This window comes from Lepus europaeus, chromosome 16 (assembly GCF_033115175.1).
Source record: "Lepus europaeus isolate LE1 chromosome 16, mLepTim1.pri, whole genome shotgun sequence".
Taxonomy (NCBI): Eukaryota; Metazoa; Chordata; class Mammalia; order Lagomorpha; family Leporidae; genus Lepus; species Lepus europaeus.
Window position 1 is genome coordinate 60,280,349 of NC_084842.1, and position 121,896 is coordinate 60,402,244.

Below are 121,896 nucleotides of genomic sequence, written 5' to 3' on the forward strand. Positions count from 1 at the left end.
AAATCTGACTGGTGATTTTTGGCCTTTGTGTGTCTGGATAGTTGGATCTCTCTTCTTTGCATTTTTGGTAAAATTCAGCAGTGAAGCCATTTGGTCTTGGATTTTGTCGTACCCGAAGCTACCAGTGCACTTGGCAGATTATTTCCTTTTTTTGACTGAAGCTACTTTGAGTTAGTCTTCTCTCATCTGCAATGGAAAAACCCATCTTACTCAAGGCTCAGTACCTGAATGCAGCTGGAAAGTGACATGGCTGGGTGTCTAATACAGTAGCAATAATGCTTATGATAGTAGATAACATTGATTAAAACTTATTAGATGACAATCCCTGTTTTAAGTGTTTTGCATGTATTAATTCATTTAGACCGTACAACTCTTTAAGGTAGGCATTTTACTCCTGTTTCATAAATGTTTCATGAAAGTGTGTCAGATAAAGATTTCTTGGCTAGTGAGTTCAGAATCAGGATTAAAACCTACACACCCGAGGGAGCAGAAGGCTATCCAAAAAGCTTACCTTTTAATGCTTTCCAAATGATGCTCCCATTATCTAAAACACTCTTGAACTGTATTTCAAATGGGCTGTTTCAAATGAGCCAGTGCATTTCAGAAAATAAATGAGGCCGTGCACAATCACACTCTGTGTTGAGCAGAAGGGCATTCTTGCACTTGCTTCGTTACTTTATCATGTGTGACCCTCAGTACCATTTAGCTGTTCACACAGGCCAAATACGCCCTTAAAGGAAAAGGGATGTGAACGTGGAGGCCAAGTGTAAAGTGGGCTTGAAGGGAACCAGCCTACAGTGGAGGGCACAGACGCAAAGAGGAAACCCACAATAAACACCACCAACTTTCCAGGCAGTGGTAACGCTTCCCGCTGGAGGGGTGAGATGATAGTGCCCTCGATACAGCACGTGTGCATGTGTGCCCTCTCATGTACAGTTCCTTACAGTCCCAGCTTGGCTCCTCCCCAACGTTTTCTCTTGGAGTTGTACATAATTTTACAAAATTAGCATATTTATTTTTAACGATTATTTATTAAATATTAAAAAGGAACAGGAAAGGTAACAGAGGGAGGCAGAGAGAGGAGAGACAGAGTGAGGGAGAGAGAGGGAGAGAACTTTCCTTCTATCAATTCACTCCCCTGATGCCCTTCATGGGGCTAGGCCAGGCTGAAGCCAGGAACCCAGAATTCCATTCAGGTGTCCACACAGATGGCAGGGACTCAAGTGTTTGAGGTCAGCTGCTCCCTCTCAGGATGCACCATTATCAGGAAGTTAGATTGGAAGTGAAGTAGCTGAGACTTGAAGAGGCACTCCAAGTGGGATGCACGTGTCCCAAGGGCAGCATTGTCTCTGGTTATTTCTCCTCATTGTCCTTGATGTAAAATAACGGTGTACTTTGTGAAAATCATCCATTTGACGACAGCACGCCACATTCTGCATTCACCTGCTTATCTCCTCATTCATCTTATTTCTTCCACTGGGGCATTTCCTGTCAGCTAGAAGTTGTCTCCAGGTTTGCCAAGACTCAGTGGAAGTATCTTAGGCATGAATGCTCAATAGGTGAGGCTGCTACTTCCTACTAAGTCCCATCACTGAAGACCAGGGTGTCCTACTGTGACTGACAGTACGTGTGATCGCTAGATTAAGGTGGTCACTGCCAGAAGTTTCCAGTGAATGCTAGTTTTCCCCCTTTGCAGTTAGAAACCAGTGAGGAGACAGTGTTGCACCAAGCACAGACCTTGTCTGCCACAGGTCCTTAAGGACCACAACCTTGTCTACCTCACATCCTTCAGAGCAACTCAAGACAACTGCATAGGGCCCAGTGCTCTGGCACAGCAGGTTAAGCCCCTGCCTGCAACACCGGCATCCCATATGGGTCCGCTTCCGATCCAGCTCCCTTCTAATGCTCTTGAGAAAGCAGCTGAAGATGGCCCAAGTGCTTGGGGCCCTACACCCACATGGAAGACCTGGAAGAAGCTCCTGGCTTCTGGCTTGGGTCCTGCCCAGCCCTGGCCATTGCGGCCATTTGTGGAGGGAGCCAGTGGATGAAAGATCTCTCTTTGCCCTTCTTTCTCTGTAACTCTGCCTTTAAAATAAATAAAAAATAAATCTTTTCTTTTTTAAAAAAGATAGCTTCCTTAACCCTGTTTCTCAATAACAAAAATAAAAACAACAACAACAAAATCTTTAACAAAGTTTTTTTTCTTCTTTGTATTTCTTATGACTCTGAGGTTACAGTGTTCATTTGGCTGCTCTTCAAAACCAGCACAGTTGTGCCCAGCACTCACGGAGAAGTCCTGCAGCACGTGCAAACACTTCTTGTCGGGACGGCTGAAACCATTCAGCTTTGCTATGAGAACCTCCTTTGCTTCCCGCCAGCATCCAGAATTTTCACATTTGTTCACAAAATCTGTCGGCTTCCGGACTAGTGAGGTCTCCATGGTGCTCTCCTGATCCAGGGGCTTTCAAACCTGAGTCAAGGTGAGAAGCATCTGGAGAGCGCTAACATTCGCTCCTGCTGCTATTCCAGACCATTCGCATCAGACTGTGTGAGGGTGGAGCCGAGCAGGAGTCTGTTCCAAAGCTTCTCAAAGTGATTCTATTGGGCAAGTAGGTTCCACTGAAGTGGAAGCTACGTCAAAAAGGAGACGCAACTGGAACATCATCACTGAGTGTCCGGGTACCATATGCCTTCCTACAAAAACGTCCTTGCCTTGTTTGCTGTACGTGAGAGTCACCCGGGGAGCTGTTAAAATTCCTGGTGGCCAGGTTGCAACCTGCACCACCCACATGGGATTGTCTGGGTGTGGGAACCAGCATCTGAAAATTTCAGGCATGCCAGGGGATTCCAACGCGCATCCAACTTCAGGAACACTGCTCCCGAGACTCCTGAAGAGCAGTTGTGTTTCCCTGAAAGATCATTGGCTCTGGAATCCTACGGTTCTGCTGCTCACTGCCATGTCAACTCTTAGACAATATTTCCTAATGAGGAAAAAAGGGATACAGATGCTTGTTCACTCTTGTTGTCTGGACTGCAAGCGAATACATTTGCTAGCACATTGTAGCAAGGGTCTTACTCCATGACAGTTCCTCTTGCTGCTATATATAACACACTGCCACAGGGTTCAGGGCTTAAAACAGCACATGTTTATTATCTTACGCTTCTGGAGGCCAAATGCATTTCACTAGAATAAAACCAAGGGGTTGGCAGGGCTGCTTTCTTTTCTGGAAGCTGTAGGAGAGGCTGTGTGGTTCACGTCCACGTTCCATCTTCAAAGTCAGCAGCAGCCAGCGTCTCTCTCGTGTTGCTTCCACTCTGGCTCTGACCTTTCTGCCTGTTTCTTCTATGTTTAAGGGCGCTTCTGATGGCACCATGCCTATCTAGATAATCTAAGGGACGCTCCCTGGCATGAGATAGCTGGTTAGCAATCTTTGTTCCGTCTACTTCCTTCATTCCTGTTTGCAATGTGAGGTGACATAGTCACTGATTCTGGGCATTGAGAAGTGGACACCTAGGGAGGCCATTGTTTTGTCCGTTATACCTTCAATGCCTTTGCCTCTGATCAGGTTGCAAAATGTAACTGTGGATTTACATCAATTGATGTCCAAGAATACATGATACTCTTGCTAATGTTTTATGAACTTGACACCAAGTAAATGGTAACTATTGTAGACCATGTTTAACCATTTGTCCTACAAATAGATAGAGCCTTTCTCTGCTATGTGTTGAAGGGACAGTCTTAGGCACCTCTGTGTTCCCTGATCCATCTGCATAATCACATTTGAAGGGACCAGAGATGGCCATCTGATCCCTGGGGAGTTCATAAGTAGGCTTGTTAGCAGTTCATTAGAATTTTTCTTTAGAACTTGGGGTAGGAGGTACAGATAACTGTAGTTGGCAGCTGCTGCACTCTGGACCCAAAAAAGAATATAGAATTAGAACAAGAATTGGCAATGTGGTAACTCAATGCCATATGCAGGTCAGGGTTTGAACAGAACAGGAAGTAGAACAGAGGGGAGGGTGGGCTGCAGGGACACAGCTGAGCACATTCACAGAGAGAGGCTGAGATGCAAGACTTTCCCGAGCTGAAAGGGAGAGCCTCTGGTTTTCAGAAAATTCCTATTCCTATAGCCTTGGCTACCTTTTGAAAAATGTTTCGAGCAAGGTGTTCAAAACCAGGACTTGTGGCAGTGGAGAGAATTAGAGAGCTAAATTATCATTCTGAAGGCTTTTACACAACCACTGCCATTTTCCCACATGGAGAAAACAAGATAAAAACTCTTAGGACTTGTGCATCCTCATGTTTCTGACCTTCCATCTTTTACAAATACCAACATGGAAAGTTCTATAGGGAAGGCAAATGCACTAGTTAGAAATGTTTTGGGTAAAATTAGAGGCAGAACCAGTTAATGGCAGCTGAAATCAAAGGGCCAAGAAGACTGGAGGTGACTGCAGGGTTTACTTGGGCCCCATGATGGCTTCAGCGCTTCCTGCCCTGGTCAGAGGAGGACGCCTCAGTCACTGACTTCTTTTTCTGGTTCCCACTGCTTCATGGTCACAAGATGGCTGCTGCAGCTTTTGATATTTTGGCATCAGCTTTCCAAGACAGAATGAAGGAACAGGAGTAGTGCATAAGGACTTTGTATCCCCCTAAACTTTGGTCATTTAGCTAAGAAAGAAGCTTCTCCAGCCAACTTCCCCCTATAGCTCTTTGGCCAGAACAGGCTCACATGGCTGCCTCTAACCCAGCACTGTCAAAGGGGAACGAGGCAGCCCATGGTTTAGTTCACACGCAATGAGTCACCTGTAACAGGAACAGATGCCTTCCCCTTGAGATGCGTGGATTCCTACGGGCTGATGCTTTGTTAACAGGGTTGAAGCAGGACGAATGGCTGTTGGGTCGCCAACAAACTCTGTAGCAAGTGAGTAATGAGATGGCTAGAAGGAGGAAGAGGAGAAATCACTCACTTCTTGGTTTTGCAAAAAAGGTGCTCTAGCAATACTATGACAGGAGCTCTAGAGGGAGTTGCTGGTTCCACACCAGAAACACATTTCCCTGTATTTTGAAGCTTTCCAGGTTCTGGGTTGAATCTTGCCCGAGAGTCACCCTTAGCTCTTCACTTTCAAATGCTGAAAAATTGGGGTCAGCGCTGTGGCACAGCGGGTTAACGCCCTGGCCTGAAGCGTTGGCATCCCATATGGGCGCTGGTTCGAGTCCTGGCTGCTCCACTTCCAATCTGGCTCTCTGCTATAGCCTGGGAAAGCAGTGGAAGATGGCCCAAGTCCTTGGGCCCCTGCACCCGAGTGGGAGACCTGGAAGAAGATCCTGGCTTCTGGCTTTGGATCAGCTCAGCTCTGGCCATTGCTGCCAATTGGGGAGTGAACCATCGATGGAAGACCTCTCTCTCTCTGCCTCTCCTCTCTCCGTGTAACTCTGACTTTCAAATAAATAAATCTTTAAAAAAAAAACATGCTGAAAAATTCCCCTGGATGGCCATGGGCAGGGCCAGTCAACACCACTAGACGCTCTGAGCACTGAACAGATTTGGGTTCCCCTCTTTCTCCCTCCACCCCACTATAAGTAATTCAAAGTAAAAATGAAATCCAACCCATAACATCCAATGCCCCCATGATTTATTTCTACTCTAACATTTTCAAGTGATGATATCAAATTTTTCAAGAAAAAATGAAAACTGTGTGTATGTGTGTACGATTGCAACTTTTCTGGTGCCGTAAAATACATGCGTGGTCTCAATCTGGGGTAAAACACGACTGCTTGTGTAGGGCAGGGTCTCCAGCCTTGCATATTATCACTGAAACCCAAGATACTAAAAATTTTTAAAGATTTATTTTATTTGAAAGGCAGAGTTACAAGGTGGGGAGGAGAGAGAGAGAGAGAGAGAGAAAGAGAGAGAGATCTTCCATTCAACAGTTCACTCTCTAAATGGTCATAATGGCTAGGGCTGGGCCAGGCTGAAGCCAGAATCCAGGTACTCCATCAGGATCTCCCACATGGGTGAAAGGGGCCCAAGTACTTGGGCCATCTGCTGCTGCTTTCTCAGGTGCACTAGCAGGAAGCTGGATTGGAAGTAGAGCAACTGGAACTCAAACCAGCACCCATATGGGATGCCAGTATCACAGGTGATGGCTTAACCTGTTGCGCCATAATGCTGCCCTCCCCAAGATAATATTTTTTTATAAAGTATCACCTCAATGTTGTGAAGGCTAATTCACACCATCAAAGGAAGGATAACACTCCCAAGGCATAGCTATAATTAAATTTTAGTAACCACATAAATACATGTAAAGCAGGTAAAATACTACTTAACATATAGTGAATACTGTATAAAGTGTTTGATACTGTTGTTATAGATATAAAACGCTTTCAGAAAGACAAGAGTTCCCATGGTTTATACGAGGTTGGTGTACTTCAGAGAGAACAGTGGAGGGAATGGAAGTGGGAGATAACTCTTGCTGAGCATCTTCCCTATCCCAGGAATAAGAAAGACATACAGATGTTATTACATTTAATCCTTGTTACAAACCCTATGGGATGAGTATTATGGCCGCTTGATCAGTGAGGAAGTTGGAGCTTATGACTTGTGCAAGATAAACAAGTTAAGGCCGGCGCCGCGGCTCACTAGGCTAATCCTCCTCCTTGCGGCGTCGGCACACCGGGTTCTAGTCCCGGTCGGGGCACCGATCCTGTCCCGGTTGCCCCTCTTCCAGGCCAGCTCTCTGCTGTGGCCAGGGAGTGCAGTGGAGGACGGCCCAAGTCCTTGGGCCCTGCACCCCATGGGAGACCAGGAGAAGCACCTGGCTCCTGCCATCGGATCAGCGCGGTGCGCCAGCTGCAGCGCGCCTACCGCGGCGGCCATTGGAGGGTGAACCAACGGCAAAAGGAAGACCTTTCTCTCTGTCTCTCTCTCACTGTTCACTCTGCCTGTAAAAAAAAAAAAAAAAAAAAAAAAGATAAACAAGTTAACAGCGAAGTAGGAGTGACTTGTGTAAGATCACAAGTCAGCAGTAAAGCTAACTCGGATCTGCCTCACTTCATTGAGCCATACCTTCCTGAAGTATACCTGCTGTGTGTGTGTGTGAAAGATGGTTAGGGCTCAATTTTGGTAGAAGGGCAAAAACGTGAGCTATTCATGAAAAGAACACCCATTCCTCTTGAGCTGGAATGTGGATACCCCTAGAGGCAAGTGTGGTGTAGCATTTTTAGTTAACCGTTGCTAATAATTTATAGTCTTGGGATTATAAAGATGAAGTAAGGTTATTCCTGGGACAAACGTGGTTAAGCTGCAGCTTGGGAAGCTCACATCCCACACTGGAGTACCTGGGTTCAAGTCCAGGCTGCACTCCTAATTCCAGCTAACGTGTACTCTGGAAGGTGATGACTTACATGCTTGGGTCCCTCCCACCCATGTGAGACCTGTATTGCATTCCAAGTTCCTGGCTTTGGCCTGGACTAGCCCTGGATGTTTGCAAGCATTTGGAGGGTGAATTGGTGAATGGAAGCGCGTTCTCTCTCTCTCTCTCTCTCTCTCTCTGTCTCTCTCTCTCCCTCTGTATGTGTCTTTCAAATAAATGAAAATAAGTTTAAAAAATGCTATTCCTATCCACAGAGAACTTATGAACCTTTGAAGAAACAAAATGCAAACAGATGGTTGATAGCTAACGTAACTGCTACAAGCATCACATATTTGGAGTTAGGTCATGGAAGAAGTCCCCAGCTGCAGGGGGATTGGAGAAAGATTCCTGGAGGTCATAGTTTTACAAGGACTCTGCTGAAGGACACATGGGTGATTTGGCTGGGGACGGAGTGGGGTGCAGAGAGAGCTGAGGACTGCAAGGAGTTCAGAAGTGCCAACTCATGAAAGCTAAAAATGAGTGGCAGAAAATGCATCCTGGTGGAAGAGCAAGCCCCAGGTCTTCATAAAAGTGTTTAGCTCTTGTTTTTTTAGGATAAAAATAGGCATCCTGCAGTAAAGCAATGCCACCAAATAAGAGATGGTATAGGAGCAGAGAGGCTCAAAATCAATTAATATTTTAAATATTCCTGTCTTCAAAGAATTGCAGAGAACCTAAATGTCCACCAGTAGAGGCCTAGTTAAATGTGGTTTTACAAATACAAGGGTACTTCAACATGTTCATGGAAAATGGAATTAAAAGGTAAATCTATTTTGGTGCAAAAAAAAAATTGAAACCTGTGCATATGAGCACTTTTTTTAAAAAAAGTTCTTAAAATGTATATGATTTAAAAACTGCATGGATTTAAAATTATCTTACCTCTTTTAAAAAGTTAATTAATTTATTTCAAAGATAGAGAGACAGAAAGAGAGAAAGGGACAGAAAAAGAGAGATCTTCGACCTCTGGTGCACTCCCTATATGCCTGGTCAGCCAGGGCCGGGCCAGGCTGATGGCAAGAGCCGAGAGCACTGAAGTGTGGAATGTGGGATTCCCAAGTTGCACCAAATGTCTGTCCCTAAACTTACGTTTTAATTCTGTTTTCCGCAAACTTTTTGAAATGCCTTTCTAAATCTATGGAAAACGACACAGCTATTTAAAAGGAAAGAGGCAAGTCTGGGATGTCCGCACCAGGTTCTCTAGGGAGCAAGCTGATGGTTTGTCAGGGAGGTACAAGCAGGGTAAGGTAAGAGAAGGTGCCGTGTGGTGTTACCACTGTGACCAAGGCGATTGTGAGGAACACAGCACTGCACACAGGAGGGGCACACGTAGCTCTGAGGTGTCGCACGGAAGTCCTCAGGAGAGAGGAAGGAGGGCAAGCTTACTGGCTGCCTATTTGTTGAGAGTCTCACTTCCCAGTTGTGTCACCTGGCCCCTTAGCAGCGTGCAGGAAGCAGGTCCCAGGCTATGTTTCATTCAGTCCAACAGTGGATGGGCGGCCAGGTGCTGCAGGGGCGCTGCTTAAGAGAGAAAGGCAGAGGCTGCTGAGGGATTCTAAACAGGCACCTGAGGTTTTTACCCCCAAACATGTACTTCCTGGCTAGAGTCTGGAACCATAGATACACTTCTTTATCATGTATATCAATGAACTCTCTTTTAAAAAACATTACCACACAGCATGATGTGTTCCAGATTCCTCCATTTTGTTGCAAATGACCAGATTTCATTGTTTTTTACTGCTGAATAGTATTCGATAGAGTACATGTCCCATAATTTCTTTATCCAGTCTACTGTTGATGGGCATTTGGGTTGATTCCAGGTCTTAGCTATTGTGAATTGAGCTGCAATAAACATTAAGGCTTTGACTGCCTGTGCTTCCAGGGTCTTTTCCAAGAAGTCTTTGCCGGTACCTATATCTTGCAGGGTTTCTCCAATGTTCTCTAATAATTTGATGGTGTCAGGTCATAGATTTAGGTCTTTAATCCATGTTGAGTGGATTTTTGTGTAAGGTGAAAGATAGGGGTCTTGCTTCATGCTTCTGCACATGGAAATCCAGTTTTCCCAGCACCATTTATTGAATAGACTGTCCTTATTCCAGGAATTGGTTTCGGATCCTTGATCAAATATAAGTGGCTGTATATGTTTGGATTGATTTCTGGTGTTTCAATTCTGTTTCATTGGTCTATCCATCCAGGGACAAATATCATATGTTCTCCCTGATCAGTGACAACTAACCGAGCACCAAAAAGGAAACCTGTTGAAGTGAAAGGGACACTATGAGAAACAGTGACTTGTCAGCCCCTGTCCTGACTGTTGATGTACAACTTAATACTTTATCCCTTTTAGTATTTTTTTTGTTCTACTTAATACTATTGGTTGAACTCTGTAATTAACACACAGTTATTCTTAGGTGTTTAAATTTAACTGAAAAGTTATCTCTGTTAAATATAAGAGTGCGAATAAGAGAGAGAGGAGATGTACAATTTGGGACATGCTCAATCGGACTTGCCCCAAATGGTGGCGTTAGAAATATGCCAAGGGATTCCAATTCAATCCCATCAAGGTGGCATGTACCAATGCCGTCTCACTAGTCCAAGTGATCAATTTCAGTTCACAATTGATCATACTGATAGGTCTAAGAGTCAAAGGAATCACGTAAACAAGACTAGTGTCTGCTAATACTAACTGATAGAATAAAAAAGGGAGAGAATGATCCAACATGGGAAGTGGGAGACACAGCAGACTCATAGAATGGCAGATGTCCTAAACAGTACTCTGGCCTCAGAATCAGCCCTTAAGGCACTCAAATCTGGCTGAAGAGCCCATGAGAGTATTTTAGGCATGGAAAGCCAAGACACTCTGACAAAAAAAAAAAAAAAGCCTAAATGAAAGATCTCTGCGAGTGAGACCCCAGTAGAAAGAACAGGCCATCAAAGAAGGAGGTACCTTTCTCTGAAGGGAGGAGAGAACTTCCACTTTGACTATGACCTTGTCTAAATAAGATCAATGTCCACGAACTCAAAAGGCTTCCATAGCCTTGACAACTCATGACTAGAGCCTAGGGAGATTACTGAGTGTCAAATTGTTAAGTCAACAACAGGAGTCACTGTGCACTTACTCCTCATGTAGGATCTCTGTCCTTAATGTGTTGTTCAATGTGAATTAATGCTATAACTAGTACTGAAACAGTATTTTATACTTTATGTTCCATGTGGGTGCAAACTGTTGAAATCTTTCTTAATATATACTAAATTGATCTTCTGTATATAAAGAGAATTGAAAATGAATCTTGATGTGAATGGAATGGGAGAGGGAGTGGGAGTTGGGAGGGTTGCAGGTGGGAGGGAAGTTATGGGTGGGAAAAAGCCATTGTAATCCATAAACTGTACTTTGGAAATTTATATTTACTGAATAAAAGTTTAAAAACATTACCATAGTGTTTTTAGATTTGTTGGCCACTATTTAGATAAAATATAAGCTCCAATATTCACTCTTAGTGAATAGACAAGGTGCAGAGCATTATGCATGAGATTCCAACATTGGGTAAAATGAAGAACATACTCACATGTGTGCTCGTGTCTGCATGGAACTCCCCATTGCAAGGGAACAGGAAGCCAACAGCACCACTTGTGTTTGGAGTGGGAATTGGGTGGTTGGGGATGGGGTGAGAGAAGACTCACTTTTTACTGTGTACTTTTTCATGCATATCTTTGGTACCACGGAAAACTACTAGCTATTAATATAAAAACTTACACTGTATCTTAGTATGTTCATTTGGTTGTAACAAATTACTATAGACTGGGTGATTTCTAAACAGTAGAAATTTCTCACCATTCTGGAGGATGGGAAGTCCATGACCAAGGCACTGGCAGGTGTGGCTCTGGTAAGGGCTGCTCTCTGCTTCCAAGACAGTGCCTCTGCCGGGGAGGACCCTCTGTCCTCCCACGGTAGAAGAGAGGGCTGGGAACAAACCCACTGCCCCAGGTTCTTTTCAAAGGGCCCTAATCCCGTGGTGAGGGCTGCACCCTCATGACTGAACACCTGCACAAGGCCCCACCTTAGTACACTCCCATTGGGAATTACTGCTCAGCACGTGAAGTTTAGGGCATATTCAGCCAATAGTAACCCAAGAAACAAGTTCTTAACATCAGGCAGGGTGACCTGGAGTAGTAGGGAGAATTTTGAAAATCACTGAATTCTGCAGATATACACAAGCATCAGGTTGCTGGGTGGATCTGGAGGTGCACGTGGCAGCCCCAGCCCTGCCCTGACAGAGTTTACAACTCAGGGAGAAGGCGGACGGCTCCGTGGACGTTCGCGTAACCAGGTGAGCTGTGGGACCCTAACCAGGTCAAGGCCACAAGTCCTCACCGTGGGTGCCCTCATTGCTGCCAACCTTGTTTCTGTGGCCAAACCTCTATGTAGCAGATTGCGGTTTCTCATTTTGAAATTGTTGAAGCTGAGCTGGGACAAGGGTCAGAAATCTTTTCTGTAAGCGGCAGAGAGTGAATGTCAGCCTTTTCAGGCTGAACTTTCCCGGTCACAACCACTCAGCTGAGCTGGTGCAACCCCCAGACAACAACAGACCACACATAGTACACAGATGGGCATGGCTGTGTTCCAATGAAACTTGAGTGAAGTTTTAGAAGTCTGGTGACAATCCCCATAGATTCTGAATTCCATAACATTTAAGTGCCATGAGAGATTACCCTTCTTTTGACTGTTTTCAATCCTTTACAAATGCCAAATCCATTCTTAGCTTGCAGGCTATACAAGACGTCCAGGCATTAGGCCCTCCTTGGCCTGTGGGTTACAGTGTGCTCACCCCTTAGCTACACAGTTATTTCTATGTGAAAAGTTCAGCTCTGTTTATGTAAAAAATCTCAGCGCGTCTCCAGCTAGTAGCAGGCACTGTGATCCAGCTCAGCTGGTCCCTTAAGGCGTTATGGTCCTGATGCTGATTGCTTAATGTGTTCTCCTACGTGTCAGATTTATTCTTGTTGCATCTTGGGCTGGCTTGAAGCTGGCTTGCAGACTGCAATGAAGGTCACAGAAGAAGGCTTATTTCCTATATGGATTATGGTTGATTCGTTTCTGGATGTTAGGACACTTTTATGAGCCCCGCACAACGTGACATATGGAATGTCATTATGAGCTCTCTGGAGCGTCTGCCATCGCCATCTGTCTGTGACTTCCTGTGGGCTTTCTGTGGCAGTGGGGGACTCGTGTCTCAAAAATGCGTCTGTAAAGCAAGTTTGAAAACCAAATCCTACACAGCATTTGCCTCTGAAGTTAGATGTATGTTTTCAAAGCTTACATGAGTGAAACAAACATGAGTAATGATGACCATGATGAAGGAGAACGTGAGTGACCTAGGCCCAGGAGACACAGACCCACTGATTTTTAATATGTCTTGGAAGTATTCCAAAGTAATCAAATTCTAGTCAGAATTCACATACCACAATAATAAGTTTTCATTTATAATCACACAGTTCACATACAATGGCCTGGCCCCCAATGTGGGCCTTAGTTCATTGGGGGGGGGGTGCATGTCAGAGATTATCTTTCTTTTTTTTTAAGAATTATTATTTTTTATTTATTTAAATGGCAGAGTTACAGAGAGAGAGAGAGAGAGAGAGAGAGGAAGATAAAGAGGTCTTCAGTTCATTGCTTCACTCTCCAAATGGCTGCAAGAGCTAGGGCCAGGCCACACCAAAGCCAGATCCCAGAGCTTCTTCCTGGTCTCCCCCGTGGGTGCAGGGGCTCAGCATTTGGGCTATGCTCCTCTGCTGCTTTCCCAGGCACATTAGCACAGAGCTGGATTGGAAGTGGAGCAGCCGGTACCCATAGGGGATACTGGCATCGCAGGTGGAGGCTTAACCTGCTATGCCACAATGCTGGCCCCAGAGCTTGCTTTTTAATAACACAATTGGTTACAAGCATTTTCAAAGACAAAGTTTGCAGAAAAGAAGGCACTGATTAATTTTAAGAGGGATATTACTGGGAATAAAGAAGGACTGAGTAGAGAGTAAAGGATTGGGGGGGGGCCACAACAATACAAAAGTTGCACTTTGTAAATTCACATTTATGAAATTAAAAAAAAAGATGAAAAAAAAAAAAGAGAGAGAGAGAGTAAAGGAGTAAAGGGTTATGTGAGGTTGCTGCAGACAGCTAAGGGGAAACAGACCCTGTGTGCACATCCCTCAAGTCAAACTCACCTGGTGGACAAGATGAGGAGCTCTGCCTGGACATCCTTCAGGCACGTTTCAGCAGACATTTCTCTTGAATGCATTGCAGGCTTGTTCTCATCAATGCAATGAGGCTGATACCCGGATACCAGCACTTTCAATACTGAAAATCCCTCCTCAAGAAAATCTCTAGAATCTCTCAGTTTAAGAACTCTGATGTGCTAGAACCTTGGCATTCTGCCTAAACGAGGCCTTTGTTCTCGTACACCCAGAATACTGTATCCTTAGTGGTAGGAGCTGTGTCTGTGTTTGTTGTTTGTTTTTGTTTTTGTGTTACACTGTCTAACATGACACCTCATCTGTGGTAGGAGTTCAGTGAGCTGGTGTGGACTTGATCTGAAATGTTGAATTAAACCCTGCCAGTTTCTGGTTCATATCTCCATGCAATACAGCAATGAAGCTTTCATGCTACATGACACTGGTTATGGGGAGACAAGACAAGGCATTAGTTATATTGTCTTGGTGGTCAATCATGAATGTGTGTGAAGTACATATTTGTATTATGAACATGAGTGAGATCTTCAGAATAAAACATTTTCATATGAAAGCGCATTTTAGATTGCCCAGGATCACCAGGTATGAACCAAAGGGCCATGACTTCCCAGTGAAAAAATTTCAGTTTAGATCCTTTACGAAGTAAAATTGTTAAAAAGAAGGCTTTTCATCTCAGATCTAATTTGGTCTCTGGGGAACAAAAGCTATAATAATGACTGCCCTGCTACCTCAAAGAATTGATATAAAAATTGAGCAGGATGGTATAAAAGATAGAAGTTTACAAATAAAAGCCCGCATATGCAAATATCAGATTTGATCATTCATATGCTCATTTGTGGCCAATCCAGGATAAAGACTGGGGAACACAGATAGGAAAAACAGTTTTTAAAAGCAAACAAGTGGGGGCCTGTGCTGTGGCTTAGTGGGTAAAGTGGCTGCCTGCATCCCATATGCTCTGCTTCCAATCCAGCTCTCTGCCGTGGCCTGGGAAAGCAGTAGAGGATGGCCCAAGTCCTCGGACCCCTGCACCCACGTGGGAGACCTGGAAGAAGCTCCTGGCTTCGGATCAGCTCAGCTCCGGTCATTGTGGCCAACTGGGGAGTGAACCAGCAGATGGAGGACCTCTCTCTCACCTTCTCTACCTCTCCTTCTGTGTGTAACTCTGACTTTCAAATAAATAAATAAATAAATAAATAAATAAATCTTTTTAAAAAAGCAAACAAATGAAAGGCAAAGCATGTGTAGGAGTAGCTTTCAACTCGTGTGAGCATAAGAATCAGATGGAGGCCGTGTTCTACGTGCAGATCCCTGGGCCCCACTACCCGTTCTTTGTGATGGGCCTCTAGAAATTGAACAAAATGAGAACCTCCTTCAGTGAGACAGCCTGAAAGTTTCCATGCGTTTCTGCTTACGTTGATCACCCAAAACTTAGTAATACTCGCTCACCTGGCTGCAAAGAGGTGTAGAAATGTATTTATTTTTCCCCAGACAGTAACATGCAGAGATAAAAATCAGCATTTGATTAGTAAGAAGTAAGGAATGAACAGTGAGGCCACCAGCCAGCAAAGTCAGCCCCAGGTGGGATCCTGGGGTTTGAGGCTTGTTTCACTGGGCGTGGGCTCCTGGCCACACTGACTCCAGCTGCTACCTGTTATCAAAACGCACACAAAGAATTGGTGCCGCAGAGAAAAGCTGGCGGGACTTGGGGTGATGGGTAGGAGGCTGTCATTCTGGGACTGCCAGACACGGATTTTTCTGGGTTTGTGGTGTCCACGTGCACTCTGCCCTCCGTCGTCTGAGGTTCATTTCCCTCATGGTATCTGCATCCATAAGAGATGGAGAAATAACTCTTGGAACAGGATCCAAGTCCCAGAGTTGAGACTAAATATTCCTGAGATACTTGGTGGGTAACTTGGCTGCTAAAGGCCTTTGTATTTTTCTGACATTGAGATAATTCCTGATATAGCTGCCCCTACACACACACACACACACACAGGGCTGTTTTGCTCATCAGCTGATGTATGTGAGTGCTGTTAAATCTTGGGGTGACAGTCCCATGTAAAATTATTTTGAAAAAAAATCCATCAAGCGTATGTTAAAGGTTAATAAGAATATTTGAATTATTTAAATTGCCTCATACACCCAAAATTTAAGTTAAAATTTCCTATTAGTGATATGAATAATTAAAATTTCTCCCACAGAAATTTTAATAAAACACCCAAACTATGAAAATTTCAGCTATTACCTGCAACCCTTCCTGATTCATGAATCTCATTAACATCAGAAATCATTTCAACACTGATCATTTTTGTTAAGAAATCCCACCATTTCTTCTTTTCATCAAATTCAGGTATCTTCTCTTTCTTCCAGGACACCCTGGTTAAGTGTGGCTGAGCAGGGCTGGGGTAAACACATGTCCACCTCACGGATGGGTCTCACTCTGAACGGTTGACGACTGGCCACAAGGGAAGCCTTTGATGCCGCCTCTGTCCCTGAGCCTCTGGGTGACTGCTGTCTCCTCCTCCCCACAGCTCCTCACTCTAAACTCATTAGCTGAGTTTTAAAAATTTAAATTTAAAAAAATTAATTTTTTAAAAATTAAATTTTTAATTAAAAATTAAATTTTTTAAAGAATTAAATTCTTATTTTAAAATTAAAGATTTATTTATCTATTTTTAAAATACATTTATTTTATTTTATTTGAAAGAGTTACAGAGAGAAGTAGAGACAGAGAGAGAGGTCTTCCATCCGCTGGTTCCCTCCCCAGATGGCCGCAATAGCCGGAGCTGTGCTGATCTGAAGCCGGGAACCAGGAGCTAATTCCAGGTCTCCCACGTGGGTGCAGGGGCCCAAAGACTTGGGCCATCTCCACTGCTCTCTCAGGCCACAGCAGAGAGCTGGATCGGAAGAGGAGCAGCTGGGACTAGAACTGGCACCCATATGGGATGCCGGTGCTTCAGGCCAGGGTGTTAACCCGCTGCACTACAGCGCCAGCCCCTATTTATCTATTTTTGAAAATCAGAGTTATAGAAAGAAAGGGAGAGAGGGAGAGAGATCTTCCATCTGCTGGTTCACTCCCCGGATGGCCACAGTGGCCAGTGCTGGGTCATGTGGAAGCCAGCAGCTTCATCTGTGGGTACAAGGGCCTGAGGGCTTAGTCCATCTTCTGCTGCTTTTCCCAGCTGTTAGCAGGGAGCTTGATTGGAAGTGGAGCAGTCAAGCACAAACCAGAGCCATACGGGATGCCAGTGTTGCAGTTGGAGACTTTACCCTCTATGCCACAATGCCAATCCTGTCTCCTACTTTTTAAACCCCTGAGAAAACAGAAGGCATCAGAAGATAACATGCTCTGTATCCTCACACCTGTTTCCATCACGGTCTCCCCTTTTGTTCCTGTTACAGCGAGACACACCTGTGTAGCCCACCAAGGCCAAGCCTGCCGCTTGAACCTATCCCTATACCCTCTTGCCTGCTTAAGGACTTAGGAATCCTTTGTCTCTCTCCTGTACCATCAAAAGTGCTCCCCAAATCCATGGGCCCTATATGCATACTTAATGTCATTTCCCATCTTAAACACTAAAAATAAACAGACACTAGGGAGTGGATGCCTGGCACAGCACTTAGGATACTGTGTGGGATGCCCGCATTCCAAATTGGAGTCCCTGGGTACGAGTCTTAGCTCTGCTTCTGATTCTAGTTTCTTGTTAATGCACATCACCTGCTGCCTCCCAGGATGTAGTACCTGGGTTCCTGCCATCCATGTGGGAGACTCAAGTGAGCTCCAAATTCCTGGCCCAGGCCTGGCTGTTGCTGTATTTGGGGAGTGAACCAGTGGATAGGAGATCTCTCTCTCTCTCTCCTTCTCCCTCCCACCCTCTCCCCTCATCTCCCCTCTGTCTTTCTCTGTGTGTGTCTCTGACTTTCAAATAAAGAAAAATTAAAAGACTCCAAACTTCTCCTGGACTCTGTTCTCTGAACACTACTTTTTTTCCTTTCTTCTTAAAGCAAAGTTGTTTTTTAATTTTTTAAAAGCTATTTTAGAAAGGTAGACAGACATGCAGAGACCTCTCCATTTGTTTACTCCCCAACTGCCCAAAGCAGCCAGGGTGGGGCCACACCGAAGCCAGGAGCCCAGAACTCCATCAAGGTCCCCGCTGTGGGTGGCGGGCGCCCAAGCACCTGGGCCATCACTTGCTGCCTCTCAGGAACCTGGAATCGGGAGTGGAGCTGGGACTTGACCCCAGGCGTGCTGGGCTCCTGTGTGGGATGTGAGCATTTCCTGTGATGTCTTCATTGCTATGCCAAATGCTCACCCCAGAGCAAAGCTCCTGGTAGCGGTTTTGGTATTCAGATTGTCCATTTGCTGTCTCTTGAATCCATCGAACTCAGGCCTTCCTCTCTCCCTTTCATCAAATCTGCTCTCTTTTAGGGCAGCAGCAACTTCCACCTGGCCAAGTCATCGGCCAATTCTCTCTGATTCTAATGTAATCTATTAGCAACACTTGATGGTTGTTACTCTCTACTCCTCCCCCTCGGTCCTTTCTCCCAGGGGCTTCCCCAGCCCTGCACACCAGGCTCCTACCCTATCTCTCACCCCACCCTGCTGCTCACTCCAGGTCCGTGCCAGACCCTCCTGCATCCCTGGAACAGGCCAGGACGGCTCCTGCTCAGGGCTTTGCGAGCAGTCTGAGAGTGGCCTCCCAGATCTGCATGAACAGGAAACTGGAATTGGGAGTCAGAGCTGGGACTCAAACCCAGGTACTCTGATGTGGCATGTGATGTCTTAGTGTGCTAACCACTGCACCAAATGCCTGCCCCCAAACGTGTGTGTGTGTGTGCGTGTGTGCTTCCCACTCCCTTCCTCCCTCTTCTTCCTTTCTTATTTTTCTTTCAGTTTTTGTGACAATATTCTTTCAATTTACTTTGTAATAACAAGCTTACTCCCCTACTGAGTAAAGAATTGTACAAGTAGAAAGACCCCTGTTCCCCCCAGAACCTCAGTGGTGCAGACTATCTGAGTACGATAACCTGCCTGGAAAAGTGCTGCTTCCAATCTTCCCCATGACAGATCTGTAAACTAGTTGTCACCTGTCTGCTTGGAATAAGCACAGAAGTTGAGTCAGCTGTCAGGAACTTCTAGAGAAACTCCACACCTCCATGAAACCCCAGCATGTGATCAACGTTGGCAAACGTGGCTTTCAGCTTAAGTTTTGCAGGCGTGTGTTCTGTTGAAGGTAGTAGGACAGCGTTTTGGAATGGTTACCCAAGTTAAGAGCTTGCACTATTTCCTTCGTTGGGAAAGACTTGCTGTAAGAAATAACCACATCAGCCAAGCTAACAACATGCTGATGTCAGAACCGCTGTGGAGCGTGTGGCAGTGAATGTGTTCAGATACTGAAGCTGACCCCAGCCAACCACCGGTGTGTCCTGATAGGACAGCTGCTGAGGGCCAAATTCTGTTGAGAACATTTAAACTGTCAACTTTTGGTGTTTATGGAAGATAAGAAACCAGCTCCACAACTTTTAAAAGATCTAAAAAAGGACACCCACAATCCTTATTGTTTGATAGCTTTGTTTTTTTTAAAGATTTATTGTATTATTTATATGAAAGTCAGAGTTACACAGGCAGAGAAGAGCAGAGAGAGAGAGAGATCTCCCATCTGCTGGTTCACTCCCCAATTGGCCGCAGCTGCTGGAGCTGTGCTGATCCGAAGCCAGGAGCCAGGAGCTTCGTCCGGTCTCCCACATCAGTGCAGAGGCCCAAGAACTTGAGCCATCTTCTACTGCTTTCCCAGGCCATGGCTGAAAGCTGGATTGGAAGTGGAGCAGCTGGGACTTGAACTGGTGCCCATATGGGATGCTTGCACTTCAGGTGGTGGCTTTACCCACTGTGCCACAGCACCGGCCCCTGCCTATAATTTTTATGATTCTTTCCTTTTCCCCCCACATTATGTTTCCTCTGATTTATTGGAATATAATTTATAGCTGTTGTCTTTAAGAATAAAAATAAGACTTACTTTGTAGACCATTTTTATTGTCATTTTTCTTATGCATCATTTTTATTTCATTTCCAGCAGTATCTATTTATGACAAACTGGAACTAAAACACAAGCTCTGACAGAGGATGTCGCCCTTGCTGGCTGTGGTTTAACGTGCTGGCTTACACCTTTGGCCCTGAAATTACATTTAGCATGAGTTTTGGAGGGAACATTCACATCCTAGCAGCATTAAGTTTCTATAGTGATTTGACTGACAAACTTCATGTCTGCTGATTTTAGTAAAAGTCTGGGCTTTTAAAACTGTTGGGGGGCTGGCACTGTGGCTCAGCAGGTTAAAGCCGTGGCCTGCAGTGCTGGCATCCCAATTGGGTGCCAGTTGGAATCCTGGCTGCTCTACTTCCTATCCAGCTTCCTGCTAATGTGTCTGGGAAAGCAGCAGAAGATGGCCCAAACACTTGGGCCCCTGCACCGTGTAGGAGACTCAGAAGAAACTCCTGGCTTTGGCCTGGCCCAACCTCGGCTGTTACAGTCATTTGGGGAGTGAACCAGTGATGGAAGATTCCTCCCTCTGTCTGTTTCTCTCTCTGTGTAACTCTACTTTTCAAATGAGTAAAAAATCTTAAAAAACAAACTTTTTGAGTCTTTGTATACATTTCATTTTCTATTTTGATTTACATATAAATAATTGTCTTATTTGTCAATGAATCCTATTTTTGTATGTTATGATAATATCAGTCTGAAACTGAGAGAAAATTAAAGAACAAAATGGTCCCTGTGCACATCATTTGAGAAGCATTGACTGTAAAGACCAATCCCAATGGCTGCGATGCAGATACTGAAGTCATCTGAGGAGAAGGCGCTGGGCTGGGGCCAGGAACCTGGAGAGCAAATAGAAACACATCACAGAGGCATTTGCTCTACCCGAGGGCGGGGTAGATTGCTCAGGGAGGCTGTGGGGAGGGGAGTGGGTCCTTTCTTGGCATGGCTTCTCTGTGTCAGTGCTGGCCTGGGGTCAGTGGGCCTTTCCACGCAGGCCCAGGCACATCCAGGCTCCTATCACACGGTTTTGTTTATGCTTTGAAAGTTGCAGAATTGTTCTGATTCCGCTCTTAGCTCTTCATGGGGTGACGATTGAGCTTTCGGTGGGCTCTGAAGGCACGGCTGCTCTGACAGAACGCACGGGCTGAGCAGCGTGCAGAGAATGGTTCTGGAGCTTGGAAGTCTGAGGTGCAGCAGATTCAGTGGCTGGGGAGCACCTGCTCTCTGGTGCACAGGCGGCGAGTCTGCTGGTAGAAGGGGAGATCAAGCTCCCATGGGCCCTAAACAAGGCCACTGCTCACACTCAGGAGGGCTTGCTGGCCTCAGGACCTTGTCACCTCCCAACCCCACTCTCCAACAGATCAGCTGTCAACCTATGAATGTGAAGGGGCGGGGAGAGAGAACAAACACACCCTAGTGTCTGTGGACTACGCTGATGCCTGTGACACCCATCTCTCATGGACACCCATGTCATGGCGTCTGAGCCCTAGGCTGGAGGACGCACTCACACATCTGTCCTCATTGTTACTGAATCGGGGTTTGTACAAGACTGAGATCCACACTTCATTCTGTGGTAAAGACTCGGTAGCTACCACCGCCTTGGGAAACTCTTTCTCTCTGGTGGCAATACCCTGACTTTGCCATGGGTTGTGGGAACATTGTGTGCTTACAATTTCCACAGTTTCAATGAGCCATTGACTATGTTAATATGAAACAAAGACTTTTTTTTATTCACTGAGCTTGTTTAAGTATATTCAGTGGTTGCAGCTGTGTGTAAGAGGAAGCCTGTCAATTCAAGACCTTCAGGGAGAGACTTTGTTCAATATCTTGGTAGCTTAGTTACTCACCAGAGGTGGAGGCTGCCCTGGTCCCGATTGCTAGAGAATTACTGCTCATCGTTCTTGGTCCCCTTCAATCTAGAGAATTGTCCAGGGCCAAATGAAGCCAATGTGTGATTTTATTTAATGCCTGGATGAGTCCCAATAAACCTCATACATATGCAGGTGAAGCTGTGTTGGGTGAAGTTTTCCTTGACCCGGGATGGAAGCCTTTTGGTGCAGTGTTGTAGGAATCTACCTGTAATTGCTTGTCCTGCATCTGTGGTGGAGCACCTACAGGCATCCCTCCAAGCCAGGCATGGGCATGTTCAACCAGACCTACTCCCTGGATGGACAGAGGAAAATAACAGCACACACACACACGCACACACACACAGTTCCATCCTCTGGTTTATTCCCACGAGTGCCTACCGTGGCCAGGGTTGGGCTGAAGCTGGGAGCTGGGAGTGCAGTCTGCGTCTTCCACGTGGATGGCAGGGACCCACTCACTTGAGCAATCACTGCTGCTTCCCAGGGTCTGCATTGGCAGGAAGCTCAAAGCAGGAGCTGGAGCTGGGAACTGAACGCATTCGCTGTGTCAGAGATGGGATGTGGACCTCTTAACTAGAAGCCAAACAGTTGCCACAAATCCTCTTTTTAAAAAACGTAGTTCCAGAACCGGCGCTGTGGCATAGCAGGTAAGGCCGCCACCTGCAGTGCTGGCATCCCATATGGGTGCTGGTTCAAGTCCCAGCTACTCTGCTTCTGATCCAGCTCTCTGCTTATGGTCTGGGAAGGAAGCAGAAGATGGCCCAACTCCTTGGGACCCTGCACCCACATGGGAGGCCTGGAAGAAACTCCAGACTTCTGGCTTCAGATTGGCCTAGCTCTGGACATTTTGGCCTTTTGAGGAGTGGATTAGCGGATGGAAGATGCCACCAAATGATCTGGCAAAGCCAGAAGTCAACTTGAAACTTGTTTTTCTTTTTAAAATTTATTTTATTTATTTGAAAAACAGAGTTACAGAGAAAAGTAGCAACATGGAGAGAGAGAGAGAGAGAGGTCTCCCATCTGCTGGTTCACTTCCCAGATAGCCACAATGGCCGAGCTGTACCGATCTGAAGCCAGGAATCAGGAGCTTCCTCTGGGTCTCCCACATAGGTACAGTGGCCCAGGGACTTGGGCCATCTTCTACTGCTTTCCCAAGCCATAGCAGAGAGCTGGATCAGAAGTGGGGCAGCTGGGACTTGAACAGGTGCCCATATGGGATGCTGGCACTGCAGGCCAGGGCTTTAACCTGCTGAGCCACAGTGCTGGCCCAGATACTGTTTTAATATCTATGAATCGTGAACCTAGAGATGTGTGAATAAGTAAATGATACCTACAGAATTCTAAGGTCTTTAAATGTCAGCAAAAGATCTAGAATATTTAAAATCAAAGAACTGAACACTTTAGAAAGTGATAAAAGTAGCTGGGGATTGCAAACTTTTGGGAGCAGATAAGAGAATTAGGTCATGTATGAACTAAATCTAGCCAAGTGTACCATGTGCCACCTCTCCCGCTCGAAGTTGTGGAGTCACTGGCCCAGAAACTTCAAATAGGTTCAGAATGTAAAGAGAGAGAGAGAGAGAAAGAGAGAGAGTAAGAATAGTTTACCTGAGTCACCAGCAAAAACCCAGTTAGCAGTCTGACTGGGTCATTTTAAAACCTCAATAAAGCAAAGAAATCAACTTCAAAAAAGTGCATGAATAGCTGACCTATCCACTTTTTCAAGTTCTGGAGAACAACAGAGACAGTTCCTAGTAGGTCAGCATTCTTTAGAGTTTATCTAATTTAGAATTAAGGAGAGAATTGTCCAAGAGAATGTAGTACTCTGTCTTTTACTGTTGGTAATAACAATTCCAGAAGCCAGGTTCGTTTTTTTAAAATTTGCTCACAGCTCTGATGCAAGACACAGGGCCCACAGGAAAGCCTTGTTGCTGGCAGAGTCTGAGGCAGCGCAGGGAATCACGTGGCGAGAGGCAGGGAGCGTGTGTGTGTGTGTGTGTGTGTGTCGTGATCTTCCCTCCCCTTCTTACAAAGCCACCAGTATTCAGGCACCACCTTGATGACCTACTTAATCCTAATCGCCTCTTAAAGGCCCTACCTCTAAACATAAATTCCCAACCTTTATTATTTGGTGGCATCTTCCATCTGCTGATCCACTCCCTAAATGGCCTCACCGTAGGAGTTAAACTTCATCATGAGTTTTAGAGGGGTTGAGCCATTTTCAAGTCACAACATCCTTCTTGTTCATTTTATTTTATGTTTTATTTTCTTTTATTTTTAAGGCAGAGTGAGAAGAGAGTGAGAGAGGGAGTCTTCCATCTGCTGGTTCACTGCCCAGATGGCAGAGATAGACAGGGCTGGGCCAAGCTAAAAACAGCAGTGAGGAGCTCCATCTGGGTTTCCCACATGGGTGCAGGGGCCCAAGCACTTAGGCCACTTTCCACTGCTTTCCCAGGTGCATTAGAAGGAAGTTGGATCAGAAGTGGCGCAGTCAGGACTCAAAGTGGCACTCGTACATGGGATGCTGGGGTTGCAAACAGCAGGGACATCACCCTGCCCTACCTCTCTCCCTCTCTTCTTCAGAGAGATTTTCTACCAGTGCCAAGAAAGGTTAAGAGCTTCAGCATCAGAGCTGGGTGAACATGGGATTTAACCCTGCCACCCTCGTTTCCTGGAGTTGTCATCTGTAACCGATTCTTCAACCTCTGTAAGCCCCAGGTTCCCTCTCTGACAGCGCGGTTGTAAGGGTTAGGGTACACGTATGAAACACTGGTGCAGACAAAACGCTTCTCTAATTACCTGCTGCTAGTATCAGACCACTTCCGCACTTCATGGTATCAAAGAACTACCTTTTACTTAGGCTCATGGATTCTGTAGCTCAGGAATTCAAAGAGAGCACAGCAGGAATAACTCCTCTCCTCTCCTCTCCGTGACGTTGAAGGTGTTGGCTGTGGCCTGGAAGAGCTGTGGCTGGAGGCTCTGCTTCCAAGATGGCTTCTCTACGCATGCACCTGGAACCTGGCTGGGCTGGCTAGCGAGTGGGCTCTGCAAGATGGCTGGCTGCAGCTCTTGCAAGCAGATTTCCTGTGTAGCCTGGGCTTTCTCAGGGTGTGGTAACCTCACAGTAGTCAGACCTCACACTGGCAGCTCATAGCTTCCGACCAATAGCAAAAGCTACCATGGAAGGTTTAAAAGTAGCCCCAAGTTCTATTAAGAAGTCTCTGAAGGAAGAAATATGTAAGGACTATATAAACCCCTGTGTCTGCCCCTGCTACCTGAGTAATACAGTAGTAGGAGCAATAAGGCATCCAAATTCCTTGAGATGGGCTGTGTGTGAATTGGAGACTTGAAGATTTCAGATCTTGGTCGCTAATTATTCTTGGCTTGTAATGACTATTAGGTGGGTCTGTTCCAGCCCCTTTCCTTCGTCCTCCCATTGTATCTTTCAGCCTCTGCCTCCTGGGACTGTGTCTACCCTTGCTCTGGCCAAGAAGACCCCTGGCAAAACTCCACCCCTGCCCCAGCAGAGTCTCTGATTTCCTGATGGATAGCCTTCTTGGCGACGGCTTGGACCCCTTCTCTGTCTTCAGCCCAGGCCTTCTGTTTTGTCTGAGGCCACAATAATGGGAGGCCAGGAAGCACAGCTAAGCTCTAGGGATTTGTGTGTAAATGCCAAGAGCGTGTTGATGGGATTACAAGTGGCTCGGCATTGACTCTCGGTCTCCACCAGATAAAATTGTACATTTGTGTCTTAAACCAAAAGCATCTGGAAGACACTGAAGACTTTATATTAAGAGGGCAGTGCGATCTTTTACACAAGCCCACTCACATGCATTCTATCCTTAATAGTTCTTTTAATGAGAACATCCTCCAGTCTACTGTTTTTCTTCTTTCTGGCAGAAACATCACTAGCTGGTTAGCCATTTGAGGGCATTCTTGCTGTGGTTTATTAAAAGATCCAACAACTTCAACGGGTTAAGGTAATTCCCTCTCTATCGACAGAACCCAGTAAAGGTGGAGGGAAAATAGGAACATGGCCAAGTTCACGGACATTTGACACTGCTGCCTCCTGATCAGCTTAGACACTCCTGGCCCTGCCTGGCTCTTTTTCAGGCGACTATTTGTTGTTTATCCAAAAGAATCAGGAGACGGAGTGGGTGAGTCTGTGCAAACCACCACGACAGCCGAGGACAAACTCAGCCCTGTGTAACCTGGGACTTTGCATCAGACTCGTCTGGAGGCAGGGACGGAGAATTCAGTAGGGCGCTTTCCCCTGAGCTTTGTTTTGTGTGTTCTCATGGCAGGCATCAGTTTCCCCTCTCTGCATGTTATGCGCCTGCACTTTGAGTCTGTTTTTTTCCCTTTGTAATTTTTATTTTATTTTTGAGTTATTAATTTATTTGAAAACAGAGTGAGAGAAAGAGAGAGAGAGAGAGACATATCTTCCATTCACTGATTCACTCCCCAAATGCCCACAACATTCAGTCCTGGGCCAGGCCTGAAGCCTGGAGCCAGAAACTCCATGTGGGTCTCCCACCTGGGAAGCAAGAACCCAAGTACTTGGGCCCTCATCTGCTGCCTCCCAGGTGCATCAGCAGGGGACTGAATCTGAAGTGGAACAGCCAGGACTTGAATCAGGTACTGCAAAACTGACTGCAGACATCGCAAGTGGCAGCCTAACCTGCTGCACTGCAATGGCTAATCCATTGCTTTGGAATTTTTACGGCAGTTATGCTTGAGCTTCATGAATCCTGCTCCTTCAGTCCTTTTTAGGACCTTCATCCACATAAGTTTTTTATGCTGAGAGTTGTTTGGGAATTCCTCTGGAAACTACACGCTGAGTCAGACTGAAACTGTTTTGGAACTTCTCCCTAAGTTGAGTATGGGAGGAGAGCTAGCACCCAAGAGGCACGCGTGACCAAAGTTGATGACCATTCAGCTCAGCTAAGGATTTGTTCTGCTGGGTGGACTATGCAGGCTGAAGACAAAAGCCGAACTTCCTGGAGGGTTTTAGAAGCTGTATACATTGGGGTACAAATGGAGGATTGAGAGGCATTCAAAAGAGAGAGCAGAGACCAGTGTGGGAGCACACAGAACAGAGACTGGAGAGGGTTAATGGCAGAGAATCGTTAAGCTGAGCTAGAGGAAGTATGATGTAACTTTCTCCCCAATCTCCTTATAAAATCTATAGTTAGATTTTTCAGCAAAATAACCTTTCTGCTCTAGAACAGTTTTAGGTTTATAGAAAAGTTGTGAAAACAGAACAGAAAGTTCCCAAATACTCTACACTCCTCCCAACCAAGTTTCCCCTGTTGTTAACATTTTATATTAGTAAATGCATTTGCACAATTGATGCACTGATTTTTTTTTAAAGATTTATTTATTTATTTGAAAGTCAGATTTACACAGAGAGGAGAGGCAGAGAGAGAAAGAGATCTTCCATCTGCTAGTTCACTCCCCAATTGGCTGCAACGGCCAGAACTGCACCAATTCGAAGCCAGGAGCTTCCTCCAGGTCCCCCTCATGGGTGCAGGGGCCCAAGGACTTGGGCCATCTTCTACTGCTTTCCCAGGCCACAGCAGAGAGCTGGATTGGAAGAGGAGCAGCCAGGACTAGAACCGGCGCCCATCAAGCCAGGGCGTTAACCTGCTGCACCACAGCGCTGGCCCAATGCACTGATATTGACGCATTATTATTCATTCCATGCTTCGTTCAGATTTCCTTACTAGTTCTTTTTTTTTTTTTTTCTACCTAATGTCCTTCTTGTATTCCGGGATCCCATCCAGGACAGCACATCACATGTATTTGTCATGGATCTTCAGGCTACAACAGTTTCTGACTTTCCTGGTTTCTGATGACCTTGACAGTTTTGAGGAGGACCTGTCGGGCATTTTGTAGCACCAGCTCAACTGGGACTTGTCTGATTGCTTTTCATGATTAGATGGGAGTCACAGGTTTGGGGAGCAAGATTACACAAGTGGAAGTGGCAGTCCCATCACATCGTGTCAAGGTACATACACGCAGCACGACTCGTCACGGTTGACATTGACCTCCATCTCCCGTTTGTCAGGTTTCTCCGCTGCCGTCTCCACATTCTACACCGTCTTTTTGAGATAAAGTCACTGCGTGCAGCTCACACTTAAGGAATGGGGAGCCAAGTTCCACTTCCTTGAGGACCGAGTATCTGCACAAATTATTTGCCTCTTTCCCCCATTCATTTATTTATTCAGTCACGTCAGTGTGTTCAGTTGTGTCAGAATGAACTCAGATATTTATTTCATACTTTGAGGCAACATTCAGTATTGCCCTTTGTTTTGTTGCTCAAATTGCTCTAGCTTTGATTCTCGAGGGGCCTTTTGGTTGGCAGTGTGTGCATTTGATATACTCCTTAATTGGGTGTGTTTTCGCTCTTTTTCACTTTCTAGTATTGCAAGATAATCCAGGATCATTTTGTGCATTTCCCTGCCCTGGTCCTAGAATCTGTCACTTTTTTGAGGAGCCTTGATTTTTTTTAATTGAAGAATGGTATTAGAAACCAACATCTGCTTCCCCAGTGCACTCATTGCTGCTGGTCCACATAGTTCCTCTAGGTTCTTGGTGGACAGAGCAAGGAAATTTCCTTTAGGATACTCACCTGTACATCAAACATACATGTAAATAATTCTGTATGTAATCATCTGCTATGGTTTAAATGTTTGTCTCCTTCCAAACTCATGTTGAAACTTAATGGCCATCCAACTCATGACAAGAGCCTAGGGTGATTACTGACACCATTATCAAGACTGTCAATTTGTTAAGTCAACAACAGGAGTCACTGTGCACTTACTCCTCATGTAGGATCTCTGTCCTTAATGTGTTGTACAATGTGAATTAATGCTATAACTAGTACTCAAACAGTATTTTACACTTTGTGTTTCTGTGTGGGTGCAAACTGTTGAAATCTTTACTTAGTATATACTAAATTGATCTTCTGTATATAAAGATAATTGAAAATGAATCTTGGTGTGAATGGAATGGGAGAGGGAGCAGGAGATGGGAGGGTTGTAGGTGGGAGGGAAGTTATGGGGGGGAAAGCCATTGTAATCCATAAACTGTACTTTGGAAAATTATATTTATTAAATAAAAGTTTAAAAAATGCAAAAAAAAAAAAAGAGAGAGAAACTTAATGGCCATTGAAACAGTATTAAGAGGTAGGGGTGGGGCTGGTGCTGTGGCATAATGGGTAAAGCCGCCACCTGCAGTGCCGGCATCCCATATGGACACCAGTAAGAGTCCTGGCTGCTCCACTTCCGATTCAGTTTTCTGCTGTGGCCTGCGAAAGCAGTGGAAGATGGTCCAAGTCCTTGGGCTCCTGCACTCACGTGGGAGACCCAGAAGAAGCTCCTGGCTCCTGGTTTCAGATTGGTGCATCTCCGGTCATTGCAGCCAATTGGGGAGTGAAACAGCAGATGGAAGACCTCTCTCTCCCTCTCTCTCTCTCTCGGCCTCTCCTTCTCTCTCTGAGTTTCAAATAAGTAATAAATCTTTTTTTTTTTTTTAAAGAGGTTGGGGCTTTGAGACATGATTAGGCCATGAGGTCTCTATATTCATGGGTGGGACTGGAGCTGTTATAAAACAGCAGGTTCAATCCCCACTTCCTCTATTTCCTTGCTGCCCCTATTCTCTGGCTTGAATGTGTCTGCCACAAGTTCATGTGTTGGAAACTTAATCTTCCAATCCGTATGCTCATGCTATTTGGAGGTAGTTCTGTTTAGATGAGATCCTGGGGGTTGGGCCCTCATGAATGCGTTAGTGACTTTATAAGAGGAGGACAGAGCCCTGAGCTAAGGAGCTTCCTCTGCTTTGCCAGTTGATCTCCTGCACCACCTTGGGACACTGTAGAGAGTCCCCACCAGCAAGAAGGACCTCACCAGATGCGGCTGCCCTCTCTTCAACCTGTCAGCCTCCAGATCCCTGAGCCAAAGAAACTTCTCTTTATAAATTGGTCACTCTGGGGTATTCGGTTATAGTAACAGGAAATGGAGCAGGATAGTACCTCAGCCTTACAGCACTCCTTACCCACTGGGGCTCCCTGGGAGCTGTTTTGCCAGTGCAGCTTGAAGGGAAACCCAGACTTCTTAGGAGAAAACAAAGATCTTTGTCAGGGGTCAATTGGGAACCCAGGCTGGTTTCCCAGTTTTTGCTGCACATTCCTTGCCCTGTCTCCTGAACTCCTGATGGCATGCTTAGCTGGTGGCTCTGGCTGGGTAGCTGCAGTTTCACCACGAAGAGAAACTGTTTGATGGGCATTCTGTTGTCTAGAGCAAGAGGGCTGTTTCTTTAGCATTTACAACTGATTCATTCATTTATCTTTGTTCATTAAGGAGAGAGGGAGAGAGAGAAAGGCGGAGATTCAGAGATCCCCATCCATTTGTTTTCCAAATGTCTGCATTGGCTAGGGTGGGCCAGGACAAAGACAGGAGCCTGGAACTCAATCCAGGTCTCCCACCGAGATGGTACTCAATGACTTGAGCTATTGCTACTGCCCCCCAGGGTGCACATTTTCATGAAGCTGGAATCAGAAACAGAGCTGGGACTCAAACCCAGGCATTCTGGCATAGGATGTGGGCATCCTAATAGGAGTCTTAACCATGTGCCCAATGCCCATCCCTCTTCAGCATGTTTTAGTTTTTCCTATCGATAAAGACGCCAGTGTGCTGCTCAGTCCCTGTGCTCCAGTTGTAATAAACTCTGCGATCACTTGTCCTTTTGCGGATTTGTCTGAACTCTACAAAGGTCAGCCCAGGAGGTACTGGATAATGGGTTCTTTGTCCATTCAAGTATTTATTGAACATTTGCTTAATGTAAGAGGCAAGGCTGGCAGGCGATACTGCAGTGAACCAGACACAGACTCCCCTGGTCCATCCCATGCCCCCCTCCAGTGGGGTTTCTCTAACAGCTCGCAGGATGTGCCCAGCAGTGGGTTGTTTCCAAGCTGTTCTCTCAGGTAGGGCAGCAGCATGGCATGGAGGCAGAGAGCAGGAATTCTGCTGTGTGGCTCTGCCTATGAGCAGTGGTGTAACCCTGGCAAGTCGTGTCACTCCTCTGTGCCTCTGTTTCCTCTCTGTTAGGTAGGAATAATTAGGATTTTTGAGATTGTTAAGAAATTTATCCATGTGGAGCATTGAGAACATAATTTGTACCCATAATTGTTGGCTTAGAGTAAGCACCAAAAAACATGTTAGAATTGCTATTATTAAGTTGTATGAGGGGTCTTCAAAAAGCTTAACTGCATTTGCTTGGACTTTTTGAAGGCCCCCCCCCATACATATTTATTTTGTACCAGGCTAAGTGCTTTGAATACATTATAGAATTTAGTGATGACACAGCTTTATGACGTAGGTGCCATTATTAGCACCAATGTAGAGCTGGGTGCAGAGAGAATTAGAGAAGCTAAATGACTTGCCCAAGGTGCAGGAAGTGGCAGAGCCAGGCAGGTGATTCCAGAACCCTTGCCCTCAGCTATTCTATACAAGCAGAGATCCATGTTTCATGGAAACTAGAAATCTTTGATGCTGGCATTTCTATCAGTAAGTGTCAATGGAAGGTTCTCATACAACCCTGGCCTAATTGTTGTCTAAATTAAGAACAATTTTGAGACTCCACTGGTTTTATGAAACATTCGGATCTTGGAGAGGTTCAAATGTGAAAAATAAATGTATATAAAATATAAAATTTATTTGATAAAATTGTAAAACATGGTAGAATTGTAGAACTTCTGAGTACATTCTGTGAGTCTGATGTGACAATTTCTTACATATTTTAATATATATAATCATTGTAACAAGCCTATACGGTAAGAACTCTGATAATTTTCATTTTCTGGATTAGGAAACAGAGGTAAATAAAAATTGACTCTCTTACTTAGATCCTATAGCCAGCAGCAGGTTCAGAATTTGATTGAAGCTGTCTGGTTCCAAAGGCCATGTTCTTAATACTATAACTTTATGATTTAAGGTCATAGGGTTCAAGCCTACAGATAGATGGAGAGCCATGCATGGGGAAGGCATGATATGAACCAAGGAGATACAGGATGAACAGTGACAACAAAAAAATGCTTCTGTTTGAGTAAAGATGTAACAGGAGAAAAAGGAGAGAAAGATAGGGATCAGATGTCAAGTCAAAGGCTCTAATGAAAAGGCAAAGTCAGTAAACGTCGGTCTAAATATATGAGGGATCTCCAAACCATTCATGGAAAGTGCACTCTTAAAACAAACTATGCAAACTATGAGCAAACTAAACAATTTTTTTGCACCAAAATAAACGTGTACTAACTTGTTATACTGAACAGGCTTTAGTTGCAAGCACTAAGAAAGGAAAGACATTAGTTTCAAAAGGGCCTCTAATCAACATGATTCTGCTAAAACTGAAGTGACAACATCAAATTAATAATGATGTTGGAGTGGAAGAATGATGAAATCAGTGATGCTTTACAAAATGTTTGTAGGGAGAATGGCCCTGCACCCAACCAGCAGTTTACAGATGGAGAGCCCCTTTTAAGAAGGAACGCGATCAACACCAGCTGTTCTGCTTTGGATCCAGCTCTCTGTCAGTGTTCCTGGGAGATGAGTAGAAATTTTGGCCTGAGTACTTGGTCTTCTGCAACTTGCATGGGAGATGAGAATGGAATTCCACTCACCTGCTTCTGCCTGGCGTAGCTGTGGCCATGGTCATTTGAGAAGTGAACCAGCAGTTGAAATCTGTCTGTCTCTCTGTCACTTGCTTTTCAAATCAATAAAATGAATAAAAAAAACAAAAACAAAAATGGAATGAGGTGATGTTTGAGATGAAGCCTGTAATGGCAGACCATCTACTATTATTTCTATTTGCAAAGAAATATTAATTTTGTTCATGTCCTAATTGAAGAGGACCAATGTTCACTGCAGAAACTATAGCAAACATCATAGCTATCTCCATTAGTTTGACTTACATCATTCAGGTGGAAAAACTAAAGTGGAGCAAGTGATGTTCATGGGTGCCTAACTATTGTGCTCAGATTAGTGGTAGCCAAAAGCAGAACTTTCAATGGAAATTTTAAACAAGTGGGATCAGGATGCTGAAGCATTTCTTTCAAGAATTGGAACAGGGTATGAAACACAGGTTTTCCAGTACAATCCTGAAGACAAAGCATGGTCAAAGCAATGGCTACCAAGAGGTGGAAGTGGCCTAGGGAAAGCAAAAGCAGACTGATCAAGCACGAAGGTCGTGGCACCAGCTTCTTGGAATGCTCAAGGCCTTTTGCTTGTGGCCTTTCTAAAGGATCAAAGAACAATAATGTCTGCTTATTAAGAGAGTGTTTCGAGAAAGTTAGCCACAGGTTCATTTAAAACAAAACAAAACACACCTGAAAAACTTAAACAGAGAGTCCCTCTTCACCATGACACAGCTACTGCAATTTTTCAAGAGTTTCAGTGCGAAATCATTAGGCAGGTACCCCCAGTCTTTATTTGACACCCTCTGAATTCCCTTTGCTTCCTAATCTTAAAATAATCTTCAAAGGACACACAACTAATAATAATGCAAAGACTGCATTAACCTCATTAAATTTCCAGAAAGTTCAGTTTCTTAGAAAACATGGCTGGTGTCATCACTTAAACAATGTTTTGAACTTGATGGAAGTTATGTTGAGAAACAGACTTTATATTTTTATTTTTACCTTTTAATTCCATGTTTTCCACAGAGTTTTTAATGTCCCATTGTACATAATGTGTTATGTGTGTCTTATGCATATATATGCATATCAACCTCTTTAACTATGGAAATACTATCACAGGAGACTTGATGTCTTTTTTTAGAGATACAGCTGAGGACAACACTGTTTTTTAAAAAAAGATTTATTTATTTGAAAGGTAGAGTTGCAGAGAGGCAGAGGCAGGAAAAGAGAGAAAGAGGGAGAGAAAGGAAGAGAGAGGAAGGTAGGGAGAGGGAGAGAGGGAGAGAAAGAAAGAGAGAGAGAGAGGTGTCTTCCATCCACTGGTTCACTCCCCAATGGGCTTCAACAGCTGGAGCTGTGCCGACCTGAAGCCAGGAGCCAGGGGCTTCTTCTGGGTCTCCCACTTGGGTGCAGGGGCCCAAGCACCTGGACCATCTTCTTCTGCTTTCCCAGGCAATAGCAGAGAGCTGGATTGGAAGTGGAGCTGCCGGGACTCAAACTAGCACCCATGTGGGATGTCAGCACTTCCAGCGGTAGCTTTACCCACTATGTCACAGCGCTGGGCCTTTTTTTTTTTTTTTAATATGAATTCATTTAATTCTGTAAAGATGCCTGTTTGTTAACCAGTATATTATTCTGAGTTTTATTTTCATAGGAAGAAAAGGGATAAGTAATATTAAATGTCTGTTACGTTTTCAGCCGTCTTTGCAAGGAGATATTATGAGCATGCTTTATGAAGTGATCCTCTTTTTCTTTTCCAAGCCCAACATGTATTACTTCTACAACCATAACGCTGACCTGAAACTCAGCCCTTGGTTGCATTCTGTATTTGATAAGGATCTTCGATTACATTATAATAAATCTATTGACACAGCAGCCTGCCTCTGAGGAGCTTTGACATCATCTACTTAGACCTCCTCGGAATCCTTGGAGACATTTTGCTTAGCACCGAGAGCTGTATCTAATAGAAGATGGAAAGCTGGCACATTTTCCTCCTATTTGAGGAACTGAAGAACGTGGCTCTGGGGATCAGCAGTGATTCACTCAGTGCTGAACAGAGAGGACGAGAACTGGGATGAGTCCCAAGAAGCTCCAAGTTCCACTGGAACAAGCAGATGTCTGGACATGGTGTACAGAATGTCCACATCATGGTGAAGTGGTGACTCAGAGCCAGCCCAGAAACACTGACCACTTGGGTAGTATAGTGTGTGATTTTATCAGAAAGGCATGGTGGAAATTCAAATGCAAATGGGAAGAGTTATATAAAAATGTTTTTCTATTCTCCTGCATGCTGACATCTATGTGTTGGAAAACACACCAAGCATTTGTGGTTAGGACAGTGCAATCAAAGATCCCCTCCATGGTGCTGCTGAATGGGGAGGGGGCAACTTTTAAAGCTCTCTGTGACACAGCAGGGTAACTGGGTGATAGCAATTAATTGCAAATTTTAAAATAGCTAGTAGAGAGGATTTTGAAAAATAGCAAATGAAAGATCTCTCTCTCTCTGCCTTTCAAATAAATATTCAAATATTTTAAAAAATGGTCATGTGTCTTCCTCAATTCAGCTTTACATCTAAAATAGCATTGGCAAAGGTAAAATCTGGTTCAGGATGAAGTCAGAGAGGTGGGTAGGGGCGGAGTCATGGAGGGTGTTATTCTCTTGCTCAGAATTTACTATTTATCCTCAAGTCAATGGAGGGCCATTAAAGAACACAGTTGGAGGGGAAGGCCAGATTTGTGTTTTTAAAAAGATCACTTTGGTGGTAGTGCAGGGTAGAGGTAAGTGAGGGTAAGATATTAAGTTGGCCTTGTCAGATGAGACCATTGTGGTGAACCAGGTGGGAGTTGAAGATGGCTTAGATTAGTGGTATAGAGGTGGAGAGACAGGGTTGTTTGCTGGGTATTTTTAGGATTCGGTGATAGTTAGAATATAAAAACTGGGTAAGAAGAGATTTCAAGGATGAACAGAGAAGGGATCAATATCACCCTCGTAAATATTTTACGTTCATCTTCTTAGCTCCCTTTGACCTTATACTTTTTTTTTTTTTTTTTTTTTGGACAGGCAGAGTGGACAGTGAGAGAGAGAGACAGAGAGAAAGGTCTTCCTTTGCCGTTGGTTCACCCTCCAATGGCCGCCGCAGCTGGCACGCTGCGGCCTGCGCACCGCGCTGATCCGATGGCAGGAGCCAGGTGCTTCTCCTGGTCTCCCATGGGGTGCAGGGCCCAAGCACTTGGGCCATCCTCCACTGCACTCCCTGGCCACAGCAGAGAGCTGGCCTGGAAGAGGGGCAACTGGGACAGAATCCAGTGCCCCGACCGGGACTAGAACCTGGTGTGCCTGCGCCGCAAGGCGGAGGATTAGCCTACGCCAGCCAACCTTATACTTTTTTTTTTTTTTTTTTTTTTTTTTTATAGAATGCTTTTGCCTAGAGACTTTAAAGAATTGAAATGTCTGAGAGAGAACTTGATCTATGGGCAGGTACCGTCTCTGATCATTGTGTTGAGACTATCAGAGGTTTAGTGAGGGTGATTCACTGGGAAGGCCAAATCGTTACATTCAATAGTGAACATTCCCTGCGTAGCAGTGGCAACAGGTGTGCTACCTTCAGCACAGCCTCACTGCCACTGGGAAGCTTCCTCTGGCCCACGTGGCCGTGAATTCTTTCCTGTTAGCTGATTTACTTCTTCTTTTTTTTTTTTTTTTTTTTTTAATCTTTGACAGGCAGAGTGGACAGTGAGAGAGAGAGAGAGACAGAGAGAAAGGTCTTCCTTTGCCGTTGGTTCACCCTCCAATGGCCGCTGCGGCCGGCGCATCTCGCTGATCCGAAGCTAGGAGCCAGGTGCTTCTCCTGGTCTCCCATGGGGTGCAGGGCCCAAGCACTTGGGCCATCCTCCACTGCACTCTTGGGCCACAGCAGAGAGCTGGCCTGGAAGAGGGGCAACCAGGACAGACTCCGGTGCCCCGACCGGGACTAGAACCCGGTGTGCCAGCGCCGCAAGACGGAGGACTAGCCTGTTGAGCCACGGCGCGGGCCAGCTGATTTACGTCTAAGCTATGATGACACAGCCTTTTATCACAGCAGGCAGACTCTGCTTGAGTGTCACCAGTGCATTCTGTTTATAGGTCGTCTGTCGACAGTCACATTGGTCACATTCCCTGTAAAGGCATCATCCTCCCACGTAGTTGTGTCTCTTGAGAAAGTATAACCCGAGATGACCCTGGGGTCACAGATCCTACATCTCTTGTGGCCTTCTTGGCACCTCAGTCCCAGCCGTGCGATGTTAAAACAGGGCTCTGTTCTGTGTTCACCCTTCCAGGGACCTCAATGGCTGATGGTTCACTTGGGAATTACACAGCCTCACCTGGAGCTTTTTCAACCCTGGATCTCGTGAGACAAAATGGTCAGGTTGCTTTTTCCATATTCCCGCTTCTCTAGTTACTTTCAGCAACTCCCAGAACTTGTCTGTGCCTTGCTGGAAAGCACTGGGGCTGGTGCTAAGTGACTCCATTCCACTGTAATGAACAGCTGAGCTCATTTCGAATGTCAGAGATGGTGGTAATGAATGTACATGCATTAGAAGACCTCACCGAGGCATAACATAGAGTTAGGCGCCTTAATCTTTATAGGGCAAGGTAAATCTCAGTGAATAATTTTATACACATATGCACTCAATAACCACCACTCATTATGATGTTGCACACTCAGGTATCCAGTAATCCCCTCTTTCTTATTCTCCAATCTCATTACTTTACCCACAATAAACATTATTGTGACTTCCATTAGTATAGTTTAGCCTGACCTGTTCTTCAACTTTATATATATATAAAATATATATAAATAATATATAATATATACAAATTATAGATACACATATATATAATTAGAGTCATATGGAATGTATATGAGGGTCATCCATGTTGTTCTAGATAGCAGTAGTTTATTCCTTTTTAAGTGCTTTGTAGTTTTCCATTGTGTAGCTGTATCACAAACTAATTATTTATGCTCCTGCTGATAAACCTTTGAAGTATGTACAGGCTATTATAAATAAAGTTGTTATGACCATTATCATTTATCCTTTTTTGGTGGACATCTTTTGGATATATACCTTGGATCCTAGGAAACGTGTGAGTTTAGTGTATACCATCAACTGGTTTTCCGAAATGGCTAGAACACTTCATACATTTACTAACAGTTTCCGAGTTACTTACAATGGCAGCACATCATTGCTACATTTGACACTAACAATGTTTAATTCTAGTCATCCTAGTGCATGGGTGCTGGTGGCTTTTAACTTGCATTTCCCCATTTGCGCTTTTGCATTTTTCCGTATACCAATTGGCCAATTGGAAATCCTGTTTTGTGAAATGTCTTTTGCTCACTAAAGAGGTGTGTTTATTTATTTTCATCTTATTTGAAAGGGAGAGTGAGAGTGAGAGTGAGAATGAGAATATATTCCACTTGCTGATTCACTTCCCCAATGCCTATAATAGCCAGGTCTGGGTAAGCCAAAGCTGGGAGTCAAGAACTCTATCAGGTTTCCCACTTGAGTGGTATGGATACAAGTCCTTGAGCCATCATATGCTGCTTTCCCAAGTGAACGTTAGCAGGAAGCTTGATCAGAAGCAGATCTGGGACTCCAGGTAGATGCTCCAATACCTGGGACTCCAGGTAGTTGATGTCCCAAGCAGTGGCTTAGCAACTGTACCAAACATCCTCCCTGTTTACATTTTTAAATGCTGATTTTTTTTTCTCTAACTGATTTGTAGGAATTCTGGCTGGCTAGATCCATTTTAGGCCAAGCTGTCTAATTCCCTTTAAAATACTTCATGGATTGCTTACGAATCAATTAGAATCCACTATATTATACAAACACATACCTTCAAAAATCATTTTGAGCTAAGTTCTTCTCTTATTGTGTACTCCCTGTAAGACTTCTGTTCAGCTTAGGCTCTCTGTAAGGCTAAAATTCCTGTATACAGCCTTGGATTCTGAGAAACCTTATTGTTTAACGGAGAGGATCTGAGAGATAATACCGTGGGATCCTTGATGAGCTCTCTGTCGGCTTGAAAGGGCCTGTGAAACACTGCTCTGAGGCCTTAACACAGTAGTTTACTGGTCACCCTCAGATTCATCTTAAGACCACACTTTCCTGCTCATGCCCTAGATTTGATCCCAGCCTTGATGCTAATTCATAAGTTTAGCATGGTTTGCCATCTGGAGAGGCTGTGAATGGGGGAAAATGTCATTACTGAATTCAATAAACTTCAGCTCCTTTGCACTTAACTGTGTATCTTCTCCTTTAGTTTCTATGTCCTTATGCAGTTTCCTCACCCATTTTACTATAAAGAGGGAGAAGAAGCCAAGTGGCACCTACAACGCTCTGCTTGGAAATTTCCTTAGCTGTGTCACAAGTTCACTATTTTCTATTTTCCACGTAGACACAGGTGACAGTGCCACCAAACTTTCCATCACTACATATTAAAAGACCCCTTTCCTCCAGTTTCCCAAACATTTTCCTCACTTCCTGTACATTCTCACCAGCAGCATACTCAAAGCCCTTCAGACTCCTACTTCGGCTCCTAAACCCACTCAGCTTCTACTCACCTCCTCATTCCAAAGCCACTGTCAATTATTTTAGGTTTCATTATGGCAATATCCACTTTGATGTGTCAGACTTTCTGGTTATTTATTGCTGCATAAAAAGCTACCCTGCCCCGATGAGTAGTATGTTCATTTATTTTGCTTATGCATCTGTGTTTTGTTTGGACAGTGCTCAATGGGAAAGCTTTCTTTCTGTCTGCTCCAAATGGCATCAGAGGCAGCTCAATGCGGGGCAGGGATATATGCTTCTAAGGTGGCCTACTCACGTGGCTGGCAATGCGGTGCTGGCAACTGCACCACTGGGCTGAGCAATGGCGGCCTCAGTTCCTATCCCGCTGGGCTGCTCTGTATGGCTATGTTTTCTCACAGTGTGGTGGCTGGGTTCCTGGATGAATGTCTCAACAGAGGTAGACATTTTACTCTCTTACTCTCTCGCCTCAGAAGCATATAGCATCACTTCTGCCCTACAGGTTGGTCAAAACCATGATGAGGTGTTCTGAATGAGCAAATGGGATGGGAAGTAGTATCATAGTCACCTCTGGAAAAGACACTATGCCAGCATTTTTGTATTAGCCTGTTTTCTTTTTCTTTTTAATTTTTTTTTTTTTTTTGACAGGCAGAGTGGACAGTGAGAGAGAGAGACAGAGAAAAAGGTCTTCCTTTTTGCCGTTGGTTCACCCTCCAATGGCCACCGCGGCTGGCGCTCTGTGGCCAGCACACCGCGCTGATCCGATGGCAGGAGCCAGGTGCTTTATCCTGGTCTCCCACTGCACTCCCTGGCCACAGCAGAGAGCTGGCCTGGAAGAGGGGCAACCGGGACAGAATCCGGTGCCCCGACCGGGACTAGAACCCGGTGTGCCGGCGCCGCAAGGCGGAGGATTAGCCTAGTGAGCCACGGCGCCGGCCTATATTAGCCTGTTTTCTGTCACTATAACCAAATATCTGGATTTGGGTACTTTTTATTTAAAGAGAAGAATTTTATTTAGCTTATAGTTGTGAAGGTTCAGATGTATGGTGCCAACATTTTCCCCAGGACTAGTGAAAGCTCCATTGGCTACATCACCTCGTGGCAAATGGCATCATCATGAGAACCCAGGCAAGATGGAGAGATCACATGGTGAGGCAGGAAGCCAGAGAGCAGGGAGGGGACAGTCTTGCTCTTTTATAACAACCCCTCTCGTGGGAACTAACTGAAGTTCCACAAGAACTACATTAATCCCCTCAGAGGGCAGCCATGTGTAATGACCTAAGGGCCTCCAACGAAGCCCCACCTCTGAAAGGTCCCAGCACCTCTTAATATCACCACACTGTAGACAAAGCTCCCAACACATGACAGCGTGGGGGAAAACCCACATCCAAACCATAGCCCTTCTCTTTTACAAAACTAATGGTATCTTACAATTAGTAAAAAGCCCTCGATTTTAATGTATCAATTTTTCCAAGTGCAATTAATCATTCTTATCTTTTATGGGTGGTTCTTTGTGTGTGATATCTAAGAGTACTCTGCCTCCCTTACAGCTCATTTTTGTCTTTGATCCTCATCACAGACCTGTAAGGTAAGCTCTCTTGCTGTTATGACCCTCAGTTTTTACAATGAATTAAAACAGGTGAATTAAATACATGCTCAAGGCCTGACTGCAACGTCCATGTTTGTATCGCTCAGTTCACCCTTTCTTGGGATCCAACACTTAAGAGTGAACCTTATTCCTGTTGGACTTCTTCTGATCTGGCCTGACATCCCTGGGACACTCTCAGACCCAGTTCTCCCTCTGGAGGTCTGCTTTCCCATGTAAACTCCCCTTTTAGTCCTCTAAAACAAATGCCCAGTGGAGAACAAACTCTTGTAAGAAGTCATGAAGAAGATAGCTTTAGCTACAGAGGACTTAAGTCAGGTGTGAACTCAAAGGGGTTTTGTTCTGTTTTGTACTTTTGCTGTTATTGCTGCTTCTTGGTTTTGTTTTGGGTCTCCATGCAGAAACGTAGAGTTAGGAAAAGACAAATGCATGGTTCCAGCCCAAATAGCTCTTAAAAGTGGGTTATATTTTTAGTATGGAAGCTGAGTTACTGTGTAATTTTAAAAATTAACAGGACCAGAAGATAAGAGTATAAAACAACTGATCCCAGCACTAAACAGATTGCTGTGAGGACAGGAGCTAAGCCACAGAAGTCAACCTCAAGGGCGACAGTGTAACACTTTCTGCCCCTTTCTAACAATAGCAACCTCCTGCCGGGAGAAGTCAGCAAATGGTGTAGAGAATGGAGTCATTCAGTAGCCAGAGTGTAGTTGAGGAAAACGTCACGGTTCAAATACCGCCATCGGACATAAGCACCTGCATCTTTATCTAAATGGCATCACCTGGCACTTGGAAGCCTGCCAGCTTTTTTACAGTTGTTCCTTTCCTCAAACGACCTGTGAGGTAATTTAAACCAAATGACTCAGGAGGGGAGAGGTGATCCTGTCCGTCCGGGCTAGTTCGCAGGTTTCCTGTTAATATAGGTAAGAGGTGGGAGATAGGATGGGGTTTTACAAGATAATTGGCTTCATAACGCAGAACAACCTCGTTCCTGAATAGGTTACCGCATATGACAAAGCAAGCAACTTATTTTTTGCCTTCTTGCTTTACTTAAAGTGACAACCTAACTAAATTACTCTGTCTATGCTCCACTGGCTAAATGACAAACTCAAAAATCCTGACACCAAAAGAAAGTATAAACTCCAATGATGCCATAGTGAAAAGTGGCTAATATTTATGGAATGCTATGTGCCAGGCAATAATCTCACTGCTGTCCAGTATTAGCCATTCAGTGTCTGGACAGCTCCGGGTTCTGGATACACCCATTTTCCTGAGTCCACAGATGGAGAAAATCAGCACAGGGAGGGGGATGGGGATTCCAGAACTTGGACCGATGGAGTTGCATGCAGAGTCAGCCCTTGCAATCTTATGCTATATTCTTTCTCTGTAAAATATAGGATTGAATTCTCAGACTAATAGGGGAAAGCCCAGGACAACTTATTCATGGTTGACAGCCTGACACAATTTAACAGGAAGAAGCCATCAGGTTCAAGAGCTGGGGAGGATGGTTGACCCTTTGCGCCAGAGAAAAAGGGTTGGGGAACCACCCCCTTCCGCAAAGTGGGAGGAGCCGGTTCCCAACCTCATTCAATCCAGGAGCTGCTCTGGGCTGCCTCAAATCGGCGACAGGTAGCAACTTTCCGCCTTTGTGCCGCCACAGGAGCTGAACAGTAAAATGTGGGCAGAATAGTAGCTGCGCAGGCGCTGCAGAGTGTTCACCGAGCAAAACCTCCCTCTGTGGGCATCCAGTCGGTGAAGAGGCTGAGAAACAGCGATGGGGCAGGAATTCTACACAACCACATAAAAGCCAGTGGATGGAAAGACCCAATGGATGGAAGACCTCTGTCTCTGGCTCTTTAAAATAACAATTTAAAATAAGTAACAATTCATTAAAAAATAAATACCTGAACTAGGTGGGCTTGAAAAATGTTCCGTGTTTGGGTTTGAGACAGGTCATTTAGTAAACTAGTTCCTCCTGAATACAGGCTGTTCTGTCTGGGTTGCCTCAATTTGCACAAGTAACTAAATGCTTCATAGCACTGAGTTAATTTTTCCCAATTGTGAAGAAGTGTTTCCAGAATGATTTAGTCAGATGACTCTAGGCTGCAAGGTAGCAAGAACTTTGTTTATCTTGTTCATATCCATGAAAGTTCACAGTTCCCAGAACAATGGCCAGGATGTAGAAGATACCTAACAGATAATAATGAATTAATTTTATTTAATTTTATTTATTTTTTAAAGACTTATTTATCCATTTGTGAGTCAGAGTGACACAGAGAGAGGAGAGGCAGAGAGAGAAAGAGGTCTTCCATCTGATGATTCACTCCCCAGTTGGCCGCAACGGCCGGCCGGAGCTGCACCGATCCAAAGCCAAGAGCCAGGAGCTTCCTCCAGATCTCCCACACGGGTGCAGGAGCCCAAGGACTTGGGCCATCCTCTACTGCTATCCCAGGCCATAGCAGAGAGCTGGATCAAAAGTGGAGCAGCCGGGTCTCGAACTGGTGCCTATATGGGATGCTGGCGCTTCAACCCACTGCGCCACAGCACCGGCCCCAGTGAATTAATTTTAACAAAGGGAAATCTGCATAATTTTTAAATGATACACTAACAACTCGATGAAAATCAAACTGAGCTTCTTAACAAAGAAGGTCGATAAGGGTGTATATTTATCAAAGACAAAGTGCATCAGACTAGGCAATATGTATGAATGCTATGTGTAAGAAAGTTGGCAGTTATGATTGTGATAACTAATACTTAGTGAGCGCCTGCTAATTGCAATACAGCTGTGTGCTGTTTGAAAGACAGCATTGGTTTTAGTGTAAGACTGATTTGGGTTCGGATTTCAGCCACATCTTTTGCTGGTTTTATGCCTAGGGCCAATAGTATGGCATTTCTGAGTTCCAGATTTCTCATCTGTAAATTGGCAAACACTGAATTTTGTTGAATTAAGAGTTCATATTAGTTGTAATATGCACCATTATTTTATGTACCAATAAGAAAGAGAGGGTGGCTAATTAAATGATGATAATATGCTTTCTTATCATGTGTGCTATATAGATGTATATAGCCTTATTGCAGAGATGCTAAAATATGAACAAATGTACATTTTAGAGCAAAAAAATTTGGAACAGTAACTACTTTAAGAAATTATTGTTATATCAATTGAAATGGAAATAATACACATAAAGCACATAAAGAAGGTACTTAATAAGCAATTGTATTGATTTATTTATTCCTCTTTTTGACCCTCCATGGGTCTCTTATCTTGGATACTATACCCCATTCATGAGTACCTATCTCTCTGAATATCTGTTATATTGAAATATATTTAAAAAGAGAAAGAGAGTGTATGTGTGTCAGTTGGAAGCATGCCTCTATTACTATGTCCCCATTGTTGCTGTTAGGTACACAGAACTATCCCTGGGGATGCTAACTAGCTAGTTCTTTGATACCCTCACCAGAGAAAGATGATAGACTGTGTTTTGTTTCCTGCTGGTTTTTTCCCCAGACTCAGGTTTCCAAAATATTCATTTTTTTCATTTTAAGCGCATGGCCTTTTGTTGTGGCTCCATATGATGCTTTCTGAACACATGAGCAGCATGCTGCTTCCTGTACCAACAGTAATGTGGAAAAATGCATGGTTATTCACTAACGGGCAGCATGAATGAATAGAGAGACGTGCATCAAACATAGGAAAGCCACAGTTTTCTCAAGTATCCAAACTACTCTCTGGTGTAGAAGAATCTACGTTTTTCAGAGGTTAAATTTGCTTTCAACTGCAATCAATTGATATGTACCATGAGCCTTGAACTATGCCTTGTGGTTACAGTACAAGACCATACAGGTGCACAACCAAGAGAATTGAAACATATATGCACACAAAAAGATACACAAACACTCATAACAACAAGATTCATAATAGCTAAAAAAAAAAAGTGCCCATCAACTGGTGAGTGGATCACTGAAATGTAGTATATCCACACAGTGGGCTAGAGTTCAATTATGAGACGGCTGATACATACTACCACATGCATGGACGCTGAAAACATTATGCAAAGTTAAAGGAGCCAGACCCCAAAGGCCACATATCATATGATAGCATTTTTATGAAATGAGCATCCAGAATAGGCAAAGTGAGGGAAATATAAGATAGATTAGGGATTATCAGGGGCTGAGGTCTGGGGGGGAGGGGGCGGGCGGTGATGGGAATGAATGCTAAAAAGTGACAGATTTCTTTTGGGGATGATGAAAAGGTTTTAGAATTTAGATGGTGGTGGTGGTTGCATATCTTTGTAAATACAAGGTAGAGTTACAGATAAAGAGAGGCAGAGACAGAGAGAAAGGTCTTCCATCTGCTGGTTCACTCCCCAAATGGCTGCCATGGCCAGAGCTGAGCTAATCCAAAGCCAGGAGCCAGGAGCTTCTTCTGGGTCTCCCACACAGGTCCAGAGGCCCAAGCACTTGGGCCAACTTTTACTGCTTTCCCAGGCCATAGCAGAGAGCTGGATTGGAAATGGAGCAGCTGGAACATGAACCGGGGCCCATATGGGATCCTGGTGCCATAGGCAGTGGCTATACTTGCTACACCACAGTGCCAACTCCAGGGGTAAGTTTTATGATGTATGAACTATAGCTAAAAGGACAAAGTAATCTATTTAGTTAAAAATCAGGATAATGGTTACTATGATGGAAGAGAGCAGGAAGGGACCTGGATACTGAGGGTACCCTGTTGCTGATCTGGTTGCTGGTTATACGTCATGTCCACTTGAATTTGAGCTGCCCACTGAAGTGGGCACTTCTGGATACATAGAAGGGGTTTTCAAAAAGTCCATGGAGATGCCTATTATGAAAAACTATGTAGGGATTTAAAAAATTATTTGTTCCAAAATAAACTTATCTTTCCACAACATTTCAAGTACCCTTGTATTGTTAGGGGTTGAATTGTATTGCTCCAAAGGTTATGTTCGAGTCCTAACCCTTAGTACCTTAGAATGTGACCTTATTTGGAGAGAGGATCATTGCAGATAGAACTAGTCAAGACAACATCATCCTGGAGTAGGCTGGCCCTGTAAACAGAGGTGAGAGACACAGACACAGGGAATATATTCATGTGAAGACAGGGGCAGATAGTCGAGTGATGCTGCCACAAGCCAAGGCAAGCAAGGGGCTGTCAGAAGTTGGGAGAATTAAAGAAGTATCCTCTCCATGGGGCATGGCCTCACCAACACCATGATGTTAGACTTCTACTCTTCAGAACTCTGAGATAATAAGTGTTCTGTTGTACTATGCTCTCCAGTTTGTAGTATTTCATTACAGCTGCTCTAGGAAACTAACACAGAGTTTGGTATTAGTGGAGGGGGTTTGGAGATCCATAAACAATATATAAAAAGTGAGGAAGTAGCTTAAGAATGGGTATTCAGTAGAGGCTTCAAGAATTGTGAGATTCTTGATTTTTCAAAAAAAAAAAAAAAGCCAAGATTTCATTGAAGAGATGGTGATTAGAAATAGAATGTAAGTCACTTCTGGTAAGGCCTTAGAAGGATGTGATCAACATGCTTTTGGATACAGGAGGAAAGGTGATCCTTCTTATAAAGTAGCAGAAACCTTGTCTGAATTAGTTCTTCTGCTGGGTAGAAGGTAAAACTTTCATTGATGAATTAAGCTGAAGAGATATAAAGTGTGGCAGCAGATGTGGTCTGTTTTCTCCTTGCTTTTTTTTTTTTGCTTTTGGAAAATGAGAGATAAAGGAGGTAAATTGAGATAAATTGTAAAGGAAATAGAAACTGGCACTTTCATCATCTAGGAAAATTCTCTGTCTACCTTAATAGCTCGGGGAGTGAACCAGCATGTGGAAATCTATCTCTCTCTCTTTCTGTGTCTTTATCCCTCTCTGCCACTCTGCCTATCAAATAAATAAATAAATAAATCTTTGAAAAGAAAAGTCCAGGAACACATCTCCCTAAGTGGCACATGGCTATGAGCAAACTGCTTGTCACGTCTGACAGTCTGCAAATACAAGACAAGGAATAGAAAACAACCTGCACTGAATTTGTAAATGTCAGTTTTGAATATAAAGCTTTGTTACGAAAACTGGAGCTAATCTTTTCACCATGCCTCCCACTCAGATATTACACTAAGTTTCCTTAGGGGAAAAGGCATCATTCACGTGTTCTTTGCTTCCGTGCAACTTGGCATAATGATCTTGGCTTACACTGTTGTTGAGGTTCACATGGCTTAACAGAGGACTGATGAATCTATTCACATCACCCAGAAAGTCTAAGGCCCCATGTCAACCCATTTACTGAGTGCACAATGAGTACATGGTACTGTATTCAGTACAAGGAATCTAATGACAAATATGACCAGCTTTAGCATTTGCAACCATGCTGTTTTTCCAATAATAGCCTGACACAATACAGAGGGAGAGAGGGAAGTGAGAAGTAGTTCTGGCCCATGTGCCTGTTCTTTATTTTGGTCCCTGCTACAGTATTGAAGATGATGGGACCATTTTGAAGGTTGTGAGTGCATTTCCAGGATTTCTGAGACCCCTGGCTGGTATATCACCACACTGTTGCTCCAATTTGCAGCACTGACTTTAGACACCCAAACATTACTTCCAGAGTAGGACCTATGGTTGACAGTCTTAGCATCTCTTCACTAACCTACCCAGAACCACTTTTCTCCAGTAACCCTCCAAGAGCCATTGTGTGGAGGCTTAGTGACCCACTGGTGCAATTCCCAATGGCTGCTGTAACAGAAAAGCACAACCTTAGCAGCTTCACCAGCACCAGTGTAGTGCCTTGAGGTTCTAGAGGACAGAGGTGTGAAACAGGTCTCCCTGCACTGAAATCAAGCAGGGCTGCATTCCTTTCAGGAGAAAATTGATTCTTTGCTCTTTGCAGCCTGTAGAGGCCTCCTGCCTCCCTTGAATCATGGCCCCTTCTTCCACCTGCAGTCAGCGACATCAGGTCTCTCTTGTCCACAGTCACAAGTTCCTGACTGCCTTTACTCTTTTACTTCCCTCTTTTACGTCTTAATGCCTTCCTGATCATTTTGGGCTCACATAGCCAACCCAGGGTAATCTCCTCGTGCTAAGGTCAAGGTGTTAGCAACTTTAATTTCGTCTTCAACTTGATTTCCCTTTGCCTTGTTCCCTAACATATTCCCAGGTTCCAGGGATTAAAATATGGTGTGTTTGGTTTGTGTTTAGATAGTGGTCCCAGGGCCACTATCCTGCCTAGTATACTAACCCAGACACTCTCTCCTCTCAGGGTCATCTTTTCTTTGAAGCCCATCCCATAATACTTTTGGAGCAAAGACCATGTTCCCACAGCAAAAGCTCTCTCAAGTCTCAGGGTTACCCAAAGGGGCAAGCAGCGCTGAAGGGGCCAAAGCTACAAGTATCCCTAATGTCTACAGCCTGCAGGAGGAGTAAAGAGACAGAGTAGATGTTCTCCTGCCTCAAAGGGAATGGAGGAAGATGGATTCCCAGACGTGAGAGACTGCACGGGAGAGCAGGCAGGAGGGTGGCTGGAGGTTTCTCCAAAGAATGAAAATTCCCAGGAGAGAATTCTGCTTGCAACATCTCCCGTTACCATTCAGCTTCCAAGAGAATACTAAGGTAGAACTCGCTGTTTCGCCTTCCCCTTCCCTTGCAATCTAAGCCCGTGAAAGTAAAACAAACAAAGCAAAAAACAAACCACAAACAAACAAACAAAACCTGTTCAGTAGGATGCAGAGTGAAGAGCAGAAGGACCGGGCAGGAATAGAGGGAAAAAGACCGAACCCCCGGGGTGGAGACTCTGGGGCGGAGATTTGCACGCAGGAAGTGTGTTAGGAAGTGCCTGCTGGATTCCCACCTGTGTGTGCAATGCGGTTGCCCAGAGGGAGAAAGCAACTGGGATGCAGTTACAGCAGGGGCTTCTGCCTTTCCTGCAGGGAGCTGTGGAGCTTGGTGGTCCTAACCAAGTTGCCCGTCTTTGGAAGGATACGCCAGTTCTCCCACTCCCGGTATCCAGTCACTGGGGAGCAGCTGCCTTGTGGGGGAGGCAGCGCTCCCTGCTGAAAGCAATTTCTAGAGCCACTAGCCTGAGGACCTTCAGGGCCACCCCACTAACAGCTGGGGGTTGATGGGACATTCCTGTGCTTGATGCACAAGAGCGTCCACTACATTCAACAGTGTCCACCTTCTTGGGGCAGGTACTCCAACTGCAGAGGCATAAGCAGGGGATAGGGAAGGATTTTTAAACCATTATAGAGGACTGGACCTTTAATGAGTGTCAACAGTAGCTCTATTACCTTAAAAATATGAAAAATTAAAGAATCGAAGGGCTTGCTCTAAATTCCATGTGGGCAAGGAAAGAGATGCACACAGAATTAGCTACTTAATGTTACTTCAAAGATATGCAGCTAATTAGCTAGTTAACGTTAGTTGAACTCCCCAAGCCCAGTTATCACTGCAACAGTTTCCAGAGAAGCAACATCTGGGAAGATAACCTTTGCATAGGAAAAGTCCCCACGGGTGTAATTATGCAAAGGCAGATCCTAGGCCTGGAGTTCTTGTGTTTGTGTGTGTGTATGTGTGTGCATGTGTGTGCACCTTCATACCTTGGAGCTCTTTGGCAGTTGGTGTGATCTATGGAACTCCTCAGAATTGTGTTTGTATGCATAAAATACAATATGTAATATTTTTTAAAGAATTATTTTTGTTTATTTTAAAGACAGAGTTACAGAGAGAGGTAGAGACAGAGAGAGAGAGGTTTTGCATTCCGCTGGTTCACTTCCCAAATGACTCCAACGGCCAGAGCTGTGCTGATCTGAAGCCAGGAGCCAGGAGCTTCTTCCAGGTCTCCCACATGGGTGCAGGAGCCCAAGGACTTGGGTCATCTTCTAATGCTTTCTCAGGCTATAGCAGAGAGCTGGATCAAAAGAGGATCAGCCAGGACTTGAACCAGCGCCCATATGGGATGCCAGCACTGTAGGCTGGGCTTTAACCCACTGGGCCACAGTGTTGCTCCACAATATGTAATATTACAAAGAAACCCATTATTTTTGCTTATTGTCATTCAAGTATTTTGTGTGATAGAGTGACATTTGTGCCTCTTTACACCTTAAAGATTCAATGTTAAAATTCTATTATTCAATATACAACTTTAAACCTCAAAGTAATTTGAAAATAATGATGGATGTAAGTATGATGCTGAGATTTCTGCCTGGCTCTGATGTAATATGAAAATATCTGTCTTTTCTTGGTGCCAGTGTCACAGGTACTGCTCCTACTACTGTGGTTTGTTGCTTGCCTTGATAATTGAAGCAAATGCCAAATTTCATTTCAAAGTTTTTGTTCAAAAATTGATTAATTTGTGGTGAAAAGTAGAGAGACAGAAGAAGAGAAATATTTCCCTTCTGTTGGTTTACTCCCCAAATGCCTACAATAGCTGAGGTTGGGCAACACAAAAGCTAGGAGACAGGAACTTAGTTTGGGCCTCACAAGAGGGTAGCAGGGACTCAAGTATTTGAGCCATTACCTGCTGCCTTCCAGGGTCCGTATTAGCAGGAAGCTGAAATCTAAAGTAGAGCTAAGAGCTGAACCCAGGCACGTTGATATAGGAGGCAGGGATCCCAAGTGACATCTTAACCACTGTGCCACAGGCTCACCCTTCACTTCAAGGTTGTTGAAAACAAAGGTGTGATGTTTTCCCCACCTGAAGCTTCACTCCCACCCTCACCGGAAATTCTTCTACTTGGAGATTCCTTGGAGGCCCACCAACTCCAGCTTACATGCAGCCCTCACAATCCAGAATAGGAATGACATCGTCTGTATCATAATCAAGTAATGAGAATTTCCAATGTCTTTTTTGGGGGGGCAGGGGCTATGGTGGTAATTCTAGGAGAGGAGATGTAAAGGCAGGAGTTAGAGCAGAGGTGAGTTAGGACCCAGCAGTGAGTAGACTATTCAGGACTTCCCCATGGCCATGGAGGTGAGCGAGTTATCGAAATGCAAGTGGTACCATTTCCTGTTATGCTGGATCCGTAGATAGCATTGTCCAAACTTTCAGCAAAATTTCTTTGTTTTATGCAGCACCTGTTTTAGTCTATGTGTCTGTTGGAGACAAGAAATAGGCAGCATACATGTTTGGGGAGGAGCAATGAGGGGAAGTGTAGCTATCCATGTGCACCAAGAGAGGTTACCTTAGCATTGTATCCAGAGAGAAGTTAGGGGCCAGCTGACCCTGGAGAGGTAGTAGATGACAGTATGGACTGATTCAGGGTGGCTAAGAGATCAGTCTTCTTCAACTCCAATGCTAGTGATCCTTGTCTGAGAGGGAGAAGCTGCACGAGTAGGAGCTACTCAGAGGCCAGAGACCGAGATTGCATCAGGATTGAGAGTTGAACTTGACGTTGTAGGAAACCGAGGCCTGGGGCCTGGGACCATGCTGAGCAGAGGAATTTCTGTGTGACTGGGATCTTAGACAGAAGCTCTCAAGCTCTGGCTGTGGAGTAGCGTGGGACCCAGATTGGAGACAGGCTGTTTCAGATATAAATGCATGGCTTGGAACTACCAAGAACACAAAAGGATTATGAGACCCTTGGACATCTGTCTTTTTGGGAGAAAGAGTTGTGGACATGTTTATGCCTTTGCAAAATCAAACAAAAAAACCAAAGCATTCTTTCTGCACTGAAAGAAATATGTGATTCCTTTGAAACAGATGAAATTGGCTACCCATCGTCCTCTATCCTACTGTGTGGTTCCAGAAGAAAAGATCAGTTAGACTCATAGCATTTAAAACTGCTCCCGAAGTCTCACAGTGGGGAGTTGGGTGAGGGTGGGCTTCTGGGAGGAGAAGGCATGTGTCAGCTGTACTCGGTCTTCCTTTTGGCCAAGAATGCTACTGGTAGAAGAACTCTAGTGACTGCTGGACCCCAGGGAAGAATCCTAGAGCTCCATTTGGTCCATAAAGCATCTGAAATACCTTTGCTTTGTTTTATGGCACCTTTATTGTGTCTGCAGAGCTAGAGTAAACATGGAGACACCTTCTTTAGGGTTAGAAGGACAAATGAGGTTTGGTAAGCCTCACCCTTAGGGACAGAAGCAAAGGGTAGAAGTCCAAAAGGTCACCACCTTGAAAGGACTTAGGAACTAGAGCCCAGCCCTATGTGGTAGTTGATGGCCTCAGTGGCTCTTGAGCGCTTGTAATACAGCTAGTTCAATTGACATATGTTATAAATGTAAAATATAAAAAACAAGCTTTGAAGGCATAGTATGGTAAAAAGGATATTAAATATCTAACAGTAATTTTATAATTTTGCCTACATGTTAAAATGGAAATACTTTAGATATATGAGGTTAGATGAAATGTTGTTAAAATTAATTTCAGTATTTTATTGTGGCTGCTAGAAAATTTAAAGCCATTTATATGGCTGGGTTTGTATTTATATTCACAGAAATAGTTTTTTTTCACGTAGCTGGAAGTAAATCATATTGTTAACACATATAACTCATAGTCTGGCTTAAACTATACAAATGCTTAGCAAATTTCTGTGATCTTGTAATTCCCTGTGTTCCCCCTTTTGTTCTCTCATTGTTGACAATGCTGAAAGGAAGAAAAGGAGAATTTGTGTTCTGAACCCAGGCACAAGAATGGCCCAGGTGGGGTCCTGAGAGTCCCAAAGAAGTTGGCAGCAGGGTTTGCTTTGTGAAAGGATCCACTCATCCGTCCTTCAGCACTGCGAGCCTTCCAGATCTTCCAACTGCTGTTCGTAGATCAATCCTCTTGTGGCTTAGCCAATATACTCAGAAGCTCATTTACTCTATTGGTTTCCGTGATACTTTGCTACGTAGAACCTATCAGTTGTCGGCAGGACCATGCCCAGGATCCCTGCAAGGGTGAACAGCCACACTTGGAGTTCCTCGCTGGGAAGTTCCATGCTTTCCTACATTAAGGAAACCGATCCACAGCCAATCTGTGGAGGCTGTGCTGAGCAGAGTCTGGTGGGAAGCAGCCATGGAGACCCTGGCATGAGGGCTTGAGGCCTGGATCTGTTTCTATCTGTGAGATCACTTTATCCATATGATAGATTTACTGCTTAAGAGCCAGTGTTTAAGTTTCTATTGATTGGAGTCCAAAGAAGTCTGCCTAAGACAGCTGTCTCCTGAATGAGCACTTGTGGGTCTTACTGTGCACCACATGGCTCCTCACTGTGATTCTCTCTTGGTCTTTCAAATATGAGGCTCTGGTAGAAAATAGCCTGAGTCACTTATTCGTGAATTTTAGGAGACCCCGTGCCCATGAACATAACTTGATGAGGTGGTTCGGGAACTGGACAGAGGTTAAGGGCCCTATTTCTAATGATGAGCTTCCCCTGACTTCTACTGAACCTGTTGGCAAAACTAGGACTTCTCTATTTCCAGCTCTTTGATTTATTGTAGGAAATATCTAACAGGACAATGTAAATTCTTTTCATCCTCCCTTAAAAAAATCTATTTGGTTACAGAATCACTTATCATAACTTATGACAAATTCCTGGGCACTTGAAATTTTCCACTTTTCTTTTATTGACTATTGTGTTCAGCTGTGACCCACAGTAATTGTCACCCAATCTCTACTTCCCCTTTCCCTCATGCATAATCACTGTGCAGTGTGCACCATGCAAGTCCCTTTACTGTACATCTACTCAGACACCTCCCTCACCTCTCCATCCATCCCAGTTCTGCACTTCTTTCAAGACTCTAGCTCAAACACTCTGGGAGGCACCAGCTGATGGCTCAAGTAGTTGGGTCCCTACCACCCATATGGGGAACCAGGACTGAGTTCCTGGCTCCTGGCTTCAGCCAGCACTGGCTATTGTGAGCATTTGGTGAGTGAAACAATGGGTGGGAGAGCTCTCTTTCCCTCAGAAAATTAAAGCAAGAAGATCCAGCTCAAGGAGTACCTCCTCCACTAAGCTTTGCGAAGGGCTCTAGTTATAGTCCTTTAGGTCTTGGAATCTTGCTAACCCAGTGAGCGTAGATTGGGAGTAATTTTTTCTTGGGGACATTTGGTAATATCTAGAGACATTTTTGATGGTGATAACTTTGGCTGGGTGCTACTGGCATTTAGTCAGAAGAGGCCAGGGATGTAAGTCAACACCCTACCTCTTATGCACACAGCAATCCTCTACAACAAGCAGTGCTCAGCCCACAGCGTCTATGCAGTTGAGAACTGCTGCAGTCTAGCTGACTTTCACACCCTATCATTGGATTACTCATTGTGGTGTGGAATCTTAGGCCTAGATGAGAACATTTAGAATCATCCTACCACCTCCTGAGTTTTAAGGGCAACAAGACCAGCCCAAGAGAAGCTGCTGAGAGTCACAGAAGCAGTGAGTCACTGATGGGGCCCTGGGCCATTGACCATTCCTAATCCCATATGTGGGTGTTTCCATTCTCCAGGAAAATCTAAAAGTTTCTTTAAGCAATGTTAGACTCTTTTATTAAATTTGTAGTAACTCTTCCCTCCAACTGCCTATGCTGAGGTCAGTATTAGGAACATAGTGCACACTTGTGTAAGACGTATTTTATTCTTCTGCTTATACACGTACCTGTTAAAGAATTGGAAGCTTAGTTCCTGGATATAACCTCTCAAAGCATATCAAAAGGACAGGTGACTATATTTAAATCACAGAAATAAGAAATTCTACAGAGCCCTTCTGCGGAAGTACCTTCAACATTAATTAATTAATCAAATACCAGCCAATGGAGTCTCATGCATTAAAATGATGGCGGTGAAAATTACCACCTAAGCAGAAAGGGGAAAACAGAAAGGCTCCCACTAGGATAAATGATTAACTGAATTCTTAAAGCGAAACTGTGTGTGAGGGGGGGAAACCAAGAAAATAACAGAGATGCTTCATATGTTTGTCAATTTGATCGTATGAACTCTGATTTATAACCCATTCCCATATATAAATAACCTATTCTCCTTGAAAAAAATATGTAAGAAAATTTGTTGAAAGGAACTCAAAAGGCTAGGTTGGGGCAGGCTTTGAGGTGCAGCAGGTTAAGCCGCCTCTTAGATTGCCCACACCCGAGTGCCAGTATAAGTCCTGCTTCCTTCCTTTCTGATCCTATTTCTTGGGAGACAACAGGTGTTGGCTGAAGTGTGTGGGCCTCTGCCACCCATGTGGAAGACCCAAATGAGGTGTTCCTGGCTTTGGCATGGTCCGGTCCAGCGCTGGCTATTGTGGATATTTGCAGAGTGAACCAGCAGATGAAGATCAATTTCTCTATCTCTTCCTTTGAAACAGATGAAAATATATACATCTTGCTTTTTTAAAAATCTAGGTTAAACATGCCAGAGAGTAAGACTTCTTACTGGCAAAGCAGCGCTGGCTCGCCTCCTAGTATTCTGCATGTCAGCGGCAGATGGTGCAAGCAGAGGTTGCAAGCACAGGCCTGGGATAAGCTGATCCTGGCTTTGGTTTCTGGCAGAGCCAGGAAGCAGCTGTGTGACTCAGGTGAGTGCCTTCTCCCCTCAACCCTCAGCTCTGATGCGAGGGTCATTAACAGTGCTTCCGCAGATAAAAACTCACCATGAGAATTTGAGGAAAGGACCCTGGAAAAGCGGTTATCACAGAATTGGGCTTGATTCATAGGATGAATAATTGAGAGTCATTGTTAAAACTACCTTGACTTTTTAGTTATTTCTGAAAAAAGTGGGAAGATCACTTAGTCTTGTGATGTGGATTGTATTTCCTCAGAATTATGACATCTCCATAACACAGAAGAGGACTTCCAAAACTCCTGAGTCCTAACATTTAAAATGAAAGTGAACATTTAGATGTGCACATGCGGACTCTTTTTTTTAAGATTTTATTTATTTATTTGACAGGTAGAGTTACAGACAGTGAGAGAGAGACAGAGAGAAAGGTCTTCCTTCCGTTGGTTCACTCCCCAAATGGCCGCCACGGCCGGAGCTGCGCTGATCCGAAGTCAGGAGCCAGGTGCTTCTCCTGGTCTCCCATGAGGGTGCAGGGCCCAAGGACCTAGGCCATCCTCCACTGCCTTCCTGGGCCATAGCAGAGAGCTGGCCTGGAAGAGGAGCAACCTGGACTAGAACCGGTGCCCATATGGGATGCTGGTGCTGCAGGCAGAGGATTAACCCAGTGTACCATGGCGCCGGCCCACGTGTGGACTCTTAAAATCATGTTAACAGCTTTGTAGAGTTATGGACATAAAAAGTCATTTGTTTGATTTTCTTTACTTTCTTCCCTCCTGTTCTCTTTCCACTCCCCCCTCCCTTCTTTCAACAGGATGTGCAAATACATGTATATGGGGTTATGTGAAAGTTAGGGACTGTGTTAACCAGCCAAGGGTTGTACAAAGTCTAGGAAGGGAAATTTCAAAGCCGTGGGTCCCCAACCTGATTTATAGTAGATGTGAGGCATCAGTCAAGTCACTTCACTGTCTCTCATCTATAAGACAAAGGGCTGGAGCAATGACTGATAAGGTATCTATCCATCAGAATTAACTACAGGATGGTATTTTCATATCTGGAGAATCGTAAGTAGACGATTTCAAATGTTGTTTAAAATGATCCTATCTTTTTAATGATGAATTCGATCTGTGGGAATAGAGTGAAACAGCATTCAAATGTCAAAGGGACATTCTGCGTTTGGAGGGGATGTCTTGGTCCAAGCATTTTGTTACATTTTAAGTTCCAAACACAGAGCTGGTTTTGTAAGTCGGAGACCACACACTCTGCATTTTCTTTCTTTCCTTCTAAAGATTTACGCTATTTATTTGAAAGGCAGAGTGACAGAAAAGGAGAAACAGTGAGAAAGAGATCTTTGGTCCTTTCCTTCACTCCCCAAATGGCCATAACAGCCAAGGCTGGATCAGAAACTCCATCTGAATTTCCCACGGGGATGGCAGGGACCCACACACTTGGACTCTTTTCCACTGCCCTCCCAGGTACTCCAACAGGGTGCTGGATTGGAAGAGGAGCAACTGGGACTTGAATGGGCACTCTGACATGGGATGGTGATGTAGCAATCAATGACTTAACCTGCTGTGCCACGAGGCTGGCGCCATATCCTGAGACTTAGGGCCCCACAATTGATTTAATACTCTGTTGTGGTCATCTTGGAAGTCTTATATGCTGAACAAAAGGTTCTGCATTTTACTTTTTTTGCACTGGGCCATGTGAACCACATAGCTGGTTCTGGCCACCACTTATGATATATAGCTTAATTTCTAGGCTCCCAATTCTCTCCTCTCTTAGTTAAGAACCTCGGGGGATCTGTTTCCTGTGCACCCAGTTTTTATGTCGGTATGAAACCAGGAAGGGCTGCCTGTTAATCCTGCCAGCCAGTGGGGTTGTGGATGTGCTGCCATGTGTGCCCAGGACCCACAGTGCCCCGCGGGAGCCCTCAAAGGCCAGGGCCTCCATCCTTCAGCCTCAGCCATCTGTAGCAGCCTGAGCTGTGTCACTGATCCTTTCCACATTGGTGCAAATGTTTCTGACAGTCCAGCAGACCCGGGGAGTGCTCGGTGAGACATAAGGAGCTCTGCTTTTGAAAATGAGAGGCTGCCAGGCAGTTCAAGAAGATACCTCTTCTGGGAACACCCACCCCCCGTCCCCAGCCAGCCCCCTCTGCCCGCTAGGCATTCTCAGTATTTGCAGGCTGCCTTGGAGCGTGCACTTGAGGGCTCTGCCTTAGGAGTCTGTCTGGGGCAGTGAAGAGGGAGCTGCCCAGAGAGAGCAAGGTTCTCAGGCCTATCAATGCTCGCAATGATAATTTAACTCCAGAAACCACTTCTGACCTCTTACTTAGTGTGTACAGTGGGCTGAGAGGCGCAGGGAGCAGACCAGTGAGCAAACACAAGACACTGAGCTAACGACAGTGATCACGGTGGCTCAGACATCGTGGGCTTAACTTCCTGGCCTGTGAAGCGGGGATAATACTCACCTGGCGCGGCTGATGTGAGGGTATGAGCTAATAAGTGGCTGGGCTCCTGCGGAGCCACTTCGTGGGAGTATTTGCAAGGTGCAACATGGGCACAGGGCTTTTAAAAAAAACCCGCTAGTTATTCCTGGAAATGTGCAGAAGTGTTTCCGCCAAGAGGAGCAGCTTACATGGAAGCAGGGATAGGGAAGGAGTGGAAGTGATTCCCTTTCCTTAATTTTCAGACAACCAAACTTAACGTCCAGCGCAGCACGCCTCCCAGACCAGCAACCCAAGGCAATGCTGAGCAGGTGAGGATGCCAGAGAAAACAGGCCGTGCCTGCTCCGGGGCGCTGCCGGCCTGCCCTCCCTCTCTCTCTTCCCAAGCTTGCCGGGAGGCAGTGCCGGGGAGAGGAGCCGCCAGGAATCTGCTCCCGCCCGAGGTTCCCGCTCTGTACTCCCACGTAACCCCAGGCGCTTAGCTCCTGCCTGGCTTGCGAAGGAAGCCGGTACGGGGAGGAGGCGGGGCCGAGCCGCGGTGGGGCGGGGTCTGGGCGGGGCCTGGGGCTGATCCGCGCGGCGGCGGCGGCTGGGTTTGAAAAGGAAGCGGGAGCGGCGGGGAGAGGCGGGGCCAGGCTGCGCTGGGCGGGGCCACAGGGGGTGGGGCCACCGCGGGCCTCGGGCCCGACAGGGGTGTCCCGGGAGCGGCTGGGAGAGGCGGGGAGAGGCGCGGAGGGTGGGGCCATGGCGGGGCGGGGTCGGCGGCGCGGAGGCCCAGCCCTGCCACTCGGTCCGCGCGCGCTCCGGGGCTGCACCGCCGGCCTCAGCGCGGGACGCGGCGCACGGGGGACAAGGCGACAGGGACGCGGAGATGGCTGCGCGGAGACTGCCGGGGTCCGCCGTCTTCGCCGCCGCCGTCTTCGTGGGAGGCGCCGCGAGTTCGCCGCTGGTGGCCCCGGGTGAGTGGCCCCTCCGCGCCGGGGCGCCGGGTCCCGGGTCGGCTCGGGTGCCGCCTTGCTGCCGGGGGAACCCGCGCAGGGCGCGGTGCGTGGCAGCGGCCCCGTCCCGTGCTGCCTGGTCGCCGGCGCCGCCTTCCCTCCCCCGGCCTCCTCGGAGGGACCGGGCCTGGAGTCGCCTTCCTCGGCGCGGACCCCAGCCCCGCCGCCCCGTCCCCAGGCCCGGCGAGCGGGAGCGGACGGCGGTGACACCGGCGACGGGGCGCGCTGTCGCCGCCTCTCTCCCTGCTTCCTTTTTAAAAATACCTTGGGGAATCCGCACTTCTCCCCGTTTTGCTTCGTGGTCGGGGAATTCTTGCAGGAGGGCAGGAATTCCAGATGGACCCCCACAGGCGCTGGATACCCCAGGCTCCGAGAACGGGAAGGCGCGTTTGTGAACTTTTTTTTTTTTTTTCTTGTTTGGGTCGATTTCTGTCATTGCCAAAGGAACCTTCTGCGGTCAGGGCAGGAAGCCGCCTGCGGAGAGGTTGTCTCAAGGGTTGCCTCCGCCTGTGAACTTGGGATCCTGGACTTTCTAACAGATGTCTCATAGTGTAGCTTCTGCGGAAGTCCTGTCTCACGCGCTCCTGTTTCTATCACTGTGGCGCCTGGGATTCCTTACCACCACCTGTGGTTAAGAAAAATAAACGAACTTACACCTTCTTGGCCGTTTGGGGTTACCCCAGCCTGGGATGTGACGTCAGCAAGCTCTTCCCAGCCTGCTTTGGAGGGGGCCCAGCGCTTCGGTCCAAGTAAGCAGCCCCTGGAAACCTTCCAGCACTGTCTCCCGAGGGCCGTGCACAGGCTGCGCTTCGCCCCCGAGACCTTTCCGGTGGCTGACAGCGTTTAAACTGGCTTTTCACTTGGGTCCTGCCTTTCCGTGGAAACCAGGACAGCCTAGGAAGGGAACAGGATGGGGAATGTCTCCTGAGTCTGTGTTAGCAGGCTGTATTTCCTTCAACTGTCCACGCTGGGGGAGTGGCCACGTGTGGCATGTTTTATTACATGGGACATTTTCGTTTTCCTCCTCTGCTTCATTGCTGACACAGATAGGTGCATAGTCACGGTCAAGTTAGCCCCGGGTCAGTGTGCTCCGGCGTTTAGATCGGATGGACCTGGGAGTAAAGTTATCAAAACTTCAGCACCAGGTGTATGTGGGTGAAGTCCCTCCTTGGGGTAGGTTTGGGTTTCGATGGTTCTCTCTGAGCAGCACCCAGCTCCCAGGACTGGCACAGGAATGCAGGAAGCTCGCATCTCACTGCACAGTCACCTTTTTGATGAAAGTCAGAGCTGAGGCAGAATCAGGTGTCTACAAAAGAAAGAGTAGAGATTACAGATTTGCTGGCATGCCTGTGACCTCTGTGAAGAGAAGATGCCCTGAACGGCCAGTAACTGACCCGCTTGGAATCCAAGACCCTGTCAGTGTTTGCAGGCCGAATACAGAAAAGCAGGAAGAAAGAGGTAGGAAGTAGTGTTGAGTGCTTGCTACATGCCAGGCTTTGGGTGGAGTACTTTCTATGGGTTTTAAAACTCCTTTCTCATAATCCTATACAGTGCTGTTTCCAGTGAGGCAGGTCAGGCCCAGGGAGTTTTAAACAGTGGGCCCAGCATCCCATTGTCGTCGGATCAGGCTGCCTTCAGAGAAGTCACACCTGCAGGGTGTGTGTGTGTGTGTGTGTGTGTTCCTTTCTGTGGATCCACATCTGGGATAACCCAGCCCACTTGCTTCCAAAGTTCATTCCCTTGCATTGTATCCTGCTGCTCTCCAGAGAGAAATAGAATATAAAGCGACCTCAGCAGTGTTGCTGAGATTCTGAGACATCAGAAAATAAGCATGTTCTTATCGGAAGTGTGAAGTTGAGAAAAGAAAGGCAGGGAGGTGCACAGTGGGTTGTGGCAGTGTCTCACTTCCATGCGTGTGGGAGAATCTCATTAAACTTCTGTTTCTCAGCAGCAGCCTTGGAAACTATATACCGCACGGAGCAGAAGGGGTGATTTTCCACATCTTGGCTTATTTATGTGCTTCAGTTCTCTGGTTACTCAACCTTTGGGCTTATTAGTTTCTCTGGCAGACAGTGGGCACTGCCTTTGGGGAAGGAGTGGGCAGAAAAGGGCCAGGCGCTGGTGAGATGAGAAGCGCACTTACTCTGCAAGGGCTCCGGGCCAGCCTCCTGACTCCTCGTGTAGATGCTGAAGATAAGCTTTATTAACTTCTGGGTTCTCCTCTGGCCAGGTCGATGCCCAGCTCTACCTCCGCATAATAAACACAAAGTCAGTGGGTGGAGTGTTTGGAAGAAGCAGCCCCCAACACACCCCGAAGCTTGTGATTCCATGCCCAAATTTAATTTAAAGAGGAAATGAAAAATTGGAGAAGTGCCTGTCATATTCTCTGTCTTCCTCTCAGAGCCCATACCCCCTGCAAAATGAAACAAACTGGGAGTTTGAGTAGATGAATTTGAATGAGAGAGGCCAAAGTTCCAAGTGATACAAACAAAAAATTTCGTTGTTATTATTTAAAGAATTGTTTGACTCTGATGTTGAGGTTTAATTATATATTGGAACACTGTAATTAAAGGATTTAAAATACAAAATGAATTAAATTGTCATTGGTTAAAATGATTGTGTTGAGTGTTTCCTAATAATTTTAGACTACTTACTCCTATGATTGGTAAAGATGTTCTGGGTTGGCAAAAGCAGGTAGAATAATGAATTTGATATGGTTTACAAGGACTAAAGTTGGGGCCAGCGCCATGGCTCACTTGGCTAATCCTCCACCTGTGGCGCCAGCACCCCAGGTTCTAGTCCCTGTTGGGGTGCCGGGTACTAGTCCCGGTTGCTCCTCTTCCAGTCCAGCTCTCTGCTGTGGCCTGGGAGGGCAGTGGAGGATGGCCCAAGTGCTTGGGTGCCTGCACCCGCATGGGAGACCAGGAGGAAGCACCTGGCTCCTGGCTTCGGATTGGCACAGCACCAGCGGTAGCGGCCATTGGGGGAGTGAACCAACGGAAGGAAGACCTTTCTCTCTGTCTCTCTCTCACTGTCTATAACTCTCTGTCTCTCTCTCTCTCTCTCTCTCACTGTCTAACTCTGCCTGGCAAAAAATAAAAAATATAAACAAGGACTAAAGTTGGCATTTTGAGTTAGTAACTTATAGACACTTTACTGTTTTTGGAAAAAGGAAATATCTATTGTTACCTTAAGATTTTTATTTATTGATGTGAAAGAGTTACAGAGATAGAGGGAGAGACAGAGAAATCTTCTATCTGCTGGCTCACTCACCAGATGGCCACAGGTAGAGTAGGCCACAGGTACCCTACAGCCAGGGTAGGGCCAAGCCGAAGCAAGAAGCCATGAGCTTTCTGCAGGTCTCCCAAGACCTGGAGGGTAGCAGGGCCCCAAGCACTTGGTCCATCTTCCGCTGCTTTCCCAGGCCACCATCAGGGAGCTGGATCAGAGGTACAGCAGCTGGGACATGAACTAGCGCTACTCAGGTAATTTTATTCTTATGATACCTTGCCAGCTGTATGTTTTATTCCTGTGTTTATAGAGGAGGAAATTAAGTCTTTGAGAAGTTGAAAGTCACTCAGATGCCCGAGCTGGATTTTGACTGAGTCAGGTCTATTTGATTGTGAAGCTCATTCTTAAGTGATTTTGTTTTTCTTTTGAGTAAGAAATTTGTTTTTGTTGTAGGATTGTTACAGAGTATCACAAAGTAGCAGGGTAGTGGCCTGATTCTGTGGAAAGAGCCCAAGCTTTAGGTCAATGCCACCGAGGTGAAGTCCAGAGTCGAGAAGAAATCCTGCCGGTTTCCTCACCTGGAAAATGGGCCTTGTGTCGGCTCCTGCCTTTACCTGCCTCATTGCTGTTAGTGTGGATCAAGTAATCTGTCTTCTCTGAAGTATCTCAGCAAGTGGCAAAGGGATATCCATCTTTTAACTTGTCTATTTTTTAAGCTGTATTTCTTCACCAAAATGTCCATTAGGCTTGGTTTAAGTTATAATGCCATTTAATTAGTTGAGAGGCAGACACACACACACACACACACGTCTAGCTCTGATCCACCAGTTTACTCCCCAGCTGCCGACAAAGGCCATGGGCTGGGAGCCAGGAGCTCAGTTCAGGTCTCCCATGTGGGTGGCAGGAACCCAGTCTCTGGGATCATCGTGAACTGCCTCCCGGGGGCTGTATTAGCAGGAAGCTGAAACCAGGAACTGGAACTGGGAGATAAACACAGGCATACTGGTATTGGTTGTGGGCATACTAACCAGTGTCTCAATTGCTAGGCCAAACAGCTGCTCCTAAGTGTATAGTTCAGTTTCACTTTGCAAGGATTTTTTGAAGTACCCTCCTACTGTACGGTTTCACTCTAGAGGTGGCATCCTTGCAATGATAGGGTCATTGAACTTTTGTAAGAACCTTGAGTGGCATCTCAGGTTCATGAGTCTGCTGCAATTGAGAGTTATCTAGATAAGAATTCTTTTCGCATTTTTCTCTCAGCTGAAATATAGCACCATGGGTATTTTGGGAAAAGTCCCCCAAAAGAATGAAAGTTTGTGAGGTTAGGGGAAGAGAATTCCCCTTGGTCCCTTTACTCCAAGGCACTCACCCTGTTGGCATATTTCATTCCAATCTTCTCTGTATGCATTTTTTGCTTAGATAGCATTAGTACAACTTTGCATAGTGCGTCTTTCATCTTTTGTTACATGAACAAGTTTCTCCAATTTCCTACACACTGAAAAAATTGCTACATAAAGTCCCATTGCATGGATTTGTTCCATTTTACCTCTTCCTTTTAAATTTCATTTGTGCTAATTATTTTCAAATAAGTTTTAAAACTCATTGTGTCAGTGAACACTTCTGTGCATAAAGCTTTGTCTAAACATTCTATGACTTCCAAAGAAAAATGGATTTTTGAAAAAGGTAGTTTTGGGGCAAGGGACTCACATTTTTGAGGCCATTGATGACGTTGTTGATCTGCAGGTTGTCCCAGTTTATATTCTCACAGCAGTGGTGGGAGGGACTCACTGTTCATGCCTTGGCATTTTCTTTGAAAAACTTACTTGTTAGTTTGCTAGGTGAGAAGTTGATACCTTGATGATTTTAATTGGGACATCTTTGATTACTAGTGGGTTGACTGTTTTCTAGCATTTGAGCCATTTCCATGTATCTTTAATCCTTTATGGATAATTCTAGAATATGAAAGCTCTGAAAACAAGGTTTCTCGTAGGCTTTTGGCTGTGTTGGTGGTAAAATGTAAACTCAACCGATGTGCGAGTCTATAGGATATAATTATCTCGCTTCGTTTGAATACTCATGTGCTGTGCTACAGTGATTAGTGAGTTTGGTTTCTGAGCGTCACACAGTGGGTGCTGAGTACATTGCATTACCTTTTGGGACTCACAGGGCCTGAATGACCGAGCCTGGCTGCTCTTTATGTTTCAGATAAGGAATTCCGGTCCTACATTTCCTCCTCTCCGACTCATTTGTTTCTGTCTGTTTGTAGGCAGATGTAAATACCCCATGTAAATATCCCAAGTGTTCTATGGAGAAATAGCCAAAACTCCATGGGCATTTTTCAAAGTAACAGAATATGCTATGAAGAAAGAAACTCTTTAGGTGAGTGGCACTTCAAGAAAAGCAGCAGTTCCTTGGTATTCTTGTGTGGAATCTAGAAAAGTCAGGATCCCTGGAAAAGGGAGGTTTTGTTTTTCTGGGTAGCTTTATGGATGACTGCCCATCACAATGGAAGCAGGGTGGCTGGGTGCTGAGGATGGGCCGAATCTGTTCTCTGCTTTCCTCTGCCAGTTATTGACACAGCTCCCTTTGTCAGGGAGAAAAGAAACTGGATCCACCCAGTGGGACTTTTTGCAGGGAGGGAGGGATGGGTGCAGGGTGGCAGTGCCCCTACAGACTGAGCTTGTGCCCAGTCATCTTCCCTTCTGCCAACCTTGTTGAACTCAGGAGACCTGATGTTCCATTGCCACCTGCACTACCCAAGGCCCCAGCTTCTTACCTTTGCTCCTTGGCTGTCCCATGCAGACAGGGAAAATTGTGCTGTGCTAGCTGCCACCTCCCATCCACCCCTCCCCCATTTTGTTTGCACACTCCTGTGTTAACCGCATTCCACCCACTAATAAACATGCCTATTGTACAGAGAAAAAAAAATCTTTAAACCACTTCCCTTATCTGTATTGTGGAGAAAATGAGGCTGAGCTGTCTCGTGGGCTGCTGTGACAATTACATGAAATACAACCACAATGTTTGGTATATCATAAATACTCATGAACTCTATTATAATTTTCCTTTCTGGTTCTCTGTCACTACTGGGGGTGTCCCCTATCCTGTGTCGCTCCTGAGTCCTGTCTGCTGGTGCTGGCCTTGGAGAGGGCAGAGGGCCCTTTGAGGAAACAGTGCAAGGCCCTAGGGGAGGAACAATGGGGGACAAGTGATGTAGCAGTTGTCTCTGGAGGCAGGGGATTTGTGGGAGAGAGCCACTGGCTACCAAAATGAAGCAAGGAAAGAGACCATTGCCTTTATAAGGGTAGAATGAGATACTTTCTTTTGGAAAGATCTTTAGAAGATTCATCAGTGGATTTTTATCTGACCAGGGATCTGTAGGTGCAGTCACACAACTGAGACATTTCCCCCTAGGATTTGATATAACAGTCACACTGATGGGCCTTTTGGTCACCCTGGGTCTTCCTGGTTCCTGTTCATCTTTTCTTTGCTCACTCGTGTGTGTTTCAATGAAGCAGGTTTTTTTTTTTTTTTTTTTTTTTTTTTTTTTTTTTTTTTTTTTTTTACAGGCAGAGTGGACAGTGAGAGAGAGAGAGACAGAGAGAAAGGTCTTCCTTTGCTGTTGGTTCACCCTCCAATGGCCGCTGCGACTGGTGCGCTGCGGCCTGCACACCGCGCTGATCCAAAGCCTAGAGCCAGGTGCTTCTCCTGGTCTCCCATGGGGTGCAGGGCCCAAGCACTTGGGCCATCCTCCACTGCACTCCCTGGCCACAGCAGAGAGCTGGCCTGGAAGAGGGGCAACCGGAACAGAATCCGGTGCCCTGACCGGGACTAGAACCCGGTGTGCCGGCACCGCTAGGCGGAGGATTAGCCTGTTGAGCCACGGCGCCGGTTGAAGTAGGGTCTTATGATGAGGAAGCAGAGTCCGATGCTTTGAGAGCTGCAAGGGCCTTGAAGGGCTCACAGCTTCTTACGTCGTAGATGTGGAAACCGAGCTAGCATAGCCTGGACTCCTGGGAGTCATCAGGTTGCTCTCAGTCAAGTTACGTTAGCGTTGGAAGGGACTTGGGTAGTCAACTTACAGTTAGCCCCTTGTGTACAGGGAACTGAGCCCAGAAGGGGCCAGTGACCCAGGGGAACCAAGGGCGACCGTAGCCCACGGGTGAGCAGACCCCTTGGTTTAGTGAGAGAAGGACTTTGTGCCTCTCGTGTCCACTGTTAGAGGTTCAGATCCAAGCATGGGACCCAGAATAGACATGCAAATATACGAGTGGCGGAGCGAAGTCAGCGTAGAATCCAGAGGTGTTCTGCCTTGTGGCCCTAGACTTTGTGTTCATAATACAGTGAAGAGTTGCTCTTCCTAATATTTACCCACAAACCTGAGCCGTGAGTCTCCCCTGCCCCTTCCCTGAATGGAGGAGAGGCTGTTTCGTCAGCCAGCCTCCCAGGGCGTCATTGCTCCAAAGACAGAGACGTGGTCACAGAGGTTCAAAGAATGATCACGGGTAGGTGGGTATAGCGCCTCATCCGGTGGAGGTAGTGTGAAGTGTTAGTGGACATTTTCGGTGCAAAGGTTTTCTTTTTAAAGCACCCATTCATGAAGCTCCTCAAAGACAAACTAAATGTGGTTGTGTTTCTACAGCCAGTACTTGAAACGCATCTAGCGATTGTATGCTGAACATGCCATACTTCCAGATTTTATCATAGCATTCAAAACCATTGGTGTCACAAGTACCCATTTTCTGTAGCTATCACCTGGCAGTTCATAAATAGAGACGTTTGGGTGGGAGGGTGGTCTGAGCCGTGGCACCAGTGTCAGGTGAGAGCCTGCTTGGTGCGGCGTAGCCCTGTGGAGGACGTCCCCTGGCGAGACAGCAAGCTGCTAGCTCAGCTCTCTCTTCCTCTTCTGTAAAGCCTCCCATGTCCCCCCTCATGATCTCACCTAATCCTAATCATCTCCCAAAGGCCCTCCCCTAAATACCGTCAACCTATGAATTTGGGATTAACTTCAAAACACGTGAACTTTCGGGGGGACACATTGAACCCGCAGCAATGGGTTAATTCTCTGATATAGTTATTCATTGAGCAGATTGTAACAGAGTGCTTACCATGGGCAGGGTCCTGGGGAGAAAGTGAGGTGAACAGAAAAACATGTCTGTGCCTTTATGGAACTAGCAGGTTTATCAGGGAAGACACTTAATTAAACAAGCAAACTAATTAAGTGTCAATACCCTCCAGAGGAAAGTGTGGCCCAGAGGCACAGTGCCTGACCTGGGGCTGGGGGTGGGACATGGGTGGAAAGGTGAGAAACCGGCGCTGGTTGGGCAAGCCTTCTGGAGGAAAGGAATTTAAACTTGCACCTGCGCAACTGAGGGAGGTGGCCACATACAGAGCTAGTGGTCACCCAAGCGGAGGTGAGGAGGTAAGGACGAGCAAATCTGCAGCCTTGGTTCCCAAACTCGAGTGCACGGGAGTCCTAGTAGAGGCTGGCTGAAGCTCAGGTCGCGGAGCCCAGCCCAGGGTGGCTGGGTCAGTAGCTCTGTGACAGGGCTGGAGAATTGACTTGGCTGTCACATTTCCAGGTGATGCTGGCCAGGTAGCAGATGTGAGCAGGAGAGGGGGCAGATAAGAACTGGAAGAAGTAGATGTGTTGTGACCCTTTTAACGTGGTTTTCCCTCCCCTGCTTCTTGAGCTGTCCATATTCTGTCATCTTCCCATCCCGCAAGGCGAGACCAAGGGTAACACTTCAGGAAACCTTTCCTAGGTGTCTCTGAGAATATCCATGTCCATGCACCCACGAATACCTGTTGTATCCATTCTGTTCCATGCTGTGGACCTCTCAGGTACATGAACTGTGTCCTGTGTTGTTGTGTTTTCTCTAACTGGAGTTGCTTGAGGCATTGAGCAATGAGCAGTGCTCGGATATTTGATGGATTGGTCAGATTTAATTCTTCCAATGGCTGTGAGCGGTAGGTTGAGGCCACAGAGCCAGAGGATTGGCCAAGACGAGGAGGGGAAAGCAAAGCTACATGGGTGTCCTTGTTCTCGAGTGCTCTTGGCATCATCATGAAGCTGTCGCTGATAGAAGGAAATTTTATTTTTAATTTGTTTTCATTGTGGGTCCATCTACTTAAAGAGAAAACCAAGCATATTGTAAATTTAGTGGACATTTTGTTTTTAGCTAAAAATGATGAATTAGCTTAGGACTTCTTTACAAGGAAGTAATTCAGTATACATGGCATTAGATTCAGAAATGATTTTAATAATATTTTGGCACGAAGGAGATATTAAAGAAAAATTGGTTTCAGTTTCCTGAAAAGACACAAATTAGACAATGAGGCCATTACCCTTCTTAGCTGATGAGATACATTTTGCCAAATGGCTGAGGCTCTCTAAAGAACCAATACCTAACATGTCACATGATGGGTAAGGTTAAAAACAAACAAGCAGAAAATTCCTTTGCATACTGGTAACATGCCAAGGCTTCCTCCCCCATGCATATACACAAACATGGTGTGGTTTTCTGAGATTCCTCTACGGGGTGGATGTTTGAAGAATTCTCTGGGCTTTGGGTCTCACGTGAACTCAGGAGCTCGGATTTTCCAGTGCCCTACCCGCTCTTCGTAGCTGGAAGTCTCCAACACAATCGTGTGAATTAGCCACATTTTGCAGAACGGCAGCTGGAACTTCCTGGAATTGGCGAAGCGGCAGATGGCTTTGGAGCAGGCACCCCTGCATTTCCCCTTGCAGGTCTGTGCTGTGTGCTGCCGTGGCCCAAGTGCTTTTACTGCTTCCTGTGTGTTTTCCATCCTCCTCTTGCTCTGTGCAAGGTGAAACAGAAAACAGCCGCCAGACGGGAAAGGGAGGCCTTGAAGCTCGCTTAAAATTGCGTGATAGAGCCAGCAGGCTGCGTGTTGAGGGTGCAGCGTATTTCACGTGCCTTGTTGCTAAGTCAATGTCTTTTAATGGACTCTGTAGATACAACTGGTAGAAGCAGTTGTGTGCAGTTAATTTAAAAAGGAGGTTTTCCTCTTCTGTAGTCCTGCCAGTGCTGTGTGGGTTTGTGAAATGAGCAAGACTTGTGCTGTCTGTCTTCCACAGCCTTTGACTGAGGAGGGTGAGATAAGCTACTAAAACAGAGTGTTAGGGGATGGCACAAATGGCTTCCAGACAATCACAGAACTATGGGCGAAGCGCCGTGTGGGATCACAGAGGGGAGACTTTCTGAGGTGAGGGGTGGCAAAGGCTTTGTAGCCTAAAGCGGGGCACTTTCAGCGGGCCTTGCAGAGAGTGTAGGGCAAGGAGTGCTTAGCCCAAGCAGCAGCCTGTGCAAAGGCCCGGAGGTGAGCAGGGAAAGGCAGTGCAGGCCGGGGGTGGACACACCTTTGTAAGTGACCCAGGCATAGCCCATGGAGTACAGTAGGTTCAGTGCAACATGTAGATTACGTCGATAGAAGCACACTTTGAAAGTTTCAGGTGCGCTGGGAAGTGAGTAGGGTGAACTAAGTGCAGTGTATGGACCGTCTTGTTGCTGTGGAAGCGGGAAGTGTGTTCAGCTGAGTAACTGGAAGGTCGCAAACCGAAGTGTGCCTGCTGCTGGCGTCTTCAGTTGAGTAACTCCTCTGGAATGGTGCAGATCACCTTGCCTGCTGCATTCCTAATCCCTGGCTCAACATTTATTTTTAGAAGACGACTGAGCATTTTCATTCTTGGGCCCTACTCTTGGCCACGTCCACATGCTTTCTTCTCTTTCCGGGTCTGCACAGCTGTCAGTGTCCGGGCAGTGCCTTTCAGTACGGCGTGCAGATCCGCACTGGCGTGGTGTGTGAATCCCTGCGTGCTGTAGGCTCCAGCTCTGTCATTTCTGGGGAGTCTGTTTGCTCAGCCCCTCGGCTCCTTACATGGTGATGGAATAGATTAGAGGGGAGGGGAAAAACCAATTTGAAAGGTAGACATGCGGTGCCCACGTATTTGGAGATAGTAGTTAACCTGGATAGCAGACTCCTTGTGTCTTAGTGCCTGAGTGGGAGTGTGACGGGGAAGGGGAAGACTTTAGGAGAGTCCCTCCGCTCTTCCATGTTCAGTGCTGCATCTCAGTATACTAATGACTCTGGACTTTGAGCCAGTGTGGTATGCGTGTGTGTGTGTGCGTGTGTGTGTATGTGTGTTTAGTCTCCATCTCTGATTTCTGGCCCAGAATTCAAGTGATGGGAACATCTTTTGTTATTCATCAATAATGAGCCCCTTAGACTATCCCTGAGATGAGGTGGCTCTTGGTGGCCCCTTGAAGGCTTGGGAATAGGGGTTGGCTGCCAGAGGAAAGGAACTCAGGATTAGAGGGTGGGACTCGCAGCCCCTCCCCTGCTCTGGGGAAGGGAGGGGCTGCAGGTTAGGCCCAGTCACCAGCAGCCAGGGACTGGATCAGCCTTTCCTGTGTAATGGACCTCACAGGACAGTGGCACCTGGAGGCTGAGGGAACTTCGGGTTGTGAACCTGTGAATGTGCTGGGAGGGAGGCATCTGGAGAAGGCTGTCAGCCCCTCCTCGGCCGTGCCCTGCCCTGCTTCCGTTTGGCTGTTCCTGAGTTGTAGCCGCCACAGTAAAAATGTAAGTACAATGCTTTCCCCACTTCTGTGGGTCACTGTAGAAACTGTTGGAATTAGGGTCCTAGGAAACCCCCAGTTTGTAGTAAACCAAGCAGAAGGGTTAGCCCGGGGACCCCATTTGTGGCTGATGTCTGCAGTGGGGGTCTGCACTGACCCCATGTAGGGTCATGTTGGAATTGGTAGGACACCCCAGTGGGGCTGGATACTGGGTATGGGAAGCATAAAAAAGAAAATCAAGTCTTTCTGATTGGGAAGAGCCAATTCATAATCTTAAAATATTGTAAATTTGGTTTAATCTTTTTTGGTTTACTGTTTAGTGGTTTACCATTTAGTTAAAGGCTCGAAGGAGTTAAAAAAGAAATTAATGGGAAAGGTAAAAAATGATCAGGCCTGGGCCTTACTGTTTATTTATTTACACTGTATTTTATGGTGTAATAAAATGGAAGTTGTACCACTCTGTGGTTTTCTTTGACCCTTGTTTCCTGTGCAAAGATTCCATAGCATTGTCTCTGGCCAATGGGAATGTCTATGTTAGTATCATGGATGGTAGCCGCAGGCAGTCTCTAATATCATCATTAGGTTGAACTTCGTGGAGTTACCAGTATTCAACCATTTTTGACCTACACTGGCAATTTCCTATGGTTCAAGTAAGGAGAGCTCCTTTATGACTTCATTATCTGTAGTTAAAAAATAAAAATACTGATTGTCATGAAGATATTTGAGAAGTACAGAAAAGAGAAAGAAGTACTCCAAAGTTTCACCATCCAAAGATGAATATTGACTACATTTGGGAGGTATTGGCTAACAAATGGTTTTTAAAAATTAAATTCTTAATTAATTTGAAAGGCAGACTGACAGAGAGAGGGGGAGAGAGAGAGAAAGAGGGAGAGAGAGAGAGAGAGAGAGATATTGATTGATTTCACTCCCCAAATGACTACCACAGTTGGGACTGGGCCGGGCCAAAGCCAGGAACCAGGAATTCCATCTGAGTCTCCTACATGGGTGGCAGGGCCCCAAGTACTTGGCCCATAATTGGCTGTCTTCCAAGTACATTAGTAGGGAGCTGGATAGGAAGCAGAGCAGCTGGGACCCGAATCAGGGCTCCGTATTGGATGCTGGTGTCACAAGTGGTAGCTTAACCTGCTGTGCCACAATGCCAGCCCTGTCTTCTGTCTTCTTCTTTTTTAACACATAGCCCATCCTCCTCTATTTTTTAGAGATTTTGTGATTGCACTGTATATAAATAAACTAAGAAAAATATGAAAAAGGAACAAATCTGGAAAATACTAAGATTAAAAGAAACAGTAAAAAGGAAATAAAAAAACTCACCCCTGGGACACAGCTACTGTAAACATTGGCATCTTTTCTTCCCTTAGAAAAGCAGGAATCATATTGACTCCAAAGAGCACTTTGTATTTTTTTTTTTCAATTAACATTTTCCCTTAACAATTGCCACCATTTCGGACACACTAGGAAAAGTCGTTCTTGTCATCTTAGATTTCTTATTGGGTTAGATGAGTCATGATTATCTGTAGCTTTTCTACTCACAGCTGTTAGCTACCTGAATCCCATAGTGGCATCTGGAATAGAGATGGAGGGGCTGGCGTTGTGGCATAGCAGGTTAAGCCTCCGCCTGTGATGCTGGCATTCCATAGGGGCACCAGTTCAAAACCCGGCTGCTCTATTTCTGTTCCAGCTGCCTGCTAATGTGCCTGGGAAAACAGTGGAAGATGACCCAAGGACTGGGCCCCTGTGTCCTCGTGGAGACCTGGAAAAAGTTCCTGGCTCCTGGCTTCAGCCTTGTCCAGCTCTGGCCATTGCGGTCATTTGGAGAGTGAATCAGCGGATGGAATATTTCTCTGTCTATTTCTCCTCCTCCCTCTGTAACTCTGCCTTTCAAATACATAAAAATTATTCAGTCAATCTTAGAATAGAGGTGGATAACCCTCTTCCATGGATTTTTGCTGGATGTAGAAACTGCCGGCTTGCATATTTCAGAGGCAGTAGAGCACAGGATATGGGACTCTGGAGCCAGGCTGTCTGAATTAAAATCTCACCTTTGCTACTTGCTAGCTCTGTGAGCTGATGTTGGTTGCTTGACTTCTCTGTGCTGTAGGTTTTGCATGTGTGAAATATGGTTGAAAATAGTAGTACTATCTCTTATGGCTATTGTAAGGATTAAATGAGCTAATTTCTGTAAGGTGCTTGGAACAGTAACTTCATAGGGTGTGCATGGGAGTGCGTCTAACATTAGCAGTGTTTTTTTCCTGCGTGTCTAAACAGTTGCTACTAGTTTTTGGAGTTGTTATTTGGGTTTCATGCTAGTGACCTTCATATTCATCTTGTTCCCTTAAAATCAGCTTCTTTGTGTCCACATTTCCCCAGTTACTTCCATTTTACTGTAACCTTGCTTGTCTTTTCTGATAGGATCTTTATTTTCTCTCCCAGCCCCTCTTTCACGCTGCTCTTTCTCTAACCGTAATGCTGAGGACTTCACATCAGGAGACTTTAGCCGGACACAACCTTGGGGTGCCACGATTACTCACCTTCATTTCCCAGTTCCCAAATTCTCAGAAGCAGGCCACGTGCCTGGCTTGCAGGAACTCTGCCTGGCTAAACCTGTGACTAATTGGAAAACCCTCTGTCCAGGACTTTTGTAGTTTTCTGTTTAATCATTGTCCACTTCCTGTTCCTGGAAGGAAGAGAAGTGCCGGCCGGGCTGGCGCGTGGAGACTTGGAGCCCTGACAGCCAGGACTGACTGTGGTCTGCCTGGGCAGGTCCCTCATGGCTGCTGCTCCCTGAGCTCCAGGGTTTGCATTCTGTGCACCCTGCGTTTCGCATCGATTCCTTCCTCCAGACTGGCTCCCGGGTGCACTGTCCTTTCCTTCTGTGTTCCATGGTGCAGTCCTCAGCGGAGCTGTAAGCTTTGTGAAGTTAGCAACTGTTTACTGTTACTGGTAGTAGTTGTCATTATCACTGTGATAACAACCACAGCTGTACTAGCTAGCATTTGCTGAGTGCTTGCTCTCTGCAGGCACTGGGGTGAATCTGAGTGAGTCACGTGATGCTCCGAGAGCATTCCATTATGCTTTTCATTTCTAGGTGTAGAGACTGCGGCACAGAGAAGTTAACCAGCTTGCTCGACATCTCACAGCTAGCCGGTAGATTGAATGCAGCGTCACCATGGAAACAGCTGGCTTCTGCTTTGCTCCCTTGCTCCTTCAGGAGTAGCGTGGTTCAGTTTGATCCCTGCCTGCAGCAGACCTCAGTTCAAATCCTGGCCTGTCCATTTTCCAGATGGGTGACTTTGATCGTACTTTGTTCCTTATTGTCTCCATTTCTTCCATGGGGTTAATGATAACACCCGTCATAGTAGTGATTGGAAAAGAGATAATGCCAATAAAATGCCAGGTGCATACATAAGCCCTGGGTAGAGGTTCCTGTTTGCAGTTGGTGATAAAATAGACAGCCAGGAGTCCCTGGATATGGAAATCGCAGGCCGCCAGTTCACCATGGGGGATCAGCCAGAGTCGCCTCTCTGTGCCTGCTGTCATGTGCTGGGCCCGTGTTCCTTCTTGAAGCCATTGCTCAGCTCCAGCCAGCTCAGCTCCACGCCTTGTAGTTTGTGTGGTGGTCTGCCCTGTGGAAATATCTTGGCTGGCCTCCCAACCCTGGCAGGGCGGGTCAGACCCAGAAATCGGTGATGGTGCTCCCGAGGCTTGGTTCTGTGCTCCAGCTCCCTGTCTGAGCTCCAAGGGATTCTGATTCCTTAGGGAACACCACCGCCCTGCTCTTGCTGTTTCTGCCGGAAACAGGCCATCTGGGACTGTCCTCCTCTTCCCGTCTGATGGTTTTGTTCAGGCACTTGTGACCCAGGCTTCCTCCCATAGTTTAATGGCCTGTGCCTGGCCTCTCAGGAGGAATGCCCATTTACAATGAGGAACCTCAGCCCTGTGGGAAGTGGACAGTGGCCTTCGGTGAGGTTTCGTAAGTGCAGATTTAGTGTCCCCTTAGGGACTTGGCAGTTTGCAGTGAGCTGGAATCCCTTGAAAATCGAGTTGAGGGCCAATTCCCAAAGCTGGGTTTAGGAATGTGCTGCTATTTGTAGCTTGCTATTTCGTCTTTGCACGCTGGGACCTTCTGTTGGGTTTGCCGAGCCCAGGAGCATGCTGGTGTAGTTACATCTTTCCGCAAGTATGGGAGGCTGTGGGTGTATCAGCTCCGGAAAAACCTATTTATTTATGTTTTTGAAAACTGTTGGTATTTGGCAAAGAGGATTTGAGTACATAAGACATCTGTCCTACCTAATAGAACCTTAATAACACTGCTCCCCCAGTAACAGTGGACACAGGCCCTCCATTGGAGACCTCGGAGCCCTTCTGGAAGGAGAGAGTCTGTGTCCACAGGTTCAGTGTCACAGTGGTTAAGGGGTTCTCCCTGCATTCCGGGAGCTGCCACAGGGATCACAGGTCCACAAGAGGACACCATGCCCTTGTGGCTTTTCTGCAGGTGTGTGCTTCCTGACTTTGACCTTGGTGTGTCTGAGTGGTGTGCTGTTTCAATGACACAGGTCAGGAAGATGTTAGTGGAGTGAGACTTGCCTGGCTCATTTCTCTGCTTCAGAAATGTTGTTTTGGGCCACTGATCTATTTACCAAAATGAGCAGATCATCAACCATCCTGGCTAATTCCTCTTGACTAGGGATTGCAAATGGAATAACCCATGTGCCAGTGCACTGAGAAGCATCCTTGTCATTTGAGAACTTTTATATTTTGTATTGCGTTTCTCCAGCTAATGTGTATGATGGAAAATTTCTTTCCTCTGTTCCCTATACTTTTTCTTTTTGAAAGAATTTTAGATGCCGTGTAACTAACATCGCTGTACAAATTCTGTTTGTGGTAAACATTGACTAACTTCTAAGTATAGCTGTTGGTGAGTAACAATGTGAACACATGTAAAAAGTCCTTAGAAGCTTTGTGGAAAACAGGTAATGGAAAAACTATGCATGGATTTCAAAATATTTTTGCACCAAATTAACTTACCTTTTAATTCTGTTTTCCACCAACTTTTTGAGGTGCCTTGGTATAAGTGAATGAGATGCTTTTCAACAGATGAAAAAAGGTCTTCATTTATTTTACCTTCATAGTGGTGCTGAAGGGATGAAATAGTGTCATACTTTATAGTAGTCTTCATTTTTGCAATTAAAATTAATATTGGGAAATATTATGCTTCCAAGATTAAAAAAGTATGTAGTCAGTATAAATTTCATCTCACTGTAGCTGACGTGAGCAACTTTTCCTGAAGATGATTTTTACACTCAAGGAAGTGCACGCCAATTTTAGCATTAACCATATATAAGAGTTATTTTGGAGAGAGACAGCTTTTTAGCAGGCAAGTGTATTGGGGTGGCTGTATGTGAACTGAACTGTAGCTCAGTCCTAGGGTCGATTGGTGATGGTTTATCAAACCTGTTTCCCTAAAGGCACGTGACACTGCATGAAACTGGAGGCCACCTCCACGTTTGCATATGCTGTTAATGAGAGTGAGGGCCCTAAGGTCTATTGTCTGGGTTGAATCCTGTCCTACCATATGCTGGGGCTTCCTCCTGGGTCCCTGTATGCTTCATTTCCTCATCTACACGTGAGAGGGATGCAAGAACCTTCATTACAGGGGTTGTGGGAACGAGATGAGATTGCACATGGAAGAGACCCTGGCACTGCCAGCACTTGGTAAATGCTGCTGTTAATGACTTTAAAGTAGCAATCCGGTCTTAATAACACATTACCTTTTGGAAAGAATCTGAAGCAAATATTAGATTTTGCAAGTTGTGTTGCTTTAAGGTCACTTTGGACAAATGACCTTTAGGAACTCCATTTCTTTCCTGAATGGACATAACTTGCAAGGTGAAAAGGTACAGGAGGGCTTTAGTGTCTCTTTCCACGTCTGCTCTCCAGCCATCCAGCACCTGTGCAGGAGGCAGACAAGGCTATCAGTAGCTCAAGACTTTGGAAACTTCCCAAGCTGACAACCTTGAAAATAGCTAAAGAAAGAGGGCCAGGGGAGGGGAGATGCTGGGGTGGGAGAGTGGGAGGAGAGGAGGAGAGATTCAGTGAGGGCTCCCCGAGTCCCTGCAGCCCCCTGGGCCTTGCCCTCCCCTGCACTCTGTCCAAGGACTCCAGTGATGTGTGCTGGACGCCTCAGCCCTCTCTGCCCTCCATGTGTGGTTAGTGGCTTCCTAGCCTGTGTCCCAAAGCAAATAATAGAGCTGACCTTGCTCTAGCCTGGGGTGAGGCCCTGTCCCATGAGCCTCCTTTTTTCTTCTGAATGCAAACCTTTGTTGGAATATGCAAGATTCAGTAAGAGTTCAGAAGCCAAGGTCCTTCGCTTCTGTAGACCAGGGATCCTGAAGTCGGTCCCCTCCCAAGGACGGTCTTGGAGAGCTGAAGCCTCGTCTGTGCTCAGGCCTTGGTGCTCCTTGGGGAGTTGAGTTTGGTCAGGGAGCTCTTTGGCCTTAAGAAGCAACTTCAAATGGTAAACCCGAGACAGAACAGAGGATGCCCGGGACTTTATCTCACTCTGCAAAGTGAGTTTTTCCTCTTTAGTTTAAACTGAGACTGGAATGGCAAATATTAGGGTGAGTTTTTTAGGTTTTTTTCCGTTGATGTCCCTCTAGGTTCAGTCTTTTGTCCTGGCAGTTGAGGAGTGACTGGGCTTTATCTCCCCATCTCCTGCCTGATAAGAACGTTTGTTCCCTTTTTGTCTGGCCAAATTCAGTTTCGTCTTGGGACCCGATATAAAATCCTTCTCGGCGCCTCTAGTACTTCTACAAGGAGCCTCTGCTGAAGGGCTGGTTGTGTTCCAAAGATTGCTTATGTGTAATTGGTTTGGAAATTGCAGTGCATTTTCCCATTAAAAATGATTGTCATCATGACTGATGGTAATGTTTCTAGGAGCCCGTAGCCAGATGCGTCTGCAGGTCAGGGGCTCGTGGCAGGCTTGGCACTGCTGACCTCTGTGGGTCTTACCCAGGAGGCTGCCCCAGCTTCCCTCCGTTCCTAGCGCAGCTTTGCTGCTCAGAGTCAGGCCTGGGTGCACCTGCATCATGGCTGCTTTTCAGGCCCTGTGACAAAATGAAGGGAGCAGTACCCAGCGGGGGAAGGGTCATGGGAGGGTGGACTCAGTGCCAGCCACCACCACATGTCACCCACAGCTGTCTGCAGGGGTGGGTGGGGTCAGCCCCAGCAGTCGTTTATCTGGGAGCTGATTAGATGCTGGCCACTGCCTCAGGTTTCCCTGAAAGGTTTAGCACATTTATGTTCTGGCTTTTATTATTCTCCAATTCCCATATAAACCCATTGGTTCTCTCCACAGCATTTTTTTTAAAAAAAGAGTTATTTGGCCGGCGCCGCAGCTCACTAGGCTAATCCTCCGCCTTGTGGCGCCGGCACACCGGGTTCTAGTCCCGGTCGGGGCACCGATCCTGTCCCGGTTGCCCCTCTTCCAGGCCAGCTCTCTGCTGTGGCCAGGGAGTGCAGTGGAGGATGGCCCAAGTGCTTGGGCCCTGCACCCCATGGGAGACCAGGAGAAGCACCTGGCTCCTGGCTTCGGATCAGCGCGGTGTGCCGGCTGCAGCGCGCCTACCGCGGCGGCCATTGGAGGGTGAACCAACGGCAAAAGGAAGACCTTTCTCTCTGTCTCTCTCTCACTGTCCACTCTGCCTGTCAAAAAAAAAAAAAAAGATTTATTTATTTATTTTGAGAGGCAGAGTTACAGACAAAGAGAGAGAGACAGAGAAGAGAGGTCTTCCATCTGCTGGTTCACTCCCCAAATGACTGCAGTTGCTGGAGCTGGGATGATCAGAAGCTGGGAGCCAGGAGCTTCTTCCAGGTCTCCCACGTGAGTGCATCTTCCACAGCATTCCCCGGCCATTAGCAGGAAGAAAGATTGGAAAATTAGCAGCCAGGGCTGGAACTGGTGCCCATATGGGATGCTGGTACGTACTATGCCACAGCACTGGCCACCTCTCCATAGAATTTAAACTTGAGTTTCAGCCAGTGCTGTGTCTCCATGGCTGGTACTCTGGGGATGGTTGTAGGGGCTTTGTGACTTTAGTTATCACTGTAGGCAAATAGAAATCATTTGGGGGATGATTTCATTATGTAGAATTTGCTTTGCTTTCTCTCCTTTGATTAGCATAGGCAATGGATTTAAGCTTTTTTTTTTTTTTTTTATTTTTGACAGGCAGAGTGGACAGTGAGAGAGAGAAAGAGAGAAAGGTCTTCCTTTTGCCGTTGGTTCACCCTCCAATGGCCGCCGTGGTAGCGCGCTGCGGCCGGCGCACCGCACTGATCCGATGGCAGGAGCCAGGTGCTTCTCCTGGTCTCCCATGGGGTGCAGGGCCCAAGCACTTGGGCCATCCTCCACTGCACTCCCTGGCCACAGCAGAGAGCTGGCCTGGAAGAGGGGCAACCGGGACAGGATCGGTGTCCCGACCGGGACTAGAACCCGGTGTGCCGGCGCCGCAAGGCGGAGGATTAGCCTAGTGAGCCGCGGCGCTGGCCTTTTTTTTTTTTTTTTTTTTTAATTTATTTGACAGAGTTAGACAGTCAGAAAAAGAGACAGAGAGAAAGGTTTTCCTTCCGTTGGTTCTTCCCCGAAATGGCCGCTACAGCCGGCGCTGCGCCGATCCGAAGCCAGGAGCCAGGTGCCTCCTCCTGGTCTCTCATGTGGGTGCAGGCGCCCAAGCACTTGGGCCATCCTCCACTGCCTTCCCGGGCCACAGCAGAGAGCTGGACTGGAAGAGGAGCAACCAGGACTAGAACCTGGCACCCATTTGGGATGCTGGCGCCGCAGGTGGAGGATTAGCCAAGTGAGCCACGGCACCGCCCCCTAAGCTGTGTTCAAACAACTTGAGGGAGGAGGTGGTTCAGCACCAGCTAGCAGGTCCTAGCTCTATTGAGCGATCTAATTAGTACTAGTGGGTGGTCTAATTGTGTGACCACTTACCAGCTTTGCACCCTGGATGAGTACTCCTGAGTACCAGGCTCCTAGTAATATGCTGATCGGAAACCCTTGGTGCCCATAGTGTGAACACTGAATCGTGCGACTCCTTGCTGAGGGGCTCTAATCGGATCCGTCCATGTTTAGGCAGCAGACTAAGTGGAATAGAGATGTTGATAGCCTCCCATCAGGTCAGCATGGGCTTTGCCAGTAAATGGATTTGGTCAGGTTTGTTTTGGCTGTGAAGAGAATCACAGAAAAAAGCTTGGTTTCCAGAGCTTTTTGGGTTTGGCCTGTGAACCCAGAGGATGGGCTTGTGTTTCTCTCTCCAGTGGCATCTACTTGGAGTGAGTCACGGACGGGGCCCCAGGATGTCAGCCAGTGGTGGAATCTTGAGGACTGTGGAGGATGTGGGCTCTGCCCGTGAGCTGCAGCTGAGGCCCGGAGAGGTGAAGTGACTTGCTCAATGTCACAGGCTGTGTGATGCAGCTGGCTAAATCCCTTTAGAAGAGTGAATGTCCAGCCATCGTAATCAGGACACAAGACCCAAACCAGAGCATGTGTGGATGCTGTGATTTAAATGTCAGCTAGAAATATAGGTGTGTGTGTATGTGTATTTAAAATCCATTTTCCAGCTTAGCATCGGGTGGGCTGTCCACTCACCAGCCAAGTCCCTTAGCTGTCAAGAGTCTCTCGGGTGACTGCTGGGAAAACCTTGCTTCCAGGAAAACACACCGCTTCCTGGTAAGAGGGAGCAGGATTGCTGTCAGGGCCATCAGAAGGCTCTGTGCCTGTGTTGCCATGAAACAACTCCTTATCTGGAGTTTCTGATTCGTGCCATCATCTTCCTCATTATTTGGGCAGCCCTCAAGCCTCGCCCAGTGGGTTTGAGGAATGCCGTTTCCACGCCATTCTGTCCCAGCTCCTCTGACCAGTGGGGTCAGTTGGGAATACAAGAAGCATCCTTTGGAAACCAGCTAGAATAGAAAATTGCTTTGGCTTCTTAGGTGGACTCCAGACATTGCTCAAGCCTCTTCCTTGGTTCCCTGCTATCTTTGATCTTTTTGGTCTCATGTCTTCTTTGGCAGTCTCTTCATGCAGAGAATGCAGCAAACTAACCCAACCTGGCAGGGTCCAGGAAAAACCCTAAGAAGTTTGAAAAAATGCTGGCCTTTGATGGATTTTAAATTTGTTGTGCTGGGGAAAGGAGTCAGGTGTTACTGGTCAGAGCCAAGAGCTGCCTGTTTGAGTGGCTCTTGCTGGGTGCAGCAGACAGGCTGTGGGCAGCCCTGGTTATGACCTGTTTAAGGTGAACTGTGATTTGAGGCTTGGGAGAGAGATGTGGAATCATGGACAAATAGGAGAATTTTGTACTGGTCCATCCCATAAACTGCTTTGGAGCTGGGAAGGGTGCATTTAGAAAGCATAACCTATTTCTGGCAGTAGAATCCATGGTTTTGAAGTGTGGGGAGACTTTACTCTAAACCGAGTTGTGAAGTATGAGGGCTGGCTAGCATTCACCATTTTCACAGCAAAGTGGCTGAGGGATGACATAGTGTTGAGAGAAAGATAATTAAAATGCCCCTTAAGCAGGCGCTGGCAGCTGCAGGGCGCCCTCTTACAAGCCCTGTTTGAAATGAGACAGATTCTTGGGCTAACAGGAAGCTGTAGACAAGCAGACAAGACCCAGACTGCCTGGATTGGATTCCAGACTGGCCCTTAGTGGCCAAGTGACCCTGAGGACCTTACCTAATCTTTCTGTTCCTCCGTTCCCGATCTGTAACATGGGGGTGGTTCCGGTAGCTGTTTCCCGGGTTTAGAGTGAAGATTCCGTGCTCTGCTTCATGGTGGCTTCTATGTGCTACGTGATTGTGGTGCCATAAATGCCTGTGAGTCACGCGTCTGTCATTCTGGAACCATCTTAACCTGTTCCCTTCTTTACTCCAGCTCGGCCTCCTTTCCACGCTGATCCCGATTGCCAGTGGGTTATTCTGCTGTTCTTTCCAGCCTGCATGGTACCTCTGGGTTAGTACAGTTGGAGATTTGGGGGTACACATCTCTGCTGTGTCCTATGTGCCATTGTGCTCCCCTATTCCTTCAGTCTCTCTGCCGAGCCAGCCTTCTACCCAGGACCCCTCTTCTGCTCAAGCCTGCTAGTCCTTAACAGATGCCTTTGTTTCTTATGGTAAAAGATGATGGAGGTGGTGGGCACTAGGTCTAGCGCTCAAGATGCTGCATCCTGGATCCAGGTGCCTTGGTTTGAATCCCAGCCATTTCTGATTCCAGCTTCCTACCACTGAATACCTTGGGAGGCAGCAAGTGGTAGTTCAGCTATTTGGGTCCCTGCCCCCCACTTGGTATACCTGGACTGAATTCTTGGCTTCTGGCTTCAGTCTGGCCCAAACCCTAGTCATTGCTGGCATTTGGAGCATGAAGTAGCAGAGAGTAGATCTCTGAGTCTGTTGAATAAAATAAAATGAAAATGATTAATAATATAATATGAAAATGAATAAGTAAATCCATAAAAAGACAATAGAGACAATTTGCACCTGTTCCCTCAGCTTCCTTCCACTCACCTTCCAGGATGGCCTCAGGAAGCGATGTCTCTTCCTATTCCTGCATTTGTCTCCTTCATGGAGGTCATCTCTTCAAAGTCACGCACTCTCAGTCTCTCCCTTCTGCTCCATGCCTTCTACGTACAGATCAACACTGCTGGATTTAGGGGATGTCCCCCCAAATTCTTTTGTTGGGGATCTCATCCTCTGTGCAGCAGCATGGGGAGGAAAAGGCCCAGTGGGAGGAGTCAGGGTCATGGCAGGGGAGCCCTCATGAATGGGCGAATGCCTTTCCCCGCATGAGTGAGTTCTCACAGGCCTGGCTTGGTCAGCACTGCAGAGTGTTGCTGTCAGTCATGGCTGGCCCGCGGGCTTGCTTGCTTTCTTGCTTGGCCGCTTGCTCTTCCGCTCTCCCCAGTGAGCTAGTATAGCACAAGGCCTCGCCAGATGCAGCCACCTGGTCTTGGGTTTCCCAGCCTCTGGAACCATGAGCTAAAATAGACCTGTATTCTTGAGAAATTACCCAGTCTTAGGTATTCTCTTATAGCAACAGCAAATGGAATAAGACAATCACATTAGTATCATTCACTTAAAAAAAAAACTCCAAACAAAAATTTCTTCCCTTGACCTTGAGGGTGAACTACTTCTCTCCCTCTGCTTGTTCATATGGAACTCCTAGAAAGACTACCCAGAGCTCCAGGTCTTTCCTTATCCCAGGGAATCTGGTTTCTGTCTTGTCTTCCAGTGCAGTGCAAAACTGCTTCATTGAGGGCCACAGAGATAGCTTATGGATTGTTTTTCCCTCCTATTTTATTTTTTAATTGTATTTTTCAGATTTTTAAAGACTCTTTACTTTTTTAAAATTTATTTTATTTTATTGTTTATTTTTTTGACAGGCAGAGTGGACAGTGAGAGAGAGAGAGAGAAAGGTCTTCCTTTGCCGTTGGTTCACCCTCCAATGGCCGCCGCGGCCGGCGCGCTGCGGCCGGCGCGCTGCGGCCAGCGCACCGCACTGATCCGATGGCAGGAGCCAGGTGCTTATCATGGTCTTCCATGGGGTGCAGGGCCCAAGCACTTGGGCCATCCTCCACTGCACTCCCTGGCCACAGCAGAGAGCTGGCCTGGAAGAGGGGCAACTGGGACAGAATCCGGCGCCCCGACCGGGACTAGAACCTGGCACCGCAAGGCGGAGGATTAGCCTAGTGAGCCGTGGCACCAGCAAGACTCTTTACTTTAAGATGCTATGGAGAGGCTGGTGCCACGGCTCACTAGGCAAATCCTCCACCTGTGGCGCCAGCACCCCAGGTTCTAGTCCCGGTCAGGGCACCGGATTCTGTTCCAGTTGCTCCTCTTCCAGGCCAGCCCTCTGCTGTGGCCCGGGAGTGCAGTGGAGGATGGCCCAAGTGCTTGGGCCCTGTACCCACATGGGAGACCAGGAGAAGCACCTGGCTCCTGGCTTTGGATCAGCGCGGTGCGCCAGCCGTAGGGTGCCAGCCGCAGCGGCCATGGGGGGTTGAACCAACGGAAGGAAGACCTTTCTCTTTGTCTCTCTCACTGTCCACTCTGCCTGTCAAAAAAAAAAAAAAAAAAAAGATGCTATGGAGAAACAAGGAGTAAGCTCTGACAAGGGGAAAGTATACGAAGCTCTTTCCTAAATTAGAAGCTAAAGTTTTCCTGTGTGGTCTTAGGAACTGCTGTGTGGCCTGATTTCTCTCAGTTCTTCTCAAGACTCTTTCCAAAGTCTCCTTGTAGGTGGTTTCTTTCTTTTTATAGTGGTAAAGATGTTGAAAACAAGGTCCAAACTCTGAACAAGTTAAGTGCACAATATAGTACACTCAGATCTCTAGAATGTATTCATCATGTGTAACCGAAACTTTATGCCTGGGGAACAGCATCTGTCCATTTCTTCTTCCCCCCAGGACCTGAAAACCCCTATTCGACTCTATTGCTGTGAGTTTGAACATTTTAGATACCCCACCTAAGTAGTATCGTTCAGCATTTACGCTTCTGTGCCTGGCTTGTTGCACTTGGCGTAATACCCTCCAGGTTCAGTCATGGTGCCACACATGGCAGGATTTCCTTCTTTTGTCAAGTCAAATAATATTCCATTGTATGCGTGCACCATAATTTCTTTATCCTTTCCCCTGCTGACGGATGTTTAGGTTGTTCTCATATCTTGGGCATTGCGAATACTGCGTTTCCTTTGGGTATATACACAGAAGTGGAATTTCTGGATCACGTGGCAGTCCTATTTTTGATTTTTGAAGAACTCCACACTATTTACCATAATAGGAGCATCATTTTTCATCTCTTTCCTATTTTCCTTGCTCTCTTACAGCACCTGACCAGCTGACCATTTGTATTTTTTCTGGAAACTCCTTCTTCTGTGTCCCAGGGTAGAAGAAAGACTTCTCTTCAGGTTTCTCATGGAAGCTAACAGATGTCCCCTTGCATACCTCTAACTCTACATGTTCCAGACTGAACTCTTGACGGAGTCCTGTCCCTACCAAGTGTAGGAGCTTTCAGGGGCTTCCTGGTAGACTGCAGCCTGGGCAGCTTAGCCAACAGACATTCATGTCTCAGTTCTGCAGGCTGGAAGTCCAAGATCAGCGTGTCAGCTGGGCTGTGAGGATCCGCTCCACACCTCTGTCCTGGCTTCTGTGGTTTTCTGGCAATCTTGACATCCCTTGTTCTGTAGAAGCATCTCTCAGGTATCTGTGTTTGTCTTCCTATAGCCTTTTCCCCGTGTGCATGTCTGTCTCCAAATTTCCTCCTTTTACAGGGAGACCAGTTACCTGGCTTCTGGTCCATTCTAATGACCTCATTTTTAATCCCAATACCATTGTATTATAAAGGTTCTGTTTCCTAGTTAGGTTCTGAGGTGCTGGGGATTGAGAATTCAATATAGGAGTGTGTGTGTGTTGATAAAAGCAGTGTATAACACCAAGCAAACTTGCTTTTCTGCAGATATTTCCCATCTCAGTGAAGGACACCAATGTCCACCATGTTGCTCAAGCAAAAACTTGGGCATCAGACTTGTCCAATCATTTGCCGTAATGGGGTCCAAGAGCTTGCAGAAATTAGAGGCAAAATTTTGTAGCAAGAATCATAGCATCCTTCAGGTTCACAAAGGGATCTGTTGCTCCCAACTAGCTAACAGTCTCTGCTCCACATATTTTTACTTTTTAAGTACCTGTCACCCTGGGACAAAGATAATACAGCAAAGTGTAAGGATAAAACTAATTAAATAACCTTTGTTATTTAGACTCAGGTAATTTGTATGTAATTCAGTCACTATTCAGCTGGGGTGAATGAGAAAGAGGGACACAATGTTTCTAAGAAAATTGTCAGTACAAATTAAAGGAAAGCTAAATTTACTTACTTAGCAAATAATTAGGCATTATTTGCCAATACTTACTTTGTAACTTAAAAGTTATCCTTCATTGATTTGTTAACATGACCACAGTAGGTTGTTCAGTCAGTATTTTCCTTGTTAGCTATTCCTTGTAGTCCATATTGGGATGATCAGATAGTACTTTCTGGAATTATGCAAATATTCTTTATTTGACCCATCCAATTTGGTAGCTGCTGAGCACTTGAGATGTGAATACAAATGAGGGAACTGAATTTTTAACTTTATTTAACTTCTATTGACTTAGGTTGAAGTTTGAAAAGCTACGTGATGCTAGTGGCTGCCTTGTTGGATTGGATGGACAGGTCTACATTGAGCATAATTCTTTTCTTCGATGCTCTTCTTAGTGTTTGCCTATTCATTTATTTTATCCTAATTACCCTAGGAGGTAGTCTTCCAGTGAGTATTTGCTTTGTAACAAATTACCCTGACTTTAAAGCTTAATGTTTTAAAAGAACAATAGCCATTCATTTCGCTAAGGGATCTACATTTGGGGCTGGGTTCATGGAGACAGCTCATCTTGGTTCAAAGCAACATCACGTGGAGCTTCAGCATCTGCTTCTAAGATGGCTCGGCCACTGGTTGGCAAGGTGATGCCTGCTCTTGGTTTCTTCCCACTGGAAAACTTAGGTTTCCTCACAGCATGGTGGCTCATTTTCAAAATCAAGAGTCCCAAGAGACAGGAAGTGGAAGCTGACCGCTTCCTAAGGCCTGGAGCCTGGAACCTGACAGAGCATCACTTCCAGGGGCTCCCATTGGTCAGGCAAAGAACAGAGTATCTAGTGAAGAGGAGGAATACAGACCTCACCTGTGGGTGGGAGCAGTGCCAAAGAATTTTGGGATCATGTCTTAAATTTGTCACAGATGGGTGGATGTAGTGGCAAAGCATGTTAAGCTGGTACTTGGGATGCAGGCATTTTGTATCGGGTGCCTTGTGCGAATCCTGCCACTGCTTCCAATCCAGCTTCCTGCTGATATGCATCCTGGGAGGCACAGATGATGGCTGCAGTAGCTGGGTCCTAGTCCCCACGTGGGAGACTCTGATAGTCTGCCTGGCTTTGTCTGTTGCGAACATAAGAGGAGGTGGAAGCACTCCCTTTTCCTCCAAATCGAAGCTTTGGGGTCCAGAGCGACTGAAACACCTTTTGGGTCTAGACGTTCATGAGAAGACTGAGACTTTTCCCAAAACCACCGAGCTGGGAAATGAGAAGAGCAACCTGATGGTGGGTGGTCTGGGAAAAGCAGAAGATGGCCCAGGTGTTTGGGCCCACCTCTGTCACCCATGTGGGTGACTGGGAGGAAGCTCCTGGCTCCTGGCTTTGGCTGGGTGTTGTGGCCATCTGAGGAATGAACCAGAAACTGGGAGCTCACTCTCTCTGTCTCTATCTCTCCCTCTCTTTCTTAAAAAATATAAATAAATATGGGGGGGGGCGGCGGCGCCATGGTTCAGTTGGTTAATCCTCCGCTTGCCTTACTGGCATCCCATATGGGCGGGTTCTAGTCCCGTCTGCTCCTCTTCCAGTCCAGCTCTGCTGTGGCCCAGGAAGGCAGTGGAGGATGGCCCAAGTGCTTGGGCCCTGCACCCACATGGGAGACCAGGAAGAATCACCTGGCTCCTGGCTTCGGATCGGTGTAGCGCACCGGCTGTAGCAGCTATTTGGGGGGTGAACCAACGGAAGGAAGACCTTTCTTCTGTCTCTCTCTCACACTAAGTCTATAAAAAATAAAAAATAAAAATTGCTGTGAAGACGCTTTTGCAACCACCTGATTCAGGAGGGCTGTTGGCTCCAGTTCTGAGCTCCTCTGCTTTCACGTCTGTTTCCCAGTGTCCCGCAGAGAAAATTTATCACCTCCAGATCGAACCAGACAATGATTCTGAGTAAAACCTCTCAATCTAAATCTATTCCAGCTGCATGGAATGTAAGTTATTTAAGGAATTATTAAATAGCACTTATTTGGAATTGTGAAGAAGTTAAATATTTCTGGTTCTTACTGAAAGACTTGAGATTAAACCCTAATTGCGTATATTAAGGGATATTTCTTTCTTTATATATTTATTGTGTTGACTCTTGGAGGAGAAACTGGAGAACAATGGTAGATTATCCAAATCCTACAGGTTTTTTGATAAAATAATGCATGCAACTTTTTCTAAACCTAAGAAACCAGTTATTTCCTTTCATGTTAACATGTGAACAAGAGGTAGCCCTCGATTCTATGACCTTTAGTTTGCAAATTAGGCTTCTCTTTGGGACTGTTTGCTGCTGTGGTGAGCTTTGGTCATTTTACACCAGGTATTGGTCCCCAGGATCATCATTTGAACACAGATTCCTTTCTCAACAAAATGCTCCTGACAGAGTTTGTGATTACATGTCTCTGGCTTTCTAATTTCTGAATCGTTTAAGCCCAAGTGTGCATCTCCTTGCTGTAGAAAACCTCATGTTGTCACTTCAGAAGGGGAGGATTCCATATACGGAGGCTTCATTTCAATCAAATCCTACATTTTTCCTTATTCCTCACCTGTGTGACACTCTCCTTGGTTTCCTACTTCTCTCCTCGTTTTCCATGACACGGGACCTGAGACTTTTCCTGCAGTCTGCTCCATTGTCTTGCGGGCCATATCCTATAGTGAATGTGTAACCCAGGCTCACGAAGTCTTGCTTTCTGGTGCCCACGTGGCTCCCCCACAGGCCAGGATACCTGGCTGCTCCCTGCTATGTGTCTGTGTGATACTTCGATGTGTCGCAAAGAAAACTCCTTTTCTGCAGGAGATGTCCGCCTCCCAGCTTCCCCATTCTTGAAGGCATAAAATGAGTCCCCACTGTTAGTTCCTCCTCACCTGCCCATGGATTCCTTCACAGCATTGGGATTTCTCACCACCTCTCATGATCTGGCCGTCTGTTGACTTCTCTGATGTCTGTTTCTGATGTTGTACTACAAGTTTCAGGATGACAGGGCCTGTGTTATGTTGTCCAACACTCTTCTGTACCCAGCTCCCAGCATGGTGCTTGTCTTGTAATGGGCGTGCAATAAATGTTGATTTGGATCAATGTTCAGATAAACAAGTGTACACGCTTCCATTTTTATGTTGGCACCCTGAGCCAAAATCTTAATGCCGTCTCTGATTTCTCCCCTTTTGTACTCTAATCTGTGGGTGAACCGAATTCTCCCAGAACATGTGGCGTGAGGACAGTTCTTTGTTTTGCTCGGTGCCATCTGCACTTGCCTCACGGGTGCCTGGCAGGGTGCCTGGCACGTGGAGGAGCACTGGCCGTGTGGCAGAGCTGGCTCTGTATGTCTTACACGTGCGTTAGTCTGTTTTCTGTTGTGGTAACTAAAGACCTGAGGCTGGGGAAAGAAGTGCTGTGGCATCTTCTCGACTCTGGTGCAGGCCTCCTGGCTACATCATAGTGAGAGTGTGTGCCAGAGGGAAGGATCACATGGTGAGACATAAAGTGTGTGAGTGAATGATGGAGAGAGAGAGGGAGAACGCCATGACAGCGGGACTTGCTTTACAACCTGATGCCAGTGTTAGTTCTTTCCTCGGGCAGTGCCATTTTGACTTAATTACCTTTGGCCAGGCCCCACCTCTTGGAGGTTCCCCACACAGCAGCACCGGCTTTCCAGCACGTGAACCTGTGGGGAGCACACTCAAACCGTATCCAAACCACAGCATTCAGCAGTCACTTACTGCATGTTCATAACAACCCTAGAAGGGTGGGCAGGTGCTGTTAGTATGCCCGTTTCCTAAGGACCTGAGGCTGTGAGATGCTGAGTCATCATTCTGTTGTCGCACAGCTGCTCAGTGGTGGAGTGGGAATTCAACCCAAGTCTCCTCTCTCCTTCTCTCTAAATCTGTGTCTTTCAAATACATAAATGAATGAATCTTAAAAACAAAGCGATCAAAGATAGATACAATGATCTGATCCCGTCTTACAGACGCGGAAACAGCACAGAGCAGTTCAGTCACATGGCCGTTAGTGGCCGGGCCACTGCTGCTGCTGCTGCCTGTGGCCTGGAGTTTTCACCCAGCGCCACGTTGTGTCTCTCTCTGATTGGTGTGGGTCACTAACTTGCATTCGTATCTTCTTCAGTTTTTCCCTGGGACATGGTGATACATGTTTGTAAATCACAAAAACTCAAAATAACGCAGTCCTTGTAAGGATGTCTTGGGTCCTGAGTTGCTCTGAACCGTCAAGGAGCGTGCTCTCCTGCGTGTGTGTGTTTACTCTGTGCTGCACACTTCGCTGAGGCCGTGTGTGTGCAGCCCACTCTGCGGAGGTGCTCTTTCGGGGCAGAACTGGAGGCTGGCTTCAAGGGGCTTTAAATCACCGAAAGGGATGGGCGCCCAGTCCAACAGCAGCAGGAACAGGAGATGAACTCGGTTCACTGTAGCCCAAGCCAGGGCTCAGACCCCCTGCGTCTGTTCAGCCTGCGGTGTTGGGAGCAGACCCTGAGCTACCATGAACGTCCCCTGGGGGTTGCAAGCGTTTCTTGTCCCCGACGGACATGCAGTGCAGCCCCGTGTGTTTCTTTCTGTAGACAACGTGGGCAGCCGCACGTTGCACTCCAGAGCCGAGACGACCCCGTCACCCACCAACAACACCGGGAATGGACACCCAGAGTACATCGCCTATGCCCTTGTCCCTGTGTTCTTCATCATGGGTCTCTTTGGAGTCCTCATCTGCCACCTGCTTAAGAAGAAAGGCTACCGTTGCACAACAGAAGCTGAGCAAGACATTGAAGAGGAAAAGGTGGAAAAGATAGGTAAACACCTGGATTCCTTCTGTTGGTGTGGCGGGGAGGGGGAGCGTTGTTTAAAGAAGAGACTCGCCCTGTACGCTTTCCGTCTCTGAGGCAAAGCCATCGACTTTATTAGCAGGCGGCGTGGTGCCGTGGAAGTGGGTGTGTCACACCAGTCTCGCCTGCCATTTGGCGTCTTGCTGTCACGCACTCCCCGTCCTTGCCCTGTGACCTTGGACAGGTCACGTGCTCTGCATCTCTTCTGGGTGTAACTTAATTGCAGTTCATCTCTAAGTAATTTAATGTTATTCGAGTGATGTTTCAGTTTCACTTAAATGAGGACACTGATCTTCACGTGGTAGGATTATTGTGAAATTTAGAGTGAAGATAACGTTTGGCGTGTGGCACGTCCGGCTGCTCAGTACGCATGAATCCTGGCTCTTATTACAGAATCACATTCTCATAAGAATGATGGGAAAATTGAGTCAGTCTCACCATGTTTGTGCTGTTGCTTCTGCTGGGGGAATTTATGTTCATTAAGGGAGTATGGGGGCAGTGCAGTAAAAAGTAAGGTGAGAACCTATGCTTCATCAGTAGTTGTCAGGTAGGGTTTGGAACACCCTGAGGGACACAGTCCCTTGCTCACTGGTGGGACAGCCCAGTCCCCCTGCCCCCTGCCCCCTGCCTCCAAGGGCAGTCGTGACTCTGCATATCCCCTTCAGCACACCCACGGGCAGGTTGTGCAGAAGGGTGACGTTTGGAGGAGCTCACTCTTCGGCCAACCCACAGGGCCCGGAGGGGGCAGGTTCCTCATTCCTTGCCAGCCTGCGCCCTGTTGGTGTTTCCCACCCCCACTGACCTTTGAGGCTGAGCAAGAACACAGTTGCAGGGTGAGTCATGGTTGAGCTTTTGAGCAAACCAAAGCTGAGTGTTTGTCAACAGAAAGGGGGGGGGGGCTCCTGCTCTCTTCCTTCCAAGGTACCCTCTAGAGTGGCTTAGCGGTCAGCTCTGGCTGCCTGAGCTGACACACGCACCCACGTGGGAGGGAAACTGACCTCTGTATGGGAAGACACTATCCCAGGGAAGGGGCAGGACACTGGGCACCGTGACTCATTCTCTCTGAAGTAGGGTGAGCTGTTTCAACCCTGCATCTTCGTCCTTGTCTTCATGAAACATTACCAGAATGGAGGTGTGATTTTTTTTTTTCCTCCCAAAGACCACATACACTGCAGGTACAGAGTTCCTCACAGTGAACTGAGTTTGTAGGGGAGTAATCATGGCCAATGTTGAGGTAATTAGGGAGTAAGTCTGCAATTAAAATAAAATCCAAGGAGAATTGTTTGCTTTTAATTAGCTTTCTTCATCCTATTTCCCCTAAGGGTTTAAAGAACTGATGAGAGACAGAGAGAGGGAGAGAGAGAAAGATAGAGAGAGAGAGGGAGAGGGGGAGATGGAAGATAGGTGTAAGGACAAATGCATTTGCAAATTGTTGTCTTGGAAATTGTGTGGGTGTCTGAACTTGAGAAGAGATTGGCGGGCAACTCTGGGACTTTCTTTTCATGCTTGTTCTGCCAAGAAATTCAGACGTGGTGTGCCTCAGGAGGTTCGGGGGAAGGAAGAGAGCTTAGGATGTTAGTGTGATCGCCTGAACTTTGGAAGCTGTTCACGGTGGGGTCCTGGGCTCTGCTGGACTTCGTGCTGGTGGTCAGTTGTAACCCATTCTGCACTCCTCTTTTCTTTCAGAGTTGAATGACAGTATCAATGAAAACAGTGACACTGTGGGGCAGATTGTCCACTACATCATGAAAAATGAAGGTATGCATAGTTTAGCGTTCTGGAAGAGTTCGGTATTCACATTCTATTGAAAACCTGCTCTGTGTGTTTGTTCTCTCAATAAATAATTCAGAGAAGGACCAAAAAAAAAAAAAAAAGAAAAAAGAAAACCTGCTCTGAAGAGTCAGGACTTGCAAGCACTCTCTTGCCTGTTCTTCTAAGCTCCCTAATGCCTTGGGTTCCAGCACGCGTTAGTGGCTCTCTGAGCATCAGTTGGTCCAAGAGTTGCAGGAGCCAGTGGTGGGCTTATGCTCAAATCCTGGCCTGGCTGCTTCCTGGTTGTGTGCAATTTGGGGCAAGTCCCCACACCTCATGAAGCCTCAGCTTCCTCCTGGCAGGGGAGAGTGCTAATCATGGTCACCTCAGACTGCTGTGGCTAACACACGCGGAGCGCTCAGATATCTCGTCCATTTTTTCACTTGAGAAAAATTGTATTAAAATGCAAAAATTGTATTAAAACGCACATAACAGAATTTACTACTGTAACTGTTTTAAGGTATGCCGTCGTGGCATTAGCTACATTCACATTGCTGTACAGCCGTCACCCCAGTCTAGCTCTAGAACATTATCATCATCCCACACTGAAATTCTGTATGTGTAAGCAGCCATTTGCTGTCCGCCATTCCCTCCACCATCTGCTGGTCACCCTGACGCTGCTTTCTATCTGTGGATATACCTATTCTTTGTTACCCGTTCTCTAACAAGTTTAACTTTTGTTGGAGCAGGGATTTCTTCTAGCCTCTAACACACCCACACCCTACATCAGAATACCTGGGTTCAGTTCTTGGCTCTAGTTCCTGACTCTAGCTTCCTGCTAATGCAGACCCTGGGAGGCAGCAGTGATGGCTCAAGTAATTGTGTGCCCACCACCCCTAGGGGAGACCTGGATTGACTTTATGGCTACAGCTTTAGCCCCCAGCCGTTGTAGGTGTTTTAGAATTTTCTATCTCTGTCTCTCAAATGAATAAAAAGATTAATAAAAAGAAGCTTAACTTCTATAAATGTATTTTTTGAAATATAGTTTAAAACTTCATCTTCTTAAATGAAAGATTTATTTGATCTTGATTAGACACATTAGGCCCTTGTTTTGGCACTGGTTGTTATGCCAGTGGGATATAGTTTTAGTCCCTTTTCTGTTGCTATCACTGAATACCACAGCCAAGGCAATTTCTAAGGAGCGGAGATTTGATTGGCTTACAGTTCTGAGGGCTGGAAAGTCCAAGAGGTGATGCCGGCATCTGCTTGGTGTCTGGTGTGGGACCCTCTTGCCGCACCATATAACAGGGTGAGCCAGAGCAGGTGTGCCGACGAGAGCTTGCTGCCCCCCCGCCATAGTCTCACTTTATTAACGCTTTACATACAAGAAGCAAGTTGGGTAGGGCCAAACCCGAGGCCAAGGGTCGGAGCAGCAGGAGGAAGGGACAGACGGCTGGGTAGACACCCACTCTGGAGCTGTGCCCCTGCAGGAGCCTCAGGCCCCACCTCTCCCACCAGGTGCACATGCTGAGGCCCAGGGCCCAGAGCTGTTCCCCACCACAAAGGTGAGACTCTGCTGGCAGGCAGGTAGGTGGGCCAACTCACAGCAGCTGCCCACAGGTGAGCTCATCTCCAGCGACTCTGGGATACCAGAGGATAGAACACGCTGAGCACGAGGGCCAGCAAAGCTGCCACGGTGCCCAGGACAAAGTCCTGGAGGCAGCCCTCATCTGGTGTGGTAGGGCCACGTGGTGGGGGGCCCACCCAGTCTTGGGGCCCCCAGGGACCCAGGGGCCCCGGCCCCTCAGGCACCGGCTCCTGCTTGGCCTCGAGCTCCTGCCAATCCAGGAAGCCTGGCTGGCAGCAGCCTGGGCTGCAGGGCCTAGGTCTGGGTGGTGCTCAGAATGCCCTGCCCTGGGGGACCTCTCCGCAGGAGAGTTCCATCGGCGGTCTAGAGTACATAAGCATAATGCGTCACGACCTGGCTCGCATCTACCGTCGTCACCGTGCTGTCATCAAATAAGCGCCAGCCCACGTCACTGTGCTGACTGCTGGGCAGGTGCGCACAGGCAGTGTAGTGGCCACCGATCATGCCTCTGTAGCGGTTGATGACAGAGAGCTCGCTTTTGTCACAAAGCCTTTTTCCGAAGCTCATTAGTGCGTGAATGGATTGATGGCCAAATCATGACCCAGGCATCTGCAAATACCATGAACGTGTGTGAGTTGGTAGGTGAAGTTTCCCACACGTGAATTCTTGGGGACACACCCAAGCCACAGCCCTGAGATTTCTGAGGCGTGTGGGATTCCCTGTCCCCATGCTCCGTAGCTGTGCGTTCTCATATTTGAGTGCTTTCTTCTCATGGCGACTTCAAAAACCTCCTCGCTGGGCTCTGGCTTAGCTCTGGTAGCTGCTGACTCATGCAGCGTGCCCCGATGTGGCCGAGCCATTTGTCCAGGGGTTGAAACTCCTCTGTGCTCCTGTTCTGCTACCTTCAGCCCTTCCCCAGGTACTTCCCCCGCCCACCCACCCTCACATGCCTGGCGCCGTGTGTTTGACTCTGCTCAGCTGTTTTTCACTTAGAGAGACTGTGGTTTCCTATTCAGCATAATTTCATTGCTGGTTTTACAGTATGTTTTATGTTTTCACAGTTCATCTAGATGATTTGTGTGTGTGGAGTCTCATTTAATCCTCAAAGCATCCCTGTCATATTGATACTGATACACTATTTCACAGATGAAGGAAAGAAGGCTCTAAGTGCTTATTTTTTTTTTTTTATTATTTTTATTTTTTGAGAATCTAAGAGTTACAGACAGGGAGGGAGAGACAGAGAGAGAGGTCTTCCATCTGCTGGTTCACTCGCCAAATGGCTGCAACGGCCAGAGCTGGGCTGATCTGAAGCCAGGAACCAGGAGCTTCTTCTGGATCTCTCACACACGTGCAGGGGCCCATGTGCTTGGGCCATCTTCTCCTGCTTTCCCAGGTCATAGCAGAGAGCTGGATCGGAATAGGAGCAGCTGGGAACCGGCACACATATGAGATGCCAGCGCCGCAGGTTTATTAACCTATTGCACGATAGTGCTGGCCTCATTTACCCCGTTTTAAAGATGAAAGAAACAGTGGCCCACAGCATAAGACTCTTGTCCAGGGTCCCCTGAGTGGCGCGTGGCAGGACAGTGTCAGCAGTGGGCTGCTTCCGTTAAGCCAACAGGGATGATGTCTTTTGCATCCCTGGGCAAATGCATTTTGTAAATTTCCTCACTGCCGATGCTCATGGGATGCTTCTCCTTTGTTTATTCCATCATTTGCCTGTCAGGAAGCAGTCTTTTTTTTTTTTAAATTATATTTATTTATTTGAAAGGCCAAGAAAGGAATGGAGAGGGGGGTGAAGAGAGAGTAGAGAGAGGGAGATTTTTGATCCACTGGTTCACATCCCCAAATACTAGCAGCAGCCAGGCCTCAGTCAGGCCCATGCCAGGACCTGGAACTCCATCCAAGTCTCCCACATGGGTGGCCATCGTCCACTGCTTTCCCGGATGCATTAGCAGGGAGCTGGACCAGAAGCAAAGCAGCCGGGACTCGAACTGGCGCTGCCATAGGGGATGCTGGAGTTGAAGGCGTCTAAAATGACCATTTCTCCATGTTTATTTAGGTTTTCTCTTCATAGATTCACAGATTTTTTAAAAATATTTGTAATCATGATATATGGACAGTTTTCTGCCTTGTATTTTTTTTCAGAGATTTATTTATTTGAAAGGCAGAGTTACAGAGAGAGAGAGCGAGGCGGGGACAGAGAGAGATCTTCCATCTGCTGGTTCACTTCCCAAATGGCCTCAATGGCCGGAGCTGGGCCAGACCAAAGACAGGAGCTAGGAGCTTCATCCGGGTCTCTCAAGTGTGTGCAGGGGCCCAAGGACTTGGGCCATCCTCTGCTGCTTTCCCAGACACATTAGCAGGGAGCTGGATCCTAATTAGAGCAGCTGGGACTTGAACCAGCACCCATATGGGATGCTGGTGCTGCAGGCAGCAGCTTTACCCTCTGTGCCACAGCACTGGCCTCGTTTACTTTGTATTTTTCATTTGACAAGTGTTGTGATGTTTTATTTGTGCTCTCGGTGACATTCTTGTCTGTGGTTTGATCACATTGTCATGTCTGTAGTGACGGAAAACCATTGCAGTGAAGTGTCTCTTGGAGGATGGATTTGCCAGCTGTCTGCCAGGCAAACACACCTTGTTTCTCTGCACCCTCACAACTCTTCTGGCGCGGGGGACCTGTTCTCCAGCTCTCCAGATGCAGCTGGGGTAATCCTCCTGCCTGGAGTCGGCATCAAATCCTGAGAGTGAAGGGCTCCGTCTGACGAGCCTGCCCTGCCCATTGCCTCAGATCCAGTTCTGACTCTGGGCTTCCAGGGCTTGTGACTGCCTGGCTGCAAACGTGGGGGTCCCCTCAGCCACTCCTCAAGTTTGGTAACTGCCTAGGAAGGCTGCCGGGACTCCAGGAAACATTCTGTGCCGGTCACTGGTTTGTTACAGAGGCTCCAACTCCGGAGCGCCTGGGAGGAAGAGCCGTGGGGGGCGAGTGTTGACAGGCTCCTGGCTTCTCCTGCCCTCTCAGCAGTGTCCTCCTTGAAGCAGCTTCGTGCTTAGCAGCCCAGAAGCTCACCACATGTTGGTGTTGAGGCTTTTAAAGAGCTCGATCTCCAGCCCTGGACCAGCTTCCCACTTCCCAGAGGTCCCTGGGAGGGGCTGAAAGTGCCCATCTTGTTCCCCTTCTGCCATTCTGGTGACTGCCCCCCCCCCCCGAGGCTGCCTAGGGCCCCCCCTGTCGGTCACCTCTTCAGAGTAGACTCACTGGTGACCCAAAGAAACAATAACAGAAGATACTCCTGTGCCTTGGGCATTTCCAAGGACTTCAGGAGCTTTGTGCCAGGAGCCAGGGACCAAGACTGAATTGATTTTATTTTCTACCACACCTGTGCCCCGATGTCCTCCTAATCCCAAGGTTGGGGTAATCACAGGCTTATCTTTTAGTTTATCTTTTTGAACAGAGCTGAACTGAATATCGGTCAGTCATTGGCATTTTCAGCTGTCTCATGTAGTAAAGTGGAGAGTCCCACCATTATTCCTCAAACACCTTTCCCAAACACCTCTGAGTTTTTACACCAGGGGACAGAATCTCTTTGTGACTTTTTTTTTTTTTTTTTTAAGACAGGCAGAGTTAAGACAGTGAGAGAGAGACAGAGAGAAAGGTCTTCCTTCCATTGGTTCACCCCCCAAATGGCTGCCACGGCCTGCGCAGCGCGCCGATCCGAAGCCAGGAGCCAGGTGCTTCCTCCTGGTTTACCATGTGGGTGCAGGGCCCAAGCACTTGGGCCATCCTCCATTGCCTTCCCAGGCCACAGCAGAGAGCTGGACTGGAAGAGGGGCAACCAGGACAGAACCTGGTGCCCCAACTAGGACTAGAACCCCGGGGTGCCGGCGCCACAGGTGGAGGATTAGTCTAGTGAGCCATGACGCCGGCCTCTTTGTGACTTCTTACAGCTCAATTTTTTATTGGAGCAGAAGGAATTCCTTTATAAACCATCAGGGCTGACTCTGATGTAATCAGATCAGGATTACTGAGTGGGTTCTAATACTGGCTATGGTTGGTTGTACAAATATGCTGAGAGCCACTACTCAAACTGTTTGGGCAGAGTCTTGGACATTTAAGGAGTAGGAGGGAGAGTGTTGGGGATAAACACCCATCCCATAGTCAGACTAGATTTTGTGGCCTCGTCTATTGCTGTCTAGCAGTGCGATTGGCCAGTTATAATCCCTAGGCCTATAACTATAAAATGGATATAGAGATTCTGTCTACTGTTAGGGTTATCAGAAGCGTCCAACATGGTAAGGTCTCTAATGGTTCCAGGCAGTGACTGGCACAAACCAGGCACTTAAATTATGGTGCTGGCAATGTTCTTGCTTGGAAAGTTTGTCTTGAGTGTAAAGCAAACTGAGTGGTGGTAGGAGAGATGACAGGATGTTTTTCTTGCCCAATTTGGATTGTTTTATGCGTATTCTCAAGTGGGAATCCAGGGAATTTTTTTTTTTTTCTGGAAAATGGTGCACGCTAGAAAATCCCCCATTCTTGATGGGTTTTCCTAGCTTTGGACCTGACTCCTCCCATTCTCGGGCAGCCCTGGAAAGGAAGTGTAGTTGACAGAATGTTGGCCAGTGTGGTGAAAAGGCACCCTTGTGGCTTACTGGAGTTACAAGTATTAGGCAAGCAGGAGATAGATACTCAGTAGGACTCAATTAGATAATTGTTTTTTAATGGTAATTTCACAACCAAATTAAAGCATATGTTTAAGCTCTAATGGTGCTATGTTGAAAGAATCCTCTTATTATAGGGAACCAAAAACATTCCTCAGGGACAGGGACTGGCGTTTCCTCCCTGGTGTAGATTGGAGGTTAGCCTGGAGGGAAGGGTAAGTGTACACGCACAGGTGCAGGGATGCGTGTGTGCGTGTGTGCATGTACACGCCAAGTGCTCGCCCGTCTCAGGGTGGGTGTGAATGTTGGTCGCCTAGAAAGTTGAGTCTACCGAGAGCTCTTAATCAGGGCAAAGAAGGGAATTTTCACTAATTAATTTTAAGAGAGAAGGGCAAGTTACAGGAATCCAGGTTCCCATGAGAAATACAAGTTTCCAAAAAAAAAAAAAATCTTTAGGAATGGTATTAATATATTTTATCTTCCTTATACCACATTATAATTTGATGTTTCATTTTAGGTGATTATTATTATTTTATCAGTGATTCATTTCCTCAGGCAACTATTAAAAAAATTTTTTTTTCTAAAAAGCTCATTCCTGAAAAAAAAACAAACCAATTCATTCCTGTAAGTGCTGTTAATGCTGTCTTTGTTTTCATACCTTTGGTAGTTGTCTTTCCTCTTTTTTATGTTTGTGGTGTTGAAGTTTGAGAAATGATTGCAGACTAAATGTAAACTGGTAAATTATTGTGTATTTTGTGTACAATAAATGCAAAACCATATATGGGATTGTCTATCCAAACCTGTTATCTGGAAGAAAATTGTTTTCCTGTATGCTCCTTCCTAGTCAAAAGAGGAGGTGCCTGACATCCCTAGATTACAGTTAAGTACATTTTAGAGTGGTACCGTGCCATCTTTGTTGGGTGGGAGGGGGTACCACAGGCCCATTTTCTGTCCTGTTTTTGTAAGGACAGGAGTCTTAGGTCAGAGTTTGTGTTTGCAGGTGCATTTGTGTAGCTTCACAGACGTCATGGAGGGCAGAGGCAGTGTTTCCTTTAGCAAAGGACACTATGTCGTGTTAACATTTATTTTAACAAGCCCCTCTCTCACGGGTTGCAGAGAGGCAACACAGCCCACCATGTGGGTGACCGTTGGATTGGGGCTGGGAAATTCTTCTTGCATCTGAAGCATAGAATTGTAGACAGTGCATAGATGTGTAATATTCATGGGGGGCTGGTAGGAAAAAGTGGAGATAGGCTTTTGGGCAGGACACTGATGGAAACCATCTGAGAAGCAGCGCGCATGGAGCGAGCCCCACCTGGGAGTGCGCACGGCAGCGGGGTCGGAGTGGAGTGAGTCGGCCTCCTCTGTCGCTTAGGTGCTGAAGGTTCAATGTCAGTGTCGGCTTACTTGGTCAGTGTGATTCTTAAAAATTCCTTCCTCCCTAGAGAATTTGCTTTGGTTAGTCATTGCGCTTTCACAATCAATGGAAAAAGTTAGGAGTCGGCAATGACATTTGCCTTTGCCGATTAATAGATCAAGAGGAACTTGGATGTTTACTTCAACCTTTCGTTCTTGAGAGCATGACCATTGTCCAAAGGCAAAAAGAACATGTGTGAGGGGTAAGGCTGGGGGTGGGGGTGGAGGAGGAACCCAAGGAGCTGAGGTTTCATTTTCATTTTTAAATAGTTGCTGAGTCCTCCATCTGCAAATTTAAATTTTTGAAAACATTAACATTAAGAGTCTAATGTAAGTCAACCTCTATTACCTGACTTATGGGTTGTGATGAGTGGCTGAAATGTTAAGGTATCTGTCCAGATTTAAATGTTTGCATGGTTCTGAAGTAAAACTAAGCCAAACTGGCCCATCTGGAAAGTTGGCCCTCCCCATCCCTAGTTTAATGTGGAACAGGCTTGACACTTAATGGATCTCCAGAGTTTGTTTAAAGCTAATGATTCGTGCACACACAAATTATTAGAAGACACAGGTCCCTGGGTTTGTCAAAAGGGGCTAACTGCAGTGGAGTAGCAGCATCTAAATGTTCCTTTGGTTTAAAGGGACAGAATTGTTTCTTCTATGTTATTGTTCCTAATGGTATGTAGGAAGCAAAGCACTACATCCTGTCACTCATACCAAATTCCTGTGTGATCCAGGGGCAGATGGTGCCACGTGCTGGGGTTACCCTGGGAAAGGTCCTTTCTTATCCAGGGCCTGCAGACCTGGGCTCTGAACTGGAGAGACTGAATTAGGTGTTTTTCTCACAGCTTTTTGATGGGATAATTCTGAGATTACCCATCTTACTCATTCCATTTAATTTTATTTTTGTTCCCTAGCAAATGCTGATGTCTTAAAGGCAATGGTAGCAGACAACAGCCTGTGTGATCCGGAAAGGTAAGCACCTCTCCTACCTTTTACTGGGCATGGTTTTTTTGCGGTTCTTTGCTCAAATGTGATGACAATTGCAAGGCTGATCTGTTAGGTAATTCCTTGCTGTTGGGCACTGTCCTGCTCGTTTTAGGGCGCTCACCCCTCCCTACGTGCCAGAGCACTAGCTAGCTCTCACGTGACTCCAGGCATGACAACCCGAGTCTCCCCACATTGTCCCTGTCCCTGGGGTAGGAACCTTTGCTAGTTGAGGACGACTGTTGGAGAATGGCGATGGAAGAAGTTAAGGGCATGCGCACAGCCTTGGCACCGGGGCACGCCGGCTGGGTCCTCCCTCTGCTACTTAGTGACTGCCTATTCCTCCCTGGGCTCAAGGTCTGTCCTCTACAGCAGGGGTGGAGAACCTTTATTCTGCCAAGGGCCATGTGGATATGTATAGCACCATTTGCAGCCCATACAGAATTATTAGCTTAAAAATTAGCCTGCTATAGACTTAGTGAATTTCAAGTCCTGCCTGGCGTTGCCTTGGCAGGGTCAGGCCAAATAATTTTGCAGGCCGGACATTCCCCACCCCGATCTAGAGCATGGAGATAACCACTGTCCCTACTTCGTTGGGTTGTTAAAAGGAAAAGATACCTTTACTAACCTCAGGCATTGAAAAACCTGCATGGCCAATGACGAGTAAACAAGTGACAAACCTGTCAAACTTTACATACTTTGCTGGTTAGAGACACCTGTTATGTTCTCTTTTTGTATTACTGTTTTAGGTTTTGATTGTTGCATATCGTATTCCTTCATAATTAGTTACAGATCACTGTGTTTCTATATACTTTCAATAAGGAGCATGTTTTGAATGCCTGTTGTGTACTGGTTACACACTTATTGAATACCTGCCGTGTGCAAGAGCTGAGCGTTTACAGACCCGTGCTGTGGGGGAACTCAGTCTAGCGGGGAATAAAGAGCCTGAATGTTCTGTAGGAGAAGCAGCGACCAGAGGGCCTGGCACAGAAGAGCTGAACCAGGAGTGTGCAAGAGGTGGGACAGGAGGCAGGAGGAAGTCTGGAGAAAAGGCACGAGAGCATGAAAGTGTGGAAGGCACCGCACCTGGGGATGCTTTGGTTTGGAGCGTTGAGAGAGTGTGCTCTGGCCAGTAGCAAGGAGGGCTGGCGAAGTAAATTAGGACTGAGTGATGTGGCAAGGAGGTTGGAAGCACTTCCTATGTGGGTGGTACACCCACCTCGTCCTAAATGTGTCGTGTGTTTGTCACTGTGGCCGTGTTAGATGCACATTCTAGAGAAATGAGAGTGCAGGTAGGTGAGGTAAGGAAGCTCTGGTGATGTAGCTTCTAGTGAGAGACACAGGACTGTGGTTTCTCCCACATTCTGGCCCAGATTCGGTCATGGTATCTTTGTATTAACTGTCTTTGGGCATCCTATAGCGCCACAGCCAGTACTTGGTACATGTTCGTTGAATGGATGCTGTTAAACCCTTAAATTCAGCCTTCTCACGTGAGGAGTTAATTGAATGTGCTCCTACCCCAGGAAGGCGATGCTGCCTGGTTTTATTCTGGCAGGTTGAAGGGCACCCCCAGAGAGCAGGTGCTGTGTGTTGCTGTCTGAGAACACGTGCTTGGCCGTGGGCTGTCTGTGTGTAGCCTGCAGGCCGTCGGTTCTCAACAGCACAGACGCTGCTTTCTGCTATTCGGAACCAACTCGGGTGCCCTGGGGACTCTGGCCACAATCGCAGGTATCAGGCTGTGCACCCAGGTGGGGCCGAGGCTGTGTCCTGGCCAGCCTGGCCCTGGCCTGCTCTGATGCTTCCCGACATGTGCTGTTTGAAAGGAGCCAACATCTGGTGTATCTTTGAACTTCTTGAAGATCCTGTGTATCTATGGGTCTCGCAGTTTTTTGCAACAAAATAAACTCATTTTTTCCACTTCTGCTTCTGCGTAGGTTTCAGGTGGTCTGGCCATGTTTCTTCCAGATTATCAAAGTAGTCTCCCCTGCTTCAGAGGCACTGTAGTTCACGTGGAGGCAGAGTGCATGGATTCTGGAATTACGCTTTCTGTGTCTGGATCTCAGATCTATTGCTTATTTGCTGTACCATCTTGGACAAGTTACTTTACTTCTCTGCGCTTCAATGTCCTCATTTTTAAAGTGAGGAAATTAATACTATTTATGGTGTTGGATTTATAAAGATTAATTGGATTAACATACTTAGCAATTTTTATTGTTACTTTTATTACCACTCATTGATAATAGAGCCAGATTGGATCAAATATTTTGATTATCTGAAATCATCTGCTATTTGGTTGAAATTCAGGTTTTTCTTTCCTTCAGGGTACACTGAAAAGTACTTCCAAAAGTTCATGGAAAAATCGAATGAAAAGATAGGTTTATTTTGGTGCACATATTCATTGAAATCCATGAGTATTTTTTCATAATATTCATTTCTGTGAACTTCTTGAAGATCCAATGTATGGATCTCACAGTTTTTTTTCAACAAAATAAACTCATTTTTCCCCAAGGATTTATTTATTTGAAAGGCAGAGTTACAGAGAGGCAGAGTTGGAGAGAGAGAGAGAGAGAGAGAGAGAGAAAGAGAGAGAGTCCCCAATCCTCTGGCCCACTCCTCAGATAGCTACAATGGCTGGAGCCGTGCTAATCTGAAGCCAGGAGCCAGGAGCTTCTTCCAGGTCTCCCATGCCTGTGCAGGGGCCCAAGTACCCTGGCCATCTTCCACTGCTTTCCCAGGCCACAGCAGAGAGCCAGATCGGAAGTGGAGCAGTCGGCACACGAACCAGCACCCATATGGGAGGCCGGCACTGCAGGTGGTGGCCCTACCTGCTACGCCACAGCACCTGTCCCAGTAAACTCATTTTTAAATTCTATTTTCCACAAACTTTTTGAAGCATCCTCATATGTTCAAGGCTTAGAGTTCTGGGTCTGCACTCGGCCATGTGTGAGAAAGGAGAATGACTGGTTGAGAAGGGAGGTGGGTATTTTAGGAAGAAACAGAATACTTTAAAGTCAAACGGTGAATCATCGTTAGCAGCCGTGGTTGGTTTCCAGTCAATTAATTCCATCCAGTAAGTGATAAATTACATTCATGCTGTTCAAGATGGGTTGTGGTGGTGTGGTCAGAAGAGCTGAATACCTGCTGTCTGGTAGTGCCTGCAAAATCTATTTGCACAGTTGGAAGATACATATTGGTTTTTATTTCCGATTTAAACCTGCTTCTCTGTTCACAGGGGGAGAGACTGTGCTAGCTGGTATTTCCTTAAGTAACCAGTTCCACCTTTTCTTTTTCCTGTGCCTATCTTAGCCCCGTGAGCCCCAGCACTCCCGGGAGCCCGCCTGTGAGTCCTGGGCCCTTGTCACCAGGGGCCACCCCCGGCAAGCACGTCTGTGGCCACCATCTGCACACAGTGGGCGGTGCCGTCGAGAGGGACGTGTGTCAACGGTGTCGGCACAAGCGATGGCATTTCACAAAGCCCACCAACAAGTCCAAAGAGAGCCGACCCAGGCGCCAAGGAGAAGTCACTGTCCTCTCTGTGGGCAGGTAAGATCCCTGAGGTGGCCATGGTGGCCGGAGGGTGCCGGTTGGCACCTGCCTGCCCACTGTGGAGTGTGTCCTCCTAAGCCGGGCTCAGGCCAGATTTGCAGGTTTCACAATGCTTTCTTTTCAGTGTCTGGGGTTTTTCCAACAGCAGATGAACCCTGAAAGGCAGCTCTTGGTAGATCACGTGGGCAGTGTATTAACTAAGGCACATACTCGCTGGAGCAAACAAAGCCTCGATTCCCCACTAAATACAGAATAAATGTATTTACTTCACTGTGAGAATCCAGAGCTGGTGACCGAAACCTCCGTAGTTGGCTCGTCCAGAGTCCCAGGCCCCTTCCCTCTGTGGCTGTGCCGGGTTTGTATGAAGGAGAAGGTTGGTGCAGGCAGTGGTCATGGGCTGGGCTTGGGAATGGTACCCAGCACGCGCCTCAGATTCACTGGCTGGAACTCAGCCGCTTGGCAGCACCAGCCAGGGACCTGGGGAGTGTCATCAGCTCGCGCCCGGGGTGAGAGAAGACACGGGTCTCGTCCAGCTCTCCAGTCTGCCGCATGAGGTCCACAGGAATCGGTGACTGCTTTCTTTTCAATCCCTCCCCCTGTGTCCGCAAAGTAACATCTACTTGTGACCCACGCGTGCTATGAGGACCCCGCTGGTGAGCGAGGTGACAGGAAGCCTTTTGCAGGGGAATGTGGTTTGGGTTGCGAGCCCCATGCAGGAAGTGCATTGCCGATGCTACATGCAGACGGGCTGTTAGAAAGGAGCAGTGGTGAGCACACTGGTTGTCCTCAGACTGGGTCAGCACTGAACAAAGGGACAGTACTGGAGACGAGGTCTTTCCTTTTCTCCTGAGAAACCTCAGAGAAGGGAAGCCCAAACTCGGTGCATCTGCATCACCCAAAGCTTGGCAGCACTGCGTAAAACTGTTCCTTTGCTCTGTGCCTCGGTTTCCTACTCTGTAAAGTGGGGATGTTAGGCTTGTGCACCTCCCGGGCTTGCTGTGAGAGGAAGTGACTCCCATAGAGGTCTCGGACCACCTTTGGGCACTGGTGCACTCAAGGAGCCTTGGCCATTATTACTGTGATGTTAACCCAGCTGGCTTTCATCATGTGTTGCAAAAGCAAGGAGAAGACTGGAGGGCTGTTCGCCTCCGACAGCGACACAGTACAACTCCTGACCACGCTGCTTTATTAAGAGGCAGAGTCATGGGAATTTATGAATGCAAATGTAATGAGAACCTGTAGCTGGCTTGCACAAAGCCTGTTTTGTTTGCTTTAAAACAAAAATCTGCTGACATTTTCAAGTCAGATCCCACGTGGCTTTGTAGGATGACCCCAGTCCAACCCTCTTTCTTGGGTGTTGGATACTCTGGGCGTTGAACTATTCCAGGCTGTTTTTCAGCACGCACTGCTTAAGAGAGCTCTCCCAGTTCAGTGGAATAGCATTGTGTCCACAGCTTTTCCCTGCACTTCCTTCCACTCCCTCAGTCTTCCTCCTCCTCGCGGTTGGTGATCTCATTTTGGACAAAGGAGGAGAATTTACTTGAGATGCTTTGAAGGGAAATTAAGACCAGAAATAGAAAGAAACTGTTATGAAAGACTAAGCATTTGATGGTGATGTACAGTGAAATTGAGTAAATTTAACTTCTCCCTTCATTCTAATGAAAATCTCATCACCAACTTCTTTTTTTTTTAATTTTTAAAAAAATTTTTTATTTTATTTATTTATTTATTTATTTTGACAGGCAGAGTGGTTAGTGAGAGAGAGAGACAGAGAGAAAGGTCTTCCTTTGCCGTTGGTTCACCCTCCAATGGCTGCTGTGGCCGGCGCATCATGCTGATCCGAAGCCAGGAGCCAGGTGCTTCTCCTGGTCTCCCATGCGGGTGCAGGGCCCAAGCACCTGGGCCATCCTCCACTGCCTTCCCGGGCCATAGCAGAGAGCTGGCAGGAAGAGGGGCAACTGGGATAGAATCCGGCGCCCCAACCGGGACTAGAACCCAGTGTGCCAGCGCCGCAAGGCGGAGGATTAGCCTGTTAAGCCACAGCGCCGGCATCACCCACTTCTTTAAAATTTTTGTAATACCATAAGAAAGTTAACCCATATTTGTCTTAAACAACAGCCACGGGGTGGGCATGTGGCCCTGTGGTTGGGACACCTGTCACGATGCCCGTGTCCCATGCTGGAGTGCCTCCTTTGGACTCCCAGCCCTGCTTCCAGCTCCAGGTTCCGGCTAATGCACACCCTGGGAGGCAGCAGGTGATGGCTGAAGTAGCCGGGTTCCGGCCACCCATGTTGGAGACCTGGGATGGCTTCCTGGCTCTTGTATGTGTGTGTGCTGGGACAGGACTATCTGACGGGGTGTGTTTTCATAAGGTAGTTCTCTCCTGAACGTTTTATGTACATCAGCCTAATTTGTGAAACAGTCGATCTTTTATCCAGCCCTCTGTGAGTAGAAAAACTGATGTTAACACCCCTGCCACTGTTGGAAACCAGCTCTCTGGGCTGCTTCCTATTTGGGTACCTGTGTTCTTCAGTGCGTTTTGCATGCTCCATAAAAATCCAGCACAGTCTGTGATGTGGTTGAGGGAACTCAGCTGGGAACGTGGCAGGTGCAGAAGGCCACCGGGTAGGGACCCCATCCTGGTGAGTGTGTGGTTTCTCTTTGCTGTGCCAAGTTTTGACTGAGTTTGTTTGGGGCCCTCTAGACTGACAATTTTTTTATCCATTCGTAAATCCTGTTGACTGGAGACACGGATCCCATCACAGCTCCTCTTCCTGCCCTCAGGTTCAGAGTCACAAAAGTGGAGCACAAGTCCAACCAGAAGGAGCGGAGAAGTTTGATGTCAGTGAGTGGGGCCGAGGGCGTCAATGGAGAGGTGCCTGCGACGCCTGTGAAGAGAGAACGCAGTGACACGGAGTAGCAGGTGAGCTGCGGCGTCGGCGACGCTGGCGGAGGGGTGGGCATTTGCCAGGGAAGCCAGGGGATCTTCTGGGAGAGACTGAGGGGGACTGAACCTGGTCTTGGGAAGAAGCCACAAAGTCTGTGTCTCCAGGGGCTTGGCCTGCATGACAGTGAGAAGAGAGGATTCCCTGGGAGGCAATGTGAAGTGGTGGGGGAGTGTGGCAAACCAGAAACCACATCACCCATCATCACCCATTGTGTGGGCAGACAGTGCCTAGTGTTTGCTACATCTTCTTACTCAGAAAACAAAATCCAGACTTCTAGAATGTGAAATCCCCACAGGTTTCTAAATGTTAAATTTCCTTTAAAAAACCTTGCAGGACAAATGACACGTACTCTTGTAGTCTTTCCTAAGTAAACGGAGAGCCAAAAAGGCTAGAGCAAGCACACGGATGCTCCTTGGGTGGAGCTGGAAATCAGTTTGCTCTGATGTGCACATCAAAGGAAGTAACCTCAGTAGGACTATTACTCCTTGTACCCCGTCTTTGGGGAACAGCTGAAAAGCAAAAGTGAGCGCTGCTGGTTGGGCAGTTTTAATTTTGGATGCTCCTGCTCTCGGGGGAAAAAAAAGCCCCTTGGCTTAGGCTTCATCTGACTTTCTCCTTTATGTTGTGACTTGCACAACGGTGATCCTTTTCATGTTTCTTATTATATGTAAAAGGGCAAGCCTGAAGCCTTAGTCATGATCAAGCTCTAAAGGGCACCATCAGAGCCTGCGTATGAAGGCGGAGGAGTTTATACTTACAAAGCGCGGGGAGGAGGTGAGGCAGTGGTCAGGCAGGGTCCTCCAGGGTACAGAGAATTAGCGACATTGAACCTGAGCCTTGGGGTCAGGCTGCCAGGTGCAAATCCCAGCTGCCCGCTCTCCACTGCTGGGACCTGGGCAAGAAACTTCAGGTTGTTCTTCCTCACGGGCACGTGGGAATGATGCTTCCTGCCTCAAGGGGTGGCCGTGAGGTCTCTGTGAAGGAATCCGGGAAGCCCGGGGCATGCCACCTAGGAAATGCTCAGCCCAGGCTGCTGGCGATTGTGAGTAATTCACTTTGGGTGGGGTGTGGGTGTGGCTGAGTGGAGGAGAGGCGTGGATTTGGGAGGGGGCCGTGACTTCGGTGCTCTGCCACACCCAGAGGGTAGAAGGCACCTGCAGGTAACCCGGAAGCGCTGTGCTCCTGTCCTCTAGGACACGGGGGTCCACTCACTTTGGTCTTGCAATCTGGTCATTGGGGAGATCTGGCCTTTTCCCCTGAAGTTTAGGGAGCCAACATAGGCCCGTTCTAAAGAGGAGAAACAGTGCTGAGAAGTCCGCCGTTGGCTTCTTGGCCATTTGCTGGTGACCTTGTGGAAGGCAGCCAAGAGGAGTTTAGGAAAGGGAAGAGGATGATGAAGATGGTAAGTGGGACGGATGCTAATTCCCTCTTGTAGTGCTCTAGGCATTGTGCCCGGGTGTATCGCACATGTCGCCATTGCCAGCATCTCCCAGTGGGTTGCTGCGATCCTCCCGGTTATGCAGATAGAAAACTGATGAGTGGAAGGAGTGAAGTTACACAGCCGACACCACAGAGCTGCGAGGAGAAGCTGAGATGTGAATCCAGGTCTCTGAGCACAAGCTCAGTCGCACACCCACTGAGGGGGCAGCCCCAGACCCATGAGTGGGGAATGTTTCCACTAATGATCTAGAACTTCCTCCACAGCAGAGTTTCCTAGAACTTGTAATAAATAGCCCCTGATTGAAAACGCAGTCCAGAGGGTCTGCTGTGTTGCACAGAGCAGATCCAGCACATTTCCATCCCTGTGGGAAGTCTTGTTAAGGGGAGGAGATAGTAGCTTAGACCTCAGGACTGCAATGCTGAGGGACCTTTGCAGCTTAGAGGAGCATTTGATTCAAGTCAGGAGGACTTGCCTGCCTGGGAGGAGAAGCACCTGCCTGTTAAAGTCAAAGGCAAGGAGAGCCCATGGCTGCATGACAGTCGCGATGACAAACTGTGTGCATCACCAGCTGGGTGGACTTTCTGCATAAGGATTGCCCCTTCCCAGGCAGGGCCTTCCCAGGGTCTGGGAGGGGCCACAGCGCTGGGATTGCTCAGCTGTTTTCTTGGCCCCGATTCTGGCTGCATCTGACTATAGGATTCTGTCCACTCGGCTGAAGTCCTGACCCCATTTGACGGGTTTATAATTTGATGTTCCCTGCACAGCACACGGTCACCCAGCAGGATTATATAAAGGAGGGCTGGATTTGATCATCAAAAGACAGGGGTTTAGATGTGAGCTTTGCTGCTTAGAAATTGTATTTAATTGGTTTCCTTGAACATAGAAGGAGGATATTAAGTTGGCAGATTTAAGGCTTAAGTGCCACGAGAGTGTCTGGGATGTGGTTAGCTCTCAGAGGGTGGGCACATTGCATTGTGCTACCCAGATCAGCAACCAGCAAACAAAGGGAATGTGTTCTCTGCACTTCTACCTTGCTGACATTAAATATTAAATATTTTTATTATGGAAAATTTCTAACAAGCTCAGAAGCAGAGAGATTCCTATCATGAGTGCCCATGATCCACGGAGTATACTACATATATAGTACCCAGTATACTACATATACAGTACCCACGGCTGTTCAATGCTCTGTACCTAGCATGCTTTGAAAAGCATATGCCATGTATTAATGTTCACTCAATGCTTCTGACAGCAGAAGGTCGGTGCTGTTACTACCTGTTGTGCGGATGACTCTGTGTTAAGCACAGAGTTTGTGTGGCATTATCAGGAAGAATGAGGTGGAGTTTCGAGTCAAACCCAGGATTCTGGCTTCATGGGGCACAGACTTCATTCAGCTGGGGCCAACAGAGCCCGGTCCCCCGATGAGAGCCTGCGCAGGTTCAGACCTGCTGGGTGACCACTTCCGATTGCCCAATGCCATGTGGACACTGAAAAAGGAGGGAAGGGAATATTCATTGATGCTCACAAAAGTTCATGTGTTGATTAATTTTTTTCTTCTCATCCAAGAGAATATTTTTGAGATATTCAATGTGACCTGATTTTTTCACCTAGAGAAATCTTGAAAATCTGTGAATCTGGACTGAATCAGAAAAATTTCCTTAGAATGTAGCTAACAAAGTAGGGGACGTGTCCTTTTAATATGCAGATGCAATCTTCAGGGTTGCATTTTTTTTTTACTGAAAGATGTTTCTGTTCACATTTGGATTTTACTATTTTAGCTATTTTACAGGAATGCTTTGCTTTACTGTAGACTAGATTCAAATATTCAAATGCAAATGCACATCCAGGCTAGGTTTCTCTGTGCTTTCTTTGTTTTTTTTTTTTTTTTTTAAATGAAAATTGGATGTGGTTCCATGCCACCAATTTTGGGTTGAAAATATTTTTTAAAAATATTGCACCTGTACCAGGCTTGTAGTGACTTTCATCTCCATGTTGTTAATCCCTGAACAGTGCCGCGTAATGACTGTTTGCCTGGTGTTTGCATTGTGTTAGGTATCCTCCGTAACCTAGATATGGTTTAGCCGCTGTGTCAGAGGGTATGCATGGATTATATGCAAACACAGGGCCATTCTCTAGGGGACTTGAGCACCCAGAGCGGGGTCTCCTCAGGGGTCCTGGATCCAAGCCCTTGCAGAGACCCTGGGTCCTGAGTAGCAAGTTACGAAGCTCCGGGGCAGGGTTTCTCTCTCCTTCTCTTTCCTTCCATGTTCAAACAGGGTCTGTGGTTTGTCATTTCACTCCACACCCCAGGTCTTCTCACCCTGCTTCTGGGGCCAGGGGCCTTTTTGTAGCCAGATCTCGCTTGTACTCTGCCTGATTTATTTTGGCAATGCAGTGAAAATGGTTTCTTTTTTTCCACAGAAAATGTGTTTTGATTTCTTCTTAGAAGAATAAGCTTTTGTTCTTCAAAGTTAAATAAATCGAATTGCTTTCAGTCTCCAAATGCCACTGCCTTGTGTCCATTGTCAGCGGCCCTGGTGCTTTTTAAAGACGACACTGCCACGAGCATTCCGTAGCCCGAGTCCCGAAGTGTGTGCTCCGCTTCCGTGGCTTGATAAATCTGATCGAAAACATGGGTTAGCAATTTTTAACAGTACTTTTAGACATTTATTTTTATTGGATTTTAAGGAGAGAAATCAGAAGTGTATGTATTTGTTGTGCACCGCATGTGTGAGCCGTGTAGACGTGTGGAGTGCCTGACTTGTGCTAGCCGGCGTCTGCTGTGTAGACGTGTGGAGTGCCTGACTTCTGCTAGCCGGCACCTGCCTTTCTCCGCACACTTCCCTTTTTCAAGTGGTGAGAGCACTTACAGTCTGCTCCCTCAGCAGTTTTCCAGAATCCAGTACATTGTCAGGGACTGTGGTCACCACGTTATGCAGTGGATTTCTTGACCATAGTTCTGTCTAACTGAAATTTGGGGTCCTTGGACTCACATCTCCCCAGCTGCTCCCCACATGGAGGGGCCGGTGCTGTGGTGTAGTGGGTAAAGCCGCCACCTGCAGGCCCCTATATGTGGTTTTGAATTAGTTCTTAAATCAGTCCTTGAATCAGATAGATGTATCTACTGAATACTCACTATTGTCAATAATTTTCCTGTCATTCTCGGTGGTCCTAGTTATTTAGTAGGCCATAAGCATCCACATTTAATTTTTTTACATTTTGTATTTATTTGGAAGACAGAAAAAGAGAGAGAAATCTTCCATCTGCTCTTTCACTCCCTAAATACCTGCAACAGCCAGGGCTGGGCCACGTCAAAGCCAGGAGCCAGGAGCTCCATCCCTGTTTCCTATGTGGGTCGCAGGGCCCCAGCATCCACTACCTCCCAGGGTGTGCATTAGCAGGAAGCTGGCTAGGAAGCAGTGGTGAGATTTGAAGACAGGCGCTTTCTACGGGATGTGGCCACCCCAAGCAGTGACTTACCCACAGTACCAAAACACCTGCCCCCAGGCTCCAGCTCTGACCCCATGAATCCCTTTTTATTTCTGAAGAACACTGCTGCTTGGGACTGTGAGGACATCTCAGAAGCAGTACTGGACAAGTCCCTTGGGAATTTGGGCCAGTTTCTAGTTTGTGTTAAGGACATCTTAGGAATAACCATGTCCTTTTTAACAGTAGATAGAATTTAAAAATGAGTACCAAGGAGATTGAAACATCCTGCTGACTTATGGATGGGGGAATAGAATTGTGAGGGCTGAGATGTTTCTGCATGTAGCCGTGACTGCTGGGCTGGTGCTGTGCTGTGGGACAAACGTGCCATCTTTGCCAAGACGGAGCGTCCGTGGACAAGCACAGGCCGGCTTCCCTCTTCTGCTGCCGTCACGCCCTCCTCCGAGCAGGCTCTGCCCCTCCTCCGAGCTCTGTGACCGCGGGGCCCTCCCCTGAGTTGTGCTGCTTCATTGGCAGGCCTCCAAATTTCTTTTCTTTACGAGCTCTCCCGGGAAGGATATGTCGGTGGGAAACCCCAGGTTCTACCAGTTTGTTAATTTTTTGTCCTTGGGGTTTTATTTTCAGGTAAAAATTCATATTTTTTAAAAAGCCATAGGAGTTCAGATTTGATGGAAGCCTTTTAATTTGATTCACTGGTCTTGTAGGGGCACTGGAATATAAATTTATCTAAAAAACTGCAGGGAGCGGGCATTTAGCCTAGTGGTTATGACACCCGCATCTCCCATTGGAGTACCTGCATTTGGTTCCTGGCTCTGGCTCCTGATTCCAGCTGGTTGCTTATGTGACCCTGGGACAAAGCAGTGGTGGCTCCTATAACTGGGTCCCTGCCACTCTTATGAGAGACCTGGACTATGTTCCCAGTTCCAGGCTCCAATCCAGGCCTACTGTAGGCATTTGGGAAGTAAACCAGTGGGTAGGAACTCTGTCAGTCTCCCTGCCTCTCAAATAGAAAACAAATAAACAACAACAACAAAGCAAGCCACTGCACCCGGAGCAGGCCCGAGTCAGGGTCCCTGGCTTGGATTTCCAGCCACAGAACTCACTTCTCAGGGATAAACAGCCCTGCTTGGTCCAGTGCCGTCCTGCTCCCATGTGGAAGACTGAGCTCATTGAGTCTCTTCAGCGTGGGCGTGGAGCGAGGTCGGCCTCTGCTCAGGACCTGCTGTGCGAGGAGCAGGCAGGTGAAGAGAAACGCTGAGTGAGGGCAGAAACCTAAAGCACCTGTAGAAGTTTTGGGTACTAACGTCCCCGTGTTACAGTTGGAGAGCCCGGCTCAGAGGGACTGACATTCCCATCGCAGGGCTGGGGAGCAAGTGGGCATGCAGGGAAGGATGCACACCGCGAAGCCAGCACTGGTGTGGGGACAGAGTGCTTTCTTGGCCTTGCAAAGAGACACACACACGCACACACACACACACACCCCGCCGCGGTGACCCCGGAGCTCAGCGTAGGGATCATTTTCCGCCCTGCCGGAGCTCCCTGTGGTCTGAGGGATCATCTGATGGCATTGGGCTGTCCGAGCCCCGCCCGGATCCGGATCGCGGCCAGCTGGGAAGGCATTCAGGTCCTCCTAGGGCTGCTGTTATCTCAGAGGAGCTGCACCTGCTCGTGCAGCGCAGCGCAGGCACTGCCACGTCTTTAAACCCAGTGTGCCAAGCCCCTCCTCCGTGCCAGGCACTTGCTAGGCCTTCAGGTCTCCCACATGGGTGCAGGGGCCCAAGGACTTGGGCCATCCTCTGCTGCTTTCCCAGGCCACAGCAGAGAGTGGATTGGAAGTGGAGCAGCCAGGACTTGAACCAGCACCCATATGGGATGCTGGCACTGCAGGCGGCGGCCTTACCCGCTACGCCACATCGCCAGCCCCATTGAGGCACCTTTTAACGTTTCGACTGGTGTGCTGTGGCGAAGAAATCCCATTTGGAGGAAAGTGTCTGTCCATAGGGATATCTTCACAGCTGTAGACTGGAGAGAAAGGAACTGGACAACGTGGGAAACACCGTCACGTAGTCTGCACCTTTCAAGGGTGAGGGCACAGCTGAAACCTTGGAGCCTGGGAGGGTGTGGTGTCCTTTGCCTTTCTAGATTGCCTTTCTGATAAGGCCTGCGCTCACCTGGACACTCTGCCAGCCCAGTGCTGAGTTTGAGAAGTGTGTGCTTGTAAGGGGAGAACGGCAAGAGCTTTGGAAAGATTAACTTTCCTTCAGTCTGCTTAGTTTCTGGTATTCGCAGTGCGGGTTTCCCACAGCTGCTTGCCTTTCCCCCTTCTGTCCAGACGCTGTGCGCGGAGCAGCTGTGGCAGAAGGCTAGGGTGCTGGATGATGGAATGGTCCTAACATTCAGTCTTGGGGGGTAGTCCGACTGCTGGGCACCACATTAAGACCCCCACGGCCCTGGGAGAGAGAGCTGCAGATGGCTGCGTCAGCTGCTGCTGATGGGGGTAGGGTGGGGCTGGATTTGAACCCAGGGCTCTGGCTCCAGTCCCTTCCGTGCTAGGCCAGCCTGTGTTTCACATGCCCACTCCTTAAGTTGGTCAAATCGATTGGGGAACGCTCTAAGTGGGGCGCCCTCTAGGGCTGGAATGGAAACAGTGAAGTGAGGCAGCATTGCCTTCTAGGTCCAGAACCCCCACCACCACCTTTGTTACTTCCCTTGCTGCAAAAGTGTCTAGTTCTAAGAGAGAACAGAAAGAGGCACATAAAAATAGAATGCTCATTTTCTAGATAATGGCCCAGTTTAAAGTTCTGCTGGGTAAATTCTCTCTCATTTTTCTTTCGGGACCACTTTTATATTTCTCCGTCCCTGGCTTTGTGCCTTTTTCTCTGCTGGAGCGTTGCCTGTGAAAGTGGAAGCACACTTGGCTGTGTTTCCAGTGCTGTTCCCGGGCTGCGCCCTGCGGGGAGTCAGCACATCACAGTTCACAACGTGGCTCGTGCTGCTTTTCGGTGTAATGTTGCATTTCCTTTTTAGTTAAGGGACAAGGGTCCTTTACCCATCGCATCTCCTTTGGAAAATCCTCCCTCCCTCCCTCCCTCTCTCTCTCCCTTCCTTCTCCTCTCTCATGACCACTGTGCTTCATTGTGAACATTATGAATGGCTTTAAGAAAAGGATGGTAGGAATAATATTAGAATGCATATCTTGAAGTATGAGCTGTAGGGTGGAAAGGATGTTGTTAAATGACAACACCTCTATCAATATATCCTTATATTTCGTGAGCTGGTTTCATCTCTGATCTATTTTGCATTCCTAAGCAAGTGCAGTGTGGGCAGGTCCGACGGTGTTTTGTCTGAGTTCACCTGCACGGTGCGTGTGTGTGTGTGTGTGTGCGTGTGTGTGGGAACCTAGGCAGGCAGCACCTAGGCAGAACCCAGGCAGGAATCTCAGTTCTGCCCTGGTTATCCCGTCTTTGGAAAAGGAAGGTGGGAGGATACTTCTAAAAATGTGTGTGCTTTCTCCATCTTTGTCTACCTGCCTTTAAAATACAAAATAAATAAATAAATAAAAATAGAAATTTAAAATTTAAAAGTTCTTGCAAGAAATAAATCTAAAAGATAAATTTATTTTGGTGCAGTATTTTTGAAACATGTGCATAGTTTTTTCATAATATATACTTTTCATGAACTTTTTGAAGACCCCTTATATGTATAGATTTCAAATTTTTTTTTGTATCAAAATCAACCTAGCTTTTACTTCAGTTTTCCATGAACTTTTTGAGCTACTTTCATAAAAGGGAACAGATCTATTGATTATTTATTTGCAAAAAGTCGTTTGAAAAGCAGAAAAGTGTTTTACCACTATGTAATGTGATGTCAGTGTAGACACAGAGCAGGGCCAGCTTTTGGAGTGACTTTAAAAAGCATCATAGTGAGCCATCAGCGCCCAGGGCCTCAGACTGGATGCCTCAGGGCCGCGCTCCCATCAGCCCAGCAGAATCCCAGTGGGGCGACTCCCATGGGCGTGGCTTCTGTGGAAGGTTCCCTGGCCAGTGAGGAAGTCGAGGGACACGTGCTACAGAGGTGACAATGCGTTGCAGGGAGAATGTCCCCCAGTCACCTTAGCAGTGCACCTCAAGCCAGACCAACACCTGCAGTCCCCTGGGGTTCTTAGGGTCTCTGTTTTTGTTACAACTTGATAATGAAGACCCTTAAAATGTTCTTGGATTGACTTCTGCAAGACACGTGTGCTGGGGGTGCGGGTGCGAGGGGCTGGGGTGGAGCTGGACTGCCCACTCTTCCAGGTGTGCTGGGGGGGACGAGGGGCTGGGGCGGGGCTGGACTGCCCACTCCTCCAGGTGTGCTTGGGAGGGGGGTGAGGGGCTGGGGCAGGGCCGGACTGCCCGCTTCTCCAGGTGCGCTGGGGCGGGGCAGGGGAACGAAGAGCTGGGGAGGGCTGGACTGCCCGCTCCTGCGCGTGATTAAGTGCCAGGCGGCCGTGCGGGATTTGGCGCTCCACTGTCAGGTAAAGCTTTGCCTCTTTTGCTTTCTCTTGCAGCAGTGACTTTTTTTGGAAGAGTTCTAAGAGACTGGAAACTCAGAGGATGGCACAGTTGCCTCGGCCGTGTTTTTATACATTTTATACCATTTCTATGATGACGTCAGCAGACGTGAGAATGAAGCCTACCCGGGATATTGTTGCTATGCTGGATGGAGAAGTCCGTTGGCTTTGTAACAGGTTTTCACCTGAAGTCTGTTGACAGTTACATTTGCTGGGAAGGAAAGAGCTGATTTTTTATCTGCATAACTGTCCCCAGCCATCGCCCTGCCCAGGCCCCGATCCCTGCCCGTGGTGTGTACACACTACAGTTTTTCCATTCCGATCACTGTGTACAGAGGAACTAGTTGTGTACAGTACTGTCTGAGCCTATGCTTGGGGTGTGTGTGTGTGTGTGTGCACGCGCGCACTATTCCCCAGCTCCTACCTGCCGTTTTAATCCTAGTTTTAAGGTGATCTTCATATGGACAATGTAGCTGTTACAAACGATCAGAGGTGACCCTTCAGTGGCAAAAGATCCGTGGCAACAGTCCTGTCCAGCCCCAGGAGTGGATTCCCTGAGAGATCCTGGATCCCTGGATCCGGAGGGACCAGATGCTGCACCTCGACACTCCCAGGTCCCTGTAGAAGGCCAGAAATTGGAATTTGGTTTTCTGTTTTTGTTTGAACTTTGAATAAAGGGGGAAAATCGCTAAAGCCACTGAAAAAAACTTCTGGTTTTGACAACCCCAGGCAAAAACAAAACAAACAAAAAAAGAAATCTCACTCCTCACAGTAGGTGGGCTCCACACCTCCCTCCGGCATGTTTTTCTTGGGGAACTGCTTATTATCTAAAGACTATTGGTGGTCACTTTCTCTTTAGTCCTGGAAAATCCTGCTCTTTGACACAATTTAAAAATTTTGGAGCTTGGTGTTTTATGAAAACCCTGAAAGAAGCCGGAGGCAGAGACAGCAGCGTCGGTGTGAGAGCTGTCGGGGAAGGGGCATGGGAGTCCCGTGACAGCGAAATCTCCAGACTGGGCCCTGGTGCGTGCCTTGCGCCCTCTGATCATTTAGAAGAGAAAATCTGGCTCCTGAAAGAGAATTTTCATGCAAATATACTTCAAAGTATTTACTATAAATAGACTTATTCGACTCCATTTCTGGGATTAAACTAAAAATTTCTAACTTTTTAAATGGTAGATTCAATTTCCCGTGAGTTCTTACTGACAACTAATAAATGGTGTGTGTGATCCATTCATGTACACAGCAGAGGAGGAGAAATCAGGATGGAAATACACTTCATCGAGGTCCCCAAAAATAGCGATACGGAAATTTTAGGGATGTGTATTATTGTAAATAATATTAGATGCAGACTCTAGGCCAATACTTTTACTTAAGAAACAAAACAAAAGGTGTATTTTTTGCTTTGAAAATACTATGCCCTCAAAATGGTGAGGGATAAAATGTAAAGGTATTCTTCAGTTTTAATTACTTCTTAATTTTATTCAAGCCGGAGCACTTTTTTTTTTTTTCTCCCTTGGATAGCAATACAGCAGGCAAGAGAATACTCAGAAACATTCAAAATTGTATTTATACCAAGAGTACGTTTTCAGTAGTTGAGCCATTTTTGTCTGGCTCGCTTCCAAATATGCCAAACATTACGCCTTCGACATTTGCCGCACAGAAGCCTTACACCGGGGTGTACTCCGTGATGAGAGTCAGTGTGCCCAGAGTGTGCCACGGCTGCATGGCCCGTGTTCCTCCCCCTCCAGGAGGCTCGGGGACTCACGACACATGTCCTCTACACAACACTAAGGATGCAGAGAGCCTCTGGGTGTAACCAATGAGCCGGCCGCCACCTTCATGGAAAACTTTGTAAAGGAAAATTTTCACCGTTGCGAGTGTCAAATGTATTTTTAACTGTCTGGTTTGTACTTTTACGACTTTTGTACTACCAAAGCGGAGTTAAAAATAAAAATGTTAAACACGGTGTGTTGTTTGATGCAGTTCTTGGTGCTTTGTACAATGAAGATGTCATTGTCGTCGTGTGATGTATTGAGCTTACTTTCAGAGTGCTTGATTTCCTATGACTTGTGTGGCTAGGTGGTCACTGGCTGACCGTCCGTGCTGGATGTTGCCTCCTGTAGTACTCCCCCTCATTGCTTCTGAAGTGTGGAGATAATTTTGAAAGAATCCTAGAAGGATTGCAAAAGCAATCAGTTCGTGCACACTCTTCCCTCCACTCCTCCTCTGTAGCATCTGACACAACCTAGGGACCATGATCCAAACCACGCTTGCTCTGGGATCCTAGAGCTGTCGTCAGCAGTCACATAGCAGCAGAGGCACGCGTCGGGAGACGCGTCATCAGGCAGTTCCACCGTGGTGTGCACGCGCATCGGGGCGGGTGCCCCCTGCACACCTCAGCTTTACCCTACAGCCTGTTGTCCCCGGGCCACAGACCCGAGAGCAGGTACTGAACTGAATACTGCAGGTGGTTGTAACACAGTGATGTCTATGGGTCCCAGCACAGTAAAGGTACAGTAAAAGTATGGTATAAAAGATCAAAAAATGTGGTCCACCTATTTGGGGCATTTACCGTGAAGGGAGCTGGTAGGACTGAACGTTGTTTTGGGTGAGCAGAGTGAGTGAATGGGAAGGCCTAGGGCATTACTGCCCACTGCACTACACAGTCAGCATCACCCCCTCAGGCTGAGCTAGATTTATAACAAATAGTGTTCTTTCATCAACAAGTTAGCCTTCTCTTACTGCAACTGTTTTACTTTTTAACTTATTTTTTTAAACTTTATGACTCTTTTGTAATAATACTTAGGACAGATAAATACATGGAACAGCTGTACAAAAATATTTTCTTTCTGTATATCCTTATTGTATATATTTTCCTTATTTAAAACTTTAAAAATTTTTTACTTTGTAAAACGTTTTGTTAATCACACACACACACACACACACACACACCCGGCCTGGGCCTGTGCAAGGTCAGGATCATCAGAGCCACTGCCTTGTTCCTCCACGTCTTGTTCCACGGGGTCTTCAGCTCGGTTATGACCTGATGGGCCCACCAAGGGAGGTGTTCACGGCTCATTAAATCATCACTTCATCTGGAGCTTGCCAGTTGTCCCACTCTCGTTCCAGGGTCCTCCAGTGCACCTCGTTTTTATGTGTATTTATTTGAGAGAGCTCTCCCACTGGCTCACTCCTCAAATACCTACAATGCGTGAGCTGGGCCAGTCTGAAGCTAGGAGCTGGTAACTCCATCCATTCTTTAAAGATTTATTTTTTTAAAGATTTATTTTCTCTTTTTTAAAAAAAATTGAAAGTATGCACATTTCATGTATTTCATGTATACAGATTTAGGAGCATAGTGATATTTCCACCCTCCCTCCCTCCTGCCCACGCTCCCACCCTCCCTCCTCCTTCCTCTCTTATTCCCTCTCTTAATTTCTACAGTGACCTCCTTTCAGTTTACTTTATACTCATAAGGTTAACCTACCACTAAGGAAAGAAGTCAACAAACAGAAACACAGTTCCTCAACAGTAGAGACGCGGACTGCAAGCAATCATTGAATTTCAGAATGTCAGTTTCACTCCTTTACATTACATTTTTGGTACTCTTATTAGTTACCACAGACCAGAGAAAACATAGGGTATTTGTCTTTCTGGGACTGGCTTATTTACTTCTTTGAAAAGAAGAGTTAGAAAAGCGAAGGAGAGCCCGAGGTCTTCTATCCACTGGTTCACTCCCTCAATGGCCACAAAATCCAAGGCTGGGCCAGGCCGGAGCCAGGAACTTTATCCAGGTCTCCCATGTGGGTGCAGGGGCCCGAGTACTTGGGCCATCTTCCATTGCTTTACCAGGCGCATTAGCAGGGAGCTGGATGGGAAGTGGAGCAGCCGGGACCCGAACTGGCAACCGCATGGGATGCTGGAGCTGCAGGCGGCAGCTTAACCCACTATGCCACAATGGTGGCCTCGGAACTCAACTACTTGAGCCATCAGTGTTGCACACTATTCGGAAGCTGGAATCAGGACCAGAGCTGGGACTGAAACCCAAGTACTCTGACGTGGCACGCGGCTGTCCCAAGCAGGGTGTAGACCGCTGGGCCAAATGCTGCCATCCCCCGCGTCGCATGGTTCCTGGCGTTGCTTGGATTCCTTTGGGCTGTGCTGGCTCCTCAGTCTTGTCTTGTGTTTCATGGTCCTGAGTCTAGAGAAGGCCACCATCAGTTCTCTGCAGGCTTAGGTTTTCCGGCTCTTTCTCGTGAGCTGATGGCAGTTCTGTATTCGGGAAAGGAGACTGCGTGGGTGACGGCCCCTTTGCGTTCCACCCTGCTGGGTGCACACGGTGATGGCAGGTGTTTCCAGTGACGTCAGCCCTGAGCATCCATCACAGTGGTATCTGCCAGGCCTCACCCTGGTAAACTTGCTGTCTCCTCTTCATAATTAAACAGTTGAGAGGAAATAGTTTGAGACAAGGCAAATATCCTATTTGTGTGTCAGCTGTGACCCACTAACTTTACTGTCCAGTGGTTGCCCACGGCTCCCACAGCTAAGAAAACTGGGTGAAATTATGAAGGGCACAGGAGCTTACTGGTTCGCAGCTGAGGCGGCCAGCATCTGTGACGCAGAACCTGCAGCATCCGAAGTCGCGGAGGGACCCTGTCCGGGCCTCCGGGCTGGCTTCTGTTGCCTGCTGGGGATGCATGCTGTTTCCGCTTGTAGCTGCCCCACCCCCACATCTGGATCTGCCCTCACATAGTCTTCCCTGTGTGTGTCAGCCTGTCCTCCCTCTTGTAAGGATCCAGGACCCCCCATAGTCCAGTACAACTTCATCTTGATTACCTTCCCAACGACCTCATTCTACACAGGGGCACAGGCACAGGGAGCTAGAACTCCATCGTGCCCTACAGGAGACAAAATGCAATCAATGATCCCTCCCCTGCCCCTGCCCCACTAGGGGATCCTGCCTGTTATGTTCAAGGTTGGTGCCTACAGCCTCTCTGTGGCTCCGTCCTTCGCATGGATGGCCAACCCCTCCCCATGCCCCTCTCCCACCAAGTCCTTTCTTTCTGGCACCCAATATACTGCAGCCTCATCTTCTTGTGTGTGTGTGTGTGCGTGTGTGTGCTTAAGTGTGTGTGTTTAAAATTTTTTTTAAAGGCAGTATTAGAAAGTGAGCTGGTTCACCTGCTGGTTCACTCCTCAAATGACCACAATGGCCAGGGTTGGGCCAGGCCAAAGCCAGGAGCCTGGAATTCCATCCAAGTCTCCCATGTGGGCGTCAGGAGGCCCAAGCACTTGGGCCATCTTCTGCTGTTTTCAGTGAGCCAAACAGGAAGTAGAGCAGCTGGGACTCCAACAGACACTCACATGGGCTGCCGGCTTTGCAGGCAGTGGCTTAACCAGCTGCACCACGATGCTGGCCCCCTGGTCTGTTCTTTTATTGCCCCAGCCCTGGAAGCAGCCACCAACCCAAGGAGCCTGGGTTCCTTTCATTGGAGACCGATGTCCAGGAAGGAAGACAAGGCTCCGAGGTGCTCACTGAGCCCTGCCACACACACACACACACACACACACGCAGGCACACACACATGCGCACACACACAAAGTGT

General features: G+C 46.9%; 1 protein-coding gene across 1 annotated transcript; it reads left to right on the forward strand.

Moving 5' to 3' along the window:
• The first annotated feature begins 58,178 nt into the window (after positions 1-58,178).
• Positions 58,179-118,250, forward strand: RELL1 (RELT like 1). The gene is made up of 7 exons (XM_062213539.1): positions 58,179-58,310; positions 89,694-89,918; positions 91,638-91,709; positions 100,284-100,341; positions 103,660-103,896; positions 106,684-106,822; positions 116,285-118,250. Exons 1-6 carry the CDS (start codon positions 58,223-58,225, stop codon positions 106,817-106,819), a joined length of 816 nt encoding a protein of 271 aa, XP_062069523.1. The 5' UTR covers positions 58,179-58,222; the 3' UTR covers positions 106,820-106,822; positions 116,285-118,250.
• Positions 118,251-121,896: the final 3,646 nt, after the last annotated feature.

What these genes read in the sequence shown, in the direction of transcription:
- RELL1 (XM_062213539.1), top strand. Translation starts at nt 58,223, where the DNA reads ATGGCTGCGCGGAGACTGCCGGGGTCCGCCGTCTTCGCCGCCGCCGTC. An exon ending in GGAAAAGGTGGAAAAGATAG is followed by an intron (nt 89,919 to 91,637) that starts GTAAACACCTGG and finishes CTTTTCTTTCAG; the next exon opens with AGTTGAATGACAGTATCAAT. An exon ending in ACTGTCCTCTCTGTGGGCAG is followed by an intron (nt 103,897 to 106,683) that starts GTAAGATCCCTG and finishes TCCTGCCCTCAG; the next exon opens with GTTCAGAGTCACAAAAGTGG.